Source organism: Silurus aristotelis (genome assembly GCF_946808225.1).
Source record: "Silurus aristotelis genome assembly, chromosome: 22".
Classification (NCBI taxonomy): Eukaryota; Metazoa; Chordata; class Actinopteri; order Siluriformes; family Siluridae; genus Silurus; species Silurus aristotelis.
In genome coordinates, this window is record NC_139595.1 from 18,499,249 (window position 1) to 18,620,521 (window position 121,273).

Genomic DNA, 121,273 nt, shown 5'->3' on the forward strand with positions numbered 1-121,273 from the left:
TCAAGTATAAATTTACACTTATTGTATTGTCTGATTGCCTAATTACCCCCTCTGAACTACTGACTGTCTGATATTACAATCAGTATTATACCAATGTTAGTTACAATCTACCGTAATTTCCGGACTATAAAGCGCGCCCATATATAAGCCGCACCCACTGAATTTGACAAATATTTGTATTTTTAACATAAATAAGCCGCACCTGTCTATAAGTCGCAGGTGTCTACACTGAAACTAATGAACTTTACACAGGTTTTAACGAAAGACAGTGTCTGTTACACAGTGTAACGGGTGAAATATGTTGTGGCTCCTTTAAGAGCAGAGCGGTATTTTGGGAATAGCATGCACTGCATTTTTCCGCTATTACTGCATGTGTGCAAGAGCGAGGAATATGTCCTTATTATTTTCTGATGCTTATTTCTAAGTTTCTTTGACTAACCCATAACGCTGTTGCCAAGAAAAATAAAAAAGCACGAGTTTTGGAAACCTGTCTGTGTTTATATGATTTCTGTTGTAAATGGAGTTAGCGAGCTCTCCCTTCACCCAGACTCAACGTGCTACAACGGCTTGTATCTAAACAGTAGCCGACCAAGAAAGTCATTGTTCACTGTCTTCCCTCTTTCTTTTACAACTATTTCTCTCGGGAGTTTATCTTTTGGCATCGTAGTGCGTTTAAAAAAAACGTTTTTTTTTCTCCCGATGCCGTGCATCTCAGAACACAGGTGAGGTGCGTTTTTTCGTTTCCGTTCGGAAATATTATTGGTCTAATTTTATGGGGTTCAGTTTTTTGGCTTGAAGTTTGGGAAAAACCCAGGAAAAATTTATAAATAAGCCGCTTTGTTGTTTAAGCCGCGGGGTTCAAAATGTGGGAAAAAAGTAGCGGCTTACAGTCCGAAAAATACGGTATCTATTGTCCAATATTGCCTAATTAACGCTCCAAACTAGCTGATGTTGCCTAAATAATGTCTCAAGCTAGTATCGTTAGACATTGCCTAATTAACGCTCCAAACTAGCTAACAAGCTAGCCGTTTACGATAGCTCGCACTATTCAGCTTTCTGAGTTAGTCTCTGGGTGCAGTTCTTAAATTCGATCTGTTTACCCTGTGAAGGTCTCAATGTCTGTCAATGAAAACCTAATCATGGACACTCTCTGGTTTCTTTCATATCATGGTCTGAAAGCTTTTTACCAACTGCCGTCTTTACTAATTGTCTCTAATATGATAAAATGGCAGTGAAACTTATCTCTGCCTCTGTGACACGCTGCACTGAGTGGCGAGCAAGATAGCAAAATGGATCGAGCCGCAGCCTTTTATTGGCTTTTTATTAGGAAAGTAGAGGACAAGACGAATCAGATGGGCTGCAGTGTGTGTGTGTGTGTGTGTGTGTGTGTGTGTGCATGTGTATGTGGGTACATGTGAATAAATCTACCCCAGTTCTAAAGATGAGAGGCAGTGTACTGGGTGCCTCCTGGCAGTTTTGTATTACCTGCTAAAATGAGCTGACATTTGCATTTGAAAACCTCCCCTCCTGCAAGGATACAATTAATTCTCGCACGCCTAATGCTATTTGCTCGCCGAACACGTGACGCGTCACACTTCGAATTTTTTCGGCCACTCTGTCGAAAAAACACCTTTCGGCAGGGGGTAAATATTTCCCTGCAAAAAATATGTCAGGTTTCCTATTAAGTCTGTTTAGGTGAGAGCCGGAATGCGATATTGTCAGGCTCGTAGGACGTGTCAAAGTCGTGGTGGCTTCGCGGAGAGGAGGCGGCGGCGGCGGCGGCGCTGGGCTCGATTTAGCCGCAGCAAAAATGTGATGAAATACGAGTGACATGTCAGAAAGCTTGAGCGCTGTTGTAAACATCTGCTACGAAACAATGCAATGTCTTAACCAGCTTGTTTTTTCAGGAACTCAGAAAATATTAAAGGTGGAGCAGCTCAGGTAGACGGACGATTCTAATAAAGTGCAAACTCAGTCTGCATTTTTAAACATTAGCACAAACCCGGAATGGGAAATTGAACGCTAAGCTTTCAAAAGTTTCTAACCTATCGATATCCATCGCTCATTATACCCGGTCTTTCGTGTGTAGTAGGGTAGGATGAGGACCATTTCTGATCACTGAGCTTTACTGAGAGCTGGTAGAATTACGATCAATGAATGTAGCGGTATACAGTACACGGGCGATTAATTGTTATAGCGGGATTGCTCTTATAAACCTGAAACATGTAAATGAGCTCTCTAACAAAAAAATCCTTTTCAATGGCAGATATTAAATGTATATACATTTTATAGACATACTGGGAAACCTGACTTTTTTCAGCCATATGTGGTTCCTCCCAAACTGTTACAATAAAGTTGGAGGCAAACAAATTATATCTTTGGATGTGGCACATGAAATTTTTCCTTCACTTAAACTAGGAGACCCAAATCTGCTCCAGCATGGCATGAAGATCTGCTTCACATGTGTTGGAGTGGAAGATATATGGAAGCTATAGATCTTCAACACATTTGGGATGAATGTGAATGCTGACTGTCTCCTCACCTCACCTACGTCAGTCCCTGACTTTACTAACACACTTCTGGCTGAATGAGCACAGGTAGATCCTGTGTTAGAACCTGTGTCTCCCCTTTTTTGTGTCGCAGGAACATCTTCTGAATAAAACCGAGAACCCGCCTGAACCTCCGACTCAATATTCGCTCCTGAACCGATCAAACACAACCGTTTTTTGTTTTGTTTTTCTTTCCCCAGGCGCAGAAATATCGCTGATGCTTTGTGTTCGTACGCCATCGTTTGAAGGAAAAAAAAGAAAGGAAGAAAGAAACAGAATCGTTGTCAGAGTGCTAAATAAAGTTGGCAGGAAGGGAACATGAAATTATACGCTAGTTCTGATTTCGCAGCTGGCTGCGTGTCAAAAAAGTGTCACGTTGATATTGATGCCTGCAACAGGAACCATAAATAGCGCTGAATATGAATTGCCTCCTGGCAGGATGAGGCTGCAAAAATCAAATCTACAGCAATCTGTGTGCTGGCTTATGGACAGTAATACCGTGTGTGTGTGTGTGTGTGTGTGTGTGTGTGTGTGTGTGTGTGTGTGTGAGCATGCATCATGTTGTCTGCTTCTATTAGACAGTATTCTATATTTGGCACAGCAGGAATGAAGCATCAATGAACCTCAGCGTCATCAACATGATAAAACAGCAGCAACATACTGTAGGCTAATGTTATGGGTTAGTGTTGTTCCACTTGTGTGTGTGTGTGTGTGTGTGTGTGTGTGTGTGTGTGTGTGTGTGTGTGTGTGTGTGAGTGTGAGTGCTATGTATGTGACACCCCCCCACCACCACCACCACCACCACCACCACCACCACCACACACCCACCCATCCACCATTTATTTAAATTTTTGCGTTTTTTATCTTTTGAATAACAAAGGACTGCGTGGATCGAGAACTAACAAGGCAGCAAACGCAGTAAACAACACCGTCACGGACCAATAATTAGACTAATCTGCTTAAACATGCAAATGAGGTTCGACCACAGAAATAAATCTGCACACAGTTTCACACATAATCGTGTATTTGGGGCTTTTTTTCACCTTGCGTGTGCTTATGAGAATAAAACACGCGATCCCACGAAGAACGTGTGAAAGAGCTTTTTCTGACATTTTCAACAAGTGCAAAATACAGTAACGAATACAAACGAATTAAATTCCAACAGCAAAAAGAAAAAAACTGCAACGAAACTTAATCCACAAATATACTGATATAATGCAAAATAGAACCCTCTATAGAACCTTCAACCAAAGAATATTTAGGGAGTCAATCCCAAGAACACTTTAGGAGCCTTATAAAAGTGATTACTTTTGAAAAATAAACCAAGAGCTTAATGTATCCTTTGAATAGTTTCTGTAGGTGAACTGTTGATGGCACTACATTTATGTTTCCTTAACAAAAAGCCTCATCTAGAGCCATTTTAGAAAGCTAGAACTTAAGCTTTGGAACTAGCTAGAACCTTTGTGTATACATTATTTAAGAAGTGATCTTCTAAATCTTTATTAGAAGTTCTAGGTAGAACCGTTCAATAGAAAACATTCCTGTCAAAAGGGGTTTAGTTATGAATATTTAGAAGCAATAGTTTTCCAAAAGGTAAAAAAAAAAAAAACAGAACTTATATCCATCCAAAGATCTCGTAAGACACATATTTTCCTAAGATTTTCAGGATTGAATAAAAAAGTAGTAGTTTTGAGAAAGAAGAACGTTCAAAGAATTTTTGAGATGATATAAAAGAATATTAAGAGTGTTTCCCTCCCAAAAATGTTCAAGATCATATCACCAGAAAACCAGAATTTTATCAAAAGGACCCTTGAAAACCCTGTTTGTTGTAGGACAAACCTAGAAACTCTTAAAGTATCTGTGATTTGTTTGGTATTGGTTCTACGTTGTACACTACATTGTTTTTAAAATAAAGTAGAACCCCTCTAAAAGCTTTGATTTAGCTTTGAAGTTCTAATGGAGAACCCTAAAAATATGGTTCAGCGAGAACCTTTTCCTATTCAAAGAACAGTTCACAAACACTTCTCCATATTCCATTCAATACACTATTGGGTGTGCTTGTTGAAGAACACTTGATGGTGATACAATATCTCTAATTAACCACTGAAAAACACAGAACGTGTAAATCAATTTAAAGTTCTAAAGGGACCTGTGATTTGTTTAAGCAGAACTAAAGCCAAACCCAAATGTACAAACATTTTAAAAACATAAAATATATAAATTTTTCTGTACAAATTTAGAAATCTTTCCATTTTTCAACATCGTCGTACTCAAGAGTTTTTCTGTGGATCGTTTAAAAACATATAATCGCTGAGCGGAATCTGAAATACGCGCTACCTCCTCTCACTTTGGACTTCTTCGCTTGAAGAACCCGAGCATTTATTGCTGCTGACTCTAATTTGGTTATCTCAGCTGGAGGCCATAAGTTGGTGGGGGCAGAATATATGCACAGGTTCTCTCCCGTATGGTTCTACACTCACATCCCAGGGCAGTTTTTGTGCAATCCAGATTGACCGTTTTCACTTTTAGTTGGCCCTCGAGGCTCTGCGGTTCTTTTCCCCCTCGTCCTCTGATCGATGCTGAAGTGATGTGTTCACTGTGCTTTCTCGTTTTTAAAAAGGAGCCCCGGCTTCTCTTCTCTTCTGCTCTTCTCTTTAGGATCAGATGAGGGTTTGTTTTTTTTCTTCCCCTTCACGCTAGACTGCTGACTAGCTAACTTTTCCAATTTGTAAATACTTTATGCACTTCAATGGGGACATGTCCTTATAATATAGAGCAGATGAAAGCTAATTGGAGAGATTAGCATGAGTTCATTTGCATAATACTAGCTCATGCTTGCGAAATTTCATTAATTATTAGCAGTGTTAGCATTGCTACTAAGCTAAAGTCCTTTTAAAGGTGGACTGGGAGCAGAGCCTACGGTTCTTGCACAAACTTTGCTGGAATGTGAAGTGGAATGCTAAGTAGTAATTTTTTTCTGAGGAAAGCTAACTTTTTTAGCCATTTCTGTTTACATGGTGTGGCACTTTGTCTGTTTGACTGAATCAACAAGAAAAGTATCGTCGAGTTCTTTCGGTTCTTGCCCGGAGGAGTGGAAACCAATGTGGTATTTGTCATACAATTGTGTGTTACTGACGCCTTCCTGTAAACTTGAACTTTGATTTCTTCATGAACCCTTTTTAACAAGGAGTCTCCACCACCAGAACCGCCACTGGATGAATGTTTTTTGTTTTCTGCACCAGACTGTATTTTGTAAAAAATAATCCATGCAGATTAGCAGTTTCCTCAAATAAAAGTAGAACTTTTGGGTAAAAAAAAGAGAGACTTTACTGTATAATGCTTATAATACCTTCTATATCTGTCTTCTTACAATCACACACACACACACACACACACACACACTCTTTCTCTCTCTCTAACAGAACTATCCCTTAGATATATAGTTTCTAATAAACTTGGTAGGTGGAGAGTAAAGGCACTCCCTGATGTTCTGATCCCGCAGGTACTCTTTCGAGGTAGAGGTCACTCGAGGACGAGTTGATGTTGGAGGAGGACAATCTGTCCTGCTGCCTGTTAGCTCATTTACAGTCAGGACACAGTGGTGTAGCACACCAGAACATGTGACAACACTGGCGCAGGACATGCCAGCCTGCAGCATGCCAATGGCCTCTGCTTTGTTTTCAGTCTCACACACAGCATTATGGGATGCACAGTAAAACAGGTAAGTGTGGCTTTTGGCTTGCCGTGACCCTAATATTGACTGAGGGGCTTTTTAGAGGTGACTTTATTAGATTTTGTGAAAAACACAAGCTGGCAGATACCATCTGGAGACAAATCCTTGCCACCCAAATCGTGACCTCAAAGTACTTGAAGGATTTATTCATTATTATTGTGGTATCTGACTTGTTTCAACACAGAAAAAAAAGATCAGGTTTCCTTTACAAGCTGCAAAGTGTGATCAGAACAACTGAGCTGAGTTGGAGTTCATTTGGGAGGATGTGGGATTGGTCAAAACTACTTTTGCAGTGAGGTTTGGTCAGACATTTTGGCAGGTGGGATTGGACAGAACTCTTTTTGTAAAATATGGGATCGGACATACCTTTTTTGGAGCAGGGGGATTGGACAGGACTACTTTTGAATAGGTGTGATTGGTTGAAACTCATTTTGGAGCAGTGTGATTCGTCACAAAGTTTAGGCAGGTGAGATTGTTTCAAACTTTTGGAGCAGACAGCATTAGACAGAACCTCATACCATCTAGCACATAATTCCCATAATGCATTTTTTTATGGTGTAGCAAAATACAGTAGAAGAGAGAAAACATTTGCACACAAAAACAATCAACATCCTAACTATGCTAGCAGTTAGTCATGCAAGGAACGAGCTTCATGATTAGCTGCTAGTTTGTCGAGACAGTCTTTTTTTTCCAGCTAACAGGCCTAAACATCTATTTTTTCTATTTTGAAATGAAAACATGGCACATGATATCTGTAACAGCAGAACAAAGTAAAAGCTCTGAAGCCTTTGAGATTTAATATAAATTTATTTGTACATTTGAATCTACTTAAAGGTTTGTTTAACCCTCGGCAAGTCTGGAGTAGCCTTAGGCCTTAGCCTTGACATGTAAATAACACATCTGTCTTACACACACACACACACACACACACACACACACACACACACACACACACACACACACACACACGCACAACACACACACACACATATTCAATTCACTATAAAGTGCAAATAAAGCTGTTAAGATGTGACTGCTGTAGAGACACAAACTAAATAGTATATAATGATGCAGCTATTATAGTTACAGCTTTCGACCATTTTTTGGAGCATTTTTTACAAATTGGAGCAGCGACGCAGCACGGAGCTGGACTTTTCCAACAATAAATCAGCGTTTCGGTGACACGCCGGGCCACTTACTTTGCCTTAATTACTGCGAGTGATTTATTGTTAGGATCTGAACGCTATTTATAATGCAACTGAAAAAGTGACTTTTTGTTTACCTTTAAAATCAGCATGCAGTCTTTTTCTGGAATGCTTAATTAGACGTTACAGTAAAAACGGTAATCAAAACATGAAGTTGTCCATTTTACTTAATGAGCTCCCTGGTACATTGTATGAATAATTCATGACACCACTTTCTGTTTTTCTTTTTCTCCCTCTGAGGGACCCGGAAATAATTTAATTACTTTTTTTCTTCAGACTTCAGACCCAAATAATGCAATTAAATTTCATAAAGCACTTGGAATGCTAAAACTGTCATTGAGTGTGTGTGTGTGTGTGTGTGTGTGTGTGTGTGTGTGTGTGTGTGTGTGTGTGTGTGTGTGTGTAAAACCGAGTCTAATTCATGTCTAAACAGTGTCCAGTGATGGGAAACTTTGTTTCATTGCAGACCTTCTCAGCTCAGAGAAACACTCGGTGTAGAATCTGCTGACTTCCACGGCGGAGATGATAACGAGCTTCTTTGGGATACAATGGAGCAGAAGAAAATGATATTGAATAGATTTAAATTCATTATTTATTTACGTGTCACTGATCCCAGTGGGATTGTTAGTAATACCAATGACAACAGAAATAAACCGATACAGTATTTTTTACTCCGTAGAGAAATAAATACTATGTAGAATGTCTAAAGGAGGCACAATCAGGTTCTTCAGTTTCTTCTGGTTTGATGGTTTCTTTTTGGATCTCTAATTTCCTCCTGGATCGTATTTTTTTTGCTGGTTCTCTGAATTTCTCTGGACTCCCTCCTGGTTCTTAACTGGTTATCCATTTTGCTCCTGGTTCTTTGGTTCTCTATTGGTTCTTCGGTTTCCTCCTGGTACTATGGATTATTTCTGGCGCTCTGATTTCCTCCTGGATCTTTTCATTTACTTGGTTCTCTGATTTCCCTCTGGTTAGGAAAACTAAAAACTTCCTTTAAAAGCTTTTTAACACGAACACAAGAACTCAGGTACCCAGGAACATTCTTCCTGGAATGGAACCCACAAATGGTATTAATGAATATATTAAGGAGCTTCATACGGAAATCCAAAATGGAATGCACCAAGGACGCTTATGTCTTCACTCAGAAACTTTTTATTTCCAGGAATCACCCATGAACTTTTTCATACCACAGGAATCTTTCCTGAGGTGATGCTGCTAATAATTTTCCTCTCAATAGTTTGTTTTCTCTTGTTAGAGCATCTATGCTTCCACACCACACACCATTGTCCATGATGGATGTCTAGAACCGTAGAAGGCAAACTCTATTCTCAGATTCTCAATTGTCTGAGGAAATACAGTCTCTGATGTGATGTGCTTTGGTGATTCGGTGCTCTGTGTTAATATGCCATCGTAGTGAGCTCCACATTCCATTAGCCAGGAGGACGTCCTGGTTAGCATAATGTGTTTACAGAAACCGGAGCAGACACACAGGGTCCCAAAAAACAGATCTGAAGACGACTGCGGTTGTAAAATAGGTGCGTTGACGGTACCGTAGTGACACCACGCTCGTGGATTTTGAAGCCGTTGCCTAACTATGTCCTGTTATAACGTTTAACGACATCCTCCCGTATTATTAATATGATCACAGAGGCATCAGATCACACTGACAGACAGTAATGCAGGCTTTCGGCTCAAGTTGTGACAGCCATTTTTTTGACACGGGATAATTGCGTTAACTGCAGCGCCCGAATAAAATCAGGTGACGGACCAAATGTAAGCGAGCAAAGTAAGCGAACCGTATTCATCATGACAAGCTCTTGTGGAAAATAAATGATCCTAAATGTAGATACAGAACAGCAGGGGGGGTTCTAAACGTTTAGGAGTCTTGAGTTTTTTTTTTTTTAGATACTTAGGGTGTATTAAAAAATATTATTTGTAGAGCACTTTTAACAATATGTTGCGTATGCGTATAAACCAAGTACATTACAAGAACATTACGGACTTCAACAATGTTGTTGTACATCATGTACTGATATGTGCATCATGTAACTCAATGGTCTCATAGTCTAGTGAAGGTCTATTTTTACATTCTCTCTTTTCGAAAAAAACATTGGATATCTTTTATATCCATCTTGTTGTCTGCGTGACTAATATTCCCAGACCTGCACTGGAGAGACTGAAAGAGAATGAGTGGGATGAGTCTTTAATCCATTGCAAGCCCAGAGATGAACCTAACGTTCCACAAGCACACTTTTTTGGACCAATTTATTAAACATGAACAGACTACAAAATGCAGCCTATCATAGGATGTATCGAAGGAGTCTCCAGTGTCAGGGCTCGGCTTGTTTCCCTCCATTGGAAACGCAATAAAATAGCCTTTATTTGTTACATATACATTACAGCGGAGTGAAATTCTTTGTTTTGCATATCCCAACATGTTCAGAAGCTGGGGTCAGTCATGATACAGCACCCCTGGAGCACAGCTGTTTAGGGGCCTCGCTCAAGGGCCCAAGAATGGTAGCTTGGCGATGCCAGGGCTTGACCTTAAAATGTTTAGCTTTATATCATCTATAAAGTGAGACAGATTTGGAATAATTCTGCAGTTGTTAGATAAATTTAGATGCAACTATAAATGGATAAAAAGTTTTACGTGATATTTAATGTATACAAAATGGAGTCAAGTTGGAGTCAATATGAGAGAAGGAATACTTGCAACAATAAATTGTAAACCAGTACATACTACAGCAGAACACTGAGTGGTTTTTTTTTTTATAATTTTGAAAAAAAAAAATTGGAATAAAAAAACGCTTTCTCGTTTCCCAGTTCCTCTTGTTCTCTTGTCTGGTTTTTGCTTTCTGCCTGTCTGCTTCAGTGATGAGCATGGATGGCTGATGAGGATGTGGAGTTTAACCTGTCTGCGTGCGTTTCGGTGTGGATTCGGAGCGCAGTTTTCAGATAAAGAAACTCAGAAACTCAAAAGTGCCTCCGGCTCACATTCGTTACATGACACTGGTCTTATGGCAGGTTTAGAGAATAAACGCGGCTGCTTCAACTGCCTGCCAAGTTCACTTAAAAACTGCCCTGGATTCAGGAAAAGAAGAGTAAAAAAAATGCTGAAGCCTAAAGAGTAAGTGAAGAACTGCAGAGGAGTGGAGTAACGATGGAGAAAAACAATAGAGAGGGAGGGAGAGAGAGAAAGGAAAGAGAGAGAGGGAAATGAGCGAGCTAGCCTCTGGCCCTGTTGTAGCTCTTGCTGCCATCTCATGCTTCATTAGTTTTCAGCCATTATGAACAATATTTGTCATCCAGTTCGGCCCCCGGAGCTGTTAGTTTACAAGCCACCTGATAGGAATAAGTACAAGACTTCACATGGAATTACACGTGTCTCGGCTTCCTCCGCGTTCACCAATTTTCCCATTCTCATTTTGTTGGTTTTTAGCGCCTTTTTATCGATGTGTCCCGTGGCCATGGTGCCACTTCAGTGCAAAGCATTAGGCTGAGGAAAGTGTGAACAAATTGCAGAATCATTTCTTAGATTAAATAACAGCTTTTTGTTGTTTTTTTTTCGTTTTTCTTTGGGCGACACAGAGCCACATGGTGCGGCCTGTTGCCGTTGACGGGTAACAGGCGTCCGTCCCCGGGTCTAGGGGGGGGTAGGGGGGGGTACGACAGGGCGGAAATAACACTGTAGATTTTTTTTTACTATAAAAGTCCCTACCGAAGTGTTTTATTCCTTTTATTCAACAACAATTTGTCGAAGATTAAATGCAGTCATCCTTTAAAAAGAACAATGCTTTGTGATTTTTATCGATTTCTACAGTAGTTACATTAATACCGTATTTTTCGGACTATAAGCCGCTACTTTTTCCCCACGTTTTGAACCCCGCGGCTTAAACAACGAAGCGGCTTATTTATACATTTTTCCTGGCTTTTCCGGTTTCACAAACCTCAAGCTAAAAAGCTGAACCCCATAACATTAGACCAATGAAATTTCCAAACGGAAACGAAAAAACGCACCTCACCTGTGTTCTGAGCTGCACGGCATCGGGAGAAAAAAAGTTTTTTTTAAACGCACGACGATGCCAAAAGATAAACTCCCGAGAGAAATAGTTGTGAAAGGAAGGAGGAAGACAGTGAACAATGACTTTCTTGGTCGGCTACTGTTTAGATACAAGCCGTTGTAACGCGTTGAGTCTGGGTGAAGGGAGAGCTCGCTAACTCCAGTTACAACAGAAATCATATAAACACAGACAGGTTTCCAAAACTCGTGCTTTTTTATTTTTCTTGGCAACAGCGTTATGGGTTAGTCAAAGAAACTTAGAAATGAGCATCAGAAAATAATAAGGACATATTCCTCGCTCTTGCACACATGCAGTAATAGCGGAAAAATGCAGTGCATGCTATTCCCAAAATACCGCTCTGCTCTTAAAGGAAGCGCAACATATTTTCAGTGTAGACATTGCGGCTTATAGACAGGTGCGGCTTATTTATGTTCAAAATGAAAATATTTGTAAAATTCCGTGGGTGCGGCTTATTTATGGGTGCGCTTTATAGTCCTAAAATTACGGTAATCAATTTGTTCAATAATTCTGCTACATTAATGGCAAGTTAACTCTGTAATGTCTCAGTCTTATTCCACTTTTCTCTGTGTGCTGGATACGGATAAAGACTATGTTTTCCTACAACCTACTGCATGTTACATTTCATTCAGTTCAAGTTTATTTCTATAGCGCTTTTCACAATGGGCATTGTCTCTGTGGCAGCGAGAGCGTGGCCGAGCCTCGGTTTGTGAATGGAGGGCGGGGCCGGGAGCAGATAGGCAGGGGATTGCCTCACCTGAATTTAATGTGACCTAATGATTGTTCTCTCTTTTCCAGTGATCGGAGGGGGCATTTAAGGAGGAGTGTGTGTGTGTGTGTGTGTATGGGGGTGTCAGAAGACGTGCTGCATGAGGCACTAAGTAGTCAGACACGAGAACCTAAATGAAAGTGGCTGTGAGGCCTTTACACCTGACCTGTTGTGGCGTTCCTTCTCCCCGCATTCATACGCTCTCCCACAGTCTCAAATTAGCTTTACAGAATGTAAGAACAAAATTTACCTGTATTAAAATCTTATGTGTATTTGTCCCCGATGAGCAAAACTGGGCCGACTACAGCAATGAAAAACTCCCTTAGAGTTTGGTATGAGGAAGAAACCTTGAGAGGAACCAGAGTCAAAAGTGGAACCCATCTTCATTTGGGTGACACCAAGAGTGTACTTAAAAAGCATTAAAACATTATACTGGAAAGTGAGAAATATCATGAGCACTGAAGTGTGTTATTATGAGTAATGTCCTTTTTACAGTCTAATACAGTCCTGTGGAACCAAGAGCTCCAGAGCAAATTATAAATTAGCTCAACATCTGAGATCATTAGCGATTCAACACCAAAACACCAACCCCTTCATGCCAGAGCTTTTAAATGTTCAACCATGGAGAAACAGCATAAGACTTTTTGCACCTAATTAAATATAACTTCAGATATATGTCCATATATATGTTTAGATATAATTATTCCTAGTGAATTTGCTCATCAGATCCTGCTCAGTTTCTGAAGTTATAACTAGCTAATCATTCAGAAGCTATGCATTTATAAGCACTGTAAATTTGTATGCTGAATATGTATGAGTATATTCGGAACATTCTAAAAACTCACAAGACAAGACCCGGTTGTTTTTTTTTTTTTTATCCCCGTCGTGGTTGTGACGTGTCACACAAGGCCTATAAGGCGATGGCCACCACAGCCTGTGCATCATTGCTTCACTAATCAGATAAATGCCCTCCTGGAAGCTGTTCCGACTTCATTTTCATCCTTTTCGAATGTGTAAAAGCGAGAAGGAAATAAAAACAATTGATCAGCCCAAGCGTGATAACAGATGGCAGCCAACTGTTCTTCGTATTCGCGGCATAATTCGGAGCGTAGCGGGGCACGCAACAGATGATCAATAAGACAGAAAAGCCATTTTTGCTTCAAATCGCGAGATTATCTACTTTCGCAGTGTATATCTCGTCTCCCCTGCAAATTGATTGAGAAATCCAATTAAACCTGTCCCTTGGAGTTGTTTACGAGTTATGAAGATGTATCTCTTCGAATGTCTGTTTTTTTTTTCCTTCCCCTTCTCTTGGATTTCTATGCATTTTCTTCCGATACACTGACTCGCTCAAGGACGTAGCGTTATCAGTGACAGCAGCAGCGTCTTACTGAAAAAAATGTCAAGATTGGATCATTTTACTGAAGCCGATTAGATCGGGAAATGTAATAATACTCTAAACTTGACATGTAGGTGTGTAAGCATAGTTGGTGTTATGAGGAGGTGGTGTGGAGGTGAAATAACTTATTTTTTACCTTAACCTGTATTTTTCTAAAAAATACCTACATAAACATACATCACCACACCACCCTTTATTCAGTGCAGTGAAGCATGGTGGTGGAAGCCTGATTTTCGAACTACATCTTTTACCAGTCACTGATTTGATATAATTTGGTATGGAAATTAGAAGATTCATTTCATATGTAGAATAACACAAAATAATGTTTGAATGTGTATCTGATATACATGTCAATATCTGTACATTTTCTCCTTTCATTTTAATATTTAATATTATTTTTTGGCCTTTGCACCTCTTCTTCCCCTTTGCACTGTATGGGAGAGGGAGGTTCCCAACACACTCACCTCACTTGTCAACACATTTCCATCTCCATCCTTTATTGCTCTAACTTGTAGCACATCCTTCCCAGCTCAGTTCCTCTGCCTGCCCAATCGGTATAAATCCTTTTATCCTTCCTTAGTGTCCAAATTCTCATACAGCTCCTCATATGCCTTTTCCTTTGCTTTTGCCACATCCCTCTATACCTGCTCCTGCATCTTTTTTAACCACCATTTCTCTTTGTCTTCCTTCCTATTTTCAGATGTCACACCAAGTACCTTTCTATCTGTCTTCCTTATCACTTCTGCAGTAGTTCCCCAATCATCCAGCAGCTCTTCACCACCACCGAGCCCCTGTCTGACCGCTTTCCTGAATCTCATACTACAGTCTTCCTCCATCAGTTTTCACGATCTTATTCTTCTTTCAGTCCTCACTCTCCTCCTCTTCTTTCTCACCTCCAAAACCATCCTACAGACCACCATCCAATGCTGTCTATCTACACTGTCCCCTGCCAACACCTTACAGTCTCCAATCTTCTTCAGGTTGCATCTCCTATGAAGAACATAGTCCACCTGTGTGCACCATCTTCCACTTTTATACGTCACCCTATGATCCTCCTTCTTCTTAAAATAAGTATTCATTACTGCCATTTACATCCTTTTAGCAATATCTACCACTATCTGCCCTTCCACATTCTCCTTAAAACCATACCTTCCATCACCTCCTCATCACCTCTGTTCCCTTCACCTACATGCCCATTAAAGTTTGCTCCAATCACCAATTTTTCATTCCTAGGTTCACCATCTACCACTTCATCTAATTCAACCTTAAAAAAACATCACCCGTTCAACTTACAGCTTCACGTTCATCACCCTATCAGAAACTCTCTTCACCTCCACTACACTCTTACTGTACTCTTCCTTCAGAATCACCCCTACACCATTTCTCTTTCCATCCACACCATGATAGAACAGTTTAAACCCACCTCCAATGTTTCTGCTCTTACTTCCTTTCCACTTGGTCTCCTGAACACACAACACATCTACCTTTCTCCTCTCCATCATATCAGCTATCTCTCTCCCTTTACCAGTCATAGTACCAACATTTAAAGTACCAACCCGAACCTCCACTTCTCCTTTCCCTGCTGTCTCTGTAGACGTCTTCCTCCTCTCCTTCTCCTCCTTCAGCCAACAGTAGCCCAATTTCCACCGGTACCCTGTTGGCTAACGATACCTGTGGTGGTCGTTGGGAACCCGGGCCTCGACTGATCCGGTATGAATTTCTCTTTCATGATCCACATATTTGATTTGGCACATGTTTTACACTGGATGCCCTTCCTAACGCAACCCTCACTATTTATCCGGGCTTAAGAGTGCACTGACTTGTGCAACACTAATGGCTGGGTTACATTATTTTTTATGTATTTTTTATTATTTTCAGATTTCCACCAAGTCTGATAAATTTCCTGTCCTTGATCAACTTGAACTTGTGCCATACACATCCATTCGCCAGGCTTTTCACATGTTCAGATTTCATTCACAGCCTGAACAGCTTTCACTTTTCCAAAGTTTTTTTTTTATTTCAGGTCTCGTAGGAAAAAAAAAATCAGCATTTTACCTTCCGGAAAGAGATAAGAAACAATCAGAATTCCAGAGCACGCCTTACAGATATCGGGTTTTAATATGCAGCAATGTGTTCTGTTTAATCCTCACACACACACACACACACACACACACACACACACACACACACACACACACACACACACACTCCTGCATGGTCAGTGCTTTCACTGTTACACACTCAGAAACCTGATCAGCTCCAAAGTCTCATCTTGCTTTCCAAGTCATGGCAGAATTTCACTCGCTGCTGTTTCTGTATGCTGAATGAATTGCTTATGGTGCTTTAAAAGGAGATTAGATTCTCCAATATACTGTAAATAAACAATAAAATAACAATACTACTACTAAATGAATCCAATACTATGACTTATAATAATAATAAACCCAAGATATATATTTTTGAGCCTGTTTTAACTCCAGTGTGTGAAGAGTGTGGATTTGGATTCGCACTAAAGTGTAACTCAGAAGGGAAAAACAGCATTAACATTAACATTTAGCACTTTACGTTCAGATGAAATCCAGCGCTGAAGGGCAGTGGAAATTAATCCAAATTACACACCTACAGTAGCTGTTAATGTGATGGTTTTTTTCTTGGAACAAACTTAGTCAAAGGCAAAAACACACAAGCGAATTGGATAAGGAAGAAAGTTCTGTGGAGTCCAAATTGGACATTTTTGTCTCCAACAGAAGAACTTGTGTAAGACAGAGAAGAGGAGGGAAGATGTGAACAGACTTCATCACCCCCACACTCACACATGGAGGTAGAAGCTTGAACCAACATGGTTCCCATTCCATACTTCAACACCATGCAGTTCCGTCTGGACTGTGGCTCATCGGAACCGACTTTACTGAGTTCTGTAAGTGATATTTAGAGAGCAAAAAGACGTCTGGAGTGATGTCTATCATGGAACAACCTGCCCAGTCGCCGCACCTTAATCCCACTAAACTGCTTTGGGATGAAGAGGAAATCTCCAACTAGTGAAGAACATCTTTGGCGAATTTTATAAGAGGCACAGAAAGTATTACTGAATGTTTGAAGAAACGAAGAGTCTGGATGCTGAGGGAGAATTTATCAAGAGATAAAGTGGAACATCTGGACATTTATAGATTTGTTTGGTCAAAGTAAATCTTCAAAGCGCTACATTACTAAGTTTGATGATGGAAACAGAAGGAACATGCATGGAACATAAAGGACCAGGTGTTTCCACATTTTTAACAGCTACTCTATATGTGTGTGTGTATTGGGTTTATTATGCTGAGAGAGACTCTAAGCTCTAGACTGTGTTTCCCATCAGCCACCTTCAACTTGTCACATGTTTATCTGCACCTGAAGCATGTTAACTGTTAATTTGCACTTAAATTCATCTGGAACTACCATCATTGTCTCATGTTTGTCTTTCCATAGTTGTTGCTGTTGTTGTACTTGTTGTGTTCGTCTTTATTCACAGGTTATTGTCTCTTTGCTACTTTGTGTTTTTGATGTCTTTGTACTAATTAATGTTTGCAATATTCACACTTTCATCCACCTTCACCGAGTATCACAATATATATATATATATATATATATATAATTTGGCGGCTAGTTCTAATTGTTTCTATAGCAACAGGTCATTCACAAGGACCTCTACTGCAAATTCTTGACCTCTGAAAAAGTTCTGTTAGCAATGAAAGAATGTCAAAATGAATGTTTTCAGCAAGAAGATCTCCAGTGTCAGTCAGACACAGGAGACATTGTGCAATTGACTTCAAGAAAAAGAAAAAAAAATTTAAACAGTGATGGAACGACTGATTGTAGCTGAAATCATTTTTTTCACAGATGTTCCAAAACTATAAATTTAGCTATGTCATGTTTATATGAGGTGGTATCAAAAAGTTTCGAGAATAGTTCTGTTACATGCCAACAGATGGCAGCACAAGGCTGCACGCACGGTCACAGGGAGCACCGACCTTCATAAAGTCAGTGTGCCAAAAGACATCGTCCTGTGTACATCAGGAGCCATGCAACTGGTGCTGTTCTGACCACGTGCATCACCCTGTCACTGAGCTCTCCTCACATGTGAGTTTCTCAACGGAAACAACATATTCTCACTTCCGCACACACACTACTCGCCAGATTTGGCTCCTGCGGACGTCGTCCTTTCCCGTAGATGAAGATCCAGCTCGAAGTTTGCCGTTTTACACCGTTGCGGCGATCCGGCGTGAATCATGAAGGTGTTCCAGAAGTGGCAGGAATGCTGGGAGCAATGTATTGCTGTGCAAGGGGACAATTTTAAAGGTGATAGTATGGAAACATAGACATGTACTTTCTTGTAAACAGAGTGAATCTCACAACATTTTTATATCACCTCATAAATGAAAAAATACAGACAGATACTGTATATATAAATATAGTAACTTGTAGCTTTGCTAAAACTTTTAACACTCTTTTCCCAACAATGTTGATTGGCAACCAAAGCTCTTTCTCCAAAACTAGTTTCAAGCTGCTGTCAGGAGATGAAGCACAGCCAGGCATGGCACAACCTCCATTTTTCTTGACCTCAGTAACGACCTCTCAGGTTGGGGCGAGGAAAGGGTTTGGATTTGCTGGGTGAGGTGAGTCATTGCGGGGGAACAGTGAGAAACTTTGATCATGAACAGAGAGTCGTTTAAAGCCATTAAACTGGACCATTACTGCCCTGCTTTAGCACAGTGTATGAAAAAGTCCTGGCTGGATGGCCTGCTACGATCTGCAGGAGAGAGCCTGGTGTTATTGAAAAGCTTTCTAAGCTTTCAAAAGTGCTAACCTTCATAATAACCAGCTCTCGTGGCAAAAGGAACGGCACCGTCTTCCATATAACCTGCAGAAGTTTTCTGACACTTCATTTTGTTATTGGAACTTCAGCCTTAGGAGAAGTTTTAATTGTATATACTGTAGTGTGATACAGCTGCAGTGAATTCTGGAAATATAACATGAACTATGTGGACAAAATTTGTTGGAAACCTGAGCATAAGGCAGATGTGAGCATCTCATTCCACATTTAGTTCTCTTATAATAAGCTCCAGTCACATGGTCATTGTCACACTGAAACTGGTTTGGGTCTTCAAGTGAAGGGAAATTTAATGCTGCACCCATAAAAATGTGTCTTTAACTTTGTGCTAACAGTATGTCAATACTTTTTGCCATACAATGTATAACTGAGGGTTGTATAATTTTCCTTTTGGATTAAATGCCATTATTAATGAGCTAGCACTAACAGTACAGTCAGCGGGACAAACCACCGCTAACGTCTCACAGGAATAATGAAGTCTTTCAACCCAACACAAATATTTCAGCTGAATTGGTTTCAGTGTATTAAAAAATGTTCGGTTTGAAATAACTTTGACAAATTTCATCTTCGAATGTACAAAATTGTTAGCATTGAGCTCTGAAATATGTTCGGCCCGAAAAAAGGAAATATTATAAAATATAATTCCTGAACCTAGAAAAAAAGTTTCTGGAAGCAATGTTCAGACCCCTGACCAATCATCATCATTTAATGGTGCAATTTTATCATTGCAAATATGTACTGTAAGGTGAAAAAAAAAACGAACATTTTAAAGTAGTGTCAAAAATATATTCTTATACTAGCAGTGTAAAGTAATGAATTAATTACAATAATAGTAGTTAATATAATAAATTATATATAAACATAGCAAATGTATTACATAAATCACATGAATCAATTAAAAGCTATTTGTTTGATCTAAAGTCGTTTACTGACCGCATTATTTAAAAAAAGAAATAAAGCCCCAAAAATTGGTTTCATGATAAATGTTTTCTTTGACATCGTTTTTTTATTTTAATTTTTTTTGTCTTATGGCTCTGCAGTGTCCAATTAACCGCAAAAAACGACATTTACGTGCATTTTTACTCAGTCGTCTACGCTAGCGTAATGTTTATCGCTCGTCGCATTACAGGCTCCTGCCGCATGGTCTGCGTCCTACAAACGTCCCACATGAACAATGAAAATGAGGAACGTTTTGGACATTTGGACAGACGGCTAAATCCGAGGAGGCATTTTTTTCCGGAGCAGAGAATCACCAAGGGGAAAAAAATAGCAGCATTATGGCGTCGTGAAAGTGCTCCATAATACCCAGCTGTAAGTGTGATGTGCTTTGGGACCGCAGAGCCGATCGCTCGTACTCATCAACTTCTGTGATTGATGGCTAACTGTGAACAGAGCCGGTAATAAAGATTTCACTTTCTTTCTTTCCTCCTTCTCTCTCGTTCTCTCTTTTTCCTTCTCTTTCTCTCTTTTTCGAGGTGTTATTGTGTGGTGTTCTCTCTGTTCTCTCCTACTGATTTACCACCACTGCTTCTTCCTCCCCTCGTATCCAGCGAGCTCGAGCACAAACACTTATGATCCTGTCGAAATTACCCTGCGGTCGGCGTACAAATAGTGCCACCTGTTACATCTTAGACAAACGTCATTCTCCCCCCCACAAAAAAAACAGAGCAGTAATTTGCTTTTCTCTGTGCCTGATTTCTCCCTGCTTGTGTTTAAAGGCCATAATTTGGCTTTCTTCTCTTTTTTTTTTGTTGCAAGATTTAATTATTCACTCGTTCTCTCAAGGCATGGGTAGAAGAACACACTTTCAAAGAAAAAGTTTTCCACACAGATGTAGACCAAAGAGAAGGAGATCAAACGTGCCGAAAGGCACAGAACATACAAATGTATTCATTAGGATGTGTTAAAAAAAGGAGTAGATGAGAAGTAGGATGCCAGATCTGGAATTTAATTCCTCTTGATTTTAAGCTGGGGAGTAATAAAACCTGATTGTAAGAGAGCTCCAGCTTGAAGATGTTTTGTGGATATTGTTGCAGAGCTCCAGGCACTTCAGCGAGCTTAAAACCCACGTCGGCTGACTCTCACCCGTGTCCTGCTTGGATACCCGTGTCCATTATCGATCGAATAACATCGCCCCTGTTCCCGAGTGACGCAACAGAATAGAGTTTACAAATCTGAATCCTGGCGAGTGCCACGGCCTTTCGTACCCCAGAGGCAAATGAGAAAATTGGATGTGCCCTTAGGGTAGGAAGAACGGCGTAAAACGTAATCCCCTGTCAATCACAGAGCCGTTAGCCAATCATCAGCTCGAGTATGTGGAAGACGGCAGACAGCACTTTCCTGTGAGCGAGTTACATCTTCCTGAATCGCAGTCCTGTTCCCCTTCCTAGATATCAGCTCTCATATAATAGCAGGGTGTTCAGTAGAGAAATAAGAGGGAAAAAAAGAAAAAAGAATTGCCACCCATAAACCTTAATGATTCCTTTTTTGTCTATGAGCATGAACAATCACATGACCTCACAATGTTTAAAGGTTAATTATGTATTAAAAAAGAAAACGGATCATCCGTGTGTGTGTGTATTAATATATTATTAATATTATAAATTAATAACATTCATTATTGATATATAATGTATTAATTACTAAAAAAATTTATTTACTATTTCTTATTTAATTATTATTTTATTTTATTTTTAATTATTAATTTACTCTTTTTTATTATAAAGAAATAAAAGAAAGAAGTAAAAAGAATTATGTGGAATTGTTTTTCTTTAATGATACTGTTTTTTTTGTGTTCTGTCTTTTCTAGTAATACTTCGGGAGAAAAACCCGACTATTTATTTACGCCTACTTTAATATGGCTGGTTTAATTGTAACTTCAGGGGGACACACTGAGCTCTTGGCACCCTGTTATGATTAAAAGTTTTATACTTCATAGTGATTGTTATCGCTGTTTTTGGACTATTGCGGTACCAACGTGCTAAAACATGGCCGAGTCATTTGCACACATTTGCTAGAAAATTCAGCTAATGAAAGAAATAACATTTGTAGTATGTACGTATTGTTCTAGCAAAATCTATCTATCTATCTATCTATCTATCTATCTATCTATCTATCTATCTATCTATCTATCTATCTATCTATCTATCTATCTATCTATCTAAATAAAATCTATATAAAACAAAATCTAAATAAAATCTATATAAAACAAAACCTAAAACGAGCGGCACAGTTTTTTCTTCAAATTTCTTTATAACTCTTGGGGCAGAAGTTCAATTCAATTCCACTCATAATTTTATTTCTTTAGCACTTTTACCAACACACATTGACCCCGAGCAGATTTACAGAAATAAATACACTACAGATATACATTTCCACAAGTCATAAATTAGTTCCTACACATTTATTTTTAATGAGTGAGCCAGAGGTGATGAAAAAAAAAAAAACGATATGAGAAAGAAATCATGAGAGACTCATCTTTGAGTGCTAATGTTCATGACAATTGTAGTTCTAGCAGAACTGTTCATATTAATTACAGTCCATATCCATCTTCATGGTTCCTCCATGGTGATTTCATGCACCCTATACAGTGAGCAAATACAGTAAACAGGCGGCCATATTTGATCAGACCTAAGTGAAAGATGGTGGATTTTTACCTGAATCATGAAGAAAACGTCATAATCAGTAACATCACTTCAGCTAAATAAGTAAATGAACGATTAAGCACTATCGATAGTATTAGAAAACTATGATGTCAAAAAAAGCTAGAAAATAATCGTTTTGGAATAAAATAATTTTATCTAATCTTATCAGGAATATTATTTTTAACCAATCAATAATCTTTATTATTTTAATCTCCACCCACATGTTTGTTTCCTCTGGAAAAAGTAAACAAATTCAGTACAAGTTTGTAATAAAAGTTAGCATAATGCCTCCTGGCTTGGAAAGACGGTCTGGTTATTGACATATCCTCTTGACACCTGTGTGAAGTCTTGCCGAGGTCGATAATGTCCGTGACAGGGGTCTCACTCGCTTCTTGTTTCACTGTCGACATTTCTGAGAGGCCTGAAAAAAAGGCAAGGCTTCTCTCGGAGCAGGTAATCGTTACTAGATTGCTGAAGCCTGCTGTGAGTCTCGAGGGTCACGCCACTGCTACGGAGAGGGTGAAGGGAGGAAACCTTTGTCTGGAAGTTGATAAAAGCGCTGAAATGAGGTAAGGGATGAAGGGACCCTGATGAAAAATTAAAGAACAGCAAGCACCTCAAGGAAACTGGAGATCATTTAAGAGTGCGATCGTCGTCTTAATTACAGAACGTGGCGGCTTCACCGTTTCGTTCGTAGAGAATTCTAACGCGAGGTTGCTTTCAATTTGTCTTCAATACACATGTGGAGTAACCCTCAATTGCTCAGCTGTAGAAATGAGATAACTGTAAGTTTGGATAAGGGCATCTGCCAAACGCCGTAAATGTACAATTTCAAGTCACATCATCCAAAGCCGTCCTATACAACTATGTGCCTTCAGCTTTTTATGGTAACAGTTTGTCAAAGAACATATACATATGGCTGGAAAAGTTTAATACTTTTGCTCATAAAGTGTATTGAAGTGTTCTTGTGCTATGCAACGAAATCCTGAAGTGTTTGGGAAACCAAACCCCCTAATGGTGTTTGTTTTTTTAAGCTCCCGTTTCATCAGGACGCCGCTGAGCATTGATCTTCCAAAATGGAGTACGAATCCTCGTTTATCCATGAGCTCACACAGCTTCACTTCAGCCTTCAGCGAAATGATACACACATAAGTGTCCCTCTAGGGCTCCTATTACGTTTTTTTAATTATTAATATTTACAGAATTGTTAATAATTAACAACACCGCATTCTTTATCCCTGGATCTTGTAGAGTGTGCTGACGCATTTGGAGAAATTTAACACCAGAGTCGTCCTCTTGGATAGAATGCTAACATTAAAGTACATTTATTACAGAACCAAAGAAAATCATTTGAATCTATTCGAAGTCTCACGCTAAATAGGAACAGATTCGCTAGGAAGCTAGCTCTGTAATAATGCTAATTCCATTCATGAAATCGAAATTAAAGTAGCATAGATACAAAGAAAAATATTTTAGAGGTCCGAGGAAATCATCCGGAAAGATTTCCTGAGGTAAAATGTTCGATTATCCAATTACATTCTAGAAATAAAGGTCTTGCTCTATAGTAGTAGCTTGTTTGCAACTAAAAGTGTGGTATGTTTGTGTGATTTTGGCAGTATGTCTTCCTGCCCACACTATTCCCTCATGTGTTTTGAAGGGGGAAGAATTTGTACAGGTCTTGACAGGTGATATTTTTTTTCCTGAGGTGTTTTACCAGCTGTTGTATGTCACTTAGAAAAGCAGTTCTGTCTTTATACATCATTGGGGCTTCATTAATATGAATAAGTAAAAGGACCTCATTAATCTCCTTGTAGTTCTCCATTTTTAGCGATCTCATTAAGGACTATTTTGTTGAAATTTGAAAGGTGGCTTATCATGAGCTATATTAGTTGTTGTGTGCTGTAAGTCAGTCAAGTGGCTCAAATAACAGGTATTATAGCAACTTTAACCATTCAAATGTTTAAAGAAACCTTTAGATGTATCTTCTGTGGATTTACTGAGGCCGTCATGTGCCACGGTGTGAATTCAGACCAGCAGCTCTTCTACTTTTCCCACAACCTGACGGAAAAAATCTGGTATCTCCTGGTACAGTTGGTCCTTCCAAGCCACGGCTGGAAAAAAAACCCACTATCGTTAAACATCATTAAAACTTCATCATCTATCGACATACGTTTTCAACATGGTTTTCTATGTATCAAGATGATGTCATTAAAACCTCATCTTCTCTTGCCATCAAATTTCCATCAATGATTTTTCGAAAAGGTCTTGTGCTGAGACCTCATACTTAACACTTCTTCACATCTTGTAGACACTGAGGATCCAGAAAAAATGATCTCAAAGCAAACATTTCTGGATAGAGAAGGATAGCAACCTCGGATTCACAGCATTTCATTCCTCTTTTATTTTCCACATCAATTTGCACATATGATATTTATTCTATTAAAAACGACGTCATGATATTGATAATAATTCCTCACCTGCTAAATTTCATCCATTAACCTGCTCTCTGAACATCTACCAACAAAAAATGGGTGAAGGAAATGTTCGGGGGGGGGACACAGCACACTCAGAGAACAGCGCTATCTGCCCTCTTCTGCATACAGGAGCTTTCATGATTGGTAGTGGTGTAGTGGTTCGTAAAATGTTTCTTCCATTCCCCACTGTTGATTTTTTAAGTCCCATCTGTCCTCCATCACCCCCAAAAAATCCTCCACCCATGAAATACTACATACAAGTTAAATTTATTGAACGATCAAGTAAATCAGTAACATCAAATAGTATAAAGTTCAAAAATAGAGAAAATCAAAGTGTACTTGTGTTATCACATTACCTTACTGTCAGTTTGCAATGTGTGCAACAAAAGAGAAACACATTTGGTGAGAACGAGGAAACAAGAACAAAAGAACAGTGAGTCTTATCACTGCATTAGCATCTGCAATGAGCCTTTTGTTGCCCTGCACATCTTTTTAAAACTGGGTTGCAGGCGTGATACCGCCACTCTCAGGTCGTGTTCAATATTGAGCTGTGATCCGTACTTTCAGTGATGCAACATCTGAAAAGCCCACGAACAAATGAAAATATTTAATGAAATGTAATTTATTGCCCACTAGAGGGCAGCACACCACAATTTGAAAAACCACTGGGCTGGTGTAACATTTTGCCCCTCCCACGCTGAAAGCATGTCTAATTTAGCTCCGACGTGTCATCATTTTCAGCCGTTTAATAATGTTATGTGATGCAACGAGAAACCGTTGGCACTGGAGACTCCTTCCCAAAAACAGTTATGTCTATTCTTATACTTTTCATTTACCCACGTGTTTGATCTTGAAACGGTTTTCTTACGGCCGATCAGAACGGAAAACTCAACACTACTTAAGCTTCCTCTTGTGTGCTGTACGTCTGAGTACAATAACCTGTGCCAAGCCGATTTCTAAACAGTGCCAAAGGAAAAGTAATTCTGAGTTATGTGTGCTATAACACTTTGCTTTGTATATAAGCTGTAGAACTGCTTGTAACTGCTTTAGACAAAGTGGAACTCCTTTTTCGTCTATTTTTTTTCTTTCCTCGACTCCGTAAGCCCATCAAGCCGTAATCTAATAAGCAGCGGTTTGGCTTAATACGTACGGGACTCACTAAATGTCAGCGTGCTAACAAACCCCCTCGTCTTCCTTGTCCCTGCGGACCAGTGGGAGGGCGGTGCAGAACCCGTCGTCGCTAAAGCGGCTTCGTTGCTGGAATTGATTAGCATTTAGATTGTATCGTCTCTGATTTGAAAGAAAGGAAGAGAGCAGTGATGGCTTCGAAAGCAAACGGTTTAGTCTCAAGGTGTGGAAAATTGTACCTAAATGGATCCAATTGCTCGAAACCACCTCTTGTATTTTTTTCTTCTTCTCCACATCAATCGTCCTTGGACTACCATAGGCCGAACGGACGGCGTTGCCAGCAGACGGACGAGAGATGAAAGACGTCTGCGGCTCATTACTAGCTCTTCGATAAGACGTTTACATGCCCAGTCAGAGCGCTTGGCTTATTGAATTCAGTCGCTAATTGTTATTAATTTCGCCGCCCTATTACGTTGATAAAAAGGGGTCAGGCACGGACGCTAATTAGGATTAACCGAGGAATTTTCATTAAAAAAAAAAAAGAAAAAAAAAAGCAGCTCTGAGTTTGAATAACGTTGAATATTAATGCTGGGTTCTGTTACAGTGTGTGCTCCGAACTTCACTGTGCACCACTTCAAAAACAACTCCCGAAGGTATTTGATTCGACAGAATGGAGGACTTTTATACACATAGGAGACGTCAGAAGAATAGAAAGAGTCCCCAAATGGAACACTGTGGTGCTTCTACAAACTTTGTGGTTGCTTTATTTATTTTTTTGCTTTTTCGTTCTTATGAATCTGTAGAAGAACCTTTCCTGTTCCATCTTCTGCCTCATGTTAGAATAGTTGTCCAGCTCCAGAGTTCAGATGGTTTCTCCTCTAATCTCTTTCTCTCTCTCTAGACGTACAAATGTTTTCTATCCTAACGTAGACTTTTGCCACGTATTTGTATCTAATCTGAATCCAGAACGGTTTTTGGGGTGAAGGTTTCCATTTTTATTAAAATAATACTGAAATGTACATATGATCCACATATGGTCCACATAAAAACAGCAGTGTCGTTAAATGCTCCATTCTGATTGGTCAGAAGGTCTCGATTATATTCTGGAACATTCTCTTAGGATTTTTAACTTGACATGTAAACCGTTTTTTTTCAAGGATTCTCCAGTGGTCCAGAAATCCAGTGCATTTTTACACAATATTATTCCAAACCTTCACCTTCATTTTTGAGATTAAAAGTGTTACGAGCATCTACGTAGACAAAAGTTTGTGGACACCTGCGCATGAGAATAGCATTTCTTTTTAACATCCCATTCCAAATGTAGTTATCATTTATAATGTTATGTTATAATAACTTCAACCTCTTCTGGGAAGATGTTCCACTAGAGTTTAGGGAGAAAAAAGTGGTCAAATCAGGTACTGATGAAGGTGAGGAGGTGAGAAGGTGAGAAGGTTCTCCTGGGGTGCAGTCAGCGCTCACATTCATGCAGTGTTCAATAGGGAAGGAGATCTATAGCGGGAGATATTTTACTCCAACCCATGTAACTCCCAGATCTTCATGAGGTTGGCTTTGTGCACTGGGGCACTGTCATGCTGGAACAGGTTTGGGTTCCCAAGTTCAAGTGATTTCATGCTACTGTATAATTGTTGACTTGTAAACACATTTTGTATTAATCAATGGAAATGATTTTCCCCTTTTGCCAGATCTCTGAATTGTAACCTGATTGAACCAGAGGTAAATGTGATTCTTTTTTAACAATTATGGAAGGAGTCCGTGACTCAGCACTTTTATAGAGAAGGTTCTTTTCTCAACAACCTCATCATCAGAATCATCTCACTGTTGGACACCTTGTTTCCGTGTTTTCACAATAACGCTCTTTCCCCAAAGATAATTTTATCAAAGCATAGGTACATTAAAATCACATGACCCTCCATCCTCCCTCCTCCGTCAGACCTCTGTGGACTCCTTACTGTATTAAGCACAGCTCTGTCTCTCTTTCTCTCTCTCTCTCTCTCTCTCTCTCTCTCTCTCTCTCTCTCTCTCTCTCTCTTTCACGTTTCTATCAGCGTGCACTTTCCCAGGGCTTGACATTAAGAAGAATAAATGGCACCCGGTCTCACGACGCAACATAATTCATCAAAGTCTCGGCTACGAGTAAACTAATCACGCCGAAGACGTTTGGCACTCGGGGTGAATGTTCAAACACGAGCCCGGTTCCTCCGCATGCGTTACAGGAACCTCCGGGGAACGCAGGGGGTCTGGAACGAAACCAGGTTTAGATTCCCATCTGGACTGTCACGATTAGAAAGGATTGGCGTAATATAATTCAGAATGACTCATGCGTAGATAGAGCGCGAGTTTACGCACTGCAGGCTGCGACGTTTTATAGATTTATTTACTTCTTTTGGTTTTGTTTTATTTTGGAGGGAAACTCCATCCTGAGACACGTGTGTGAGAAACGTTTGTGGACACATGAGCATAAGATCGGTGTGTGCTCCATTTTGAACCTCCTATTTCACATTTAATCTCAATTTGCTGCTATAATGAGCTTCTGGGAAGATGTTCCTCTAGATTTTGTGGAAATTCCTGCAGCCACAAGAGTGTTATTAAAATCAGGTACTGATGAAGGTGTTCACATTCATCCCAAATAGGTTTTCTAGCTCTATAGCTGGAGATCTTTCACACACTTCCGTTCCTATGGAAATCTTTATGGAGCTGGCTTTGTGCACAGGAGCATCATCATGCTGGAACGGGTGTTCAAGAAAAGGAAATACAACTGTGGGCTTCCAACTTTGTGGAAACAGTTTGAAGAAGAATCACGTATGGCTGAAGCGGGTCTACCCACCGAGTTGTGACTTGGTTATCTAAGAGAACATGATGATGTTAGGGTGAAAAGCTGAAAGCTGATGTGTTTCGAATACAGAGAAAGTGTGAAGATGTAAGTATTAAAGCGTCGCCGCATCGTCCTCTGTAAGTAAAAATGCTTTACAGCGACCGGCAGGTACTCACAGGGCATTGTGGGTAACGTAGACAAAGGCGTAGTACAAAACAACAATAGACCAACGTGCCGAAGAAGAGTTCATGGACAACTTAGAACATCAGGTTTTAATTATAAAGCTGTAATAAAGGGTGTCTGCTTTTAAAAAGAAAAAAAAAAAATCATAACACGATCTTCAAGAGCAACCTTCAGGAGACTTTATAATGCACCGACGTTATCACCTGAGGTGTAAAGTGATCCGAGGTGTACGCTTCGGAGTCGTGCCTACTGTGCACCAGAAGGTGTTAATGTAACACAGGTGATCTTGCTGCGAAACATCAGTAGCGACGAGCTCGATTAACGCAGGAAAAGCGCAGAACACACAGTTTAAACATCTGAGAATCAGACTGTATTTATAAATGTATTTATGTCTAAGATAAAAAAAAGCAGATGAAATTTTAAATAATTATAATAATGTGTTCATCCAGATCCAAGAGCGAAAAACACGTCACGATACAGTGTAGAAAATAATCTGGACATTACATAATCGTCATAAATATAAGAATTTATAGATTGAGTAAACAATAACCTTTCGACATTACCTCTGAATATAAAATATCTTCTGAACAGAAAAATCCATACCTGCTGTAAATGCTGAGAAAGACTGATATTAAATCAAACGCGGTGTCAAAGCGCCCTCTGGTGGACGAGGTAAAACATTGACGTAGCATTTACGCTATATATACAAAAGTATTGGGACACCTGACCTTTTCTGCCAGATGTGGTTCTTCTCCAAACTGTTACCACAAAACTGAAAGCACACAATTTTATTGATGCGGTATAATAAAACTTCATTTGAACTTCGGTTCCCCTGTGCACAAAGCGAGCTCCATGAAGATCTGGTTTATTTGTTTGGGAGAGGAAGATCTCCTGCGATAGAGCTCCAACACTACTGAACACCTTTGGGATGAATGTGAACACTGGCTGCACCCCAGGAGAACATCCTCAACTTCTCACCTACATCACTACCTGACTTTAGTAACACCCTTGTGGCTGATGAACACAAATGTCCACAAGCACAAACAAGAATCTAGTGGAACATCTTCTCATAAGAGTGGAGGAACAAATTGGGACTAAATTTGGAATGTGATGCTGAAAAAAGACATGGCAATACAATATAGTAGCAGTAGTAATAATAATAATAATAATAATAATAATAATAATAATAATAATAATGACAATAATATTAATAATAATAATAATAATGACAATAATAATAATAATGACAATAATAATAATAATAATAATAATAATGACAATAATAATAATAATATACTAAATAAATCCTAGCAAAAATCTACTCACTCACATTAAACACTTGACCACACAATATTAGGCAGATGGTCATAATGTTTTGCCTGATCGGTGTATCTCAGTGTATCTTTATATAAAAAGCTAAAGAATTGTTTTTTTGTTTTCATTTTCGAAACACTTTTCTAACTCTCGTGTCAATGCCAACACGTAATCTCTCAGCAGTGACCTCTTCGTTTTTTTCCTCCTTTACATTCAGGTTGGAAAAAAATCGCCTCTCCAAACCGGTTCCATCCATTTCCTGATGTTTACGCCACTATTTAATGCAGCACTTAAGCTAATGTATTGCAGGTGCAGATAAATCGCATGAAAAAAATGCATTCCAAATGTTGTCCCATAACTACAGCAGATCTACAGAACTTCTCTCAGTTCTCCTCTGAAGAGATATCACTCATTTGATAACCACTTCCTGGTTGTGGATGAAAGATATACATTTCTACAGTATTGATTATTGTGTGTGTTCGTGTCACACGATAAAAAGTCAGCTACTGATGAGTGAGGAGGCCTGGAGTTCCATCAGCATGAAGAATTCATCCCAGAAGCTGTTCAATAGGGTTTTGAGCTCTATAGCAGGAGATCTTTCACTCCAAGCCACGGAAGGCAGATCTTCATGAAGATGGCGTGTTAAAACTCATTTCATTGTATATTATAGTATTTTGCTGTTATAATGTGATTTCTATTACTGTAATTAAAATAGAATTTTAGATCCAGCTGTGAGAAGCAGTGGTGTAAGAACGCTGAGACGTGGTATTATTAAAGGTCAGAGGAATGGAGAGAATGACGTACGTCCAGCTTGTGTGTGTGTGTGTGTGTGTGTGTGTGTGTGTGGTGTTCACCATGGTAACGCTGCAGTCATATCAGCACGATGTTCATCATCACAGGAGGTCCAGAGAACAAAAAAACCATCTAATTTTCACGTGCACTGGGGATACGCGTCACGTCGCGTCGCTTGAAACAGAACGAACCTCTGAGTAGAGTGAAGTGCTTTTGTCCTATTAGTGTACAATAACCGCAGATGACAAACCGTGTTTTCAAGGCCGAGTCATATACGCGCTCCGACTCCGACAGCTTCATCGTTTTCCTCTATGAGAGCGTTTTTTTTTTTTTTCCTGACAAATTGTACACTTATACTAAAAGTACATTACTTTCTATCATTTTAGCGCAGGAGTGATGGTTTCTCTACTGCCCAAATGATCGCTGGGAAAAAATTGCACTTTAAATGATAAATCTTCAGTGTTGTGCTTCACAAAAGAGAGAGAGAGAGAGAGAGAGAGAGAGAGAGAGAGAGAGAGAGAGAGAGAGAGAGAGAGAGAGAGAGAGAGAGAGGGAGAATAAAGCTGTTTTCTGCTCTGTGGATTATACAGGCCTCGATGCGCTTACTTTGAGATTGCTGTTGCGGTAAACACCCAGTGAAAACAGACAAATCAGAAATTGCTACATCTTGAAGTCTGGCCAATTTTTCCCTCGTTCTTCCTCTCGCTCTCCTGAGACGTTACAGCTGTTTGATTGCAAAGCAAGTCCGGGATGGTCTAAAGTAAAAAAAAAAAAATGTTTTCTTTACTCTGTGCAGAAACGTTTTTCATGTGAGTCTCTTCACGTTCTCCATGATACTCACAGACCTGGTTTACATGCGCATGTCTAATGTGAATAATGTTTTTAACACGCAGATCATTAATTATTAATTTAACCGATATAAATATTGTGCATATTCATCAACCATTTGTTTATATTAATGCACTCGTTGGAATCCAGTTAAAGCTTTTGAGAATTGGTTCACATTAACTTTCACGATACAGACAAAAGTTTGTGGACACCTGCCCATAAGATTCTATTCCATCCCCTCCATCTTTCAGTCCCGATGTGCTGCTATAATAACCTTCACTCTTCTGAGATGTTGTTCCACCAGATTTGTGAGAACCACTAAGTTCCGGATGTGAACGCTGACTGCACCTCAGACCTCTTCACCTCACCTACATCAGTACGTGCATCCAGTGAAACGTCTTCCCAGAAGAGTGGAGGTCTTATAACATTTAACAGAGACTGGATTTGGAATGGGATGTGACCACAAACTTTCACCAGGAATGTAGATGGATTTCTTGTAGCTTCTTGTTCTTGACTTGAATAAGATGCTTTTTGGAAATAGAGCGAGAAAAATTGAACATGAGCTGAAGCACTTATGTCGTCATTGCCTGGACGTTATAAACTCTTCTTTTTTTATATCGTTCCCAAAATATCCTGCATTTTAAACACTCCGTCCTATAAAAGCAATCTAATCCTAAAACAATTTCATGTGAATTCCCATCCTCGGGAAACTCAATAAGATATTTCTCATAAAGTGAGTCATACAGCAGGCCTGCTTGCGCTGTTTTTTTCTCTCTCCTCCTTCTCATATACAGTATTTCATGTATTGGTACAAAGATGATTTAGTCCTCAGTTGACCTGTAAATGTGTGGGGTGCCAAAACTTTTAAATCGTCATACCAGGGATTGAAACAAAACAGTAATAATTGCATAATAAACATCTACATTCCATAGAAGAAGAAGAAAAAAACACGTTTTTAAATGTAGATATATTTTTTATATATAAACCGTTTTGCATTGATACAAACAGCAAATCCGTTTACTTCATACAGACACGTATCTTTTGTACTCGAGGACGTCCATGACGGTCCCACACACGTGTTCTACAAGTCTAATCTGGTCAGGAGCCATGTTTTCTTTCCACATGTTAATTTTGGCAGGTGATACATCTCCTTCGTAGACTATGTGATACAGGTTCGTGGACGTGGCGAACGCGAGCTGGTTTATGGCGGCCGGAGTGACAGGAACGCCGAGAAACCTGTGTATTTTTTCTGCGGTATCTTCAGGAAAGTTCACGATATCCTCGAATTTGACCTGGAGGTACGTGTACGAGGGCAAGTCGGCGCTCGCTCGGAGACTGGCAGAAGTGTGAGCGAGCCAGAGATGAGCCAGCAGGAGGACGGGGTTAGCGTCTGGCTGAGCGAGGATCTCTCGTAACGGCCGAAATGCGGCGTCGAACCTGGTGCACGCCTGTCCTGCCCTGTCGCTACGCTGGTTCAAAATGTTCAGCAAGTGTTTTCGAATGTTTTTGCTGGTGTACAGGCTCGGCTTGCTGTTGTAGAGCATGAGATAGAGCCACGCCCGGGGGTCACGCACTACTTGAACCGATCTCAACGAGTGTCCGATGACTTCTTGAAGGAATGGGAGTTTTAAGGACCAGCTCCCGCTGCGAAGGTTCAGCACAGGGCAGGCATTCGGGAAGTCCGTCAAGTGCTGCCTCAACTCCTTGATATACTCCACCTCTCTCACTGCTGACCTCCTGTCTCTGATCTCGCTCACCTCCATCAGCAGCTTCCGTCTCTTCTTTATTCCCTTATTTACCGCTTCGATACTGCTCTTGTAGAGCTGAATGTTCTGCAGGTGCAGTCTGATACCATGTAACATCGAATGGAACCATCCTTGGATGGCTCGAAACTTTCCGTTCTGGGCATCCGCTCTGGACCACTCGCAAGCGTCTGCAAACGAGTCCGGGGCAAAACTGGTCTCAGGGATACGGAGGTAGGTGGAGGGAACACTAAGATACACAAAGTCGGAACTGTTGTCGAAAAGGGGTTGAAGGATCTCAGCTCCAGAGCCGGGAAGCGAAGTGACGATAATGAAAGGAAGAGGGTCTGGGGAGTGATCGAGAGGGAACGTGGATCGAGTGACGGCTTCCTCGGAGGCATGGAGATCCCGCCACATGATGCCGCACAGCACCTCCTGACAACGATGAGACGTCACTAAGAGTTCAAACACCCAGAAAACTAGCACTGAAACGACCGTGCAGCGGATAAGTTTCCGGGAGGAGACGTTAAACTTTCTCTTTATGGTCAAAACCGCGATGGCAAAACATAGAATCCACACTGCGATGACATTGATCATGAAACCAAAGTTAAACATGGAGTCTTTTTTCTCCTGGCTGGGTAGAACCTGAACTCCCTGACCAAAATTAATAATCCTGTGTTTATTCTCTGCTTTTGCGAATCCTGCGAAGCCTAAGTAGGTGAGTCTGGCACCAATGTCTTTGTAGTTTGTTGCAATGGACACGGTGGTCTCTGTGTCATTCAGGGTAAGTGACAGTTTAACTCCATTTTTGCTGTTGTCAACAAACCTGCAGTCTGATACTTTGACAAACGGGCCGTGCATCAGGTAGGCCACCCTACTGACTACACCGTCCATGGAAAAAGTAACGTTTATGAACTGCGTCCACCTCTTTTTGAACTCCGCGACCTGTTCTACTTCTTGTATCCTACCGACGGGACTGGCTCCCTGACTGTCAAACCAAAACATCTCGTAATGAGCGTCCCATACGTCCATTAGCGCGCCGCTGTATTTATTCAAAGACCTGTGCGGGACGTATCTCAGGTCGATGTCAAGATTGTGGAAAAAGGCACTTACTGAGGTTAGGGGGGATTTTTCATGCTTTTCGACGTGATCTAACACTAACAAGGTTTGGGAGTTGAGCAGAACCAGGGCTCGATAAACACTAACGAGCTTCATAGCGGACGAGTAAGCGGACACCGCTTCGCCGCTAACGAACATGGTGTCCTGGTGCGAGGACGCCGCGATGACCTCACCTGCGCTGTCTCCTACTTCCTTTTCGCCCCATTTTAACCATTTGGAACATTCGCCTAGCTGCCCCTCCCATGGTGCATTGCACTGGCTAGTTGGGGAAGGTGCAAACACCAAGACGTTGTTTAGATAGCTGTATTTTGGACCGTACAACGCTTCAGAGACAAACACTTGTCCGTTTGGTGCAAAAGTGAAGGAGTTTTGATCCGGGTGCTCATGACCCGGGTTGAAGTTAGTCCAGCCGTCGACCCAGGAATAAGGCTTAGCGTGGACGATGTCGTACACCGCTCGTCCACCTAACTTCCCCGATTTAAAAGACACAAAAGTGTTGTCCTGCCCCGACGGCAACCCCGCGCCGTATGTCACCACCCCCCAGTTTGAAAAAACATGCATGTCTGCTTTCCCAAAAGCAGGTGGCGGCTGAGGAGTGAGCTCTGCGTCAAACCAGATGAACTCGGTGTGTAAAGTAGCCCAGCGCTGCGCCACGGATGGAGTCATGGGCCCGTCCTTGGGCCGACACTTTCTGATCTGCTGCGCCAGCCAGTTACCTGAGCCGTTCCTAAGAACAAACGCATCCAGGAACACCAGCTGACTCTCCGGCCCATAGAACCAGTTGTAGTTGGAATCTGCAATGCCCACGGTTCTTTGAAAACCAGGGAGCACGGTGGCGTAGTAGAACATGAAGTGAGCTCTCAGCCAGTTGTTATGCTTGTTGTCGATTTCGAAATGCCGCACCGCCAAGAAAACATACTGCGTGATCGATTTGGCCGTGTAGCTCCCATACGCGACGCCTTCGTCCAGCGAACCGTCTACAATGTGGTTCAGGAGAAACATGGTCTTTTCCATGTAGTTTACGGCGACCTGCTTCCACATCATGGCTTCGCGATCTTTATGTACACCGGTTACGATAGCTCCCGTGAGCATGGCAAGAATGTTCGTAGTCTGGTGGTTTTGTAAAAACTGCCGACCCCAGCCTCTATGCTTGGACAGTTCGTAAAGTTCCGCTGTAACGAAACGTATCTTCTTGAGGTATAGAACCTTTCTCCGATTGTCCAGATAAGTATAAATGAAATCGTAAGCTGTAGCGAAGCCAGTGAGGGAATGGGATATGGGAACTTCATCGTTTGGTGCGCTAGTCACCATCCAATCTGGATATTCAGCCATACGGTCCATGTATTTGATTAAAAACTGGAAAGCGGCGCCATCTTCAGGCTGGAGTAGGCAGTACAGCGCCAGCGGTGGAAGGTTGTTGCCATAAATCTCGTTCCATTTCTTTGTGAATTCCTCATGGTTCGTGGGTGGTAGGTAGAGCGTCGGGCTTTCGAGCATGGTCGTTACTGCGTTCCGTATAACTTTAAACACCTGTGCGTGCGTCCCGGCGGCTTTCTTTTTCAGCCGCCGCACTTCCGCCAAGTCGAAATAAAGGTTGGGGTGGACGTTCGACGCCATGTGAAATCCTCGCTCTGTCGTGGCGTTGGTGTCTGTATGGAAATCGGCTCGCTCGTCATGCTCGCTGGCCGTTCCGTATTTGCCTGACGGGTCAAATATCCCAGAGAAGGAAAATCCCAAGTTCACCAGACACAGCAGGAGCGCAGGCTTCACTACACATACAGCCATGATCTAAAAAACAGACGTGTGATTATTTTATTTTGTCTCTCTCTCTCTTTTTTTGTTTTTTTACTTCCACAACATAAATAATCTTGTAACTTCTACTCACGTCTACGACAACTCCAGTAGATCCTACTTTCAGGAAGGAGGAATTTCACATCTGGGTTCTTGCCAAGTTCTTGGTCCAATCACTTGTTCTGAAGACATAAGGAGGGAAAAGTTCAAAAATGACAGATCTAGGTGGACCACCACCACCACCACCACCGAACCACCAGGTTTGTGATGATTTCCTTCATTCTAGATTATTCAAACGTGACCCCGTGTCAGTCCTAAACACTGCTTCTGAGGAGAAAGCTTCTGCAATGCATGCATCATCCATGACTGAACATGCCCATGTTCTTTCCTATCTCTCGTGTTGAATCCTTTTTCTTTGACACCACAAGTCCTTCACTTTCATCTGCTGATGTCTTACATGAACTGTCTCCATGGAGTCGGTGTTTTTAAAAACAAAGAAAAACAACTATTTCCTGTAGGTGAATCTGAACCGGTAAATAAGTTCCTTCTGAGATGATCTCACGTTGCTGTTTTGCGTGCACGGCTCTGTTGCCTCTCGGTGATCACGTCTGATTTCGTTGTGCGCATGCGCGGCAACAAGTCCCTTTATTTCGGCGTAAAATAAACAAAAAGCCGGGAGAAATCGCTTTCCCTCGATTTTATGACCCGCGTTTCAACTCACGGGGTAATTAATTAAAAATTATAAAAAAAATTATTCACCCCAAAAAGCAGAGAAGAAATCAAAAAAAAAAAAAAATGCGCTCAAACATCAGAAAGAGAAATGATGGCGAGTGATACCCGGAAGTTACGTCCAGGCGAAACCGCAGATTAATGCGTGTATTATTAGACGCGAGATTCTTTAAAACATTTTTTATCGTATAAATTTATAAGGTTCTCGGCTTCTTTGTTGATTTAATATCAATTTCGTGAACCGATAGGAATTCTTCATCCAAACCGGGCATATTATTTCCTGTCGATAGGGGGCGTGTGGGGACCGGAAATGCATGTCCTCGTGACCTATGCGTGATAATTTATTTATTTATTTATTTATATTATTATTATTATTATTATTATTATTATTATTATTATTATTATTATTATTATTAAGTAATAAATTGTTTTGCAGTATATTTATTTGTATTTAAAGAAAACATTTAAGTTATATATATATATATATATATATATATATATATATATATATATATATATATATATATATATATATATATATATATATATATATATTATAAAATATATATATATAATATAAAATATATAAATATATATGAGGCTGTCAAAAATGAGCGCATTAATGCAAATGAATGTTAACGGCACTAATTCTATTAACGTGCGATCAACGCTGCGCATTTCTGTGACCTTTTTTTTTATTAAAACCTAAATAAATAAATATAAAAAAGGAGAAATTAAAACCTTTTTATTCATGACAAACCCTTTCTTTACTCAGGTATTTTTCAAAAACTCCACTTAAAAACATTTTAATCGCTAAACATTTGTTTTACCGATGTGCAAAGTCTCATATCAGTCACTAAAACGCACACATCCGGCAATTAAAACCGTCCGTGAGGAAACATAGCAAAAGTTCTGTTTGGTATCCTGATGATTTACGTCATTTAAAACCCCATAATTACTAGATTTCATGCTCTATGTTGAGTTCGATTTCAATAATAATAAACATTTAAATGAAATTCTGCATTAAAAAAGCACAGTGCACTGTATACAGTTCAATTAAACACTACATTTACAAGCTACATCATACAGTTACAATAATAAGTTACCTTCTGAAGTGGCTAGAAAGAGCGGTGAGGAACCAAGTCACTTTGTGGCTGTTTCACAACATTAAATGTGACTATAAATGCATAGAAAAAAAAGAAGTCTGCTAGTGTTTGGGAAATTGCTGTGCTTTTAAAGGAATAAAACACTTTTATTTGTGATGTTTTGGGGGATAAAAGAAATTATGCATCATTACACCAGACTGTCCTTGATTATTTTCCCATAATACTCCAACGTTACTCAGAACAATGCAACAAAAGGCAAATAATACATTACGAGTGGGTTTTTATTAACAGACTTTGAACATATGAGATTTCATAAACGAGGGATGAATTGTAATTCGGTAAACACTGGTCTCCTGCACTGGTGCCTGTTTCATTGAGTTATCCGCTGTTACACAGTTAATTAAACTAATTTGTCAACTAATAGCCCTTTGCTGAGTCGATGAGTGTGTGTTAGACCAGAGAAAACAGGAAAATGTTCAAGGTAATGGCTGTGAAGAATCAGAGCTGGGATCCACTGCAGTGTTTGTGGTCCGGTTAATCTTTTTTCTTGGCTTCCGAGTGTTTCACAGCTGCTCTCTTCCTGCGAGTGACCGCAGGATGAGGGCCATCATCTGCTTTTTCATCATCTACTCGCTCGGCCGTGCAGATTCCCGTGGCGACGAATCCGATCACGACTAACGGCAGGGAAATAAGAAAACACGTACCAAAGGGAGATGATGCGAAGCTCGTCTGAGTGAGAAGGAGAAATCTCTTAAAGATCATGTCAAATATTTACTTCTCCACTATTTGTGCAGCGAGAAGCATCTTCAGTTCACCTTCATTAATAATGCAGAGCCTCACCTTCAATGCGGATGTCGCACGATAATAAAGTCTCTTTATCCGCTGCAGGAATCCGTTTCCTCCGAACAACTGAAACGCACACAGTTTGTGTTAAACGTGAAGCTGAGTAAAGATTAAACAGTACAGTGGAAATCACCAGACCTCAGATCTTCCAGTCAGGATGCTATTGAGGAACTCGAGAAGCTCTTCAATGGTCTTAACTGTGGATCCAGGAAGATAATATCCATCAATGGACATGTTCAATACAATGATTGAAGGCACTGGCAAGTCGCTGAGGAAAGGAAAACAATGACACTGATGATTATCGTTACAATATGCTCCATCAACAGAATTTCAAAAACATAAAAAAACCTATAGAAGATAAAAGCTAAATCACACAAAATCTACATGTGCTCATGGTGTGAATCCATAGCTCATATCCTAAGCTTCTGGTCAAAACCATTATGAGAAAAACTATAAATCGATTTTCTGAAGGTCATTGTTAAAGCCATGAACTTGACACAACCACCGTCCCATTCATGAGAGCTAGTAGTGTCAAAAAACCACATCCCCACAGTGATTACATCCTCAGAAGCTCTGTGAGACACCAGAAGGTATTGGTAGACCTCAAGTGGCATGTTCCTTAGCTTCAGATCTACCACCACGAGACCACACATTGTTCTGCTGTCTGCATTCTCCACACAAGTTGTCCTGCTGAAGCTCACAGCTCTTTTGTAAGAAAGCTTGCCAAGTACGAAGGTCTGGTCAGCGAATGCTAGTGGGCCGGTTTGAGGTTGAGATGTTTGCCAATAGATGTTTAACACCAGGGCTTTGCCTCTCAGTGTCTGTCTGGAGCCCTCGACATGTCAGGCACTGTAGGAGAGGCTTAGAGCTTACGTTCATCGGAACAGTAGCTAGCTAAACATCTGGACGCAAGCTGGGGTCTGTGTAGCCTGGAGGAGGGGGAATGAAAAATTCCTAAAAATTCCAGGAACGTCACGGATGGTGGGTTTTGAAGCATCAGCAGATGTATTTACTGAGATATATCTTGCGTCATGTGTTCATGTCAGACCTATGATATTATTTATTAGGTTAGGCAACTAAATACTTCTTTTTCCATTTAAATAATTCACCTAAATTTTCTTTTGCAATTTCTATTAGTTGACAATTATACCTCTAATGTCCAGTTTCACTCCAGAATTCACTTACAAAAAGAAATATCAAAAAATCCATAACTGCCAACAAAGAGGCTCCCATAATCAAACTCCTCCTGCTCACCCCATTATGACACCATTGATGTAGTCGTTTCCATCCACGTATCCGAACTGAAACTTCCTGTAATGCACACAGTCGCCATTTTTTTTTTTTACACCCAAATCCTCCATTATCTCGGCAGTTCGTTATTTCTTCGCCTACTCACGTGCTGTACCGCTCGCCGTGCTCGGTGGCCACCTTCTCCACCAGGCTCTTATGACTGTAGATATTAATAAACATTATGAGCATCGTAGTGTACAACTCAACACACAGCATGTGATACTTATTAGTGGAGAAATGTGCTCTAAGAAGAGGTTCGGTTTTACCGAATACTTTCTGCAGATGGGTTTTTTTCATCCACCACGGCTACGGCTACAAGTTTCGCTGTGAGGAAAATGCAAGGCACAAAATAATGAGATTATCTTGACGTCTGGAAAAAGTGAAATGGGTTTGTAGTGAACGCAACAGGCCTTGTGTGTACCATTGTGTGTACCATTTTTTGTTGTAATTTATGGAATTGGCCGTTGTAGCTCAGTGTTTTAAATGCTGAATTTATGCTTGGAAGACTGTGAGCTCTAATCTGGGCACTGCCTCTGCTAGGCCCTTGAGTGAGGCCCTTAACCCCCAATTGCTCAGTTATATAACAGATAATTATAAGTCTCTTAGAAAAAGGGCGTCTACCAAATGTAAATTTGTTTTACTTTGGTCAAGCCATTAAATTTTACGAAAAGTTTTCCAAAATGTTAGTAATCGTTTGTAGCCTTTTTTTTTTGCAGACGCTGTTTGCGTTGTTTTGGATATAGAACGACTGCCGTCTTTGCGACGGTGTGAAATGCTAAGCATGTCGTGTTAGCGTGCGATCATACTTCGTTCTCCCATCTGGTACAAAGAGAAGCTGTCCATCAGGAAATAACGAGGGAAACGTTCTCGCTCCACCCAGGAGGATAGATTGCCTTCACGTACTTCTGGATGAAGCAAAACAGCAAAGGAGAAGATTATGTAGAAAAACAGTAAAGTAATATATTTTTTGACAAGTTGCTTCATGTGAAAGTTGCACTAAAAACCTGCTGCTTATGATATTTTTCAATCAAATTAAAATGGGATAAATGTATACGTGGTTAGAGCTTTGGGTTGGGGATTAGAAGGTTGGGTGTTTAAGCACCAGCACTGAGAAGTTGCCACTGTTCAGCCCTTGAGAAAGCCATAACCCTCTCTGCCCCCGGGGTGCTGTATCATGGCCGACCCTGCACTTTAACCGCAAATTCCTAACTGGGAAGTTACGAGAAGAAAGAATTTCTGCTCTAATAACAGTCCAAGCTACTTACAGCTAATATTTACTTACAACTTTATTAGTGTCTCTGCTATCAACAAAAAAGTAATGGATGGGAAACACTTATACTTAGGAATTTAGTTTAATATATTTAATTTATTTTATTTCATTTTATTTTATTTATTTAATAGGAATTTAAACAAACCAAACAAAAATAAAAAAATGTGGAAATTGTTATATAATAATAATAATAATAATAATAATAATAATAATAATAAAGTTGATGATCTTTGGTTCTGTGATAAGAAAATAATTTTACTATATGCTTCCAAAAGATTAGTAATATGTATAAGTTTTTCAAATCCTTTCTCTGGGTTTTAAAATTGTACTTAAGTGAATGAACAATTGGAGGGAAATATTTTTTTCTAAGTAAATAATTAAACCTTTATTACATGGTTATTCTCCAATTCGCTGCTGTTACTATTTGATTCATTATTATTTAAAGTTGACATAATGGCTGTAAATTCAAATAGTGTATGAAGACGTCCTCGAGCAGGTAATGGGATCTGATCCCTGTCTTATCAAACGGTCTTTTATTACCAGCAATGCGGCAGCTGGCAGCGATTAAAGCGGCGTGTCGAGTAAACAGTCACTGATGACTTGAAACCACACAAGGAAACAGTTTTTTTTAGAAGCAGGATACTTTGTTTGTCAGTTGACTCAGAGGGCGGATGAGAGATGAAGCCAGACACAACTTTTGCTACGGTTCAGGTCACGACGTGTTTTTTTTTTTTTTTTTTTTTTTTTTTTTGCTGATGATACGCCGATCTCCGTGAGGAAATAAACACAAATCAACCTGATATGATGGCGAGAGGAAATACGTTTTTAATTCAAATGTAAACTGTGAAATTTGTGGAAGTTTAAAGGTATGTAAACAGAAGTGGAATAAAAATGTGATAATGTAGGTTTCACTGAAGTTACTTTCCATATCGGTTAATTTGTTGAATTGTATTATTTATTTTTTTTATTGATTTTTATATACATGTAAACATTGTTTTTGTCAGAATGCATTTACTTTCATGTAAATTTTTTTATATTTGTATATACATGTATTTTTTTATATTGTTTTTTTTTTTGTTTGGTTTTTTTGCTAGTTTTTTGTTTTTTGTGCTTTTTCATTATTTATATATTTCCGCATTTTTTTTTTCTATGCACTGCATTTAGTTTGTCACCTTTATTCACAATTTTATTGCCGGATTATTTAATTTCCACATTTTTATCCTATTTTTTTGTAATAAATATAACACATGATTGTCTCAGATGACTGGTTGATTTTCAGACCAGTTCAGTGGAAAACATCGTGATCATTGTTCACATTTTGTAACAGGATTTCTTTTAAATCGGAGGTTTGATTTTCTCGAATTTCTGGGTTCTAAATTTCACGTATCATTCGCGTGATCGTATGTTACGAGAAATGCGTCTGGGGTGATGTGTTGTCTGATCGTAGATGGGTGAATATTTAAAAGTGGTGTATTAACGGTATAAAGGGTGAACTGTAGTCTATTAGCTTAATATAATATAAAAAAAAAGTCAAATAAGACAAACTGGTTCTTCAGGACTGGTGATATATCGCTCTAGAAGGTTTGTCCCCTTCGATACCAGTGAAGTATTTGCTTTGCTAATATTCTTAAGACTCAGCAAACGTGAAGCAGAATAACTTTGTCTCTTTTCGTAGGAAAGCGAGTTCTCTGTTGGGATGACGGGCGCTAACTCGCGACTCTGGCGCCGATGATGGACGTCCTGACCATCCACGTCGTGGTGAACTCCTCCGACATGGCTGTGTTCCGCATCCAGGTGCGGTGCTCAGATCACTTTCTGCTGAACTTCTGGCTCCAGAAGGTGTTCTATGATAACGGCGAGGTTCAGCAGACGAGCGTCGTGCTGCAGGAAGACGGCCACGGCGTAGACTTCGTTCTCAGGGTGCTTCATCGCTGCTCACGCCTCCCTAACGACTACTACCTGAGCCCGTTCCTCGTTACCCTCTGTCTCGACGCTCTGGTTTTTCACTACCAGCTTCCTCCACAGCCCAATTGGGACGGCACCATCCGAGAGGCGCTGAGAGAAAACCGATTACAGCTGACACGCCAACGCACGCTGCCCTCAAACCGACCCGTTTGAAGAAGTTCTGAAGGAGTTCTCACCGTCATAGACGACGTACGATCCGTCTTTGAACACTGCGACGGAGGGGACGTCCTGTAACGCAACTGCCTGGAATTCAACATATTTTCTTTTTAACAAATCAACTCAGATATGGAGCTTTATACCGAGTGGAAATGTGACGTAAAAAGGTTTTCACCTGGGGGAGGACATCCGGGGGGGCTGCGAAAAAATAGTTGTGGATGACGAATTCGGATGCCACTTTATAAAACTGACCCTGAAAAAACAGACATAAAAAAAAAATGACAACTTTTTTTTTCCTTCATGTTCTTCTTTGTGGACTTTGTAAATAGCCTGTTTATTCAATCATTTCATATATAATTTTATTTCATAATAAAAAACCAACCAGCTACTTACTTACAAGATAATAATAAAAATACGCTCATATGAAATAGATTTCAAACTGCTTTCCAAATATAGTGCTGTATAAAACTTATTATAATGTAACGTTATTCTACTGTGCTTCATTCACTAAATATTTATAATATTACACATAAACAATATACAGACAAAAGTTTGTGGACACCTGAGCATACGATTGTGCTTATTTTTGAACTTCCTATTCCATATTAAGTCCCATATTTGCTGTAAAAAATGAGCTTCACTCTTCTGGAAAGATGTTCCACTAGATTTTATGGAGATTCATTCAGCCATAATAGTGTTAGTAATCTCAGGTAGTGATTTAGGTGAGAAGGTGAGAAGGTGTTCAATAGGGTGGAGGTCTGAGCTCTATACCAGGCTAATCAAGATCTTCTACTCCAGCTTTTGTAAAGAAGATCTTCATGAAACTGGCTTTGTGCACATTGCCATGCTGGAACATGTGTGGATCTCCCAGAATTTCATGCTGCATCCAAAGACGTCCGATCAAATTGTATGTCTCGGGTTCGGTGAAGAACCACAAATGGTTGGAAAAGTCGTGTTACATTTCTCAAGCTGGCTCTTATGGAAAAGCTTGCTGTAGTGATGCTTCAGTAAGTGTCACAAGTGTTCAAAGAAATCTGAAGAAATTCTTTTATCATGCAAAAAAATACTTGCAGAGGCTTTACCTTAAGTGGTGACCTCCCTCCGACGTAGAGGAAGAACAGCTGATGGTTGCTCAGGGCGTGCTGGAAGAGCCGGACGCTGCTCAGGACCCTCACGAAGGGACTGCGTTGAGCACAGATGGAGAAATCATTACACTAGTGTATTATAAAGCAGTCAACTGACTTTAATACTGAAGGAAGATTCTCAGAAGTATGGGAAGCGATTGTACATCTACCGTACATCATTTAAAGACGATATGCAGGGAATAAACCACTTTATACCACACTGATGTACAATTAGTTGGTTCCATAACAGCATATCCGTGAGTCCTTTTATACTGTAACTATTTGTCAGTAACGACCATTTGTTTGACTTTTCTCTGCCCATAATTAATATTGTAGAACGTCTATGAGGCCAGATCCTGGTCTCATTAACATTATAGCGACTCAGTTTTCTCTCATTAGCGTCGCGCTTTTCACTCCCTTAAAGTTAACAATGCAAACAAAAACTGTTATTAAGCACTAACACAGGAGACTCCTTCCATAAAGGTTCATCGAAAACGTAATGATCCACGAGAAGATGGTTTTCTTTCTTAAACATTGTCAGTTATTATAGTTCCTCTACGCTCTAAACACTTTTTCTCAAAGTACAGACATAAATAACACTATACATTCAGCTTGGACTCTACGAGACAAAACAGTCAAGACAATGTGAGACAATGTGGACAGTATGAGAGTGGATTTAGAATAACAGCCCAGATAATGATGGGTATGTTTTGTTTTGCTTAAGCAGTGTGAAAATAGAAGTATTTAATAAATTTAATAATATGAACTAGAACATACAATAATGTTAAAAAAAAGTTTAGATATTCACCCAGATACCCTGCTGGCGAACTCGACGATTGCATCTTTAGTCCTCGGGCCATTGAAGTGAAAATACTTCTCTCCTTTTATACTTGTAGAGAGATAATAAAGCATAAAATACAATTATAGAGCGATTACACCGTGCAGTATTATCCTCGGACTAAAATAGCTCACTTTGTTGCTCGATGACAAATCGTTTGTAAATGACTTCCATCAAGAAGTAGCAGCACTGAGATTGCAGAAGATTTCGATATGCAAATGAGCCTGGAAATGGTCTGAAAAACATGTGTGAACTATAGAAAGAAAAAAAAACATCTCAGATCTTGAGTGTGAGTTCGGATGAATTCAGCAGATAATTAGTTTGAGTCAGATAATAATGTGAGTTGCAAATATACATTTTGTCCATATCTCCATCCTGTAGTGTGTTTTTTCTGCTTTATATCCAGTTTAAAGTGATAATACAGCATGCAGCTGTACTGTTTTTCTCTCGCTGGGTTTTTATCCGATGTTCATTTCATATTTTCACAGAAGACAAAAAGGAAATGATGCACTCACAAACCCCAACACACAAATTTCAAGTAAAATTAATATTTATATACATATTATATATAAACACACATATTATGGGGTTGTATTTTCTATTTCCATTTTCCAGAAGAATAAAGAAAAGGAAAGCTTAAAATATTGTGTAGGATTTCCTCACAGACGCCTGTATAGAGGGGAAATCTTATCTTTTTCTAATTTTAGATGTTGCATGATCTAGATCTACTTATTTAAATTAGTAAGACGAGAAAGTCCTTCCATTGAACCAGAATGAATCTTCTGAAGGCCAAGCTGTATTATCGTACCTGCTTAGGCGGTCTATTCTGCGGTGTGAGCCGAATACGGCGATGAATATGAGAATGGGGCTGATCGGAACCCCGACTGTTTCAGAGCATGTGTCAAAAATAGTTTTCCAAAAAAAAGATGCAATCTTCGACAAGTGCAGAACAAACTCGAAGCTGTTTGCATCTGTAGCAGGTAGAGTCTAGCGCTGGTCTAATTTTAGAAAGTCTAACGTTCGACCGGCCGAAAGGTGATGTTCTATCTGAAATTGGGTTTTGTCACGGCAGAGGAAGGAAAGAATCCTGATAAAGAAATGCAAGGCTGGAGATTTCATTTCTTATTCAAAATGATATTTGATCAACATAATCCTGAGATTATTCTGAGATTATACACTTACAAGATTATAGAAGGATATCCATGAATTTTAAAGTCTGTCACCGCATCTAAAAAAAAAGACAGGAACAAGAATTAAAACCACTTGGATATTTGAGTTTTTAATTAGTTAAGGGAAGGTGACTTTTCTTTATATGGCATTAATAGTGCATTGTATTAATAGTGCATTAATAGTGCACTTGCAGCAATTTCTCAACCAGGATGTTGTTCCACCTGTCAATCACTGAGCCATTGACCAATCATAGGTGTCTGTGAGCTCATGTATGAGAAAGAGGGCAGATAGTTTAAGTGTGTTATGAACTCGCAGACATTGGTTTCGAGTGTGTAGACAGACGTTCTGTTTCATTTGATAGGGAATTAGCATGTGTCCAAATAAGGAAAAAAATGGGTGGATATATTGAATAATGCAAATTAATTTTTATAACCGTAAGTGTTACAATAAGGTGAAGTCTGTCCATATTGTTTCTTTATGGAAGTTTATATTATTATAATTTCAGGACCAGAAAAAAGGAAAGTAGCAAAATCTTGGTATTGCATGAAAGCATTCCATATTATATTATATTATATTATATTATATTATATTATATTATATTATATTATATTATATTATATTATATTATATTATATTATATTATATTATATTATATTATATTGGTTAAAGCCTGGAAATTTATTTTGAAACAAATTGCAAAGAAATCATTGAACTCAAGTTGTAAATGAAAATGCTGACTGTCCATCTGGTGCTTAATGAGAAGAAGCTTATTGAAGAGCAGGAGCTCTTTACTGAAGGCTTGAGACTCTCGTAACTAATCTGATTATAGAGTACACTATAATGGCTATAGACTGTAGACTATAGACTGTTGTGAGACAATGTGATTGGGTATTCAGGGATTATTTCATGCATCTGATAAAAAAAGTTATTCTTGTGTTTATTGTGTTTATTGTGACTCACCGGCGTAAACAGTGGTGTCCATTTTTCCCACGTTGATGTGAGAGCCTCGACTCTTCAGCTCAGCAGCAACGTCGTACCAGATCAGCTCGAATGTTTTACAGTATTCACACCATGGAGCGTAAAACTATAACACATATCAGATCAGATCAGATCAGACCAAGAACAAGCTGCATGTTCTGCTTGAAATAAAATGCTGGAATTAAAAAATGCACTTACTTCGACCAGCCAGGGTTCACTCTTACGCATCTCATTAAATCTATATTTTCAGAGAAATATATGATATTATAACTATACATCCTGCTTTTGAATAAACACATCACGTACATAAACATTCCAACCGTCAGTAATGAAGAGAAAGAAAGTACACATTCAGCCACTTGACGACTACTACTACTACTAATAATAATAATAATAATAATAACAATAATAATAAACTTGTATAATTAATTTTTCCATTTAAATGTAATTATCTGTTAATTTATATATTAATAATTAATATAATTAATAATAATTAATAAAATTAATAATATTATTTTATTATTTTAGTTTGCAGAGCTATTACATGAATTTGCAATGTATTAGAGCTATTAGTGTTGTATCAGAGTTGTATTAGAGTTGTATTAAAGCTGTATTAGAGCTGAATTAGAGTTGTATTAGAGCTGTATTAGAGTTGTATTAAAACTATATTACAGTTGTATTAGAGTTGTATAAAAGCTGTATTAGAGTTGTATAAAAGCTGTATTAGAGTTGTAATAAAGCTGTATTAGAGTTGTATAAAAGCTGTATTAGAGTTGTATTAAAGCTGTATTAGAGTTGGAATAGAGCTGTATTAGAGCTGAATTAGAGTTATATTAGAGCTGTATTAGAGCTAAATTAGAGTTGTATTAAAGCTGTATTAGAGTTGGAATAGAGCTGTATTAGAGCTGAATTAGAGTTGTATAAAAGCTGTATTAGAGTTGTATTAAAGCTGTATTAGAGTTGGAATAGAGCTGTATTAGAGCTGAATTAGAGTTATATTAGAGCTGTATTAGAGTTGGAATAGAGCTGTTTTAGAGTTGTATTAAAGCTGTATTAGAGTTGGAATAGAGCTGTATTAGAGCTGAATTAGAGTTGTATAAAAGCTGTATTAGAGTTGTATCAAAGCTGTATTAGAGTTGGAATAGAGCTGTATTAGAGTTGTATTAAAGCTGTATTAGAGTTGTATTAAAGCTGTATTAGGGTTGTAATAGAGTTATAATAGAGTCGTATTAGAGTTGTATTGATGCTGTATGAACACAAATTCTGATGTACCTTTCATCGAGTTCTTCGACATATGCAGCTGCAAGAGTTATGCTCACTACAAGCCCTGCGAGATCAACAAATAAAAATAAATCAATTTCACAGTAGACATCAGAGCAGTGATGAATTTTGCCAAGTGTTAATAAATGTCACTCGGTGCTCTGCAGTCTAGCACTGATTTATTTTTAGCCTACCTGAAAAGATGAAGTGTCTGGCGGTTGTCATGGCGTCTGATGATGAAACAGAGTGTGTTGGAGAAGGACGGAGATGTGGCAATGGCTATTAGGCAGAACACTGTTACTGACCCAGTGACCAGATTAGACCCGGGGATTAGTGACGGATGAGGCCTTGAGGCAGCTCTTTGGTCCTATTGTGCGTGCCTGTGTCTGTCTGTCTGTCTGTCTGTCTGTCTGTCTGTCTGTCTGTCTGTCTGTCTGTCTATCTATCCATCTATCTATCTATCTATCTATCTATCTATCTATCTATCTATCTATCTATCTATCTATCTATCTATCTATCTTGTTCGATTATTTTATTTCTATATAAATGCATAATAATGTATAGTATATTAGTACCAAATGTATTGTGTATCTTATTTTTTAATAGGTAAAGCCATTGAAAGTGTGTTCTCGAAAAATATACATGTATGTATGAATTATTTTGTTTACTGATTTTATATTTATTCTGTATTTACTTATTTATTTATTGTACTAGAATAATTAGCAGTAACAGCGTTCTTGTTCTTCATGTTTATGAGACAAATAACGTGGAAAAGTTGAACTCCATACTTTTGCACGTTTTTCTGTCCATCTGTTAAATGCTGTTTTGACCAGTAGATGGCGCTGACAACACGCTGTTCACAGTTTGACATGCTGCCATGAGAATCACATGAAGTGCAGCATATTTTGAGTTTCACATCAGTATAATGTATAAATATCAAATATTTTAATTCACACAAGATTTTAGAAGCTTTGTGACTCGTTTGAAAAGATCAAGCCATTATTACGGCCTTCAAGTTTAAGCTTTGCAACTGGCTTAATCCAAAATGGTTTCCAAGTGCACTACGTAGGGCGTAGGCGCCTTTATAGTACAGAACAAACAAGCAAGGGCGTGTAGTGCGCTTTTATAGGGAACAAAGAGTATTTGGGATGCGGCCTTGAAGTTTACAGCTGAATTAAGGGAGGTAATTTATTAATGTTAATATTTTTATTTAGTCAGTAAACGCTGTTATTTAGAAAGATGATTTTTTTTTTTTAAAGCCTAACCTAATTTTAAATAAAGTTTTTTTTTTCTTACGAATTTTTAACAAGTTAAATATTATCGTTTATTTTTTCCACAAAACGTATAAGAATTCATATATATAGAATAAAAATGTCTCCTGAAGTACCTTTCTGAAAAAGAAAGTCGGTTTTTTTATTCATATTAATTCATTTTTAACGCATATTTATTATGCTAGTTTATGTGAGTTGTTTGCTAACGTTCAGGCGAAAACGACGTCGAAATTATTATTCAGACGTTCAGGCAATGAAGGATCTGATTGGTCCAAATCGGCAAGCGTCTCTTTGCTTATTGGATACAGGACACGTCAATCAAACCCTGTTCTCGATGTTGATTGGCTCTCTTAACTGTCAATCTTGATTGCTCCGAAAATGCGACTTGGTGTTAAAGGGGGAGCGGCCGGATGAAGATCAAATGCAAGTTTACTTCCTGGATTAGTACACTAGCTAGGGTATGAAATCAAAGCCGCACCGAGGAAACGTAGTGCACTCTTTTTGGAAATTGTGAGCTATTTGGGATACAGCTCACGGAGTTGCAGAAAGGGGTTGAAGTCGGGGATATACTTCGGCTGTGTTTTGACGCAGATTGGACTCGAGAGAACGGTTTTTTATAGTGGTGGATTTTCTTACCCAGCTTTAGATTTAGAGATATTTGGAAAATTTGATTTATATGTTAAAAAAAGGAGTATGTAATTAGAAACAAAAGAAAAAGTCTGCGGGGGAAAAAAAGAGCCGTCGCGTTTTGTTTACTTTTCTTCTGTATTGGTTGCGCTCGCGCCTCGCTGAAATTCTGTAGTGCACGAGAAACTCCCTGTTTATGGATCCATTCGGAGGAGAAACGCGTTTATAATGTCGTCCCCTGAAGTGCAATGGGAGTAAATAAAGACTCGCACAACTTCAGGACAAGACGGACAATCAAGGTAATACCCCCAGGTGTCTGGAAGCCATGCACTAGGAATACAAGAATTGCACTTTTGCAGTTTCCATTTAATGCAAGATATTGTGTGTGTGTGTGTGTGTGTGTGTGTGTGTGTGTGTGTGTGTGTGTTTCACTTGTTGCATGCTTCTGGTTCTCCAGGACCATTAATCTGCAGCACTGTGCATTTTGTGCATGCTCTGCAGACTATCCTCCTGATGCATGCACTTGATGAAGAACCATAAAGTTCTGCATCTCTTCAGATCTTAACTTTCATTTCCTGATGAACTCCTCAGTCATGTACCTGCAATAAGCGTAATCATGGTTAGGTATTTCTTGGTAAAGAGGTTGCATTATAACTGGAATCAGCACATGAACAGTTTGAATGGATGAAGATCAGCAGAGTTTAGTTGGTTTAGTTGGTTCTTGACATCCAGGTCAGATTGATGTATTTGTTGGTCTGGACTGCAGTGTTGATGTGGGTAAAAGTTCACCTGGGGAGTGTTGATTTATGATGTTGGGTTGAGGGGAATTAACCTTTTGCAGGTTCCAGGGTTGAGTTAGTGAATTGGTCTTTGGGGTGTGAATTGGTTTTGAGAGGTTTTGAGTTGAGTGTGGAGTGGTGGTGGTGTGTACGGTGTTTAGAGTCGGTGCGTTTAGTTTAAATTGTTAAAGGTTTGGTTAATTTGAGTGTTAGTGTTATAAGTTGGTGTTTCAAAGTTTGAACCGGCTTTTGAGTCTCTGAGGAGTTTAGTTGGCTTTTTGTGGGTTGAAAGGGTTGAGTTGGTACCGAAAAGACTGGGTTGACCTTTTGAGGGTTGAGTTCAACTTTTGGCGGTTGAGTTAGTGATATGAGGACTGGATTAAACTTTTGAGGGTTCAGTTGGTGCTGAGGGTCGAGTTAAACCCTTGAGGGTCGAGTTGGCACTAAAAGGACTGGGTTAAACCTTTGAGGGTCCAGTTGGCACTAAAAGGACTGGGTTAAACCTTTGAGGGTCAAGTTGGCACTAAAAGGACTGGGTTAAACCTTTGAGGGTCAAGTTGGCACTAAAAGGACTGGGTTAAACCCTTGAGGGTCGAGTTGGCACTAAAAGGACTGGGTTAAACCCTTGAGGGTCGAGTTGGCACTTAAAGGACTGGGTTAAACCTTTGAGGGTCGAGTTGGCACTAAAAGGACTGGGTTAAACCCTTGAGGGTCGAGTTGGCACTGAGGACCGAGTTCACAGTTTGAGTGTTGCCTTGACACTGAGAGGACAGAGTTAACCTTTTGAGGGTTGAGTTGGCACTAAAAGGACTGAGTTAACCTTTTGAGTTGGCCTATTTTTGAGTGTTGAATTGATCTTTCTCTGGATGGGTGGGTTGTATTGTGTTTAAATGAGTGCTGAAATGTCGCTTTACAGTGGTCGAGACTTTATCAGCTGTTTTACTGTTGTTGTCCCTGAGGAGTGTTGAGTCAGCCCTTGACTCGTGGAGTGCCCTTTAGAATGTTGATAAGCCCTCTGTTAGTGTTGAGTCAGTCCTGATGGTGTTAAGTGAAGAGTTGCTACGACTCTGGAGTGCCTGGTTGGGACATCACTGTTAAGCCAGGCTTTAGAGTGTTTGGAAGGTTTTTACAGGGAAGAATTAGCCCTTGATGTGTCGCTTTGCTCATTACAGCGTTAAATTTAGCTTTTATATATTTGGACGAGCTCATGGGTGTGTGGTGGCCCTTTGAGGGGTTGGATCGGTTCACTGCACAGCGGAGTCGGGTTATATAAGTCCAAATGGACACAAAGAGTTTAATTTACTGCTGTAGGTGCCGATTTAACACCTCGAGTGATAATCCAGGATCCTTCTCACTTCTCCACCGTCACAATGTGTGAACTCGTTTCCCGATTGTCATTTTCTTTCACTCGTTCCTGCTAGCGCTCGCACCGTGGCTGCCATGGTGTTCTCCTGAGCTTTAATCTGCAGTGGGAGATTCATCATATGGGCCCTGCATACATGATAGACACTTCTTTATCTTCTGAAAGCTGACTCTGACATTTTTCAGAAAAGGAAATATCCGATGTGTTTCGCAACGTGTTTGTACAAGCAGACGATTTAGTTTCGGATGCTTATCAAAATCTCAGTTCTGATCTGGGGAATGCCAGGTATGTTATTGTTCAGCTCAGTCCAGAAAAACACCTGCAACTTTCAGGTAGTCTCTGAGAAACACCACGGAGACATGTCAGGGCAAAAAAAACATCACAGAGTCATGACTTGTGTTGACATCCGCAGCCAGTTTCTGAAACCTGGATTTGGGGAAGTGTACAAGCAAACAAGTCACGTTTCTTAATTCAAGTGTCGCTATTATTATAAAACTTCTGACATTAAAGATATTTTATTAAAATGCATTAATCTGAACAATTCACTGGCTACAGACTGATTTCAATCCAAAAAGTTTCTTGACCCGAAGCGTTCCTGTAGATGCAGTCTGACTCGAACGCCATGAAGGTGTTTGTAGATGTTTATGTTGCTGTGTGATGAGTTTTTGTTCATTATAATCCTATAGACAGCTGACTATCTGTTTCTTTACATACAGAACATCCCAGCTTGTAGAGATGGTGTCATAATCCTGACCAATTTCTCCAGCTTCATCTCCTCTTGTATTTTGTGGTGAAAAATACTGATGTATCAAAAGTATTCACACAATTGTAAAGGACATTTGTGGAATTTTCTCACCTTTTCATCCAAACCTGTTCCAGCATGACACTGCCCCTGTGCACAAGGCCAGGTACATGTAGATATGGTTTACAAGAGTTGAATTAGAAGATCTCGCTAAATGTAGTGAATTCTGCGCGATTCAGTTTAGCAACTCGCGTTTCGTGACGCACGACACATTTGAGTCGAATCACAAATGGTTTCTCGTGAAACGTTCGGTTGCTCAATTCCCTTCTGCCTGAAGAACCGCGCGAGAACTTTAACGCCGTGAACGCGGATATATCTTAACGGTGCTGTTGTACACCAACATGAGGAACACCACACATTCGATTGAAGTCGAGTCGAATCGCACATCTAAATACGTTACGTCGTGCCTTCATCAAATGGAAACGCAGCCCAGTTCTTAAAACCGGAGAACCGAACACCGTGCTCACTCTGGCAGTAAAGTCGGTGAAAAATAGGAGTGAGATGCCTGATTAAATATAGACTTCAGTGTTGCTCCAGCTGCACCATCTCCGCTCTCTGCTTCCTCTGTCCAGAGTACGAGAGGATCCATGTCAGATGCACTTTTACCCGCTCGGCGATCGGTTTGACCCGGCCTCTTGAGAGGAACAGCTCGAGGAATGCTGGCAACTTTCACGTTTTTTTTGCTTCTAAATTGGGGTGCGGTACGAAACTGAGAGAGAAGCTTGTGTTTAGGTCCTGGCAAAGCTGCACATTATCTCGTTTTTTTTTTCTCTTTTCCGTTCAGAAATAAAACGTTACGGCGCCGCAGTTCATCCGTATACTGAGTTTTTTTTAGATGAATGAGGGGAAACGCTTGGTTCATTGGTGCGTGGTGGAAATCAAATGCAACATCGCTTTTAATGCATTTCAAGATGCTGGTCAGTGGAAAAAAATAAAAATTTCTTTGGGGGGGGGGTGTCATAACATAATATCATAATATATAACATAAATATATATATATATATATTGTGATAATGATATCATGATTCACGTTTTCTTGAGATTTTGCCAGTATTGTGATATTATTTATATATTTTTTAAATAAAACAAACGGCGATTTCAAATTCAGTAAAAATAATTGTGTAACATATTGTTAACAATTAAAATTGTACAACCACGAATTTATTATTTAGTAATTAAATTGATTGCAATTTAAACTAAACACTTGTGCCAGCAGCCAATTTACCAACGTTTATATATTATTATACGATAGCTACTTTTTATTGAGTGAAAATTTGAATACAATTTAAATACAATTTAACAACCTCGATAGCGTTTTCTTCAACCCGAACGCTACCAATACCAGTGCTGTTACGGAAACATGGGACGTCGTAAAAATGCGCTAGCTAGACTAGTTACCTTGGATTGATTAGGGTTGCGTCAAAACCCGTTCTGTCAATTATCATCATCATTTGTAGGCATTCATTCACACAAAGTTGTGGAAACCTGACCATAGGATTTGTATGCATGTCCTGTTTTGAGCATCCCATTCCACATTCAGTTCAATTCAATTATATTTGTTTGGTGTAAGTTTATTGCCTAGAAGGTAGTAATTGTTTTTTCCTGATGAGCAAGCCAGTGGTGACTGTGGCAAGGAAAAACTCTCTTAAGACGGTATAAGGAAGAAACCTTGAGAGGAACCAGACTCAAAAATGGAGCGCATCCTCATCTGGGTGGCCCCGAATGTCCATTCATTGCACATTTAGTCCCTAATTTCTGTTATAATAACCTCCACCATTCTGGAAAGATGTTCCACAAAATTTTGTGGAAATTTATTCAGCCACAAGGGTGTTAGTAAGGTCAGATACTGATTGAGGTGAGGTAAGGAGGCTTGTGAGAACAGTCAGCGGATTCATCCCAAAGTGTTCATTTCAGAGCTCTATAGTTGGGGATCTTCCACATCTTTAAAACCATGTAGAGAATATTCAATTCAATTTGTATAGCGGTTTTAACAATGAACATTGTCTCAAGGCAGCTTTACACAGATAAATATCTTCATGGAGCTGGCTTTGTGCACAGGGACATTGTCATGCTGCAACAGGTTCGGATCTCCTAGTTTAAGTGAAGAGAAAATTTCATCCAAAGACATTCTATACAATCCAACTTTGTTTGTGCCAAAATTTGGGAAAGAGGCACATATGGCTGGAAATGTCAGGTGTCCCAATACATTTGGCAATACAGTATAGCTAGGCTAAGTGGTAACTTTTAGTTTAATGATAATAATGTAACAACTCAGCTAATAATAATTTGTTTTGTCAGGTTTGTTGTATAGGTGGAAAAGCCTTGACATTTTTACACTTAATACCAGAACCAGGTGTTCCTCAGGGGTCGAGTCGAGGTCCGGTGCAGTTTATTTCACTGATCACATATTATTTGTTCTACTCTGTAAAGAGCAATGTTGTAATGTAACGGTTTTACTGCCATTCAAGCCACTTACTTATTGATGACAAAGAAATTATTGCCACTACGCTACCAGAGTCTCGAGGATGGGTTCAAGTAAATATTCATCTCACCACAAGGGCGTTCCTGTTTTGAAAGAGCACCGCGTCCAGGCAAACACATAGAACTCAAGATGGCTGTAATCAATCTGTAAACAGAGAGGGAGCAAAGTTTACTTTTTCAGCTACGAAAAAATGTGCTCTTTTTGCCTCGGTTTGTTTATGACATCAGTTCATGTTGCCCCATAGTTCATCTTCTCGTTCTTGAGCAAACAATCCTTCTCACAATTAAAGGAAATGTCAGTGTTTTTTTCAAATGTAGTAATATTTTTACGTCATTCAGATTACGTAAAATAAAAATGAAACAATGCCTCATATTTTTGGTATTTAAAACAAATGTTTTCCCCCTCATGATTCAAGCCTTTTTACATCTCCGTTATGAGGAATAATGTGACCGAGAGTGAGTTAATGTCTAGATAACATCGATTTCTGTCTCTTCTGATTTCACAGGTCTGAGGAAGACCGTCACTGCGTAGAAAATGTGAAGGCCTGATTAAAGACTTGTCCGCCACATCAGTCGTGCAGCACTTAGCAATGGAGAGGAGCAAGCGCAACTCCATTGCTGGGTTCCCCAGGCGGCCTGATCGACTGGAGGACCTGGACGGAGCAGTGTTCGAGGCAGAGACAGGTCCTGCCCAAACGGACAGGGTGTGTCCTTCTTCCTACCGTGCCCTCATCAGTGCCTTCTCCTGCCTGACACGCCTTGATGACTTTATATGCGAATGGATCGGCTCCGGGTTCTTCTCAGAGGTTTATAAGGTAACGGAATTTTGTTCTGTTTATGCTGCTGGGCAGGTCGATCAAACGTTACGTCCTGTAGTACCTTCTGGTCTTCTTAAAGGTCTCGTTTTATAAAACGCATTGGACTTTGATCTTCGAGGTACACCTGCTGGAAGGTGTGGACGCGTAAGGGTTTTTCGGTAATTGCGTCTTTCACCATCATTGGAAAAGAATGGTATGTTGAAGGTAGGAGGAACAAACTGTTCGGGCCAGGTGGCCTTAAGGACAGGAGTTAATGACCCCTGGTCTAGATGACTGAGGCCGATGTGATTTGCATCTCGATGCATAGCCAACGATACATTAAAGATAGATATGAAGCAGCTACTGGTACGATCAGATTTCAATTCAATTCAACAGTGTGATTCGAAGCAATACGATGCAATGTTAAAAAATAAGATGTCCAGGAAGTTACAGCTCTACCTCTGCCATGTTAATCTGTATTCTACGTGACTCTCAGGACACGCCTCTCTCTTCGTAGCGTTGCGATACGTCATATTCACGTAGCAGCAGCGGTGCTGAGAGAACTTGCTGGAGAGACGGTTTAGCGACGAGAAAATCTATTTACATCTAAAATATTGGTCACAAAATCGGTCACTTTCTAAATTTATAAAAACCAAGCGCATCTACTAATAATGATATATCAATAAATCGTTTTTACCGGTGCAAATTCGTTTAAAAACGATGCACACTCTTTCTTTTAAGCGGTGCATCACATTGTTAACTTTAATGGCGATGCGCCGTTACAAATCAGGGAATCTCATCATCCCTGCTGGACGTGCAGAGCTGCTCGCCTGCATCCTCTCTCAAAGTGGAGATTCTTGGAAGTGGACGCCACTGTTTATGCTTCAGGAGGTTGAGAGGTGGTATAGGAACGACTGTTAGAGTTGAAGACCATTTCACACGATCAGGACCCCATTGCATGTGAAGAACTGGTTTTGTTCTAACTGCCCCATGTCTAGCCTGTTAGATTTTTATCTGCATCCCTAACAATGGCATTTATTCGCCCCATGATTTCTTATTGTTGGCTTTTTTAGTGTGCCATTTATACCCAAGTAATCTCTTAGAAACAAGTGGCTTAACCTTTAAAACAAACAGAAAACAATGGGACATGGATTGCATTAATTCTTATTATGGCCTGAAACTTGATCAGATGGCCATGCTTGAATGGTTTCATTGTTGATCCGGACAGATGACCATGGTGGAACGGTTTAATATCAGATCCCAAACTGATTTTTTCAAATACGCTATGAAACCTATACCCATGTTTGAATGGTTTTAGAAATCATTTGAATGAATGTATGTCTATGGTTGAATGTTTTCCTAAGACAGGAAAGTGGATACCTAGGTAGTAAGGTTTCACAGGAGATTGAACCAGATGGCCACGGTAGACAGAGTTTGAACAGATCTCCATGGTAAAAAACATCCCCAAGGTGGAAAGGATTGGTTTGTAAGCCTGGAGGTGGACTTTGGGACCAAATTGTCATTGGTTTGAAGAAAGAGAATACATTTCTAATAAATAAGTTTTCTAGCTGATTTATATACACTATGTTGCGTTACATAAAAGTTTGCAGACACCTGGTCATACATTCGGTGCTTTTTGAGCATCACATTCCACATTTAGTCCAAATTGCTTCTTATAAATCCTTTCATTCATTCATTTTCTCCCGCTTATCCGTAATTCGGGTCGCGGGGGAAGCAGTCTAAGCAGGCCCCCGCCTTCGACTGCTGCCCAATCCTCACAGCACCGTCCCTTACGGTCCCTCCTGCAGGTGGTGAGCCCACGGGAAGGCGGCCCCACGTCACTCCGACGTCACGGACCTTGATATTTCCCTCATAAGGGACCCCCGGAGCATAGAGGGTTAAGGGCCTTGCTCAAGGGCCCAAGAGTGGCAGCTTGGCGATACCGGGGCTCGAACCCCAGACCTTCCGATCGGCAACCCAGCGCCTTAACCGCTGGAGCCACCACTCCCCTATATAAATCCTTCTTATAAATCCTTATAAAAAATTTGGAATGTACTTGTGGACATTTGTGTTCATCAGCCACAAGGGTGTTAGTAAAGTCTAATGTAGGTGAGGAGACCTGGGGTGCAGTCAGCGTTCACATTCATCTCAAAGGTGTTCAGTAGGGATGAGATCAAAACTCTATAGCAGGCCACTTAAGATCTTCTCCAAACCATGTGAACCATAATAATCTTCATGGAGCTGGCTTTGTGCACAGGGGCATTGCCATGCTGGAACACGTTTGGGTTCCCAAGTTAAAGCCGAATTTGATTATAGACGTCCTGTACAATTGTGTGCCTCCAGCTTTTTGGTAACAGTTTGGAGAAGAACCACATATGGCAGGAAGGATCAGGTGTCCCATTACTTTTGTCTGTATAGTGTATGAAGCACACAGGTTTGAAGAAAGGGAAAGTCCAATATTCTGCTTTACACTCTGGTATGATGCATATAATGGATTGTTCCTGTCGCACATGTGAACTGTTAGCTAGAATGGTTGTGTAGCAGGTCGTCTGGACCACTGTATACTTTATAGAGTGACTGTCTGGGCTTGTGTTTCCACCAGACTGCTCGCTCTGCAGTTGGGCTGTAGATCAGCATGAGAACATTATACATGGCCCTCTGACTCCTCGTGTCCTCTCCTCAGAACCAGAATCAGATCCAGACATTTTCATCACCACTCGCCAATTGTTGAGATATATGTGTGGAGTTCAGTCCCAAAGTCTTTCACTTTATTTCATTAAAACCGGTGGATGTTTCTGAGGTGGACGTTCTTAAAGCTTTGCCTCCACCGCTTTTGCTTTTGTTATTTCCAATGATTGTGAGTTTGTAGTTGCTACGAAATGCTAATCTAATAATCTAATCTAATCTAATCTAATAATAGCTCAAACAATTACTATATTATTGTGTGTGTGTCCTTTCTGGAGAGAAGTTCCTCTCAGGTTTGTAATACCTGAAGAAGTTCCTCTCTAGCTGTGGTGGAAACAATTTAGATGAATAGCATGCAATCCATACTCTCAATCGTGTGTGTGTGTGTGTGTGTGTGTGTGTGTGTGTGTGTGTGTGTGTGTGTGTGTGTGTGTGTGTGTGTGTGTGTATAGACGCAAATCTCTCTGAACTAGCATCAATTTAATGACATATTGTGACCTTAACCAGTCATTTGGGTTGTTAGCGTTGGTAATTTCTTTTGTAACACACCACAGAGTTTCTTCTGTGCTCTGCTTAAGAAGTTCTGGCCAAGACTGATTCTACTTTTTTTTTTCTTTTCACGCACTTGTCAACGAAACTTCCTGTGGTTTTATCGCTCGACATATTTTAGTCCATGAAAGAAGCTTTGACATGAAGAGGAAATGAAGAAATGTGACTGAGAGCAGGTTATCTGACGATCCGAGAGAGGTTTCACGCACTGTGAACGATTAGTCATTCCACGTCAAGCTTTAATCACCGTGAAGAAGGCTGGAGGATTGAGATCTTCTCAGCCTGCTGGTGCACAAAGCATTTCACTTGAGGTTCTCCTGGAATCAAAATCGGTGTTGTTAGTCAGAGTTTCTGAAGAAAGTCTTAAAAACGTTCATGCCCTGCCTCCTGTCCTCACCCTTTTCCATTCCATTCATTATTTCCATCTGTTTTTTTTTCTTAATTGTGATTGGTTAGAAGGGGTTGATTAGTTTTCTCTAAACAAAGCATGACACGGTGTATTATTCTATTCTGTTGATGCGATTCACATCAGCACAAGTATATATTGTGTATATGTTTGTGTTTGTGTGTAGGTTCGTCACAAAGCCTCAGGCCAGGTGATGGCTCTGAAGATGAACAAGCTGAGCAGCAACCGAGCCAACATGCTGCGAGAAGTGCAACTTATGAACCGACTCTCACACCCCAACATTCTCAGGTCAGACACACACACACACACACACACACACACACATATCCATAATAGAAGCCATGGTGCATCATATAAAATTCTGGATTAGACTTTCAGACGTTACAGGGGTTTTCCATCAACATAAAATGAATTAGAAAGTCGATGCGGTTTTTAATCTCCTCATGACCAAAACATGATCCTAAAACCTTCCGAATGGATTTTAAAGAGGTCTTTGTAAACGTTTTGAGCTCGTTATTATAAAAGAATAAGCAAATGGAAAACCGTCGACCAAATTTAAGTGCCAGAGAAGTCAGAGAGGCAACCATGAGGTCAATTTCAACATGATGCTGCCACCACCATGCTTCAATGTTCAGATGGTGTTCTCAGGTCGAGTCGCACAATAGAGTCGCTTAAAGGTTAAAGGTTACAAGGTACCATGTCATAGTCAAGAAATGTGCCTGCTGTTATTCTGCAGGCACAAGTGTCTAAACATAATATTAAATATAGATAAAAAGCCCTGTTTGTGATGTCACAAAACAAGCTTTATAGCTTTTAGCCAATCACATACGATATGCAAATACTTTTGGATGGTGTGATACCTTGTAAACTTTAATCCTACATGTAATAGAGTTAATTTTAGAGTTTAGAGTTCGTTGTTAAAGAAACAAGACATGAATGTCTATATCGGTCAGTATATACAGATATAGAGTGGTTGGTCAGTGCTGTAAGTAGGGATGAGGTCATTAGTACAGACGAATCTTGAGCTAACTCGGAGAACACTGGAAAGCTTCGGGGAAGACGTGCATCGTAAAGCTCCGATTCTCATCCCTCGTCTGTTGATTCGATTTGTAGCGTCTGCCGTTTTTTGTGGCCATCTGTGGAAAACTACAGTCTTGTAAAAAAGAAAAAGAAAAAACCCCAGATGTGCACATTTGTCTATAAATGGAACCGCAGTTCAGACGGCTCGTTTCAGGATCGCTCTATTTCCGTGCTCTGTGTTTGTACAGCAGAATGAGAGAGAGAGAGAGAGAGAGAGAGAGAGAGAGAGAGAGAAAGGGAGGGGAGGCTTGTGTGTGTTTTTCACAATCACGTCATTGTTGTGTCCTGCTGGAACGGGGGCGAAAGGCCCCGAGCGCTGACTAAGGGGGTCTTTGTTATTTGGAAAAAGACCCAACGAGTAAATGTCAGACCTGTAGTTTATTACGCCATAACTCCCCGGAGTCACTCCTAAATTGGTGTGGTGTGGTGTGGAATTGCCCCGGGTGGGGCAACGGGGGACCCAGGGGATCAGAGGCTCTAATAGATAGACAGTAGATTTAAATAGACCTATAATACGAATGGCTTTTTTTAAGAGCTTATTAATAAATCTAGTGATTTTTTTTTATCATACTGTAAAGACTTTCCTGCACTGGATACAGTTCTGCTGCTCGCTTCATAGCTGCTGGTTTTACAAACAGATTCACTCGATTCAACACTATTGTGTTCACTTTCACTGATCATTATTGTTTTCTAAAGATCAATTGCTGATCACTATTATTAACAACCAATCACTGATCGCCATCATTACTTATAAACCAATCACTGATCGCCATCATTACTTATAAACCAATCACTGATCGCCATCATTACTTATAAACCAATCACTGATCGCCATTATAACCAATAAACTAATCACCGATCGCAATTATTACCAATAAAAAAATCACTGGTCGCCATTATTACCAATAATCACTGATCGCCATTATTACCAATAAACTAATCACTGATCGCCTTTATTACCTATAAACCAATCACTGATCGCCATTATTACCAATAAACTAATCACTGATCGCCATTATTACCAATAATCACTGATCGCCATTATTACCAATAAACCAATCACTGATCACCATTATTACCAATAAACTAATCACTGATCACCATTGATCACCAATGACTATTTTCTGATCACTGTTGTTTCCCATTGACCAATCACACTGATCACCTTTGTTTCCTAAATACTTATCACTGATTATCATTTTTATCTAAAGACCTATTACTGATCACCATTACTACCAGCAACCAATCACTGATCTCCGTTGATTCCTAATGACTACTTACTGATCACTGTTGTTTCTCAGTGACCAATCACTGATCACTATTTTGCTCAATGACCTATTACTGATTAGTATTGTTTCCCAGTGACCAATCACTGATCACTATTGTCCACTATTGACCAATCGTTCTTTTTTTTTTTTTTTTTTTTCTTTTTTTTTTTTTTTTTTACAATAAAAGATTATTAATCCATAACCATTTCGCATCATGTCTGTTATAACACTTCTCACTACTACATTTACAGAAATACGTTTATTTTTAATTTTTTATTAAATAAATAGTTGAGAGGCAATGCCATGTCCAACAACAAAAAAGCTCTTCAAATAAATAGAAATTACTCTACAAGGTCTTCTGGCTGTTTTGAGCGATTTCTTGAGAAGGCATTAGCGGCTCTCCCCTGACGATCGCTGGCATGCGTACAGCTGGAACGTGACTGCGAGATCACGTAGTTTCGAGGCCTCGCTAACACGCAGCACAATAAACCTGTCTCAGACACAGAGTTTCAGAAATAGAGTCTTCCAGCTGCCATGCGACGTGTAAGACGGAGTGAGAGGGAGCGGAGGAAGAGAGAGAGCGACGTGTTAGCGATGTGTTAGCAGGCTGTGAGTGTTCTCCATCAGCAGTGTGTGAGTGTGTGTCATTGCTGTCTGTTGGCATTCGTCTAGACGTCTCTCACTTGGGTACGACAGAAACGTCTTCAGAATCTGGTGCAAAGGCTTCAAACGTCTCTGGTTACTGGTCAATAGCAAAGAATATTAATGGAATTACCTCCATTTCCCCAAAAAAACCCACCCCCACCCCCCGACCCACACAAAAGTAATTGGACACCTAACTTTTCCAGCCGGATCTGCTTCTTCTCAATACTGTTACTAGCAACTTGGAGGCTCACGATTGTATACAATGTGTTTGTATGCAGTAGCAGGAAATATTCCCATCACAAGACCCAAAACCTGTTCCAGCATGACAATCTCCATGTGCACAAAGCCAGCTCCATGAAGATCTGCCTCACATGGAAAGATCTCCTGCTATAGAGCTCCAACCGTACTGAACACCTTTGAGATGAATGTGAACCCCCCAGACCTCCTCACCTACCAGACTTAACTAAACACCCTTGAGGCTGAATGAACCTCCACAAATCTCCACAAACACCATCTTGTGGAACATCTTCCCAGAAGAGTGGAGGTTATTCTAAGTGCAAATGAAGACTAATTGTTCAAAAAGCACAAAGAAATCTTTTTCTCAGGGCTCCATATTTCATTGTGCATTATTTCCCCTCAGGATCCCCTCAGGAGCTCTACACCGAGTACGTGGTCTTTCCTAAAGTCTCGTTTCACTTATCATATCTCCTCCGGCTGTCGCGCGCTAATCCTCGGTGACAAATGACAGGACGTACTCCATCTGGAGCAGATCATTCTGAACTTGTTAAAGGGACATTGTTTAGAAGCCGGAGAAGATTTTCTCTTTCTCTTCGTAGCTTGCTGCGGTAAAGTAAAAGAGACACAGCGTTGGTTCACAGAAACAGGACGTCCTGCCGAATAAAACGATATGTTGATCTTTTTTTGTGCCTTGATTTTTTTTATTTCGTTTTTTTTGCAGGTTCATGGGTGTTTGCGTGCAGGAAGGTCAGCTCCATGCCCTCACTGAGGTAAGAGGAGCCTCTGAGGAGGTTCAGGCACGCAGATGCACTGACACCATCACCTACAACAGACTGTACACGCCATCTCATTTTCACTTTACATGAAACGTGGAAACACATTTTAGTAAATAGAATAAATAAATAATTATAATAATGATCTTTTATTTATATTTTGTTTATTATGAACTGAATGACTATTGATCTTTTATTTGCATGTGCAAATACATTTAACACCTCGTGCTTATATGCTCAAATTTCCTCAGTCTTATGAAAGAGAGGGAAAAAAGTTCTTTGTTTCTTTCATTTGTTCGTTCGTTTACTTTTATTACTATTTATTTTTTGATATTTGTTATCTTGATAGTCACAGTCACTCTACAGAAAGAAAGAAAAGTTCTTCTTTCTTCGCATGTCCCATTGACGTTAGGAACCCCAGGGTCAGCACAGAGGGTTTGAGGGTCTTGCTCGGGGGCCCCGAGAGTGGCAGCTTGGTGATCCCGGGGTCAAAGTGCAGGGTCAGCCATAATACAGAGCCTCTGGTGCACTGAATGGTTAAGGGCCTTACTCAGGGGCCCCAATAGTGGCAGCTTGGTGATACCAGGGCTTAAACCCCAGACATTCTGATCAGTAACCCAGAGCCTTAACCACTGAGCTACAACTTCCACGTTATAGCAGCATACATCACTGTTATACACTAAAAAAAAAATTTCAATGCCACATTACAGACACGTGATCGACCAAGAACGTTTGAGATCAGAAGTGGGCGTGTCCAGAGAAGAGTGTAACTTTATGCAAATATGGAGCAACTCGGTTCAGCAAGTAGCTACAACTGCTAGTAGGAACGCCTGCTGGGGACCGGATTGTACGGCGAGTTGTGCATGACGTGTGTGAACACATGGTTCTTCTACATTTAAGAGCGAAATGCAGCCATTAGATCGTCGTACTGAGATGAATTTTTTTTTCCTCAAATGGGCGTCAAGAAAGGTCAAAGTGGCTGTTTATGCAGTGAGATCGACGGAGTTTCCCTGCTTTGTGTGTGTTTGTGTTTGTGTGTGCGTGTGTGCGTGTGTGCGTGTGTGCGTGTGTGCGTGTGTGCGTGTGTGCGTGTGTGTGTGTGTGTGTGTGTGTGTGTGGTTGTATAATCGGGCCATGATTGGCAGTTAAATATAAAAGCAGCTGTAGGAGCAGGCTAATTAAAAGTTAGCCTTGTGTGTATAGCGGGTGAGTAGGAGTAGGAATGCGAGTTTCAAAACGCGCACACACACACACACACACACACACACACACACACACACACACACACACACACACACACAACTCAAGGATGTGTTCCTTAAAAAAGCGGGGACATTAGATTTAGTGCATGTTGTGCAAAAATTCATGTCACAATATTGAAGACAGGAGGACGTCATCGTGCACACAGCAGATTTACGTGTAATTCTGTTTTTTGTGAACAGGTAGCTATTGATAAACTTATTGTTATTATTAATGATGATGATTAGAGCATTTGTATCAAATAAAGAGATGAGCTCTCTGTAATCCACCTACTTGTCGTCACCTCTGGTGTTTAATACACAAACAGGAGTCTCTCGACGGTGTAACCCGGGGATTTTATTTCACTTCTCACCCGGACAGCGGAGTGAGAAGTGACAAACGATAGTCGGCAGAGAGAAGAAACTAAATTTCATCAAAAAATATCCAGGATATTGATTTGTATGAGATCTTCGAAATGCCGGAGCATGAAATCTTCCTTTCAAGTGATCTTGGAGACCCAAATCTGTTCCAGCATGACGATGCACAAAGCCAGCTCCATGAAGATACATCGGTTGGAGTGGAAGATCTCCTGCTACCTCCTCAACCTTGTAGAACGTGAATGAATGTGAACGCTGACTACACCCAGGTCCCCTGATCACACCAACATGAGTACCTGAGTTTTCTAACACCCTTGTGGCTGAATGAATCGCCACAAACACACTCTAATTTTATAAGGAGAAACTCCATCACCCTGCTGCTTTCTGTCAGGACCCGGTCCAATCTCGATTCTAATATCGCAGGTTCATTTTCTAGTTTATTAATATAAAGCTGGATTATTTACAGTGGTTGACACAAGGTGGCCTGGTTTGTTCGTTTGCAATTTCAGTTCCATCTAAAAAAAAAAAAAACGTTCAGCGAAGTTTCCACTTGACAGCATGGATTATTGTTACGTTCTGATCTGGTTCAGTGTGGAAAAAGAAAAAAAACAATTAAGTCTTTATTCAATACAGCCTCAGGGCGATTTCTTATAGAGAACAAAAACTGTTACCTCTCCTGCCCCAGGCTTGACTTTGCATGTGTGTGTGTGTGTGTGTGTGTGTGTGTGTGTGTGTGTGTGTGTGTGTGTGTGTGTGTGTGTGTGTGTGTGTGTGTGTGTGAGAGAGAGAGAGAGAGAGATTACTATTGATCAGGTGGGTTAAAGAGTACATTGGGCTGATTAGATAAATGATTGACAGATTTTAGGTGTAAAGAAACTGAAGCATGAACTTGTTTGAACCAAAACTTCAGGTAAACATGCTGAGAACCGGACGAGATCCAGTTCCATGTGCTGCGTTAACACACTCACGAACGCAGCCTCCGGAGTGTTATAAACAAACAGAAGTCTGTCATCGGCGCAACCCTGAATAATACACGCCTCACGTCTGCCACCTGGAATTTTCCCGACCCGATGCAGTGATGGCTGAAATAATCATCGCAGGTCCTTTGGTCCTGAACAGCGGCCCGTTTCAGTACCTGCTCTGAACTTGATGGAAAAAGTTTATATAATATTTATAATGTGTTTTAGTGAATGTAGTTATTTTAATGAGAAATTAGAAGTTCAATGGTTTAAGCATCGGACTTGCATTGTACCAAGCTGAACCCTTGAGCACGGCCCTTAACCCTTAACTGCTCAGTTGCCCTGGATAATGGCGTCAACCATATGGCGTGAATATAAATGTAATTTAGAGGAACGTTGGAGAAGCTGCTGCAGAAGCCGGACTCTAAGAACCGGAAAACAGCGTTGCCTTCGGTTTAAAACAAACACAACGGCGTCAAAGTTGACTCTTTGGATGGTGTTTGACAGCTGGATTGATTTAAGGACTAAAGTGCCGCTGCATCGTTATCTTTAGTTAGCCATGAAAAAGGACTAGATTCCACTGAACCATGAACACCATGGCATTGTGGGTAATGCTGGAAAATATTCATCAAGGTAATAAAGAAGTGTGTTTTTCATGTAGACTTTGAGGTAAAACTAATCCTATATTGAGGTGGGAAAGAAAATAAAGGGACCAGTCGGTCCATTCAATACAAATTAAAAAATATACTGTATATACATTTTCACACCCAAATTTACCATTTTGTTCACTTTGATTAACTGATTATGACTTGAGGCGGCTAAACACCTCAGGGCATAAATAGCCACGTCCTGGTAAGGAGTCTGTATATTTAGCCTGTAGATGGACGGAGCTGTCTGTCTGCCATTAAAACAAGAGAGAGAGACAGAGCAAGCCATGTACACCAGAACCTCCACTTATATATAGCCGTCACATCACCTGCCTTCATCTCTCTCAAAACACCTGTAATTAATTTGCCTTGGACAACGGTTTGCGCAAAAAAAAAAACGAGAGCGTGGAACGTCACCTCGAAGGTCACCGTCTCCGGTTCCAGAGTGGACATCAGAGACGATATTTGCATCGGAGCACTCTGTGAAAGTAGAAAGCCGATACCCTTAAACAAAACAGGGACACTCAAAACGATAGGACGGGTGTAAAATGTCATGCTGTATAATGTCATAAATCAGTAAACAGCAGGGAGGGATGAAGAGTCTGCTTTTTTTTTTTTTTTTTTTATGAACAGCAGATTGTGTGCAGTTGTTTGTGAATTTGTTTCATTACTATAGAAACGATAAGAACCTGTTATCGTTAGGGATCAGCGAATCGACACCTTCAGACCAATCATACATACATATATATATATATATATATATATATATATATATATATATATATATATATATATATATATACAGTGAGGAAAATAAGTATTTGAACACCCTGCTATTTTGCAAGTTCTCCCACTTAGAAATCATGGAGGGGTCTGAAATTGTCATCGTAGGTGCATGTCCACTGTGAGAGACATAATCTAAAAAAAAAATCCAGAAATCACAATATATGATTTTTAAACTATTTATTTGTATGATACAGCTGCAAATAAGTATTTGAACACCTGTCTATCAGCTAGAATTCTGACCCTCAAAGACCTGTTAGTCTGCCTTTAAAATGTCCACCTCCACTACATTTATTATCCTAAATTAGATGCACCTGTTTGAGGTCGTTAGCTGCATAAAGACACCTGTCCACCCCATACAATCAGTAAGAATCCAACTACTAACATGGCCAAGACCAAAGAGCTGTCCAAAGAAACTAGAGACAAAATTGTACACCTCCACAAGGCTGGAAAGGGCTACAGGGAAATTACCAAGCAGCTTGGTGAAAAAAGGTCCACTGTTGGAGCAATCATTAGAAAATGGAAGAAGCTAAACATGACTGTCAATCTCCCTCGGACTGAGGCTCCATGCAAGATCTCACCTCGTGGGGTCTCAATGATCCTAAGTAAGGTTAGAAATCAACCCAGAACTACATGGGAGGAGCTGGTCAATGACCTGAAAAGAGCTGGGACCACCGTTTCCAAGGTTACTGTTGGTAATACACTAAGACGTCATGGTTTGATATCATGCATGGCACGGAAGGTTCCCCTGCTTAAACCAGCACATGTCCAGGCATGTCTTAAGTTTGCCAATGACCATTTGGATGATCCAGAGGAGTCATGGGAGAAACTCATGTGGTCAGATGAGACCAAAATAGAACTTTTGGGTCATAATTCCTCTAAACTTGTTTGGAGGAAGAAGAATGATAAGTATCATCCCAAGAACACCATCCCTACTGTGAAGCATGGGGGTGGTAGCATCATGCTTTGGGGGTGTTTTTCTGCACATGGGACAGGGCGACTGCACTGTATTAAGGAGAGGATGACCGGGGCCATGTATTGCGAGATTTTGGGGAACAACCTCCTTCCCTCAGTTAGAGCATTGAAGATGGGTCGAGGCTGGGTCTTCCAACATGACAATGACCCGAAGCACACAGCCAGGATAACCAAGGAGTGGCTCTGTAAGAAGCATATCAAGGTTCTGGCGTGGCCTAGCCAGTCTCCAGATCTAAACCCAATAGAGAATCTTTGGAGGAGCTCAAACTCCGTGTTTCTCAGTGACCGGCCAGAAACCTGACTGATCTAGAGAAGATCTGTGTGGAGGAGTGGGCCAAAATCCCTCCTGCAGTGTGTGCAAACCTGGTGAAAAACTACAGGAAACGTTTGACCTCTGTAATTACAAACAAAGGCTACTGTACCAAATATTAACATTGACTTTCTCAGGTGTTCAAATACTTATTTGCAGCTGTATCATACAAATAAATAGTTAAAAAATCATACATTGTGATTTCTGGATTTTTTTTTTTAGATTATGTCTCTCACAGTGGACATGCACCTACGATGACAATTTCAGACCCCTCCATGATTTCTAAGTGGGAGAACTTGCAAAATAGCAGGGTGTTCAAATACTTATTTTCCTCACTGTATATATATATATATATATATATATATATATATATATATATATATATATATATATATATATATATATATACAGTGAGGAAAATAAGTATTTGAACTGATTGTATATATATATATATATATATATATATATATATATATATATATATATATATATATATATATACAGTGAGGAAAATAAGTATTTGAACACCCTGCTATTTTGCAAGTTCTCCCACTTAGAAATCATGGAGGAGTCTGAAATTGTCATCGTAGGTGCATGTCCACTGTGAGAGACACAATCTAAAAAAGAAAACCAAAAATCACAATATATGATTTTTAAACTATTTATTTGTATGATACAGCTGCAAATAAGTATTTGAACACCTGTCTATCAGCTAGAATTCTGACCCTCAAAGACCTGTTAGTCTGCCTTTAAAATGTCCACCTCCACTACATTTATTATCCTAAATTAGATGCACCTGTTTGAGGTTGTTAGCTGCATAAAGACACCTGTCCACCCCATACAATCAGTAAGAATCCAACTACTAACATGGCCAAGACCAAAGAGCTGTCCAAAGACACTAGAGACAAAATTGTACACCTCCACAAGGCTGGAAAGGGCTACGGGGTAATTGCCAAGCAGCTTGGTGAAAAAAGGTCCACTGTTGGAGCAATCATTAGAAAATGGAAGAAGCTAAACATGACTGTCAATCTCCCTCGGACTGGGGCTCCATGCAAGATCTCACCTCGTGGGGTCTCAATGATCCTAAGGAAGGTGAGAAATCAGCCCAGAACTACACGGGAGGAGCTGGTCAATGACCTGAAAAGAGCTGGGACCACCGTTTCCAAGGTTACTGTTGGTAATACACTAAGACGTCATGGTTTAAAATCATGCATGGCACGGAAGGTTTCCCTGCTTAAACCAGCACATGTCCAGGCACGTCTTAAGTTTGCCAATGACCATTTGGATGATCCAGAGGAGTCATGGTAGAAAGCCATGTGGTCAGATAAGACCAAAATAGAACTTTTGGGTCATAATTCCACTAAACGTGTTTGGAGGAAGAAGAATGATGAGTACCATCCCAAGAACACCATCTCTACTGTGAAGCATGGGGGTGGTAGCATCATGCTTTGGGGGTGTTTTTCTGCACATGGGACAGGGCGACTGCACTGTATCAAGGAGAGGATGACCGGGGCCATGTATTGCGAGATTTTGGGGAACAACCTCCTTTCCTCAGTTAGAGCATTGAAGATGGGTCAAGGCTGGGTCTTCCAACATGACAATGACCCGAAGCACACAGCCAGGATAACCAAGGAGTGGCTCTGTAAGAAGCATATCAAGTTTCTGGCGTGGCCTAGCCAGTCTCCAGACCTAAACCCAATAGAGAATCTTTGGAGGGAGCTCAAACACCGTGTTTCTCAGCGACAGGCCAGAAACCTGACTGATCTAGAGAAGATCTGTGTGGAGGAGTGGGCCAAAATCCCTCCTGCAGTGTGTGCAATCCTGGTGAAAAACTACAGGAAACATTTGACCTCTGTAATTGCAAACAAAGGCTACTGTACCAAATATTAACATTGACTTTCTCAGGTGTTCAAATACTTATTTGCAGCTGTATCATACAAATAAATAGTTAAAAAATCATACATTGTGATTTCTGGATTTTTTTTTTTAGATTATGTCTCTCACAGTGGACATGCACCTACGATGACAATTTCAGACCCCTCCATGATTTCTAAGTGGGAGAACTTGCAAAATAGCAGGGTGTTCAAATACTTATTTTCCTCACTGTATATAGAATATGAACTTTAGCTCCTTTCAGTAGGTCCATTAGGACAGATTAAAGAGCGAAAGATAAAGGAGATGAACTGATAAAGGCTTCAGAAGAAGTCATATTTACTGAACACAAAGGAGGTGGAAGACGAGGAGGCATCACCGATTTACTCATTTTAACTTCACGTGTAATAATGTAAAAAAAAATTGTGCGTTCATGTGGAGTTCAGGCAATCAGGAAAGTAGGACTAAGAGGGACAGCCTTTTTGTCTCATGGTTGGGTCACGCCACAGGAGGCGGATTAATAGAGCAGCTGTTCTGAGGTGTTTTAGAAACCAGATATTTTAACCACTGAAAAATGGGATTTTCTGTCTGGAAATCTGTTTTTATTTGTATTATTTTCATGTAATTATTTATTTTCTTCTTCTTCTTCCTCTCGGTATAATCAGTCCCACACACAGCTAGATGGATTTTCAGCAGCATTGACCCACAGGATTGTAAAATTTACCTCAGAATTTTTCTTTTTATAAGGAATAAGAGCCAAAAACGCCACCTCAAAATTCTCTATTTGTGTCTTATGTATACTTTTTTCTAACAAAATCCTTTTTCACATATATTTCACAAAATATAAAAATGATCCAAATGTTATTGCATAATAAACTGAACAATTAAACTGCTTTATAACTTTAAAAAGAAAGAGCAAATAGTAAAATTGGCAAATAATAGAACATTTGTAAAAATAAATTTAAAAAAATTATATATGAAAATGTTCTGACATGTATAATAATTGAAAAAGGTTTAAAAAAAAATAAATAAATATTAAAAAACATTAAGGTAAAAATAATGTGAAAGAAGATCCAGTCAACAATAAACTAGTAAAATAAAAATACAATACAGTTATAAACAGCGTAGCAAATAATAATAAAGTCTAAATGTATGTTTTAAATCAAATTTATTAATCTGAAAATAATACCTATAATAAAAATTATAATAATTAAATAATAATTATTTAATAAGTAATGAGAAATGTTTACTAGTTAAAATATTAAAGATGATGTTCGTGCACAGATATAAATATCCCGAGTTGTGGTCATAAGATAAGATAAGATAAACCTTTATTCGTCCCACAGTGGGGAAATTTCTTGATGCTATTTCTTGGTCATGTCTGTGAATCGTCTTTTTCTGCAGTACATCAACGGTGGAAACTTGGAGCAGCTGCTGGACAGCAACAAGTACCTGAGCTGGACCACACGGGTCAAACTGGCATCAGATATCGCCATGGGTCTCACCTACCTGCACTCCAAGGGCATCTTCCACAGAGACCTCACCTCTAAGGTAACACTAAGGAAACCGCTATCTGCCCTCTTCCACATACCCGTTCTCACACGATTGGCTAGCATCACTGTGATTGACATGGAAGATGGTGTGATGCTCCTCCCACTCAGAGAGCACACCTCATTTTGTGGATTCATTCACACAGTTATGGCTTCACACAAAAAATACCGGTCCACGCTATCTTAATTCGCTGTAATGCCTGGAATTCAAAAATCTCTTTTCTGTTTGTCTAGATGTGATAAAGCATCCTGCCGAACCACATACTTTACAGAATAATCAAACGCAAAACCACAAATAGCTCCGGCTTTCGTACACACACGTGACCTGCTGACGTCCCGCATGGAAATCGAAAACGGATTTATCCAGATCGTATCGGTGATCAAGAAAAAACGTGGAATGCAGGAATGAGGATCGGTTTGCTGCAGCATGTCAGCGGGTGTACTTACTTTTGGACTCTTAAAAAAAAAGCTTTTTGAGACACCATGTGACATTTAAAACATTTTGGCTAATAATTTTGTAATATGAAATCAAACAGAGCTTCCTTTATGTACTTCGGTTTTCACCCCAGTGCTTTCCTTTCCAGCTCTAACGCCGGGGCTCACCCACAGTCTTGCGTTTCGGGGCGCCTTTCCTCTTTGATGTCCGCCCGCGCCCACTCGCGGATCGGCACGCATTTCTTCGGCGTCCGCCCGTCTCACTCGCGGATCGGTGCGCATTCTCGCTTCTCTGCTTGGTGGCTCGCTCTCGGAGGTTGGCGTCTCTCTCCTCTTTATTGGGACGCCGGACTGAAACAGAGCACCCTGATTAGTCTCATAAGCTGCAGGTGTTTCTTACTGCTCGTTAAGTCCGGCTCCGCCCTCCACTCGTTTACCGCTGGCGCACGCGTAATTCACACTTATGCAATGGAGTTGTAATACTGTGTGGGGTGCCAAAACTTTTACCCCAACTTCACCCCAAGGTACAAAGAGGACTGTATAATCAGTTCTACCACTACATCACCATACTTTGTGTGTGTGTGTGTGTGTGTGTGTGTGTGTGTGTGTGTGTGTGTGTGTGTGTGTGTGTGTGTGTGTGTTGTGTGTTTGCAGAACTGCCTGGTCAAATCAGATGAAAACAGCTACACTGCGATCGTTGGAGATTTCGGGCTTGCAGAAAAAATCCCTAGTCATAAGTAAGTGACCGATAGTTTTATCTGTGTGTGTGTGTGTGTGTGTGTGTGTGTGTGTGTGTGTGTGTGTGTGTGTGTGTGTGTGTGTGTGTGTGTGTGTGTGTGTGTGTGTGTGTGTGTGTGTGTTCTCACAGAGCTTGCCCCACCTAGCTAATATGGGATCTGTGTCTTGCTCAGTGCCAAGATTAACAAGCAAGCAACTTTAATGGGTTCGGTGAATAAAGGTAAAGTGTGTGTGTGTGTGTGTGTGTGTGTGTGTGTGTGTGTATGTATGTGTGGGGCTGGTAAGGGCATCTGATCTGGCAGAACATAGCGTTCAGAAGTGAACTAATAGCAGAGCTAATAATACCAAAGCAGCTAAAGAAGTTTCCTAGCGCGCGCACACACATACATACACACACACATACACACACAGTTGCTTTCTCTCTCTCTCATGCACTACTCCACTGACATTACCATGATCTAAGACTTCCTCCTCACCTCCAGGCGTTCGTCATGGAGGAACGTGTGTGAACTCCTTTGAGAATGTTCAGAATCTCTGTCTCTCGTGTTCGCAGTGGCGACGGAGAGAAGCTGTCGGTTGTAGGTTCTCCGTTCTGGATGGCTCCAGAGGTCCTGCGAGACGAACCGTACAACGAGAAGGTGAGATCCAGAACGCACAACACCTCTTGTGTCCATCACAATTAGCCGACGAGGGCGATGATAACACGCTGGTTTCTCCGTGTCTCCAGGCCGACGTCTTCTCCTTCGGCATCATCTTGTGTGAGATCATCGCCAGGATACAGGCCGATCCCGACTTCCTGCCTCGCACCGAAGTCAGTTCGGATCATCAGATCCTGTAGTGTCATTTATACACAATCACACCATCATGCATCGTAGACCTACGCTATATGGTCAAAAGTTTGTGGACACCTGAGTATAGGTTTTGTTATGCTTTTTGGAACATTCTATTCCATATTTAGTCCTATTTGCTGTTATGATAAATTCCACTTTTCTGGGAAGAGGTCACAGGTTTATCCCACCACTACCGAGCTGCCACTGCTGGGCCCTTGAGCAAGGCCCTCAACCCCCCTACTCAGTGTGTAAGTCGCTCGGATAAGAGTGTCCGCGCAATGCTTTAAATGTAAATGTAGCTGGAAAAGTCCGGTGTCCCACAAAACAACTTTTGTCCATAGAGTGTATTTGTAACTAATTTCATAAGAAGTTTGTTTAAAACTTGCGCATGTGTGTGTGTGTGTGTGTGTTGGCAGAACTTCGGGTTGGATTATCACGCGTTCCAGCACATGGTCGGAGACTGCCCTCCTGACTTCCTTCAGCTCGCCTTCAACTGCTGCAACGTACGTGCCGTTACTCAACGCTTCGTCTCGCACCGAGATTCTCTGCTCAGTCTCGAATCACTTTTTCAATAAACTCAGAAATCTGTAAACGTGTGAAATGGGGTGTAACGGTACACAACATGCACGGTTCCGTACAGTTCGGTTCAATCGAATTAAATAAATGGGAAAATGTAATTAAATAGTGAACATTTGTTCGACTCCATTTGGGTAAAACAGATGTGTGTGTATGTGTCAGGATTTTCTCCTTTTAAGAGAAATTCTTGAAGCTGGACATCAAAGGCAAAAGAACACATTCATATCGCAAGACTGACGTAAAAACGGACGTAGCAGCGATTTCGCACATGCGCAAAAAAAGGCTACAGATCGTATTTCTGGTTCGCTAACTCTAATTTCTTTTTATACCTCTGGCATTAATGTTGCCTTATGACTGTCATATGAAGATGGTGGCATTTTTGCTGTGTTCAGGGATCGTTTAGTGTGTATGACCAACACTGGATTTTTATCTTAAAGAAGGAAAAAAATGGTGGAAATGATTTAAAGGTCATAGTTGTGCACACCCACACTGTTATTGTGTATTGTTTTCACGTCCCATAATGCACCGATTGACCTGCTATATTTGGATTAAAAAGGAAAAAAAAAAAACATTTTTACACGTTTCCTGAAGGGTTTTCACCTCGTTGGCTCGTTGTTTCAGATGGACCCGAAACTCAGACCTTCGTTCTCAGACAACGTTAAGCGTCTGGAGGACATCCAGCGGCGTCTGAAAGCCGAAGACGCTGAAAGGGAGAGGATCCATATACCAGCAGAGATGGATAAAAAGAACATCCCTAAAGGTGTGTAACCAACACACACACACACACACACACACACTTGCTGATAATACTCAGGAATAAATGTGTGTGCATCAATTATTCATCAGAACCAGAACATATGGAATGTTCAGACAGATGGAGAGCGCTCCTGTCGTTCAGCATTAAAGTTCCTTCTAACCTCTCACCATTCTTTAGAATTATGAAGCTGTATAACATGCAGGACCACTTCCTGTCCGTCAGGGTCGCAGGGGTTCGATCCACGGCGACCCCCAGGTTCAGTTACACTCGTGATTTTAAAGCCTGATCTCTAATTTCCTGTGGCACCAAATCCAGGAAGTGAGAGAGGGCCAGCGCTTTCACTGGACATCCCATCAATCATTCAGCATCCCTTTAGTTCTGTTCCATTTCGGTGTTGTTGCCACCTGAGCAGCCGTTTCTCTTTTGTTTGGGTTCTGCTCATGTGCTAAGCCGGAGCGAACATCTGCTCTTTTTTTTCAGCAGTATCCCAAACAAGGCTGAGCGATGGCACAATGTTTGTAACGCATGAGATTCCACACATACCACGATTTCAGTCTCGAGGTTCAACCCTCTGGTACGCACTTACCTTTACGCCTGGCCCGAATCCAGGACGCATTCGTTTTTTAGCTCGTGGCGCCCCCTGGTGGTGAATGACATCAAAACGTATTTATACAATTCCAGTCAAAAGTTTGGACACACCTTTACTTTTACTTTACTAATATACCGCAGACAAATGATGACAGAACGTTCCAAGGTTTTTTTTACTTACTTTTATAGTTTTTTAATCATTATATATAAAGACTGCAGACATTAAAGTTATTATAGAACAAATACGGAGTCAGATTCTTCAAAGTAGCCCCCTTTTTGCTTTAATGAGTGCTTTGCACACTCTCAGCCATTCTCTCAGGAAGCCTCATGAGGTAGTCACCTGGAATGGTTTACCAACCCTCTTTGGAGCTCCCAGAGGTGTTAAGTGCTGGTTGACTGCTTTTCCTTCACTCTTTGGTCCAACTCCTCCCAAACCATCTCGGCTGGATTTAGATTTGGAGGCCTGGTCATCTGATGCAGCACTCCATCACTCTTCTTCTTGAACACTTAGATAACCTAGAGGTGTGTTTGGGTTTGTTGGAAAACAAAAGATGGTTCCAATGCAATGGCATGACACTGCAAAATGCTGTGGTATTTTAGTTAAATAAAAGTACACATTTTTCAGCCTTTTGCTTCTGTGTGTCCTTGTTTAGGTGATAAGTTCCAGGGCATAAAGAGGCTGAACCCTTTGGGTCTACAGGACGATAAAATCCCGCCCAAATCGCCTCGCCCAAGGCGCAACATCTGGCTCTCGCGCAGCCAATCGGACATCTTTTCCCGCAAACCAGGCCGCAAGGTCAACGTCCAGGACCCGTACTACAATCCCGGACCACGAGGAGTCGCCAAGGTCAACCCTTTCATCGCTCGCGAAGACCTCAAGGGCGGCAAGATTAAATTCTTTGACATGCCCAGCAAGTCGGTGTTCTCGCTCATGTTTGACCTGCACTCACCACGAGGCAGCATGAGCTCGTACCAGTCTCAGACCAACGCCGCCAGCTCCTGGCCCGAACTGTGGCAGCTGCCGGGACGACATTGCCACTCCCTGCCCGTGTCTCCGCAGCACGTGCTGTCCGAGGCCTTTAGCTCGGCGAGGAGCGAGGGCGGAGACGTCCGGCCTAAAGCGCTCAGCAGCTGGGCGAGGAAATACGCCGTGCCCGAGATCCCGGCCTACAGACCCAAACCGGCTTCCAGACGGAGGGCGGGGGTGGAGTCAGACGAGAGCTCCGTTGAGATCGAGGAAGCCATGGACTGCTCGAGCAGCAGAGGGAGTTTCTTTGATGAAATTGACTACAAGGAGCAGAACCAGATGCCCAACGGAAACGGAGAGGACATGGAAGCCGAGGATGAAGAGAATGCGGCCGGTTTGTTCTCGCTGAACAGCAGGAACCCGCTTCCTCCGAGTGCGCGGGACAACGCGAAGGAACATCGCTCCATCGTCCTCGCGCCCGCCTCGCCCGACCTCCTGTCCCGGTGTGACATCTGATAAACCAGACTCGTACCTAAAAACATCATCGAGCAGGTGAAGATCAAACGAATGTATTTATCTTAAACGGACGCGTCCCGTGACTCGCACAACGGCGAACCATGAAAAAACCATGAAAGCTAGAACGAACAGAATTCTTTTTTGGGTTTTTTTTCCTTTCCCTGGGGTATTTAAGCGTTATTTCAGCTATTCACTCGTATTGTTTGCACTGTCTGCAGCTCCTCTTCATCAGCACCCGATCGCTGGGAGAGAAACATTCCATACGCCAATTCACCCCTTTTCAAACGAGTATTTCTGCAGAGATAAAAACCTTTTCTAATAATAATAATAATAATAAAGTGTCCGTGTCTGTAACTACTTAATAATTTGTAAATTGCACTTGAATCGATGAACTTGATGAATTATTCTTTTTGGAAGCTTATTTTTTTGGTTGTTGTTGTTGGATGTCACTACATTTCTATGCAATAAAATGAACTGAAGCAGACTAGTTTTATATTAATATAGAGAGAGGCTCTATTTTGATATTTATGAGGGAGAAAAATAATTTTACGAGGTCTTATTTTTCCTGCTGGTCAACCGTGTGATGTATCATTTCTACCAAAGACGGATCAGGACCTGCTTTTTTGTTTTGTTTTGTTTTGTTCTATTCGTATGTTTTTTTGGAGGTTTTTCTATGTTTAAGTGCATGTATGTATATGTATAGTTGTTTAAAAAAAAAAATAAATGATTTGCTTTTGTGTCGTTTATACTTTTTTAAGTTTTTTTTTCTCTTCAAACTTCAATGTGTCATATGAAAGGGGGCGGGGCTTGAATCAAGTCAAGTCCCAATGGGGGGGGAAAGACTGTATGAAATTAAAGTTTCAGTTTTCCACGTTTATTAAAATTCCCAAAAGCGTGAAATGGTGAGCGTGTGTGAGCACGTCGACCTGCAGCGACGCCCCGGAGCGTTCCTGGGGTAAATTCATGCACTTCGACTGCATAAAAAACACATTTGCAGCATGAAACAGTAAGAAAGCACATCTTCACATCTGTATATAAAAACTGAATGCTTTATTACGCCATTGAAAGGAAAGATTTTGCTAAAATCGTGTGTGTGTGTGTGTATATATATATATATATATATATATAAACCATATCGGGAAAAAAACGTGTCACATGCTCTCGTCTTCTTTTGGGAATCGTTTTTTCCAGATGTGCTCCATCTTGGTCACATGGGCTCTGGAGGATTTCGAGAAGGTGCTCTTGGCGATGTGAAGAGGAAGGCTCTTGCCGCTCAGGTACAGCTTGTTGGCGCATGATGGGATCCAGGGTTCTGATCCGTCTCCGTTCCGGATGCTCGCGAAGGCGAAGATGTATCCGGTCATGAACGCGTCGAAGCCGGCTCGGTGCGTTCCTCCTTCCGCCTTCTTCACACGGGTGTCAGGACGTTCGTTTTCCGTCGGATCGTGCGTTTGAGGAGCGTCGTTTCCGTCCTTGTCCGGATCGCCGCCAGACTCTCCAGCTGGAGTTTCACCCATCAGAATCTCATCGTGAACTTTCTCATCTTTCTCTGGTTCTCGTTTCTCCTCGTCCTCCACGTGAGCCTTCTTACCCTGCGGTGACCCGTCGTCTTCCTCATCATCTTCCTTCTCCTTTTCAGCCTTTTTCTTCTTCCTGCGCTTCCGTTTTTTCCGCTTATCCTCTTTGCTTCTCTCGTCTTGCCGGATGATGAGGTCCGTGTCGTGAGACATGGTGCAGCGGGAGCCGGTGGGACACCATCCGTATGCCTGCGACGGGAAAATGGACACTTAAGGACACATATGGAGCTGAATTTATCGTCCTGGATGCTCAACTCGTTTATTCGTAAAAGACTTTCTGGAAGGAGTCTCCAGTTTCAGTGCTAAAAGAGGCAGGTGAGGGGAGGGAGAGCACGTTTGGCGAGAGAGACGTCACACGATAAAAACAGAAGACGTCGAAAAATCGAACTGCTGATTCATTTTTTTTCCCAAAAAGCCCAAATAAGAAACTTACAGAAAACTGAGGGCAGATGTTCGGAGGTCCATCACCACCATAGCTGTCGAAACAGGGCCTGTAGTCCACGTAGCTCTGCAGACGGCCAGAGTAATTACAAAACTCCAGAAAGACGTGAGGTCCGTCCTGAGCTGCTTCCACCGACCTGCTGTTGTCCAGCTTACTGAAAGCACAACATCTAAAACTCTAAATCATCTTCGGGAACACAATCGCATCATATAGATGCAGATTACAAAAGACTTTTAAAAACATCTCAAATTTCTTTCTGAATCTTGTGTTTACAGAAAATCTTTTTTTAGGTTTTAATATATATTATTTGTAATTGTTGTTTTTATTTATTTATTTTATTTTATAATCCTGAAGCGGAGTCTGGATTTTTTTTTTACTGTGCAGTGAAAACATTTTTTCTTCCAATTTCATTCTTTTGTTTTTCAGTCACTTTTTTTTTTTTCTCATAATTAATTTTACTCTTTTTTTCCCCCCAGGAATTTTTACAGAATTTTATGAAACGTGCCCGAGTTTGTTTTGTTGTTTTCCCTCTACGTACCACTTCTTGTAAGCGTACTCCAGGTACGAGGCTGTGAGGCGGAGTTGGTACTCGGTGGCGTATTTGGTGTCGTACACGCCGGAGGGGAACATCTGTGAAAGGTCGGCGGTGAAGGTTCCCAGTTTCTCAGGCAGATGAGCGTAGAAGCTCTGGTACAGGAAGATCAGGTCGATCAGGCCGTTATGGAGCACCAGAGGTTTGTTGGCCCTCAGGAGCTCCACGAACAACGTGCGCATGGTCATACCCTGAGGTTCTCCACCCTGCCACACACACACACACACACACACACACACACACACACACACACACACACACACACACACACACACACACAACACTTATGTGTTGTGTGAATATGTTTTCATCACATTCACACAACACTTTATGTTTTCATCACATTCTCTCAGTTTCTCAAATCTCTCGCTCTTTTTCTCTCTCTCTCTTTTTCTCCAACCTCAATCACTTTATCTCTGTCCCAATTCAAAGGTCCGTCTCCATTTCTCAGTCATTGTTGCTCGCTCGCTCGCTCTCTCTTTCTCTCTTTCTCTCTCTCTCTCTCTCTCTGCATTCTTTTATTCCATTTCCTACCCCCCCCCTCTCTCGCTCGCACTCTTTTTTTATTTCTCTATTTCCATATTCAATCTATTATGTCTCTTTTGTCATTTCTCTCTCTCTCTCTCTCTATTTCCTAACCCATGCGCCATCTTTCCTGCTTTTTATTTCTATATTCTCTCTATTTTCTTTCTTTCTCTCTCTCTCTCTCTCTCTCTCTCTCTCTCACTTGGTGTGTGAATGTTGAGGAACACTAAATGTAACTATAAACAGATAAAAAAATTTAATTAAAAAAAGCACTGAAACAGGAAACTGATCAACTGCAGGGTCGTCACGGCGACTAGACTCGACTCGTCACGTTCTGCCGCGGTGGACTGTTTTTGCTGTAGCGGCAGGACGCGTGACCTCCGACTCACCATGTCGTTTCCCTTGTCGTACGGAACGCCTTGAGCGTACTGCTTGTTGAAGTCGAAGCCGTGCTGAACCAGGAACTGCACGGACTGCGGCTCGATCACGTACTCCTCGGCGCACAGCAGCGTCAGGTTGTACACCTGCACCAGGTACGTGGTGTCCGTCTACACGCATGTTCACAAAACATCCGGTTACACAGCAGCCCGGGAGCCGAACGCGGCCTACGGGGGAAAACGCTCACCTTCCCGTCGAGTCTCTTGTAACAGGCGAGTCCCAGGGAGAGAACGGAGCGAGTCCGGGCGGCGTGGCATATCGCTTTATACCGATCCTCGATCGACCTGCAGGAGAAAAACAAAACGTCTCAGCTGTCGTCTCGCACAGAATCTGCAAAAACGTTCGCTCGGCAATAAATAATTCTTAAGACGGTGGGAGGGAATCGCCGTCTCGGGCGTGTATCGTTTCCATGGAAACGAGCGTCCAATTCCTCCAGGTTTGTGGTAACAGTTTGGAGAAGAACCACATACTTTTGTCCATATAGTGTATATGAGTAGCACATTCCCATCACATTCCCATCACATTCCCATCACATTCCCAACAATCATAAAACAGATCCTGATTCCAAACGGTGGCGCCTGTGAGATCGACCGCTGTCACGACTGCTCCCACCGCAAATTGTTTATTTTATTTATTGGTAAAGATACAATTTCTATTTACATGTTGGATAGTCGGAAATAAGCATTTTACAATGTTGTACTCTGTATGAATGTCTGATTGACAAACTAAATTTGATTTGAACCTTAAAGAAGCTGTCAGTCATTTTTTCTGCTTCTCTGCTGCTGCTATTAAAACTATCAGTCTATCAGTTGCTGCTTTTCACAGAAACTAATTACGCTTATTACTGCACCTTTAAAAGTGACTTGTATATTAAACAGGGGGGCGGAGCTTATTTCCGGGCCGGAAATAAACAGGTCTAAAGCAATGTATTGCATGCTGATGTTCATGTCTGCATTTTACCAGCTGTGTCTTTAAAATCAAATGATTGTTTTAGGTGTAGAAACGTACTAAAGATTCACTGATTGCTCCTTTAATACCTTTAATACTCACTCTGCTAGAAGAGCTTTTCTGGCTCCGAGGCCGCTGAGCTCCTGGAGGAAGAAGAGGAGAGAAAAACCGGTGGTTAATGAAGGGAAAAGAGTGAAAGTGTGAATGATGGAGTGAGTGATGGAGGCTCACAGTGTCCAGGGCAATGAAGGAGGAGGTTTTAAAGGAAAGCACCATAGCAGGCCATAATTCTTTAAAGTTATTACTCTGAACATCTATAACAGGAACCACTATTGAGGAGCTCATCATTTATTTGTATATTAATAATAATAATAATAATAATAATAATAATAATAATAATAATAATAATACAGACACTAATGCTGTTTGTTATTTAAATGAAACCTCTCATTTAAATCGGATTAATTTTTACAATCATGATAGCATTTGTCGGATTTTATAATTAAAAAAATATATATTTCTTTTCACTTAATTCTACGGGGGAAAAAATGCTGCAAGTTTCTTTTCGGAATCAAACAGCCAACGCTTTCACGCCTGACTTCCTCTCCATGTGAGTCTCTCCATGTTGTTTGGTCGTGTTTCAATTCTAAAACCACACTTTGACCACAAGGCGCCCTACCTAGTGCGTAACAACGCATTCTATCTGCACTACATAGGGAGCCTATATAGAAAACCTGATGCGATTTGTAATTCAATCTGGGGTCCTGATAGAAAGCAGACTACACTAGATGCCGTAACTTTTTTTAAATAAAACAAAATACTTTTAAATTTGTATTACCAAATAATGACGCGTTCAGTAATTATTAAAAGTGTAATAAGTTATTTGGGACTTGGCTTATTATAAACGTTGATATTTTCCGTTTATTTTATTTTTTTTCTTCAGGCAACAGTATGAACAGCTAACAGAGGGGCGTCATTAACATCGCCTGTGCGAAAAAGACTCAGGCGCCATTTTGGCTCAAAGAAACTCAGGGTTGCACTTCTTTTCCAATGTATATTGTATAATTTAGGTATAATCCGACATATTAGTTGGTAGTGCGTGTTCTCAAAGACAACAACATTTTAGCTCTTTTATCCAGAAGATTATTTGCTTGACAGGCAGAATATAGCCTTGTAGCGACGTGTGTGATATTAGCTAATTGTCGCTAACGGTTTTTTTCCCCTAACCGTTTTCTGAGAAGATCGATATGATTGGCTAGAATTTCATTCACAGAAGCCATCTGCCAATCATACAGCGTTTCGGAGCACCGCCAACCAATCATAACACTCGAGGGCGGGAATTTGTATGAATACGGGTAGGAAGCATCGATTAGCTCATTCTGGTGGAAACAATGGGTGGATGTTCTGCTCCGAACTGCTCCAATTCTACAAGCATCGGAAAACAACTTTTCCGTTTTCCAAAAGATCCGATTCGGATGAGAAAATGGCTGATAAACTGCCGACGGGACTTCGTGCCGACCCCTTGCTCCAGACTCTGCCAGGCAAGTGGAACCATGAGCGGGGGGGAATGTTTTTCAACCGAACGCAAAATCAGGTGGCGCAAGACGTCAAGTCGGGCCGCCATATTGGAAAGGTCCAGATTCTTCTCTCCATCTCTCTTTATCACACATCTGTAACAGTGGTGTGTGTGTGTGTGTGTGATGTCAGGGCTGTAACAGGGATGTGTGTGTGTGTGTGTGTGTGGTCAGTGTTTGTATTTTGATGTACATGTATTTTGCACTAAATGTAGGAACAAAGACTACAAATCACCTGAGCTCTAGAAATCCTGAGACGGTCTAGCTGACTTTTCCAAGATGGCTGCACTGCTGCTCCTGGTCTTAAGCTTAGGCTCTGGAATAAATCTTTCCCCGATTGTACGCAGGATCATTTTGAGGAGAGTCAGTTCGAGGAGATCGCCAGGTCACCAACAGGGGGAAGGAAACTGAAACCCAACGCAGTTCCCACACTGTTCAACGTCCCGAACCCGCCCTCACCCATCGCCCAGCACACACACTCCACCCTGCCTCTGAAACTTGACCCAGGTGAACGACTCGCCTTCACACCTGTGTGGAGAAATATATATGTATGATTTTAACTTCACAATCGTACGCTATGGTCACAGAAATGTTCCATTAGGACGTAAAAACCAGTTATGACGTGCTACAAGCAGAGAAGATGCATCTTCAACATGCCAGTTACAACAAATAAAATCAAAAATGGGAAAGAAAAAGTCAAAACTATATAAAGAAATGAGCAATTCAGAACTAAAATGTATTTAATTTATTAAAGTCTGAATTCTTATTTTAATCACTACACAGTTTTAACATCTCGCTGTCGGCTCTTAGCTGTAATGTGAACTGTAACATTCTCGACTTGGTTCAGCAGAGAAAGATTTGAAGGTCGGGGATCACGGCTACGCTCGGCGTCAGCCGCGGGCCGAGCTCGAGGAAGACGAGCTGCAGAGAGCGGAGGAAGATCGGCCGTGTTCTCTGTGTCAGCACTATAAAACCCAGCTGGAGCAGCAGCAGCAGCACACGGCCAGGCTGCAGAGAGAGGTCAGATATCTTCTCCTGTTCACCTACACAACCAAAAACCAAACAGCACAGTGGCAGAAACAGCAGCCAATCAGGAGACAGAGTGAGAGTGCGAGAAGAGAAACCAGTGAAAAAGGCTGATCTTAAACTAACTGAAGAAAAAAAAAATTCAGCCATGATGGAGTTTCATCTTCAACAGATTAAAGCTCTCTTTCAGCCCGTCTCTCTCTCCATCTCTCTCTCACCATCTCTCGCTCTCTCTTCATCTCTCTCCATCTCTTTCTCTCTCTGTCTCTCCATCTCTCTCTCTCTCTCTCTCTCTCCAGCTCTCTCTCCATCTCCCCCCCCCTCTCTCTCTCTCTCCAGCTCTCTCTCCATCTCTCCCCCCCCCTCTCTCTCTCTCTCTCTCTCCATATCTCTCTCTCTCTCCAGCTCTCTCTCTCTCAGTAAAATCTCTGCGCTCGGGTTATAAAGCAGACGTTCTGACTGTAAATGCAGTTCTAATCTTCAGGGTCAGGAATACATGGGACACGTCCCAATCCACACTCTCTCGATCCTTTTAGTGAATAGAGTGCGGTTTGGGACGCAGCCCTGGTTTATAAATAATAGAGGAGAAGTTGCGACTGGAAAATGTTTTCAGTACCATTCTATTCCATCAAAAGGTGATATTCAAAGACGTACATCCTGCAGATCATTTTTATATTCTCTTCATCGTATCTATAGCATCATGACAGCCGTGTGTTTTTAGATCCTCGTGATATTAAAGTTAAATGATATTGTAAACACTCATGCTTCTGTTTCTGGATCATGTTTGTTTTTTCTGTGCAGGTGGAGGAGATGAAGAAGCGCTTGCACAGGCTGAGCAGGATGGAAAAAGGCCTGCAGATGTTCCTATACGAGGACCAGATCCGAGCCCTGACCCTGACCAAGCGCTCGCGCCGTGCCGTCTGGTCCCACGACACTGTCCTGACCGCTCGGAAAATCCGCTGCGCCGTCGGAGTGAAAGGATACGAGTTCCTGCGAGAGCTCGGCTACCCTCTGCCTTCGTACCGGACCCTGTGTAACCGACTCGAACCCAAAATGATGATGAGCGCGAGCATGCAGGAGGATCTGGCAGAACTCGGGCTGGGGATCATCACTGCCTGTGAGAGTCCAGACGAGAACGGGACAAGCGACGAAGCACTGATCGGAATCATGACATAAGACTGGGTTGTTGCTAGAGCGTGTGTGCGTGTGCGTGTGCGTGTGTGTGTGTGTGTGTGTGCGCGTGTGTTTTCTTTATTTTATTTTTTGATCAAATAAACTACTAACCTACTGCATCTTCTCCAGCAGACTGTTCCATGTGTAGATTTTTTCAATACAGTAAATACACCACAGCTCTGTTCCATTCTGAATTCTGATTGGTCGGAAGGAGTTGATTAATTTTCTCCAACAGCAGCTGAACTCAAAACCGACCCACATCAAAAAGCTACATCAAAAAGCTTCGGGATTAGATTTGTAACACACCAACAGATGGCGCGCAATCCAGACTGAATTTAGAGGAGGAACATCAAAAACGGCAGATAGTTGTAAATATTTATAGCATGTATTACAACTTTTGACCAGTGTGAGGCGCTGGCATTTAATGCGTAGCCTAAAATAAATTAAAGCCTGCACACAGAGTCACAGGGAGCACCGACTTTCATAAGTCAGTGTGCCTAAAGACATGGGTCCTGTCTACTCGCCAGATTTGCGAAGATGAAGATCTAGCTTGCTGTTTTGACACCGTTACGGAGAATCGCAGAAGATGCTTGACAAGCTTCGATGTTCTAGAAGAGACAGAAACCCCGAGAGCACTGTATCGCTGTGCAAGGGGACTATTTTGAAGATGATACGATGAAACGTAGATAAATAAATACTTTCTTGTAAATAGAGCGAAAATGTCTTTAATACATCCACACCCTGTAGGTTATCGGAAAATTCCACCGCATCGTTCCTTCTTTTCCAAAATTTTACTCTTATTTTTCCTTCATCTCAAACATTAATCAGACTGAACGTGTTTGTTATCTGCTTGACGCAACTCTCAAACCACCCGTTACCTTCATCCATCCGGAACCTTTTACAGCTTCCTGTATTCATATCCTGGAGACCTGGCCAGGGTTCGAACCCTCAATCCAGAGGCAAAGCTCAACCATTTGAACCACAGGATCTCACACTTGCACAAACTTTCTCTAATTATAACAAGTTCGAGCTGAAGGTGAGACTCGAGTCAAAGCCTTCAGACAGCAGAGACTGAACACTAACCACTACACCACCACCACCAGCTCAAATAATGTGTTCGGAGGAAGAGGAGTTTGGGGTGGATTTTGTTCAGCTCCTAGTTGGGAAAGGTTCAGCACTCATCACCCCCCTGGAGGTTCTCTCAGTAACAGGAAACCATGCATGTTTGGGGGGGTTTCCTGATATTCCCCTTTTTTTTTATTCCAGTTTATTACAGGAGAATAGGTTTTGAATATCAGTTTTTTTTTATACAGACAACTCTCAAGATAATGTGAAGCTTGGACAAAATTTAGAGGATGAGTAGTAAAAAGCACAAAGACATAAGCATGTAAGTCATGCAGGAAAGTAGCGTCTGAGCTACTTCATGTCTGAGCTACTTCATGTCTGAGCTACTTCAAAGTCATCACTTAGATACAGACTTACATCCTGTTGATTGGCTTTGCTGTCTGATTCGTGGCTCATTGAGGAGAATCTGTTTAGAGTAATTCATGTCTGTATAAATACGATGATGAAGAGGAGGATGAGGATGATGTATGCCAAATTTGGCGACAATTTAACCAACTTCGTAAGAGAAATCGTGAAAAAGGTTTTCTAACAAAATACAAGATGGTGGAAAAAACTAAATGACTCAAGGTTTTTTTTTTCACATGGTTCTCCAAGTATGCAGTGGAAACAGTAGCCCAAAGAAATAGGAGGAAGAAAAGAAATAATAATCGTGGGAGAATAAAAGAAGTGGAATAAAAATTTTAATGGAATAATTGCGAAAACAGAATTTGTCCCAAAGTAAACGACCCAAAAATTAACAGATGAATTAATAAATATTTTTATATGTAATAAAAAATTAAATAAAATGTAAGAATGATATTTTATGTAAAAAATTGTGGAACAGGACTTTTTTTTTTATTTCTATATTTTGTTACATCATTTTATTATCCAAATATGATGAAATTCTGTATATCATGAGAGAATCAGAAGCAGGATTTAGTATGTACCTGAATTAAAACACACCGTAATGTTTAATAAACACAACATAAAAATAAATGTTCAAACTGTAAAATCTAGAAAGAAGTTCATGAGGGTTCCTGTACTGTTCCTCTACTGGTTGATGATCTTATTGATCAAACCCCTGCAGTACTTCAGTGTGGTTTTGGGTTCATCTTATCTGAATGGATCGTGCGTGGGATTTTGTGTAGGCGGTTGTTTTTACACAACCTTCCACCTGAGGGGATTAGCAAATGTTTAACTCAAACAAACAGTCACAAAATGGTCCACAGTCCCCCAAAACAAACAAACGTTCCAGGCAAACTTTCACCTGTTGCCGATCTTTCACGTTTACATTCTCATCACTTTTAATCGCTCTTGATACGTTTAATGATGAGTTTTCGCCCAAATGTTTCTGGTTTGTTTTGTTCGTACGCAGCTTTATTTTTTTTCCGCCGGATCAATGATCGTGATAAGAGATGTCAGGCTCTTCGTGATGGAACAGTACGAGGCTCCTCCTGTATTGGTTTGTGTGTTTGTTCAGAGGAATCCGCCTTCCCCTGGACGGGGCTTTAAAAGTTCCTGAGTGAACGGTGACTTGTTTTTCTTCCAAACGCGGAGTAAGTGAGATAACCGAGGTACGTATTCAGCTCTCAGTTTGATTTCTTACTATAAAACAAACAATATGACCAATTTTTTTTTCTTTCTGTCTGTTTCGTAGGTTAGAAATCGAGAGATTTGAGCTCACCTCCTTCCATAAGGAAGGGACAGCCACGGAGCCATGCGAGCACTGCTGGCTCTGTGCTTGGCCTCGTTCCAGGGCCTGCTCTGGACTTCACTACTGTTCGTGGAGAGAAGCAGTAGCGAGTCAACCATCTGTATGCTCGCACCAAACTGGGAGATCCAAGGCCACTCTCCCATGAAGGAGCTGTTGGGAAACGTGGTGGTGGTTGCGCTTCTGAAGGCCAGCTGACACTTCTGCCTCACGCAGGCTACTAAGTGAGTTCAAATCAAACTAAATGATATAACAAAAGAATGAACAGCACAAATACTGCTCTTATCCATGCATTTATATCATAATAAAGAATGGTGTAATAAACAGTGTTAATTAAAATGTAATAAATTAAATAAAAATGTATTATTATTGTGAATAAACATTATATTGCAATATATTATTACATTATATACATCATCAAAAAAATAGATCTAATAAAAATATTTACAATATAAAGTATACTGTGTAACAGTATACTTTATATTGTAAATATTTTTATTAGATCTATTTTTTTTATTGATTAGATATTAGTTTTAAAATAGAATATTCTTCAATTATTCAGTAATCCATTATCAGTGGGTCTTTCACACTTTAATGCATTAACACAAAAGTAAATAGATTAATACATTAAATATAGAAACAAGACTTGCACAATCATGTGTATTGCGTAACAGTTCAGGAATTTTGTTTAAATTGCGAATTGTTTTATTAAACACATAGCAAGTCACAGATGATCAGTTATTGCGTTTGGAATTGTAAACACACTCTGCACAGGTTCTGTATTTATATTTATTCACTGTTGGATCTATAAAATGTTCGCTGTACTGAAAATTGTCGGATTTTCTAATGCAATGATATAAATATAGAAATAGGAGCAAAAGTTGGCTGCGGCATGCAAATAGCCTGCGTTCGTTATAAATGATAACGTGGTGACGAGTGAAACAAGTGTTTACCTTTGAATTCTCTTTGTGACTACAGACTGGGGGGCCTGCGTGACAAGCTGGCGAAGGGAAACCTGACCCACGTTGCGTTTATGATCGTAAATGAACAGGACGCTCACTCCAGAGCCATGTACTGGCAGCTGAAGAGACGGGCAGCAGAGGGAATCCCTGTGTACCAGCAGAGCCCACTGCAGGACGACGTTTGGGACACGCTGCAGGGGGACAAGGACGATTTCTTAGTCTATGACAGGTAAAATTATAGAGAGTTGTGATTCTTTTCAAATTCTCATTTTGTTCCCTGGATTTGATCTGTCCTCGAGGCTGAGCAGGTCACAGTGATGTGAAAAAGCCAGACCTGGCACCCTAAACACTCAGCGCTTTCCTTTCTCGTTCTGCCTGAGTAGATGCGGCCGTCTGACGTTTCACATCATGCTGCCGTTCAGTTTCCTGCACTACCCCTACGTCGAAGCGGCGATCAGAGCCACGTACCTCCAAGACATCTGTAACTGCACGGTGAGGGAACTGTCTCTCTGGTCACCTCAGCATGCGCCTTAATGAACATGCTAACCATGTTTCCTTTTCTATTTATTAGCTGTATTCAAACAGCAGCAGCAACATGACCACATTAAGAAGCTTTGAGCAGGATATGACTGAAACAGAATCAACTGACAACAACAACAAGCAGCACCAACATCACCATCTTCATCATCAAGATCAACATCATATTCACATTAATAACCACAGCCAGAATGGTTCCTCCCCAAAGCCAATCAACACACAGACCACCAACACCAAGAAGGTGAAGGAACACATTCACCGTCACGAAGAACATCTCTCAATTATCCACACGCACAGATAAGCCTTGTTTTTTACATACACACCTGGACCAGGATCAAGAAACGGGGTTGTTTTAGGGGGAAAAAAGGGTGATTGGCTACAAATCGATGATTTAATTCGATTTTTTTACATTTACGGAAATTATATCGAGCAATTGAGGATTACAGAGTCACCACTTGTAGATGGGTGGCACTGGGATTAGAACTCACAACCTTCAGCAGTCCTATACCTTAAGAAAAAATTAATAAAATGTATATTAACGATTGAGAGTAAAAGGCTGAGGTGCATGTGAGCTGCAACAGCTGTAATGTGGGTGTGGCTAAATGTAAATCTACATCTAAATCTAAATGTAATTTACGTTTAAATTTATCGTGATTCGTTTGTAAATACTGAGAGGTGAGAAGACCTGGGGTGCAGTCAGCGTTCACGTTCAATCCAATGGTGTTCAGTAGGGTTGGAGCTCTAGTGCAGGAGATCTTCCACTCCAAACCATAGAAAGCAGATGTTTATTGAGCTGGCTTTATGCACAGGGGTATTGTCATGCTGGAACAGGTTTTGGGACTCTTAGTTCGAATGAAGGAAAAATGTAATGGCACCACATCCAGAGACGTCCAATACATTTGTGTGCCACACATGGCTGGAAAATATCAGGTGTCTCAATACTTTTGGCCGGTAGTCTATGTGTGTCTTTATTTGCAATAAAATGTAGGTTTATTTAAATGTAAGTCTATAACCAGCGTTCAGGCGGAGAAACGCTCGTCATGGGTTCCTCCTCAATGCTCTTAATGAAGCATGTACATCAAACCCGACCCGGTGTGTGCACGTGGATGCTGAGTCGAGGAGAAGCGCATGGAGCACCAACACACGCTCTGTCCAAGATACTGAGAACCAAGAACCTGTCACACTGAAACTGCTAATGAACTGGTATGATGTTTTATATGGGGTTATATAGAATTCTGTACAATAACGTAGAATAATGTGAAGATGCATTGACAGAAAGAGCGATGTGACGTGTGTTACTGCATAAAATACTGTTAGTATATTGGTTTATATATATATATATATATATAATTAAAGACCATTACAAAATGCCTTTTTTTTTAAAGTTAATACCAAAAATATACTGATGAATGCTGATGATTTTTTTCCCTGAATAAATTTTTTATTCACTCAGCAAATCTTTACCTTTTTATTTTTTTTTTCTATTTACAACACGGAATTTTCAGTTCTGATTAATGCTGGCTGTAAAGTTACAATGTTAATTAATTAGTTACCATAGTAACAGCTCAATCATGCACATAATCTGAGACCAATCATAAACAAATCATAAAAATATTCAGCAAATAAAGTCTGTAATCGTTTATATTGTGAAGTTCTATAAGGAAATTTAACATTTACTTGACGATAATGAAAGAAGTCTCCAGTGTCATGGCTTTGTGAAGCTGTGAAACAGGGGTCCCCAAAATACAGTCCCCCACATCTAGAACAGCCCTCTGAACAAAGCCAGAGACATATTTTGAAAAATTTTATTTTAAATATTCATTTTTAATATCTGTATTTGATAATGAGGGTTGGCTTTCAAACTAACATTTCCCTCAGTTATTAATAGAGCTCGAGGCACGTTTTTTAAGGCGAGTGCGATCCAACCACGCTATCAGTCGATCTCTAGTTGTTAGCGTAGCCTAATCGTTTGTTAGCATATGCATATGTATAAGTACAATGTTCAAGTTCAATAAATATGAAAAAAATGTCATTATGGTAATGTTGGGAAGTTTTTTAAATTTTAATAAAATAAAAGACTTCTAATTTATGGCACTAGTGGTGGCTCAGTGGTGAAGCCACTGGGTTTTTGCTTAGAAGGTTGGGGGTTCAGGTCCCCAAGCTACCACCACTAGGTCCTTAAACAAGGCCCTTTAACCCTTTCTGCTCCAGGGGCGCTGTATCATGGCCGACCGTGCACTCTGACCCCAGCTTCCTAACAACCTGGAATAGAAAATAGCAAAAAAAGAATTTCACTGTGCTGTAATGTATATGTCACGAGTAAAAGCCTCTCACTATCTCCATCTGACACACATGCATTATAACCTCACAGAAGGATTAATGATCCAGGCAATGATTCTAGTGCATTAGAGCAGGAAATGAATGCACACGACAGAACAGGAAGTGGGGAAACACCGAGTTCTAATTTAGCGTGCAGTTCTACTGAACACCACCAGGTGGCGTCTTGCATCAGATATCCACCACCGACTTAATTAATACACCAAGTCTCACCCACACACCAGATAACCAAAAGAAGATTGGATTAGATGTACATTGGTGCTGAAATATTGTGATCAGGAGGTTTTGTGTATTACACATTTTTCACATGAGCTCATCTCATTCTGCTGAATTATACAGCTGATGTGCAACTATGCTAATAAATTCTTCAAGAAGCTTCCCTAGTCAATTAGTATAAGAGAGGATCTGAAGATCTTCCACTCCAACCCACGTGCAGCAGATCTTCATGGAGCTGGCTTTGTGCACAGGGGCATTGTCATGTTCAAACAGTTTTGGGTCTCCTAGTTCAAGTAAAATTCAAAAGTTTCATGATACTGCTTTCAAAGACGTCTGATGCAATTGTGTCCCTCCAAGCTTGTGGTAACAATTTGGACCACATATGGCTGGAAAAGTCAATACTTACTTGTCAATATATTGTAGGTACGCTAATATGCACCTAGGAATGCATGCAATTGTTCAATTATGTAGGTATACACAGATGCAAAAGAGAGTATATAGCTGTGTAGTGTGCTAGAAAGCTAATATGCTTGCATTGCAGTATGAAAGTGATCTAGTATGCAAGATATTTGTATTTGCAGTAGCAAAGAGGAATAGATAGCGCTATCTATATGTGTGATATTTTTTTATATATTCACAGGTAACAGTATGAAAGTAGGCTAGTGTCTAAGTGCATACGTAGGCATGATAGAATAATTGTGTATTAGCATGTAAATATCTAGGTGTGCTAGTGGGCAAGTATGCCAGTATGCTAGCAAACAAGTGTGCAAGTAAGCGAATGTCATAGTATTCTTGCAATAAGCATGCTGGAATTTAAGTAGCCCCGTATACACATGTATTAGTTGGTAAATATGCTAGAAGAGTGCTAACATGTAAACATACCAGATGCTAGCATCTAAAACTTCTTTTCTCCTACAGCAGTTGAGGTGTTGTGTTGGCCAAGGACAAAATACACACCACCTGATCTCCAAAACTATTGAAAATCGGTTTATTGAAACAATTTTGAGCTTGACAGAGCCGTGTGAAGTAGTGCACTTATTTTTTTTCTGATAACGTGAAATTGTGTATAACTATCAAAACACTTACAGATTTTCAAGGTAGAGATTTTTTTCTATTATTTAATTTTTCCTTCGAGCTGTAGCCTTGCACTGTAACACACTGTACAAATCATTTTAGTGCTTTTATACTGCTACTGCAGTATATCCCCCTACACACATTCACACTCACTCACACACACATGCAGCGACTGCTATTATTTACAGTCAAGTGCACTTACTCTTAATGTTCAATATAATCAGAGCTCTAGTTCGTCGCGTACGCTGTGAAATATGCACATATATTATATTATTTATATTCACCGCATAAACAAAAGTAAAAATCCTTAAATATTTGCATTTGTTATTTATCTGAATTTATTTATGTATGCTAGGATGCAAACATATACACGTTTTCTGATGTATGCAAGTACACTGCTATGGAAATGTGCTAATGTGCAAGTATGGATGTAGTATATAAGTGTGCTCGCTGATATGTAAGTCTGCTAGTTTGCAAATATCCATGTGTACTACTGTAAACGTACGTTAGCATAAACGTGTGCTAATAAGCAAATATGGAGGTATACAAGTTTGTGCTATGCACGTTTACCGATACCAAGTATGGATGTGTGTAAGTCTGCTAGTATGCAAGAATGTTAGCATATACTGATCACCATTCTTTAAGACTCCTGGGTAGGCTAGACCATGTCTCAACTTACAATATTTTCAAGTTACGATGTGGTCATTGTGACGCATCTCAATCGTAACTAGGGGAATACCAGTACTATTAAGGGGAGTGGGCTAGTGTACAAATCAACTAGCATACAAATGAGCGAGTATGAGGCTTTCTGATTGTATGTTGTACGCGAGAATGCAAACCTGACACCTGCTGCTTTTTTTCAATGTTTATAAAAAAGCAGAATCCGGCAGGTCATTTTAAACGCTGAACAATGGCACGTTTTAAAACGAGGATGCGATGATACAGATACAGTTTGCTAATAGTTTACAGTGATAACCTGGTAGTTCTAAACTTCCCCTATTTGTTAGCAAGATTAGCTCTTAGCCTTAATGCAAATGTTTGGTTGTGATCTCGTTTATCTTTGCATCCCCCTTTGTTCTGAAGGTGTATGGGACAAACCACACATCTCCACACACACACACACACACACACATACTATTTCTCTCTTTCTCTGTAATAGTAACCCCTCACCCTCACACAACCCTCCTCCCTCCATCATTAGGACCTCTGTAACGCTCCAGCGATCAGGATAAATTGAAATAAACCCGAGTGGACTTTACTTATCTAATCTCCTTACCACCATGACACTTCATCTGTCTTACATGTACTAGGTTCAGCAGCAACCAATCACAGGTTAGTTGAAGGTTTTGGCCCACCCATATCGGCAGTGCCTTTCACACAACCTGAGTGTGCGTGTGTGTGTGTGTGTGTGTGTGTGTGTGTGTGTGTGTGTGTGTGTTACTGGTGAGTATACTGGTTAATACAAAACCCCGTGCGTGGTCGTGCAGTAGTATATAATACACTAGCTGCTTGTATGAAGCAGCTACAAATGCGATACGATTCACTTTTATTTCTTCTGTTCAGACGGACAGAAAATCATCAATATGCTTAAATGCCTTCTGACTTGTAACACATGGCCCTTTTACAAACACGCCTTTGTAGTGCAAAAACAAAGAAAAAAGACGAAATAAAGCCAGACGTTCTTTTCCTGTTGTGTCTGCAGGAAGATGCAGCTCTACCTCTGCCATGTTAATCTGTATGCTATGCGACTCTCGGGACACGCTTCGGCTTCCGTAGTGTTGTGATACGTCGTATTTACGTAGCAGCAGCGGTGCAGCTCGAGATACAGTTCAGCAACGAGAAATTGATCTACATATCAAATATTGGTTACAAATTATTGGTCACTTGCTAAATAAAATAATAAAAGTCTAAATTATGTATAAATATGATTCGAAGATGCAAATCCTTAGCATTTATGTGTTGTATTTTAGCTCGCTAGTGTGTTTAAATATGCACTAGAATAAAAGTATCGGGTAAATTTGCTAATAAACTAAGTTGTTATGTGTGCAGGTGTAAAAGTATAATATTAGTTAGGATTATGCTTCTACACTTCTGTTTAAAAAAAATGAAAATAAAAAAAGATGATAATGAGCTTCGTGCCAATCATATCGTATCGGGTGATTGACAAGCCGAGCATCTTGCTTATCTTCTCCAGTGTGTGCGCCTCTGTATGGAGGAGGATAGTCAGAGCAAAATAACCTAGTTATTATTTTGAAGAACCCTGCAGCTGTGCTTGAAAAATGCAGCTCTAGCACCTGAGTGGCATGTGTCACAGCAGGGCTGAGCCGCTTTTCCAGAGGAGGAAGGTAATGATACGGAATTGCTGCCAGGAAGCTGCTGGAATATTTGATAGACTTTGTCCGAAGCGATGCAGGCTCTAAATGTCAAGTGCTAACTCGCGTTTCGGGTGGACTCTTCTCTGTTTTCCTATTGAAAAGCCAGCTTTTCAGAGTTCTTTATTTCATGTCGTGTGTTATGAATGTTAAATGTGCGCTGAGGAATTTAATGCTGAAATGAGCTGAACGTCTGAGAGACCTCTCCGGTCTGTCGAGGTAACGAAGGAGACAGCAGTCCCTCTCCGACCTGTCACGCCGCTGACAGAAGGTGCCTGTGGAGGGGTTTTTTTTGCGAGTGTCCCACAATGCCGTCGACGGTGATTTACAATAGGCCACCTGCCTGCACGAGTCCCGGAGTCGTGTGCGGTAAATAGCTGACAGTTCTCTGGGTGTGCCGCTAAATGTCACTTTCCCCCAGAGATGCCACATGAAGGCCGTTCCTCAATGCCGCTGTCACTTTAAGTGTGGGCCATTCTTTGTGGCTGAACCCTTTGTCAGAGATTGTAGTGAATGTCCTTCTCAAAGAAGCGTTCTTGAGGAAGAACAACAACACAGGATGAATGTCTGCCAACCTTCCTACCTCCTTCACTCACTCGTTCCTACTCAGGCGAGATTTTATTTCACTTATTGTCTAAGGAAAAGAGCGCAGGAGAAGAAGGTGTATATACTGTATGCAAACCTGATACTTTATACTGAAAATAAAAAAAAGATCCAGACAGAAATCTATTTCTACCAACAAATAATTATCCGTGCTCTCTTTTTATATTTTAACATCTATAGTTGGATATAATGTCAGTAGATTCACAAGATTCTGAACTGAAATGATCAGAATGCTGAAGTATATGAAATACTAAAGTATGTAAAGTACCTGAGGGTATGGAAAACTGAAATTCACAGAATACTGAATTATTTATCGATAATTATACTAATAATTAAAGAATACTGAGATGCTCAGAATACTGAAGTGTGCAGAAGATTGGAGTGTTTAGAATACTGATGTGTGAAGAATACTGAAATGTCTGTGGTGAATAGTAAAGTTTGCAGAATACAGAGGTATACGGACTACTGACATGTGTGGGATGATGAACAGTTAATATTAAACTCTAAAGAGTACTGAAATGTAAGAAATACCGAAACATATGGAATTCTGAAGTACCTGGAATACTGATTTTACAGAACACTGTAAGGAATGCTGAAATGTTCAGGATAATGAAGTGCAGCAAATAGTAAAGTTTACAGAATACTGAAATATATTGTATGGACTACTGATGTGGATTATAAAACATAGGGATTGATCAAATGTATAGAATTCTGAAGTGTTCTGGAATATTAAAGAGTACAGAATACGGGCGTTTAGAGAATACTAAAGAGTAAGGAATACTGAAACGGTTGGAATGGTGAGTTATATGGAATACTGTTTTCTTTTCTTTTTTTTTGTATGGAATACTGAAATCTGTGATATTAAAGCATACAGAATACTGAAGTTGAAGGGATACGAAGAAATACTATAAAGTTCGGAATTCGTCAAGTATTCAGTACGTAGCGAACATGGAATACTGTAGTGTAATGAATCGTGACATGGAGAGAATACTGAATGGTATAGAATAGTAAATGTGATCGTGTATGTTATACTGAAACGCACAGGATATCTATGTGTACAGAATACTGAAGTGTATAGAATACTATAATACTGAAGTAGTTTTATATCGTATGTAAATGATTCCCGTTATTTCTGTCAGCTTTCAATTTTGGTGATGGAATAAATCCAACTAGAACACATTCTTATGTTTGGATTTTTTTTTTCTTCATTTTCTATATTAACCTGAATCCTAAATGCTTCCCTATTAGACACACAGTGCACAAGGCCATAGAGTCATTATTTTATACAGTGTAGTGCGGTGCACTGATCTAGGAAGTAGGGCACTGGCTCCCAAATGGTTCCCTAATGCACATATAGTGCCCTAGGCTTTTTTTTTTTTACGCACTGAAGTGCAGTTATATAGGGAACAGAAAGCCATTTGGGATTTAACCATCTCCAACACTGCAAAGCCTGGAGTTTCGAGTTATTTCCCCAGTTTCCCCGGAGAATCCCAGACTCTTGCTTGAAGCTGCAATTACGAATCACTCAGAGGGCCTGGGTCATCTTGCAGTGGTCCTGGTCAGTAATCACACACACACACACACACACACACACACACACACACACACACACACACACACACACACACACACACACACACACACACACTCAAATCAAATGGGAATTAGGTGAAGGGCAGCTTCCAGACAAGTTCAACCCATAGTACTTAGTGAAGTTCTCTGAGGATCCAGCAGGATTGGATTTAGACCTAAAGTGTAGCAGATACAGCAGTGCATTTCAGCATGTTATTTCACTGAGAACATGTCAAACGTTCTTTGTATTGAATTTAGGGAAAATCAAAACATCCAGGTCGAGAGTCGGGAAACAATTAAAGGATGCAGCTTTCTTGGGCTGTGGTTTTTTTTCTTTTCTTTTTTTTTTTTTTACTCTGAAACCAATATAGAGCTCAGTTTTTCATAAATTGCCTGTCAAAAATGATTTTGGCAAACGGTAGAACGCACGCACAACAATGTCAGAACTGTAATCTGTAATAAAATCCACTTTTGTCATATTGAAACTGGTCTGTTAAAAAAAAAAAGTGCATCCAAAATCTTTTCATATTTTTATTCTTTTTTTTAAAGATCACTATACGATGTCATCGTTAGCAGGTTATAGATAGGCTACGTCTACATGAATATTTGGCGTTTTCAGTCGTTTCCAGAAAGTTGCTCATCCACACTAAAACGCTCTTTGAAATGGCGCAGCAATGCCGTCCACCATCTTGGCTCAATTGGTCACATGACTAATCGGAGAGTTTTTTACAAAGCTCCGTTTACTTCGGCTAAAAAAAACCACGCCGTCTCAGTGTGGACAAAAACGGAGAGAAAAATATGCGTTTTCAAACGAAAAACTATTAGAGTGGACACGGCCTTAGTAAAATTCTCTCTTGCTGTCTACCTCCTCTTTCACTTCCTGTTTCCTGCTTCCTGGTTTTTACTTCCTGGTTTTTGAGCGGTTTGAGAATTCAAAATAGTTGTTTCCTGTCTTTTATCCGGATGGAGATTCCATTGAAAAAAAGAAGAAGAAAAGAGTGTAAACACGTGTAATAGCTTTAATTCGAATCACTTCAGCGGTTATTCTAAAACGTGGGTTTCAGCAAACTGCATTTATCTGCTAAAAACGTCAGGAGCTTCAGGAATGCTAATGTTTGCGTCTGTCCACATGTTAGAGAAATTAGAAACACCATGAAAAAACCAAGAGAGCGTTTGAGACACATTCATGGCTTCATGTGCAGTTTCAGAGGCAAGGAAAACAAACACAGACCTGGGAGGTTACGGGTGAGTCACATGATGTTAGGATGTCGTGTCACAGAGCTGGAGATAAGGGCCAGTGCATCGGCGTCGCTGTGAAAAGCATTTCATCATGGATGGCAGGAAGATGTGCTGAGCTTTGGGGTGAGGGTGTTACAAAAACAGTGGATGGCAAGCTTCCTTTCTCCCCCACTCACGTACGCAGAGCATGCCATGATGAAGCACTCGTTTTGCACCCTGGTGACACGAGCTTAATGTTTTCGATCGTCTGATTGATTGGGGCCTCAAAGGCATCACGAACGTACGCATTTTTTAGCAGCGAATGCGTCTTATCCTGCGTGAAACATTGTGCGTTTATACACGGGATCAAGTTTTCATACAAAATGCTGTAAAACAGAGATGCAGTCCATCCCAAGCAATAAATCACATCAAATCTGTGGCTCTCAGTCAAACTAAGCCACAAACATCAAACTGCGGCTCTAAAGAGATCCAAATCCGTTGCTAATTAAAGATCTGAGAGATTTAGTGTTGATCTGTTGACTAAAAACAACTCATTGATGCATGACTCTCCATTTATTCATTGATAATTTATCTCACTTGGGACCTCCCTGGATGCTGTGTGGGATTTACCTTATTTATTTGTGAAAGGGAGAGACCCATCTGTGGGAGACAGCAACCATTTCACTGCTCCCAAACGAGTCTCTATCAGCATCACTGAGAGCTTATCAATCACCCTGAGACCTGCCCGAGCGAGATTTAGAGGTTTGGTCAGGGAGAGAAGGGACTGTTTTAGGATGCAGAAGGTTCAGGAGAAAGAACGTACCAAAGAACGAGTGATAAAATGGACTCGAAAGTGATGAAATAAAAAAGGGTTGATATTAGAATGTGGTCATGTGTAAGAAAGGTGGGAAAAAACTATTTGGTGTCTTACAGGAAAAATAAAACAATGTTTTATTCATCTTATATCACAACCATTGATCATTTTTTGCAATCTTTCTTTAGAAAATAATCTGACCTCACATTTTCGCTAATATTCTGTAATCTTTTTGGTTACAAATCACTAACAATGGAGACTCATTTATGGCATTTGGAAGACACCCTCATCCAGAACGACTCAATTTTCTCATTTAAACGACCCTGCTCAGGAGCCCAGGGGTGGTAATTTCTCATTCTAGGATTCAAACTCACAACCTTCTGCTCAACTTTTAAAAACTTCTCTAGAACACTTTTACTTTCTTACTTACTGGAAACCACTTCACCAATACACAGCAGCCCTTAAAGAATATACATCATTTTCTGACCAATCAGGTTCAAGTTTTCAGCTGCACTACGCTATAAAAAGTGAACAATTCTTTTCTTTTTTCGTTCTTCGAACTTTTTTCCCTTTATAATCGTTTTGTATCGCCACCATAAAAAGAAAAAACATTTGCCAAAGTCTAAAATAATACCGATTTAAAGCTTTCCTTCTGCCTTTTTAATTATTTATTTTTTATTTTTTTTTATTATTATTTATGATAATAAATTTTTCAATGCATAAATATTTTTAAAAAAATGTCTCTATAAAAGCTTTAAGCGTTCAACATGTGACACGATACCGTGATTCTGTGTGATTAGACTTCTGTAGAGTTTTATAATAGAATTTAATTTGTAAGACTCCCACAGGCAGCACTGAGGATCTAATCCAACCTGTTTTTTCCCCAAGCTGTGATAAAACAGGTCGTTTTTTCTGAACAACAACTGCATGATTGCTTACAGATTGTCTCGTATTGTGTGTACACTTTTTTGGTTGGAGGTCCTCCTTTGCCCGGTGGCCATTTCTCCACTCTTGGACTAAAAATTCTTGTGGACTCAGAAGACCTACAGGTTTAAATATGCATGAGGGTTGCAGCGAAGTTTCAGATACAGGGATTGCATCAGTATGAGCTCATTCTGCCTGGCCTTTGGCTGTCCCTTGGCCTGCGCATTACAAGGGATGCTGGTCTGTACACTTTCTTACAATTGTGCATTCTCACAAAAGTCCTGCTGTTGTTTGGCTTTGTTTTTTTTGTTGTTGTTTTTTTCATTTGTTGATTGGAAAAAATGTGTTGGTTTGGAACCTTATTAATGAGGCAGGAATCCACCCCCAAGAAGGATTTCAGTCCATTGCAGAAATCCATGCACACAAATTCACACCTAGATTCAACTTTTTCAACTTCATCGCCACATCTGGCATGTTTCCGGGAGGAAACTAGAAAAACCAGGAAGAGTCCTAAAAGGCATAGAAAGAATACACAAAACCACAGATCAAGATGTTGACAGGTAGGTATGTGCTTGTGTGTACAATATTTGCTATTTTCTCTAAACTGTTACCACAAAGCTGAAGGCACGCAATCTTATAGGACGTGTGTAATAAAACTTGGTGTGTACTTTCACTTGGAAACACAAACATGTTCCAGCATGGCAGTTCCCCTGTGCACAATGCCAGCTCCATGAAGATCTGGTTTAAGAGCTTGGAGTGGCCTGCTATAGAGCTCTGATCTCAACCCTACTAAACACCTATGGAATGAATGTGACTGCACCCCAGGAGAACCTTCTCACCTCACCTACATCAGTACCTGAATTTACCAACACCATTGTGGCTGATGAACACAAATGTCCACAAGCACACTCTAGTGGAACATCTTCCCAGAAGAATGGAAATAATTAAAAGAGCAAATTGTAACTAGATGTTAAATGTGACGCTCACACAGCACATACTTTTGACCAGCAAACTTTTTGCAATGTAGTATATATGGACCAGGAGTCATTTCTTTATTATCATACTCAATGCAGAGAGAGGATTGTGTTTGCCTCCTCTCCATGAAGTAGCTGGTCTATAAACTGACCTCTTTATGCTGCTCAGGCTAGCTCAGTGTCCTCCCACTTTGCATAATTCACAATGAACCAGCCATAGCAGACCATCTCTCTGTGGTCCCCTCACGCCTACATTCGAGACTTCTCAACAGAGCACACATTCTCCTGGCTCCCATACAAAGGGCTTCGTGCACATGCGTATTTCCCAGGTCCCTGACAGCATTAAATATTAATGTTGGTATAATTTCTGAGGCTCCTGAGGAGCTGAGGAATGCAGGCCCCGCAGTCATTGGTGAGATATGTGTTTTTCCCAGTGGCAAGAGGATTGTCAAAATTAATTTGGTATTGAGAAGAGAAACAGCTCAGTGTTTAAAAAGCGTACGACTTTATTCAGGCTGGAGAGAATGTGTGTGAATGTGTTCCAAATGAAAGCAGGCTATTTGGGTAAACAACATTTTTAGCCAGATCGAGAAAATACCCTTTAAGGTACCTCATTCTGGCCAAAATTCAAGGCTTGTATCCTTGTCATTAAAGACACAAATAATTTACTCACTAGATAAAAGTGCGGTGAGTCTTAACTCCATGCACACGATTTATTACTCGGGTAACAGTATGTACTAGAGGTTGTCGATTACAAATCTTTCACTTACAATAGGGGTGTAACGCTACACGTATATTAACCATATTAATGGCCTGCACGTATATTAAGTTTGTTTATTGTCCGCCTCGCACTTCAAGCGCAGCGTCGCCGTGGCTACACGATCCGTACACGATTTGTACTGTGCATGCGCAAAATCGCTGCCACTTCCTGTCATCGCCAACGTTTTTACAACAGTATAGCGATATGGATGTTTTATGTTCGGCTTCAAGAATTTCTCTTTCAAAAAAGAGAAATTCCTGACAATTCTGCAAATTAAGGGAGTGAATGAAGGAAGGATGGAAGAAATTAATGATAAATAGATTGATTGAATAAATAAATAAAAAAATAAAAAAATAAATAAATAGTATTATATAGTTAGTATTATAATAGTATTATATTAGTAGTAGTAAATAAAAAGTATGCTGAAATAAGTACCTTTTAGAGACATATCTTTAGAAAATGAATACACATCTGTATTACCTAAATTGGGTCTAATAAACGTATACTATTTAATCAAATGTTTTCGTTTATTTCATTTTGTTTAATTAATCAACGACGTTACTTGAACAACGACAAGCAATTTTACGGTTTGCATTTCTTCACCATAACTGTACTGAAACTGAACCGAACCATGACTTAAAAACCGAGAGACGTACCGAACTGTGAATTTGTGAACTGTGTGCTGTAAACCACTACTTGGCAACCTAACGTTTCTAAAGAAAAAAAACTATTTCTCATTGTCAAAGCAAAAAAACTGTTGCTGTTGTTTTTGTTTTTAGGACATCAACATTTTTTACTTTAATTTGTGCAGTAAACAAGAACAGTGAAAACACAGAAGTGCATCCCAAAAGCAAAACCTACCAAAACCACATTTTGGTTAAACACCCGCCTGGTTTGAAAAGACCTCCAGACTGGAGCACCGTCTCTTGCTTGTGTTTGTGTTGTGATGATCAGTGTGTTGTGTTTGGATGGATATATGGTGCAGCCACTGCTCTTCCATACATTTATTCTCCATTTTGCCCTCTGTCATTCATGTGCCGAGCGACGAGTTCCACTTTAACATCAAAGCCTTGTGCGCATTACCAACCACACTCGTCACGAACATCCTTTTGATTTTCGGTTTCGCCCTCTTTCGCACTGTCTCTCTCTTTCTCTTCCAAGCATCCTTGCCCCCATCTCTTCGTTCACCTGGCCCCGACGGAGGGCTGAGTCCTCCACCCGGGGCTGTCGTGCCACCGAATTACATTGCTGTTTCGCGTTATTAGATGTGACACTCCAGTGAGATAATGGAGCCTTTCTTCATCCCCATTTGAAACCCTAATCGCATTTCTTTGATTAATAGGCGCTGATCTGCATATCAAGGGCCCTTGTTAATTTACTCCAGCAAAAATCCCCCCACCCCTTCTTTACGATGCGCTTTTCAAACAGATGAAGGGGAGAATAAGAATGATATACGTATCAGTTCTTCTCATCTCCTCCCTCCATCGCGTTCTGGGATGAAGTGTCTAAATGCAAAGCTGGAGGTGGAGGATGGTCGTGGCTTCATGAAGCTTCTAAGTGACATCTTGAATTATAAACATATAGACACAGAGCTACTGCTTGGATTTTGGTCAATATTTAAGGGTTGAAGTTTGATAGATTCAAATCAATTGTAATTTTTACTTAATTAGTGCCTTCGTGTCTTTTCATCTAATCAAATAAATAATTGAAACTTCCTTCCTGGTCACCTCTTGATATCATTTTGCAGTGCCTTGCACAATTATTCTGCTGACTCTGTTTATTCTGAGTTTGTTCTCTACTCCCTTTTCAGTGTAGGTGAAGTGTTTTAGCGTACTCATCATTCCAGAACCAGGCCCTCACAGTGACCTTTCCAGCTCGGTGGAGCCAGTCAGGCCACAGGAAACCCAAAGCTACACCTATCATCGCCAGTGACAGTAATAATCCTCGGTTTATGGTGCACAGCGGGAGGCAGTGCTCCGGGTGAGTGACGTCCGTTCCCTTTTTTTATTTTGGTGCAATGGTTTCTCAGTATTATACCCATGACACGTGGGAGATAAGAGGTTTCTGGGCCAACAGGATGGCAATGCAAACCACATATGGATCTTTGGCTCATTACTGGGATGGTGAGAATGAGAGTCTCTGGAATTTTTTCCAGGACCATGGGGAGACATTTTTTCATTACCAAGAATGAGACAAAGACAAGGTTTGGATCTACTTGTGCTTATGCTCACAGTGCAGTGCTTAGCATTCTCCAGCAAAAGAAATCATTACAGCTTCCTCTTGGTTTAATTTTCCATTGTCCATAAAGATGCTCGTTTGCATTCATTTGCAGAGGGAATCAAATGAAAAGCTATGGTGTTGCTTTAACAGGCGTTAAGAAGAGCTTTTTAGGAGCTCTGACTGCCGGCATGAAAAGAACCTGTTTGCTACAGAAAGAGCTGCATTTTACCTTGACTTTGGGACTGTCAGTTCCAGCACTGAAATAAAGAGTTGAGTTGTGCTTTCTTCTGTAGTGTTTGAGGATTGCTTTGCTGAAGCAAAAGAAATCGCTATTTATCCTATATACAAGGTGGTATCAAAATGTTTGTAGACTCGCTCTGTTTACAAAAAAGTACTTAATTTATCTACGTTTCCACACCATCACCTTCAAAATAGTCCCAGTGCTCCCAGCATTCTTCTGGAATACCTTCGGCTATTTGCGCTGGGTCTTCACAACTGCGTCAAAATGGCGAACTTTGAGCTGCATCTTTATCTTAGGAAAGAGGGCGAAGTCCACAGAAGCCAAATCTGGTGAGTAGGGTGGGTGCGGACGTGAGATCATGTTGTTGACAGTGTGCTCTAACTTGCACAGCTCCTGATGTACACAGGACGATGTCTTTTGGGTCGCTGACTTATGAAGGTCGGTGCTCCCTGTGACTGCGCGTGCAGCCTTGTGCTACCATCTGTTGGTGTGTTACAAATCTAGTCTTGAATCTGTTTGATGCTACCTCGTATTTGATGTAAGACAAAAGAAAAAACTCACCAAAGTAAGATCAGTGGTTCCTATTATGACATCATTGACATAATGAACAGCAAGCAAGCAGAATGGAAGTTCTGGTCCACCAGATCGACATAAACCAGCTCAAATCTGTCGTTTTTTCAGCAAGGTGGACACAATTCTGTCCCCCCCTCAACAAAGACCCTTTGTTCCAAAAGATTAAGGACTGCTACCTTAAGCTGTGATAAGAAGATTGCCTTGTTAGCTGATTGGACCAGATAGGATTGTTCTATCGATCACTATGGCTGTTAACAGATGTTACCTTTAAATTACGTCTCTCCACCAGTCTCTCTCTTACACACGTGATGTTAATGCACGGCTCATAGCCAGAGGCACAGTAAGTTAATTAACCAGTTAATTTCCAGAATACCTTAGAGGAACTCGGAAGCTAATTAATGGGTTAAATAATACGATGGGCTAAAGGTAAACATCATAAGAATCAATTTACCAATGCTGACAGCAGCGAGGGATACGAGATTACCTGCTCCTCTACAGATGAAACAAGCAATGCGATCGACGCTGCAGGAGTGGAGGATTGTTCTAAAATAAATGGAGGGCTGGCTCGGTTGGCAGCCGCATACGTAGCGCAATCACAGTTTTGTCAGCAAAAACAATTAAAATCTTAAATAGGCAGTGCTGCTCAGGCAAAGCGGTGGCCGTTGTCTCAAACTGTCATCAGGACAGGTGCCAAAGTCCAGGTGTGGCAGATGGGCCTCCTGTGTAATGCCAAGAGATGCCTGTCTGTCCAAGATTAAACTTCAATCGAGGGGAAAAAATTGCTACAAAAAAATCAGGACTCAATGTTTCAGATGATAACCAAGATAACGAGTCGCGTGCAGAGAAGATGGCAGTGTTGCTGTTTTTATTTTAACGCCTGAAAGAGATCCATTTTGGTGATGAACTACAGGGCTCCCGTACTGTGATTACAATCATGCCTGCTAAATCACTTTGCAGTCAGAGAAAATAACCTGCCTAAGATAATGAACGGGTGAGTCTTTGGCTTGATTGGCATGCAGAGTATGAATAACCTGGAATTATTTGTAATAACCATGGTAACCGAGTGGTAATTGCCAGAAAATTCTCCCGTCTCTGAGCCATGGTCGGAAGGGGTAGAAGAGAGGAAGAAATTAGTCCTTGTGTGCAGTTAAACCTCCATTAATTGTGTGTGTGTGTGTGTGTGTGTGTGTGTGTGTGTGTGTGTGTGTGTGTGTGTGTGTTTATTTATGTCACAAAGGAGAGCACTGCCTCCGACTCTCAGGGGTTCTTTCTTTCACCCAGAATGAAGGCAATTATCATTTAGGCTCATGAAATGGTTTTCCCGCTCTAGTCAGATCCCAACTAATCCATAGACAAGAGCTTTGGATATTATGTAAAGTGTCACCATTTAAGTCTTAGCATATCTTATGAAAGCCCACTCTTTCCACTTTCTTTATAATGAAACAATAATAATAATAATTCACAGACTTGACTCTTTGAGGAGGTACATTACAGACGCTCCATCAGATCTTGAAATCTTGTCTCGCTGAATAAGCAGATGGCCAAGGGGAAAACCTACACGCTAGAAGATAGTTGGTTGTTATACAATAGCGATAACTCAACCTGACAGCAATGTGAGCAGTGCCATAGAAGAGTGTAACACACACTCCGCACTCTCGTGTAGATCTAATTTCCAAATTCGGGTGGACTCTGTTCCTGGAATCCGGCAACTTCCTCCGACTGCATGTCAAGCTCAAAGCTAGTAACAGAGGGAGGTGAAGGAATCTTGTGATTAATAAAGATACCATGCAAATAAGCATTCCCTTCCCTCGGTATGAGCTTCAAGGCGTGGGAGAATGGTAGGCACGTGCTGAGTGGGAGAAAAGGAATGACACCGAGTGAGGTGAGGAAAGAGCAATGAAGCTGACAATCTCAAAGAGGTACAAATGTTTCTGCTGACTTGTTATAAATCTCTTAGACATCATGATCATCTGGGTCACTTGAATTGTTCGGGAGGCCAATGAAAAGCAAGCCTGAGGCTAATATTCCTGATGTTGTGGACAGGGGTCTCAAGGTCTGAGCTGAGGCCCTGCAGGAGCCCTGGTTCTCTCTAGGGGACAGTGCAGGCTTTTGTTCTCCTCTCATGCCTGGCATTCCCCACACAGTCCAGCCTAGGAGGAAGCCGGCGTCTTTGCCAAGGCACAGGAGCCTTTTCTACTCAGCAAAATCCAGCCCTTGGGCATGGCCCATTCAGAGCCAACACTCTGAGATCTCTTTAATTAAATAAGGCAAAACAATGGGAGCAATATAAGGTGGCTGTAAGGTGCTCCTGGCATGGCTGGAAGGAGAACAGGGGGTTATAGGTGTCACTGTGTTAGAAAAGACCCCTCGTGTCTATACCTCTGCAAATCATTTGCATGCAGAATATCTTTGCTTCCACTTTATTTTCAGAGAAAGTTCTTCTCAAGTTCTTAACTAATCAGCATGGTCTCTTCATGGATGATTCTATTAGGTATATCAAAAAGTTTCAAAACTAATGGTGCTAGCTGGTGGACCATGTGTGTTACCACGTCTGCGATTTCATCATGGACAGCAAGTTAGAACAAAGAGCAAATGTGAAACTCTGCGTGAATCTGCCAGAGAGACGTTCTACATACGCTGATAAAAGTTCAACACCCCGAAAATAAGCAACTTGTAAACAACGATCGTCCGAGAACAATTCACACGATCCCACTTCTGCACCCACCCTACTCTGCAGATTTGTCTCCTGCGGACTTCACCCTCTTCCCAAAGATGAAGATGCAGCTAAAAGGTCACTGTTTTAACACTGTTGTAGAAGTGAATTCAAGACCCGCTTCGAAAAGAAGATTCCCAGGACAGAAGGAAAGCTGCGAGCACTGTATTGCTGTGGAAGGGGAGCATTTTGAAGGTGATTGTGTGTAAAAATAGATAAATAAAGCACATTCTTGTACACATCGAGTCTCGAATTGTTTTGTTACCACCTCGTATAATGTGAATCAAACATTAGACATTAGCAGCCTCAAAAACTCTAATCAATAGGATTTCTTTTATGTGAAAGCCATAAAAACAGCAACTAAAGGACTGTTTTAGAAAGAACAGTGTTTGTTGCTCTCTAACAGTTACAGAGATGTAGATATAAGAGAATATGAAGTTCAGCGCCAAAAAACAACCACTAACAGATGAAAGAAAAGGAAGTGCAGATTCCTAACGTGGAGTCGATGAACCTTCCCCTTGCCTTCTGTCTCTGTAGCAGTCCTGCAGCCTCTTCTGTGATTGGCCCAGCTGGAGAAAAAACGTCTGGATGTGCACTCTCTACAGAGGATTTGTTTAATGTAAATTTGGTGTAGGGAACATCCCCCCAAGGACCAAAGAGCTGGAGCAAATCACAGGGATGTGTGTGGTAAATGTGTGATTTTACACACTGCTGGCACTCCATGTATCCACCAAAACCAAAAGCTCATACCACACACACACACACACACACACACACACACACACACACACACCCTCGCTGTCTAAGCTTTAGCTGACCTTGTTTAGGGTCCATTTCATGTTCTTTTTAACTGAAAGAAGATTTTATATTTCACATGAAGGACATAGTAAATAATGCTAAATATTGTAAAGGTAGCCATTTTGTTTTGCAGCAAGTACAGGAGCTTCACATTCACTTTGACCCTTTGACACAAAACATAAAGGTTAGCATGAACTCTTTTTCTTAATCCAAGCAAATCCAAGCAGTAAAGCCAAACATTCGGAACGGGGAGCTAAGAGGGGACGAGTCAGGAAGACCGTTAGAAGGTAAATGAGCGAATATGTCCGATGTAGATGGCAACAAGCTTCGACAGCTCGACAGAGGATGGAGGAAGGAGCTTATTTCATGCCTGATTTGTTTTAATATCTGGTGTTACGGCAGGAGAGCGAGCATGGGGTAGAAGGATGGAGAGGGAAAAAAAGAAAGGAGGAGGGTAGCAGAAAGGTCATGGTGAGAAGAGAAGGCTGAGCGACTGAGACAGTGAAGATCTGAAGAGATACGTTAGAGGTACATGTTAGAGGCGATGAAAGAAAGTAGACTTCCTCTTTTAACGCTCCCAAAATGTCTCTGTTTTGTCATCCCAAAAGAACAAAGCAGCAAAAGTACAAAACATGACAAAACATCTGTCACAGGCTTCAGAAAGCATGTCTCACTTCTTTTCTCAGAAGGGAGCCCAAAGGAGGAATTCAGATTTGACAGTGACAGGAAAGCGGAGTGTGCAAAATTTCCAGAACTTTCTAACCGCATCTGAGGTGTGCAGCTCTCTGAAGCAGGACTCAGACGAAGCAGGGAAGATGTTTGGATGTAAGAGATATCTTTTTTTTTTTTTTTTTACTTCTTCCATGTACAGTATGACAAATGTGTTCTACTCCAAAGTTTCCACTTGCTTCTTTTTGACAGTTGAGCTTCATGCAAACACATGGGATTCCTTCCCTTTTGTAAGCAAGTACATGGTGGTATCAAAAGGTTTGGAGACTCGCTCTGTTTACAAGAAAGTACTTTATTTATCCACATTTACACACTCTCACATTCAAAACAGTCCCCTTCACAGCAGTACAGAGCGCCTCGTGTTCCTGCCACTTCTGGAATGTGTCCTGGAGGTCTTGAAGTATTTTTGTATCAAGCACCTTCTGCAATTTGCGCTGGATCTCCGCAACGGTGTCGAAATGGCGACCTTTGAGCTGGTTCTTCATCTTCGGAAAGAGGGCGAAGTCCGCAGGAGCCAAATCTGGCAAGTTAGGTAGGTCAGAAAGTGAGATCATGTTGTTTCTCGTGTGAGAAGAGCCTGGTTACATGGTGCACACGTGGTCAGAACAGCACCAGTTGCATGGCTCCTGATGCACACAGGGATGATGTCTTTTGGCACACTGACTTATGAAGGTCGGTGCTGTTCTGTCGTTTAATAGGTACAACATAAACCTTTTATAAATGGACCACGCGCCAGCCGGCCATGACTTCTTACCAGAACTTTTATTCCTCTTTTCAACAGTACCGTAACACACCCAATATAGATTCCTAAGCATACTGTATATTTCTTGACATTACCATAAGTAACATAATACTACAGGTGCTCCCTGTGACTGTGCATGCAGCCTTGTGCTGCCATCTGTTGGCATGTTAGAAAACTAGTCTTGAAACCTTTTGATACCACCTCGAATTTTCACCAAGAATATTTTTACATGGCAGGCTCAATGTAATATACACTCTATCGACAAACATATTGGGACACCTGACTTTTCTACACGCTTGTATGAAGTCACATAAGATGCATAACCTTAAATAAGAAGATTTAAACCTGCTCCAGCAAGACAATGCTTCTGTGTACAAAGCCAGATCCATGAAAATCTGCTTCACATGAGTTGGAGTGGGAGATCTGAAGATCTTGTGAACGCTAGCTGAACCTCTGCACCTTGTGAACGCTGACTGCAGCTCAGACCTTCTCACCTCACCTACATCAATTCCTTGACTTTACTAACACCCTTGTAGCTTAATAAGCACAAATCCTCACAAAATCTAGTGCAACATCTTCCCAGAACAGTGAAGCTTATTCTAACAGACTCAACGTGGAGTGGGATGTACAAAAGAAGCACATACTTATTCAGGTGTTTACAAACTTTGGTCCATATAGTATATATCTAAGACAGAGGTATTATACTCAGCCCAGCAGGAGAAAGAGGTTGATGGTGTAGACACGAGCTTGCATTTGTCTCACCTCCATCATTTTGTTTTATGTGTAATTGAGCTGGAAGGGCTATAAATGCTGTCTTTGTTTGTCTGTGTCATGGCATGGAGGATGGTGAGGGAAAGCATTCGATGCTTGAATTTACTCCAAAAACAAAGAGGCAGGCCATTTTTTTCCCACTGATCCAAGTGCTGTCCATGTCACAGGCCTGTGTGCAAATTAATGGTGTCATTATCAGTGCAGTGATGCCACTTATTACTCATGTCAAAGTGACAGCTGGTCGCTATGGCACCTGCTGCGCCGCTCGGTGCCAAGTTATTATTCGGAATGATTAGTGACATCATTCTTTCAGCTCGGCTTTTTACAGCAAAGCAGGACAGTACTGCAGGCAAGAAACAAATCCGGTTCCAGACCAGAATCTATCCAGGTAAAATATTTTAGGTCTAGCGTCTTTTTGAATCTGTAGGACAGAAGATTCTTTACGAAGCTTTATCTCACCAACGTCAGAGTAAAACCATGCTTGTGATAGTAAAGATTGTAAAGCAGATTTACAGAAATAAATCAATATAAAGTAATAGATACCTCCAAGCACCAATCAAAACAAGTTTAAAACAGAGCTCGACCCTGATTGGTAACTTGCTGTGTGTTTGACGTTTTTATCCGCTAATTTAAAAAAAAGAGGAACGACTGATTTTGCAAAATGTAGTTGTGTAAAAAGTAAAATATTTGACTTTGAAATGTAGTGAAGTTAAAGTTTTTCCAAACGGAAATTCTTCAGTGAAGTACAGATATGTGAAAGAGTTACTTAAGTACAGTTACGAATTACATTTACTTTCTTAATGTCCAACACTGGAATCACTCAATATAAGTTCATCCACAATGAAAGCCAAAGTGGCACCAGTGAGAAGGAAAAGCTTCCTGAGATGGTATAAGGAAAACCTTGAGGGAACCTCACGCTCATCTAAGGGAACACGTAATGCCCATTTATTATACTGTATTTCCATCATTGTAAAGGTTATGAAACTGTTCCCTGAGAGACACTTCAATCCAAATCTGTTGCTGTGAATCTGTTTCAGTGAATTACTGATCCTATAAAGCAAATCTTTAGCTCAAGCAAAGATAACAGGCTACGATATGCTCCAAACAACAATCTTTAAAAAAAGAGCTGCACGACTTGTGTTCAATCTGCCCAAGTTCTCCCTTCACTGGATTCCAGTAGCTGCACGTATCAGATTCAAAACACTGATGTTTGCCTACAAGGCCAAAAATGGACCAACACCATTTTACCTCAGAGACCTCATCACACCTCGCACTGCACCACGCTGTCTGAGATCCTCCAGCACTGCTCCACTGGTACCACCTTCTCTCAGAATGAGAGGTAAGTACACTTCAAGGCTCTTCTCTGTTCTGGCACCGAGGTGGTGGAATGAACTTCCTCTAGATGTCCAAACAGTCCCTGACTATCTTTAAGCGACGGTTGAAGACCTTTATCTTTCCTGAAACACTTAAATTAGCACTTTCCAAGTTTGCTTTGTAAAAAGCAAGAGTAGTCTGTTTATCTAAAGTTTTTTCATTTTTCATTTATTTATTGCTAGAGATTTAAAGCACTTTTGTACTTTTGGACACAGACGTCTGCTAAATGCCGCAAATGTAAATGTAAATGTAAACTTAATCTAGCTCAGGGAGTTCTTTATCAGCTAATGATGACATTCACCCAAATTTTGCTAGCTCTTACTAGGAGTTAGCTTCTGACTGTACAGTTGAACTACTTTACTAATTTACATTCTCTTTATTTTTCTACTAAACGAATAGTACAGTTAAAACAGTGCCATTTTAATTGACACAAAGTTGAACTAACATTCAATAAAACCAAAAATCAAAAAGTCAACTAAAGAGTTTCTAGTCGTGCCAGATCAGCTAGCATTATTGCAACTAGCAGAAACTAGCAAACAACATTAGCAATGTTATATTTCGACACTGAAATTTTATTCTGTCATCAATCCGTATGTTAAAGTGATACAATTATAAATTAAGCAATAATTATTATAACCCTGAACAGTTTCTGTGGAATGGGATTACTCTAATAAGTAATTAAACGACTACAGGAAATGCTAAAAGAATAAATTTTTTCCCATATATTCTTGTCAGAAACAAATATTAAGTTTCAACACAGTTTTTTTTTTCTGTCATACCGCAGCTGATTCACAGGATTGTGGGATACAAAACAACGCAAGATGTGAGGGTTTGATTCCCACATGACGGAATCACTTACTTTTGTTCAAATAAACCAGCATTTGTTAAGATTCATATCCGGGAATCCTCTCAGGCTGTTTCGAATGTTAGCCTTTATAAGTGACAGAACAAATCCTGTCTGCCCAGTGTAAGAGTGTGTATTAGCTGACCTCAGGAGGTCATGAACCAGGCTCTGAGTCACTACTAAGTGAAGAGAGCCTGCATTGTATCCAACCAGCTAGAAATATAATATATATTATCAGCTCTTTTCAATGCGGTGCTGAGTTTCCATTCAGATTTTCCAACTTTAAAAAAGATTTAAAAAGTGGAGTTTAACTTTTTTTGTTGTTGTTGTCGGTCTTTATAGGAAGTGAGAGTGCTTATGTAGACAGTGTGTGTATGTGTGTCCCTTTCTAGTTCCTATGTCTGAGCTGCTCCACTTAGCTAATGGTCCTTGCAGTCTTTTCCCTCCATGGTGTCATTATTCTGCCTTCCACATGGCTGGCACGCTAATAAACACACTGTGAAATGCATTATGGGCCGGGGAGAAATTTGCGGGAGCTAAAGCGTGCCTTCTTTTTTCAAAACAATCCATTCGCTTGTGCTTATTGTGTCTTTCGAGCTAAGAAGTCTTTTTTTTTTTTTTTTTAATCATCCATGATTGGAAAGTCAGCGAGGCCGATCTTTTCTCCATCTGCTTTGTAAACAGATCTGTTAAAATCTTTTGAAAGGCGTGAAATGACTGCGCCGCTCGTAATTCCTCCGAAATGAAGACCCGTAACCCTCCTTCTGGTCGGGGGGACGATGGCTGCTCTGGCCACTTCTGCCACGTCTGAATAAAGAGGCGTCGAGGTGGTAAGACGGTTCTACCTCTGAGGACGCTGATGGAATTAAGGCTTGTTGGTCATTTTGGTATGTGGCGTGGTTTGGTTTCACACTGCATATGATAAAAAAAGAAGCAAAAAAAGAAAACAGAAAAATGTCTTCAGAAAAGTCTTTCACGTCTGTGACGGGAAGAAAAGAAATACCAGCGAACACAGATACAAATCTTCAGACTGCATGGAGTTTCTGAAGGACTGCAGCTCTGTCTGTTTCACTTCCTGCAACTGTTTCAATTCAGAGACGCGACTAACGCCGGGTGCACACTGTGCAATTCTTAATAGTCTCTTCCAATTGTTGCTTGTCATAGCGCATAAAACATGATCCACATGTCATCCCAGTTGTCATAATGTCAGACTGAGTCAAAAACTGACGCACACAAGAAAAAGACTCGTTCGAAGTTTTCCGGCATCGATCGGTGACACGATCGGAACTGTGTTCTCTCGCTAACAATAGCTAGCAGCAAGCAAAAAATGCAGCGTTCATTTTACAAGGTGGCATGAAAAAGTTTCGAGATCCACTCTATTTACAGAGAAAGTACTTCATTTATCGACGTTTCCACACGATCCCCTTCAAAATAGTCCCCTTTCTTTTCTAAGTGTGTCAAGCACCTTCTGCAATTCGCTGTGGATCTAGACGATGGTGTCAAAACAGCAAACTTTGAGCCGGATCTTCATCTTTATGAAGTGGGTGAAGTCTGGCGAGTAAGGTGGGTGAGGAAGTGAGATCATGTGGATTGATCATCATGCACAAGTTGCCAAACGGTTTCAACATTCTCGGGGGTTGAGCCCATTGAAGGTCTTCCTGAACTCTTGTCGTCTTCCCGTGATGTTCTTCCGCTCTTACCAATCAGAACGATTTGAACGATTTAGAGCACCGCCGTATCTCAAACGTATGTCATGGGAAACGTCTCTGTGGCAGATTTGCCCAGTTCACGTATAATTTCACGTCCTCTCTTTGTACTAACTTTTTGCCCGTGATGAAATTGCAGACGTGGTAACGCACGTGGTCAGAATAGCACCAGTTACACCATTAGATTTGAGACTTTTTGATGCCACCTCATATTCATGACATGCCTTGATAATAAAAATGGCATACAAACCCTCCTTTTCCCTCCGTCACAACGGAGGGAAAAGATAATAACGGATAATAACGTTATTATCACAACGGCCACTAATCGGCTGTCGGTGAACAAACCAGCGAACATGGAATACAGAATAGGATTTTCACAATTTCTCGCTCAGACTGTTCCAGGTTGATTTGGTCCAAGCCTGAGTGTTATTGCTGTGTTCTGACCTGCCTGAAGAACCACACTAAAGCGGAGAAGACACCAGGGTCCTGAGTTAACACTAAAGACCCTCAATTAAATCATGTATCATATAAAAGATCTTTTCCGTTTTCATTCTCAGCCCTCGACATGAACATATACGATTTCCATGATGGGATGCATCTGTTTTCTGGAAGCTGCCTTTCTGGAAGGTCATCCTGTACGCTGCAGTGGAAAGTCATACCTCATATAGGTGAGGTAGATCCACAGGACATTCCAATGTCAATATAAGGACATTTCCTGCATGCTCACTCACAGCCGAGTCAACAACGACACACAATGGCTCTGTGTGTCTTTGTGGGAGTGTGTGTTTAATGGCATTGTGGGAAATGGGTCCTATGAAAGATGGGTCCGAAACCTTTAATTAGGAAGACTGATGGATGCTGACACACCTTTCTTACCTCAAGTTATCAGTCATGACCGGGAGCCATAAATAACTGCTCTTTCTTTCTTTTCTTAATCCCTCTTGTTTTCTTTTTCTAACTCTATCTCACCCATTTTTTCCATCACTCCTGTTCCCTTTAATAGCACATACAGACTCGGTCATTAGTGGACCGTGGTGTGCTTTGAGGCACATAATAGCACCCCGATGCGGGAGCCATCTTTACGGAACAAAGGAGCCGGACGGTGCCATCAGTTTTTCGATTGTAACCAAAGTTAATTGCTGTAGAGGATATTCCCAGTGGTTGCGCTGGTGTAAAACTGATACTTCAGCCGATCTGGTACAAACCATCTGGTGGCTTCTCCAGCAGACAATGGTATGACTTGATGGGGGTTGCTGAAGACCATTTGGCCATGCCTAGAGTATCAGCTTTTAATTCAGCGGTCCAGAACGCTGGACAGGAGAGCTCCTCAGGTCTCAGGTCCTCAGGAAAAAAATGCTGACGGTGGAGGAAGCAACATCAGAGAAAGTGCTTCTTAAGAATAGTGCATGATTTATGATCTTTATTTTACAGTGCTTTTAGAGCGCTAAAAGGTGTGTCAGGTAGTGACGGGTCGTTCATGAACGATTCGTTAATTTTGAACGAGTCTTTAATGTGACTCTGAAGAACTGAGTCGTCTCAAAGAGCGATTCGTTCATTTTCTACTGGAGGTGCATAAGCAAAGCGTCGCAAAATCTCCAAAGGTTATGTACAGAAGACATAATTCAGTAGTTCACCTTTCAACTATTTCAGTCTGAGTCGTTCGTGATCACTTGACTCCTATAGACGCCATTAAGTTATCAATGATTGGATCTATAGTAAAAGACGGTGTATGTAGACGTGTTGGAGAATCTGCTTATTGAAAATGTAACACTTTATTTTATTTCTGATCAAAGGAACAAAATGAACTAAATGACTCAAAAAGATATTCGTTTGTTTTGGGAAAACAAGTTTTAAAGAACCAAGTCAATTAAATGATCCACTCTTCCCATCACTAACACCGGAGCTCATATTCGGGTACGGTTAGACTGAACTACACCTGAATCTGTGAATTTCTGTAAAGGTGCTTTTCTTCATAGGATTTTTCTTTATCATCTAGGACAGAGCTCCTTAAAGTGCTAGACAGTAATTAAATGCAATTTCACAGCACGGTCTGATTAAGGACTTGTGCCATTACGTTTGTGAGGAACTCATTAAGCTCTCCGAGCTCTTGGACAAGTGTACTTTTGCAGAACGAGATGCTGAGTGCCTCGATTTCTCCGCGTCTACCTCCTTAACCGCAATAAGCATAGCGAAGAGGTTTGGAGAAAAAAAGAAAGCAAGTACGCAATAATATGAACTAAAACTCTTGCAAATTAAAGGCAACCGCGATCATGCTGACAAGAGTTTGTCATGATAAGCACTTTTCTTCTGACATGATGCTGGGGTCTAATCAAAAGAAGTGATTCTGGGGGGTAAGATCGAGCTGATTCCAGCATCAAATGCCAATTCTCTGGAACCATATTGGAATGTAGGGATGTTGTAATTTGGTTTCCAGGAAAAGCAACCTATTTTACAGGAAACTGGACTGGAAATCTATCTTCTGGAAGCTACACAAGTAAAAACACCATAGAACAAAAAAGATCTATACGTTGTTTACTGTGTACTGTGGGGTGGGAGCAAAAGCTAGCTGTTTACAAGAAAGTTTCTCCCATTAGGGGGCACTACAGTGGATCATCCGTCTCCATACCCCCCTGTCCTCTACATCTGCCTCTTTGAAACCAACTACCTGCATGTCTTCCCTCACCAAATCCATAAACCTCCTCCTTGGCCTTCCCATTTTCCTCCTTCCTGGTGGCTCCATCCTCCACATTCTCCTACTGATATACCCCATGTCCCTTCTCTGCACATGTCCAAACCATCTCAATCTCACCTACCTCACCTTGTCTCCAAAACGTCCTACATGCGCTGTCCCTCTAATAAATTCATTTCTAATCCTGTCCATCCTCGTCACTCCCAACGAAAACCTCAATATCTTCAGCTCTGCTACCTCCAGCTCCACCTCCTGTCTTTTACTCAATGCCTCTGTCTCTAAACCATACAACATCTCAGGTCTCACCACAGTCCATCACCGTTAAAATTGTCCCCTTGCACAGCAATACAGTGCTCCCAGCGTTTCTGCCACTTCTGGAATGTGTCCTGGAAGTCTTCTTTTCGAAGCGTGTCAAGCACCTTCTGCAAATCTCCAATATGACCCCAAAACAGTGAGCTTTGAGCAGCATCTTTATCTTCTGGAAGAAGGCGAAATCTGCAGGAGCCTAATCTGGCAAGTAGGATGGATGCGGAAGTGAGATCACATTGTTTTACGTGTGAGGAGACCTTGGTGACGTGTGCACATGGGCAGAATAGCAGACGTGGTAATGCACACTGACTTATGGAGGTCGGTGCTCCCTGTGATTGTGCATGCAGCCTTGTGCTGCCATCTGCTGGCATGTTACAAAACTAGCCTAAAACTTTTTAATACTACCTCGTATAGCCATGGCAAAACACATGGCCGTAAGTAGGATATAACATTTACATATTTTTTCTTTCTGTTTCATTTTCTTCCAAAATTTACCCTGAATCCAGTTAAACCAGTGTCGACACAAAGTTTAACTAGGGTTCAATTAAACAAAAAATAAATACAAGTCAATTAAAGAACTTCTAATCAAACCAAATCAGCTAGCATTATTGGTCAGTTAATTAAAGTTTCCACATTATACATACATGTGTCTATGATTCTCTCTGAATCCTTTATTATTCCAACAAAACCACGTGGTTGTGTATCGCCACAGAGACGTTGTGAGCACAATAACATTGGATCGTGTCGGTTGACCATCTGTACATTGAATCGTTATTCAAAAGAACGACATGGCGAACGTGAAGCTAGCAGCATTGTTAGCTAACCCCCCCCCCCCCCCCCCCTCCCTGTTTCATTCCTCTAAAGCTGGACTTTGAGTGTGTTTGTGGCTAGCTCTCAATGCTATCATCAGGAAAAGCCCCGGGCCTCTGTGCTTTCAATCTCACTGCTTCAACGGCCATGGATCAGTGTGGTTGAGGAGATCCAAAAGCTCAGGTTTCAGCCGCAACGCCCTGAACGTCAGTCTGTCAGCA

The 121,273-nt window shown here is 40.6% G+C and overlaps 7 protein-coding genes across 9 annotated transcripts; 4 read left to right on the forward strand and 3 right to left on the reverse strand.

Annotated features, from left to right (window-relative positions):
* Window positions 1-32,749: 32,749 nt before the first annotated feature.
* Window positions 32,750-37,186, reverse strand: dsela (dermatan sulfate epimerase like a). Its single transcript, XM_083525598.1, has 2 exons — window positions 36,544-37,186; window positions 32,750-36,446 (listed from the first exon to the last, which is right to left on the reverse strand). The coding sequence occupies exon 2, from the start codon at window positions 36,441-36,443 to the stop codon at window positions 32,820-32,822; it is 3,624 nt and encodes a 1,207-aa protein (XP_083381724.1). The 5' UTR covers window positions 36,444-36,446; window positions 36,544-37,186; the 3' UTR covers window positions 32,750-32,819.
* Window positions 37,187-38,547: 1,361 nt separating this feature from the next.
* Window positions 38,548-49,821, reverse strand: tmx3a (thioredoxin related transmembrane protein 3a). Of its 2 annotated transcripts, none has more exons than XM_083525913.1 (16): window positions 49,373-49,812; window positions 49,191-49,245; window positions 48,117-48,156; window positions 47,901-48,024; window positions 46,953-46,998; window positions 45,741-45,821; window positions 44,891-44,990; window positions 43,984-44,061; window positions 43,829-43,895; window positions 41,224-41,322; window positions 40,684-40,741; window positions 40,524-40,577; window positions 40,382-40,438; window positions 39,266-39,395; window positions 39,125-39,193; window positions 38,548-39,013 (listed from the first exon to the last, which is right to left on the reverse strand). In XM_083525913.1, the coding sequence occupies exons 1-16, from the start codon at window positions 49,401-49,403 to the stop codon at window positions 38,819-38,821; spliced, it is 1,284 nt and encodes a 427-aa protein (XP_083382039.1). In that variant the 5' UTR covers window positions 49,404-49,812; the 3' UTR covers window positions 38,548-38,818. The 2 variants fall into 2 exon arrangements, with proteins under 2 accessions (XP_083382039.1, XP_083382040.1); XM_083525914.1 differs by having other exon boundaries at window positions 38,819-38,958; window positions 49,373-49,821.
* Window positions 42,285-44,236, forward strand: LOC310717760 (uncharacterized protein). The gene is made up of 3 exons (XM_083526210.1): window positions 42,285-42,553; window positions 43,363-44,140; window positions 44,194-44,236. Exon 2 carries the CDS (start codon window positions 43,416-43,418, stop codon window positions 43,803-43,805), a length of 390 nt encoding a protein of 129 aa, XP_083382336.1. The 5' UTR covers window positions 42,285-42,553; window positions 43,363-43,415; the 3' UTR covers window positions 43,806-44,140; window positions 44,194-44,236.
* Window positions 49,822-50,308: 487 nt separating the features above from the next.
* Window positions 50,309-79,806, forward strand: tesk2 (testis associated actin remodelling kinase 2). The gene is made up of 11 exons (XM_083525771.1): window positions 50,309-51,375; window positions 57,008-57,316; window positions 61,105-61,226; window positions 64,890-64,938; window positions 73,508-73,654; window positions 74,743-74,825; window positions 75,380-75,464; window positions 75,554-75,637; window positions 76,073-76,159; window positions 76,854-76,992; window positions 78,231-79,806. The coding sequence occupies exons 2-11, from the start codon at window positions 57,092-57,094 to the stop codon at window positions 79,058-79,060; spliced, it is 1,851 nt and encodes a 616-aa protein (XP_083381897.1). The 5' UTR covers window positions 50,309-51,375; window positions 57,008-57,091; the 3' UTR covers window positions 79,061-79,806.
* A 285-nt stretch (window positions 79,807-80,091) lies between these two features.
* toe1 (target of EGR1, exonuclease) lies at window positions 80,092-84,199 on the reverse strand. The gene is made up of 7 exons (XM_083525867.1): window positions 83,814-84,199; window positions 83,685-83,725; window positions 82,822-82,918; window positions 82,586-82,744; window positions 81,618-81,877; window positions 81,071-81,233; window positions 80,092-80,826 (listed from the first exon to the last, which is right to left on the reverse strand). The coding sequence occupies exons 1-7, from the start codon at window positions 83,928-83,930 to the stop codon at window positions 80,212-80,214; spliced, it is 1,452 nt and encodes a 483-aa protein (XP_083381993.1). The 5' UTR covers window positions 83,931-84,199; the 3' UTR covers window positions 80,092-80,211.
* A 228-nt stretch (window positions 84,200-84,427) lies between these two features.
* On the forward strand, window positions 84,428-87,484 carry LOC310717681 (uncharacterized protein). 2 transcript variants are annotated; one of them, XM_083526077.1, is made up of 4 exons: window positions 84,428-85,123; window positions 85,504-85,663; window positions 86,004-86,176; window positions 86,984-87,484. In XM_083526077.1, exons 1-4 carry the CDS (start codon window positions 84,974-84,976, stop codon window positions 87,356-87,358), a joined length of 858 nt encoding a protein of 285 aa, XP_083382203.1. In that variant the 5' UTR covers window positions 84,428-84,973; the 3' UTR covers window positions 87,359-87,484. The 2 variants fall into 2 exon arrangements, with proteins under 2 accessions (XP_083382203.1, XP_083382204.1); XM_083526078.1 differs by having other exon boundaries at window positions 86,007-86,176.
* Window positions 87,485-89,893: 2,409 nt separating this feature from the next.
* selenop2 (selenoprotein P2) lies at window positions 89,894-93,758 on the forward strand. The gene is made up of 5 exons (XM_083524936.1): window positions 89,894-90,033; window positions 90,117-90,394; window positions 91,149-91,361; window positions 91,516-91,624; window positions 91,704-93,758. Exons 2-5 carry the CDS (start codon window positions 90,177-90,179, stop codon window positions 91,968-91,970), a joined length of 807 nt encoding a protein of 268 aa, XP_083381062.1. The 5' UTR covers window positions 89,894-90,033; window positions 90,117-90,176; the 3' UTR covers window positions 91,971-93,758.
* The last annotated feature ends 27,515 nt before the right edge of the window (window positions 93,759-121,273 follow it).

Coding starts and splice junctions, on each gene's coding strand:
- LOC310717681 (XM_083526077.1), top strand. CDS start 84,974: ATGGGTGGATGTTCTGCTCCGAACTGCTCCAATTCTACAAGCATCGGA. Junction 85,124..85,503: donor CTTGCTCCAGACTCTGCCAG/GCAAGTGGAACC, acceptor GATTGTACGCAG/GATCATTTTGAGGAGAGTCA. Junction 85,664..86,003: donor GCCTCTGAAACTTGACCCAG/GTGAACGACTCG, acceptor GACTTGGTTCAG/CAGAGAAAGATTTGAAGGTC.
- LOC310717760 (XM_083526210.1), top strand. CDS start 43,416: ATGATGGACGTCCTGACCATCCACGTCGTGGTGAACTCCTCCGACATG.
- tesk2 (XM_083525771.1), top strand. CDS start 57,092: ATGGAGAGGAGCAAGCGCAACTCCATTGCTGGGTTCCCCAGGCGGCCT. Junction 75,638..76,072: donor ACTTCCTGCCTCGCACCGAA/GTCAGTTCGGAT, acceptor GTGTGTTGGCAG/AACTTCGGGTTGGATTATCA. Junction 76,993..78,230: donor TAAAAAGAACATCCCTAAAG/GTGTGTAACCAA, acceptor GTCCTTGTTTAG/GTGATAAGTTCCAGGGCATA.
- dsela (XM_083525598.1), bottom strand. CDS start 36,443: ATGGCTGTATGTGTAGTGAAGCCTGCGCTCCTGCTGTGTCTGGTGAAC.
- tmx3a (XM_083525913.1), bottom strand. CDS start 49,403: ATGACAACCGCCAGACACTTCATCTTTTCAG. Junction 45,822..46,952: donor GGATATCCTTCTATAATCTT/GTAAGTGTATAA, acceptor TCTCTCTACAAG/TATAAAAGGAGAGAAGTATT. Junction 44,991..45,740: donor TTCGCCAGCAGGGTATCTGG/GTGAATATCTAA, acceptor TGCTCAACGCAG/TCCCTTCGTGAGGGTCCTGA.
- toe1 (XM_083525867.1), bottom strand. CDS start 83,930: ATGATGAGCTCCTCAATAGTGGTTCCTGTTATAGATGTTCAGAGTAAT. Junction 83,726..83,813: donor CCTTCATTGCCCTGGACACT/GTGAGCCTCCAT, acceptor TTCTTCCTCCAG/GAGCTCAGCGGCCTCGGAGC. Junction 82,745..82,821: donor ACAAGAGACTCGACGGGAAG/GTGAGCGTTTTC, acceptor ACATGCGTGTAG/ACGGACACCACGTACCTGGT.